This window comes from Lissotriton helveticus, chromosome 2_1 (genome assembly GCF_964261635.1).
Source record: "Lissotriton helveticus chromosome 2_1, aLisHel1.1, whole genome shotgun sequence".
NCBI classification, from domain to species: domain Eukaryota; kingdom Metazoa; phylum Chordata; class Amphibia; order Caudata; family Salamandridae; genus Lissotriton; species Lissotriton helveticus.
The window spans coordinates 527,326,090-527,470,268 of NC_136059.1; positions in this window are offsets into that span (position 1 = coordinate 527,326,090).

Genomic DNA, 144,179 nt, shown 5'->3' on the forward strand with positions numbered 1-144,179 from the left:
ACTCTTGAGTAGTCCTGTCTATTTTCACCCAGTCTGTTTCTTTTGGTGAAATTTTCCCCTTGAAATACGTAATAACTTGATTATACTTTTTCATGATTGCTTCTGATGGAGCTCCTGTCTTTGGATTTCTTGAATATTCTTCTTTTGGCCAACCTACAGCAATCTTGCACGCAACCCATGAATCAGTCAGAAATACAATATCAAACAAGCCATCTAAATCTTTCCACAAAACTTTCAAAACTTTGACAAACCTTTCCACTTGTCTATACCATTCCACTGGCTTCTCTCTCAACCTGCGAAATCATTAGTAAATGATAATATATCCTGTCTTGACAAAGGAAAATGAACAAACTCACCTCCTGGAACTTCTCTCATAGGATACACTATCACATTTACTGCATCAGTTTCTGACTCCCTCACAGGATACAATGGTAAAGCCACTTATGATATTGTCGAATCTTCCTTTCTTTTTTCCCATCTGACTTCCCATTGATCCACTTTACCCCAATGTTTCAGAGTGTTAATTAACTCTTTGTTTTGCAACCATTTTCCTGAAGCATTCAAACTCTCAAAATCTTTGTCACTAAAATCTAGTCATATATCTTCTGGAAAGCCTTGGACTTCTCTATGTCAACTCCATATGTTTGTGCAATTTCAGCAAATTTTGCATGTGTGTTCCTCACTTTTGTGTAATGACTTTACACTAAAAAGCAATTATTCATCCCGATATTTACCTAATCTCTCTGGACTAATTGTACCCAAAATAATTTTTTATTATTGTGCTTTTAATCTGCTTACATCTATACTTGTAGAACTGTTCTGTATACCACATCCAGGTGTTATTTCTTTTATCTACCCATCTATTTCTTCTGGAGAAGGACCTGAGGATGCACCTGATCTCTGAGTCTCTTCACTAATTTCACCTGTCGTTGACCCTCCTGATGATGGTGTCATCCATCTTTCCATTTGCAAAATTCTTTTTCATTCTATATGTGCACCTCTTTTTGGTGTTTCTGCTGAATTTTTTGAAACTCAAATTAATGGTTCTCATCCTTCTCTTGTTACGGCATTTGCATTTGCTCCACTATTCTCATCCAACCTTTCATTCCAGACACTCATATTTCTGTTGGAAATTGTTAAATTATGTACTGTATGGACCAATAGTTACTGGAACTGACAAATCATCGGCGTTCATTGGTATAATTTTTCTCATAAAGTCTTTTGTAACCGGACTCTGATTCTGCTCTTGTCATGTCCTCCCATTGCTAACTCTGCATGCACTATCGGAGCACTGGGGAAAGATACTGACTCCCCATGATTCTGTTCTTCATGATAAGGTGGAGGTCTATTCATCAGTAACTCATTCAAAAAACGTCATCTACATCATCAGCTCCTTCAACAACTAACTCAGTATTTTTATTCTTTGACTCCTCAATATTCCTCTTTTTCTCTTTGCATTTTTCTCCCTCAGCAGACTCAGCTGCCATAACTAGAAACAATTGCACTCTTTCAGCTATATCTCTTCTCCAAATTTTCTTCTAGGCATCCAATTTTGCCTCTGAATATCTACACACAGTATTCTTGTACCTAGTCAGATACTTTTCATTTTCTCGTTTGTTTGCCTCAGGATTCCCATTCTTCAAGAGCTTCATACTGCATAGGTCTAAGATCTGGTCTCAAATTATTCATTTGAATCCTTAAATTTTCTAAAATCTTAGCGTAAAAAGTCCCATTGTCTGGAAATGCTAAATTACCATCTTGCTCAGTGTACTTCACCCAGTTCTCCAACCACGTACACATATGATTACCCCTTTCTAATGACAGCTTAACTCCTGCACCTGCCAACCCTTTTACAAATTCAGCGTCTGTGTTTTCTCAAAGTCTTTAACAAAACAATATAGAACAACTTGTCTGCTCAACCTATATGAAATATAATGATAGAACCACTCACTCTAAAGATTTCTTTTGCTTCCAGCAAAACCTCGACCAGCACGATTTCGCCCTCACTCAAATGAAAATCTTCAAGACTTCTCAAGATGCGCCTTCTTCAGCAACCTAAAAAATCCTCCCTAGTCATACTTCAAGATTCCCTACGTGAGCACTGGCAAAACCCCTTTGCACAGCACCACTTACACAGAAGACAACATTCTTAGTGTATGCCAACCAAGACCCGCCCTTAAGCATTATCCCGGGATCTTAGGCCAATGACGGACCCATTACTTCCATTAAGGTCGACTAAAACTGAGCCCCATACTGGCCCATACTAATATAGAAGTGACCTGAGGTGATTAAAAAGCCGCTGGGCCTCAAGACACCTCAGAAGCCTCGGACCTCATGTGACTTGGAGATCCCATCCTCTGCATTCATGCAGGCTTCCTAACACCCGGATGTGACAAAGACAGAGTGGCAGTCATAGTGGGAGGCACTGAAACGCTAGCAGCATACAATGCATGCCTTTACAACGCATAGCGCTTTGGGGTGCTGGATAGTGAATAGTTTAATTTACTATTCCAACTCCAGTCCCCGTGGATAGTAGGGAAGGTGTTGGATAGTAAATTAAATCTATTCCCTATCCTAGAGCGCCCCCCAGCGCTATGCGTTGTAATGATTTGCGTTGTAAAAGTTGTGTCGTAAAGGCACTGCGTGGTAAAAGTTGCGTTGTAAAGGATGTTTCCCTGCCACAGAGCATGGTAGGACTCTTTGCCTGTTTCCACTGCTGCTTCACTTGCAACAAAAGACCTGCACATGCCCCTCACACCAGCACCACCAACTGAGACTATCACCGCACAACATGCTGCACCAGGATCTCAGTAAACACTTGCATGCTTGCTCCTCAACACCCGTTCGCTCAGCAAACATTACATTTAAATCTGGTTTCTCCTCAGCAACAGCACACCAGATCTCCTCTTTCTCACTGAAACCTAGTTAAACTCAACATTGGCTCCTGACCTCTCCATGGCCATCCCGGCATGCTACAAAATTGCACACCAAGACTGTCTTCCCAAACCCAGGTAAGGACCTGCAATTGCCATCAAATGCATCAAAACCATGGACTCAGACACCCCCTTCATGAACATATGCAACTCAGCCTACAAACAAACAACAGCTTCCCCCTGAAAGGAACCTTAGCATACAGACCACCTCGACCATGAAGCAATTTCCGCAACCTCTTCACAGACTTCATCACTTGCCTCACCATCAATTCCAAGGACTTTATACTACTCAGCAACCTCAATTTTCACCTGGAGGACCCCACTGACCCCTGCTCTACAAAACCCCTAGAGATCCTTAACAACACTAGACTCTTCCAACACATTGCAGGACACACTCTGGGTTCAATATTTACCATTGGCAACAAAATTAAATGCATCTGTGCCTCATCACTCACATTGATTGACCACTCCATCATCCACTTTCAAATCTCTACATCGCATGCCAGTGCACCCACCAGCATCAGTCAGCCCAGCTGAAGGTGGAACAAAATAACAAAAACCAACTAGCGCTATGCCCTAGAGACTGACCACCCCAACACCACCGACAATCTAGACAAAGGATATCACCAAATTCAACCAATGGATCAAGATTTGTGCAGACTAACTCACACCCATCTAACTTCACAGACAATGAAGAACTAGCAAACAAGCTAACTGGTTCACAGACAACCTCCGGGAATGCAAGCTACACCGCAAACAGCTGGACAGCTGGAAAGAAAATAGAGATCCAACCATGAAGCCAGTACCACCTACAAGGCTGCACTTAGGCACTACAACCTATTCCCGAAAGGCACTAGGAGAAGAGACCCAGCTCAACATATTGAGATAAGCTCCATATGCAAAGAGATCCTCCTTATTGTTAAGGAGTTCACCACTCCAGAGGCCACATCCAGCTCCATCACACCATCTCAGGAACTCAGTGATAAACTATTCAAATTCTTTCACAGCAAAACCGTAAAGATCCACAACAACTTCGAGCAGCAACCCAATCCTAAGAATCTCATTGCCAACCTGCCCACCACCAACCAAATCACTCATCTAACCAAGTAGAAAACACTCACTAAGGAAGACACTATAGTTATCATGAAAACAGTCCTCTGAGGTGCCCCAACACTTCTACAACATGGGAGGACCACAGATCAGCAATTCTTCTGGCCTACATCATCAACTCTTCCATCAAATCAACTTCCTTAAATGACGACTGGAAATTTCAGCAGTCAACTCCCTCCTCAAAACAACTGACCAACCCAAGTGAGTTGAGCAACTTCCGACTCATCTCCTTACACAGCCAAGGTAATAGAGAAGGTCTTCAGCAAACAACTCACATCCACCTCAAACTCCACAACCTCCTTGACCACACCCAATCACGATTTTGGAAGAACCACAGCATGGAGACACCACTCATTGCAGCCATCAAAAAACCCACACAGTAATGGACCATTGAGACACTGCTGCCCTCTTCCTACTCCACCTCTCCACGGATTTCGATACAGTGTCACACTTCATCCTCATCAGAACCCTGCATAACAAAGGCAACCAAAGGACGAGCCCTCAAACGGATATGCTCCTTCCTCACAGGGAGAATATAGAGAGTTAGACTACTACCTTACACATCAGAACCCAAGAATTTAATCTGCGCAGCCTCCCAGAATTCACCTCTCAGCCCAGCATTGTTCAATATTTACAGGCCTCCACTCACCAACATCATCAGAGCACATGACATCATCATCATTTCCTATGCAGATGACACTCAACTCATCCTCTCAATGTCCAAAACATCTACTCCCACCAGAACCAACTTTGCCATATGCATGATCAACGTCACAGAGTAAATGAAAGCCAATTGCCACCCCCTTGCCTGAAATTCAACTCCAACAAGACTGAAGTGTTTATCTTTGGGAACAGGAACTACCCTTTGGACTCCACCTGGTGGCCTCGGAGCTCGGACCCATCAAACACCAACCAACTATGCAAGAAATATGGGAATTATTCATGATGACAAACTCAACATGACAGCACTTGTCAATGCAGTGAGCTCTCCCTGCTTCCATTTATTTTGCATGCTTCGCAAGATCTTCAAATGGATATCATGGAAAATCAAATGTACCACCACACAAGCCCGTTTCACAAACAGAACAGATTACCGCAAAGCCATCATGAATGCTGCAGCAAGACTCAGCCTCGACCTCCCACGATGCTCCCAGATCACATCACATCTCAGAGACCCTGACTAACTCCCCATACATAAACAATGCCAATATAAATACCTTGCACACTCATGCAAGGCACTGCACAACACAGGACCAACATAAATCAACAACCACCTTCACTTCCACCAACCTACCAGACACCTTTTCAGCCTATCTCCTTCCTGAGGTTTGTCCAGGCTACTTTAATAGGTTACCGCTCTTAGAATCTAAGAGCTTTTGAAGTGCACAAAGAGATGGTTCTTCCTTCCTTCAGTGTGTATCCCACCAAGCTCTCAATCCACAACTCTGTCAGGGGGAATCCTCTAAAACCACATGTTCCTCCAACAAGCCTTTGCTCTCCCAAAATGGAACCCAGAGACTTCCATGTATTGTGCCCTTCACAAGTACCCACATATTCCTGCTGACACACACACATTTTCCCATGTACTGTACTCTTCACGTGAGCACATGCATCCCAGCAGCATATGATCCTTGTTCGCTAATAGTCAACAATTGGTACCATGGATCCAGTTATCAACACAGCTGGGGCCTTCAGGGCAGGCATGCACGTCCATTATCATGTGCTGGACTTTTCTGTCCCAACAGAGGGGTTGGGGAGAGATATAGGATAGTAATACAATAGATACATCATACACAGTCGTCAATAAAACTTAAGACAGGATGGCATCTAATAGCAGACAAACTAAGATCTTTCCATGGTAGTCAGCAGATGTTGGAAAGGATTTGGAGAAAAGGGTGACCCTCTATATATTTCACTCACGTGCTTACATTTAATGGGATATTGGAAATACATCTTTGCAGTCATGATGAGTTACTCTATGACACATGGGAACCAGTGCCCAGACTCAGTCGATATAAGGAGTTATTGTGTGGGTCCTGATCTTCCAACCAATAGTGTTGGTGTGAGAAGATGGAAACAACAATAAACCCCCACAATATGTATGTAGCACAGAAAGATATGGGAAATCATAGTGATGGAGTTCCTCAAAAGCCCACTAAATAAAGATAGCAATGACCTCTTAAGAACATAGCTACCTACTTTGTGCTATATGAGTGGTGAAAATAGATATCTTGCATGTCCCCCGTGGCTGAGGCTCCTAACCCCGATTGATTGAATGACTCTAGGTAACAGCAATTGACATGCCAATGAAAGACGGGGAAAGGATGAGGTGCGGACTACACACACACACACACACACACAACCAAAGGCCCTGTAACAAATCTCAAACATAATTCCCATACAACAAAGTTTATCAGAAGCAATGATTTCAGTGCTCGTTGAGTATATGTCTGAAATCAAATAAATAATCCTTCGGAAAAATAAAACACATATTTTTCTGCTCCACATACGTAAACTGTTATTCTATCCTCATTTCTCCTTGACTGCGATCTTTACCTTTGCTTTATATTGACGTAATTTAAAAAATGGACCCATCATCTAGTAGGTAGGACCCCTGCACTATTATTTTTACATTTTACTGCCTCTTCATTAGAGGGCACAGGGTATGACACTGGGTATTAAAAAGTTATGCATGGTTCCATTTGTGCAAATCTGGCAATTAATTGTTGTGAAGTAGTAACAGTAGTACGTGCTTGCTTCCAGTAGTAAGTGCTTGCTTCCCCTGTCTTTACCCATCTCAAGTGGGTCTGGTTGACGCGATAAAGGTGACTGTATGGTGGCGACAGGAGAGAATTTGCCTTAAACCAAGGGGAATATTATCAAGCAGGGCGGGTAAAATTATCGCCATTTTAGCAACAGAAAACTGCCGCTAAAGCAGCGATAATAGGCTTGATAATATGGCCTTGTGAATTCCAATAGAAACCCATGTTCTGGTGAGAACATGGGCTTCTATTGGAATTCTCCAGGGCATATTATCAAGCCCATTATCGCCGCTTTAGCGGCAGTTTTCTGCCGCTAAAACAGCGATAATTATAACACCCTGCTTGATAATATGCACCCAAATATCCCTGTCAGAGCGGGTCTCCAAAGATCCATGCTGTCAGGTGAAAACAAAGTAGATATCCAGTGGCTCTCAAAAGATCCGCCGTCAGTATGGCACTGGCTCATGTGAGAGCTGATATTTCTGCTTGGGATAAGAAGAAAGGTGCAGAGTGTGGTTGGGGTGGCAGGCAGGAGGCTAGTTTTTTTTTTTTATATTGGGGGCGAAAAGATGGGGTGTAAATGTAGACGGTGTGAAGATGGGTAGCAGAAGCCTAGATGTGTTTTTTTCAGTTTTAGGGGAATCGAGAGGGTGGCAATGAGCCGTGTGTTTTATATTTTTGGAGGGGGAAGCTACCTAATGTGTGGCTCCCCTTCTATTCCCCTCCCCCCTGCATAGATGTTAAAAGCATGGGCAGGTGACTTGGGTGGCATACATGACATACAAATTAGAGCTGGGTAGAGGTCAATAGCGAAGATATCTTTCCACTTTGGGCTCTGAGCTAGATCATGCATAACTCAATTTTTATATGTGACTCAGAAATGTGCTGTGAAGAACATCCTTTTTATTCACTATTAGCTATCTATAATTCTAATGGCTATGTATGTCTTTCCTAAAGAATCATTAGGGTTAATAAAAGGATCGATATTTAACTTGGAATCCAGATCCAACATACATTCCAGTCTTCCTACATTGTATGCATTTGAAAGATCAGCTCATGCTTGGCATGAATATTTATTCAGAAAAAACAATCTTATTTTGCATCTGTTTGACTCTCTTGAAAATGCATGCACTGAATCTAACAAACAACTCTTTGTGTTGGCGATGAAAGGCCTCTCACGCGAACTTTGCTCGTATACTGGTAACCTGCAGCACGTTTGAAGGGCGTCTCTGAAAATGCTTCACTTGTCTTAAACGGTGAAATTAAACTATTACCTTTCATTTTTATTTTTAATGATCTCTTCACATTTAATACTGTTCAAAAAGAAATGGCTCATAAAAGCTCTAACATTATCTAATTTTCTCGGAAGCCTTCCTTAGTAATTAATTCTGTAATTGGGTGGTAGAGTTCTCATCCCTCACTCTTCTGCAGAAATTACACCATCACATTCCAGGAAGAGATTATTTATTCCACGAAATCTGTGGCCCTTACCTGAAGACACAAGTATAGTTGACGTCTCCATTGTTTTCCTTAACAGCATTTTCAAAGATTTCAAAAAAGCTCTGTTTCATATATGCCTGAAAGCGATCAAATTGTTTGTGAAGAGATGTTATGTTATATATTAAGTGATAATATTAATAAAAATTAACAGGATCAAAATTCAGTCATTTACTGCTAGGACATAAATACAGTGTGAAGCAAAGGTTGTTTCCCACTGTTATGACGTCACCCTGGGGGAAGTGCTATCTTACCCGAACATGGCAGGTGGCAGTCTTACTTTCCTTCTTTTGCCGTTTTGGGTCTGCACAGACCTAAGGGAGGTGGGAGAATGGGGTTGGCACACTGCCTTCTCCATTCATCACTTTTCCCTATCAGGGTGGGTCTCTGAAGGCGCGTAGTGACAGAGGAAATCACACCACAGTGACCAGTATTTATCACAAATAACTGTCAAAGTAGTGCCGGCTCTCTGCTCATATGAGAGCAGAGATCGCAGCTTCTAGGTAGGGAGGGAGGGAGACGGCACAGAGAGTGGTGAAGTGGGTTACAGGAGAGAAGAAGTGATTGGATTAAAGAGAGGATGATACAGTTGGATGGAATTACACTAGTCTACATTTCAGTTTTTGGCAGACTGGAGGGTAAATGTAGGAGATAGTGTGGGTGGGGGGCAGGAGACCAGCCCTTGTTGTCAGTATTTGGAAGGGCACGGAGTACCGCAATGTGGGCTCCACCCTTACACCTCACGAAAATGCAAGTATGTATTTGCCATTGACATTATATTCATCCTGTGCCTTAACTTCATTAATGTGTGTGAAACATTTACACATATTATTGACATGTATTCACTATAGAAACTAGATATTTATACAAGTGTACACAGATGTTTAGTCTAACAAAGCAGCTAACCTATATCAGGGTTGGCTGGAGAATGCCACAGATGAAAGGGCACTGATCGAACCGTGTAGGAGAAACTGGGACATCCCCTCCGAACCTTGGTTCACAGAAAGCCTAAGACTGCAAGCATGTCGCAGGGAGGAAAGGAAATGGAGGCGCCATTGTGATGTCTCAGAAAAAATTAGTTATAAGCTTATTTTCGACTCATATAAGAATTTGATTTTTAAAAAAAATCAAATTCTCCACTCAGACGATAGAAGCAGCCAAATTCTCCACAAAAGAACTTTTTGCAACTGTCAAACAGCTATCTAAACCTCCTGTAAAGGAGTTTCAGGGAATGGATCAAACTTTTTGTAATTCACTGGCATCCTTTTTTCAAGACAAGGTTAAGTCGGTCTTTGATCTTTTTTCCTCCAATCCTCTGGATGATCATGACGACTCCCAATAATATGACCATTGAATGTCACGTTGACTCCCAAACCATCAATAACAAATGCAAGTCCCATTTAACCTCTTTTTCTAAACTCTCCCAGGACGAAATTAAAACCATCCTCCTACAAACTTAATCAAGCTCTCCACAGGATCCATGTCCCCTGAAAATCACTCATCTAGTGGCTGACACTATTTCGACAACCTAGCAGATATTTTTAATTTTATGGTTAGGCCATGAAAATACCCTAACGTCTGGAAGATGGCGCATATTGTCCATTTAATCAAAAAAGCCAACCTAAACCCGCTAGATCCGGGGAATTATCCTCCTATTTCCAGATTGCCCCTACCAGCGAAAATAATCGAGAAATCTCTTAACTCACAGCTGTCTTCTTTCATCGAGGACCAGAGTCATTTATATCCTTGCCAATTCGGATTTAGGAAGCATCATAGCACTGAATTGGCCTTCATAAGTGCCTCAGAACAGATTAAATGAACACTGGATGCAGGGGCAGTGCAGTGCTGGTCCGACTGGATCTCTCAGCGGCATTTGACACCATAAACAACCAAATCCTGCTGAAGAGACTGGGGGGATATTGGGGTAAAGGATAACGCCCTTGCTTTAGTCAAATCATTTCTGTCAGACAGAATCCAGCTTGTGGCAGCTGATGACTTCAAATCTCCATCCTTGTCTCTCCATTGCGGTGTCCCCCAATGTTCGTCTCTCAGTCCGACCCTTTTTAATATCTACCTGGCCCCTTTGGCAAAGCTAATTTGAGCATTTGGGTTCTCGGCAGTTACCTATGCAGATGACAAACAACTAGTAATCTCTGTATCATCTAATATCTTAGAGTCAGCAAAATGCTTTTACAACTGTATGCAAGAGATTGGAAAATGGAAGGCCCTAAATTGCTTAAAGCTGAACTCAGGCAAGACTGAGGTGAAGCTCTTTGGGAAGGACACTTCCCTCTGGTCCCAAGACTGGTGACCACCTGAACTTGGACAACTTCTGCCGCCAGTAACAAGGGTAAACTTCGAAGGGCATGTGAATACTATCACGTCTGCCGCCTTTTTTACAATGAAACTCTTACAGAAATCTTTCCTTTCATTCCAAAGGACCTGCAAAAAACAGTAGTCTCTGCCTTGATACTTTCGAGGATTGACTACGCAAATGCTCTTCTCGTAAGTGTAAGAAGAAAAAGTCTAAACAAACTACAGATCCTACAGAACTCAGCGACTCGCCTGTTATTAGGTATACACAAAAGAGAATCAGTCTCAAGTGCCCTTCCGCTTTTCCATTGGTTACCTATTGAGAAGCATATACAGTTTAAGGGCCTATACATTGCTTTCAGGGCTCTCCATGGAGAAGGCCCACAAGTTTTTAAGCAGTGGTTTCAATGGTACTTCCCGCCATGATCCCTTTGCTTGGAAACAGCTTGTAACATAATTGTTCCCAGAGTAAAAAAAGGAAAATGGGGCGGAAGCAATTTTTCTGGAGTACCTTCCGTCTCTGGAACAGTCACCCTTTATTCCTGAAAAAGGAACCAGACCTCTGCTGTAGGAAAAAACTAAAAACATGGCTTTTTTTTATCTCTAGTAGCCTTTATCCCTTGGCCTCATACCTGGCACTGCCCAGTTTTGCTAGCTTGCGCGCCTAGACAACTCAGATTAGTACACTTACACAATAGCCTTATAGCCCGACCTAGTGGGCTCTACCGGCCATTAAAGGCCTGCTCCAGCGTTAAAGGGAGCAGTACTTTAATTATCGGTAGAGCACACTAGGTGGGCTTTAACGCTATTAGCACATTCTGCCCCTAGAGGGCACAATGTTCTAATTACTAAAAACAAAACCGCTCGAAGCCTGAGGTGGTATAAATCCCCAGGGTCTGAGAGGCCTTTGTTCACAGCAACAGCTGTGAACGAAAATACCATTGGAATTTTGCTCTGCGGGCTTCTACCAGCCCATAGAAGCTCGGAGCAACCCACTGTATTTAATGGAGTTCTCCACATTCCAATGTTCTAATTCAAGTTATATTTGCATATTTAAACATGTACTGTTTTACTCATGGTTTTACATTTATTCTTCAAGTTGCATGTGTGCATGTATAACCATGTATTTGCAGTGCATATTAAAAGCTTAGCTAAATTAGCCTAACCATAGGCCTCAATTGAAATGCATATAATTTTGCCAGCATGTTTTCTTTTTCTTTGCATCTATTATAATGATTTTCACTTGTTAGAGAAAGGCTTATTGTCTGTATTAGGCAGCAGCAGGAGCTAGAGAGGCCTGGAAGGAAGAGCTTGGCAGTAAACATGGAGAATCAGTGGTTGAACGAGGTCTTCTGCTCATCATGCACCAGGACGGAAAGTTATTCAAGCTTGAGAATTGCAGTCGCAGTTTAAGGCGATGGAAAACTGAAGTGATGTTGTAGATGCATTTGAATAAGGATTTGATTGGTCCCTAGTAGTGTGAAAGGAGATAAGGATGGTTCTGAATATCATGTAACTTTTGTATTGGTGTTCTCCCAGTTGGATGATGCAGAGATTCCCTTTAGATAACAAGAGATACAGACCTCTTTGCTTACCCTATTCTTGCAAGTGTGAAGTTTTATGCTAAATATTTATTTCCTTTTCCCAGACGTCTACTGAAGTCTGATCATGCTGACACCATCTATGCTTCTGAATTAGAAACCCTTAGTAGATGACTCTATAACTGATCTATGTTTAAATAGAGATGGGAAGTTTCTTTATTGGAACACCTGTTTGCTTTAATTTGTTTCTTTATTGTTCTGGCTATCACAATTCTGTATCTCATCTTATTGCGACTCAAGCTATTGAGATATTTTGAGCGTATCTGCTGTAATGCTGTATTTACTGAATGTATTATTGGTTTGCATATACACTGGATTGATTGTAATCCAAAATAAAACCTTTAACTACATTCAGCGATTCATGGCTCTTATTGTGGAGTTACATTGCCTTCAAAAGTTAGAAATGCATTGTTGGTTTCTTCTCCCTTTCAGTCCTTTATGTCAAACTACAAAGACCATACAACCAGGTGAGAAAAATCTTTTAACAACTTGACCAAGAGATTATGTTGCAAGACCCAGTGTTCTTTCAGATAGTGGTGAATGGTTGGTTAATGAAGCAAAGGGAGTCAGGGTATCCCTTGTAGAAATTCTTGTTTTGCCCAAACCCAGTTCCAGCCCTTAGAGCCCATGTCTCAATCCAGAGGATCTGCAGAGTTCCAGTGGCTTAGAACAAACTTATAACAGTGGAGGAGTGAGTAGTAATGGGGTTGGTGTTGTAATTGTGTATGTCAAGCTTGTGGTATTCTGCTGAGATTACTATGTGCAGTAATGTTTTAGTTATGGTACAGATATTAATCGACTTATTACTGAGCGGTTAAAGTTGTTATCGAACTGGTTTAGTCTATTATCCAAGGATAGATACAGAAGTGTGGAATACACTGTGTTGTAATTTATGTACTAGGTTTTGTGGTGTTAGCCGTGAGTTGCCATCAGCTGTACAATTGAGATATGGATACATACCTTCATGTAAGAGTAAGGTGTGGTTGGTGTTGTGGATCCTGTTGTGCAAAGGAGCGACTCCACTGATCCGGGTGATAACCTGGTCGAGGTTTCACTCAAGTGTGTGAGTACATCGGAAAGTGTAGCTCCAGACCATTTCTTGTGTTATTGAATACTTTGATTTCTTTAGTGGAGCAGACCAAAAGATATTTGTGGGAATTGCTTAGTGTTTTGTTTTATGCTTGTTTAGTGCTGAGAAAGGGTTTGCTCATAATTTGTAAAGGAGGGTGAACCGCTGAGAGAAATGAGAAGTATCCCTTTGTGTGCCGCACTGATATTGGACGGTTGGTTTTAGTGCCCCACTGTTATTGGTTGACTAGGTCACAGTGAGCCATGCTAAGATTGGTGGTTAACGCCCAATGAGACTTGTGAAAATAATTATTTCTTGGTTTGTAACGAAAATTCTATTTCTGATTGTTGATATTATTGCTAAAAAATGAAATGTTTCAGGGCTATCTGAGATTTGATTAGGGGAGATGTGAGTGTCCCTGATCAAGAAGGAGAAAAGGCGCAACCAGTAGGCACAGCAGGTCGTAATTTTATGGCCAGAATTGTGGGGTACCACAAGTGCATTTGGTTGAATCAGTGGCATAAGATCACTGAAAAAGAAGGTGCTTTGATGTTTCCATGCTATGGCACATTTGCTTTGAGAATTATTGAAAATCTGAGAAGGGTAATGTAAGAGATGAATCCACCTCCTAGACCAGCACAGTCTATGGCATTTAATGCCTCAGAGCATGAAGCTCATGTAAAAGAAAAGGAGAAGTATCAGGGTAAGGTCTGAAAGGCAATATGTGCTTATGCTAGAGACAGGTGGGATGTGGAGCAACAAAATGGAGAGCTGACATAAATGGGGGAACAAGGTTATACAGTTACCCTGCATTCCTGAGTGAGGAGCCTCAGAAAGAGAAAAAGACAAAGAAAAAGAGAATAAAGTAGAGAGTACAGCGAATCACGCAAAGATAGTGATATTGATTCTAGTGATATTTTTCTCGATGTTTTGTTGTCAACTTGCCCACCGCTTTAAAATGTGACCCAACCTAAAGGAACGTGGTGTTGTTACTGGTGAAGACTCTGAGAGTGCCACCACACCAGTGAATACAAGTCAGAACCTTATGGGAGAGAGTTCAGGGATACGTGCCCCAGTTAACTCTACTGAGTCTAATGCCCCAGACACAATAACTGTCTGGTTACAATTGGTTCCACAGTTCCCTTGTACAAATCTTAGTCGTCCTGACCCACAATACATGCCTTGATGGTTTCTACTGGAGTAAATACATCAACTACAATTCCTGTTGTACCCGGATGGGGCAACACGGGAAGAGCTCTTTTCGTCCCGAATATGGTGACTTCACCATATGTGCCTCTTGTACCATCAACACTAAATCAGACAGGACTCACTCCTGTAGAGGAACAAAGTCAGAGTTTGCAAATTTCTCATCTGTCCATTTGGAATTCACCTCAGTGTCCCCAGAAAGAGATTATGCTCAATATTTATGGAGTCCAAAATAGTGGTAATTTACAAGAGTTGGATGACTTGAGTCGGTTTTCAAATGGGTACCCAAGAGAAGGTGAGGGTTCAGAATTGAGCAGAGAACTTCAGTCTCTGGAAAGGGCGAATGCAGTGGATGTGGTCAAATTAGAATTAGAATTGGATAAGATGATCTCAGGAAATCTTGATCTTTCCAAAATAGATACCTATTTAGAGAATTAACTTATATACATGTGCAAGCATGTTACTAAACGTGCAGGATAAGCTCATGATAAGCTGTCTGAATTAGCTTGCGTGTAAGATGTTGATTAAAGTGGGACTAAATCCTTACAGAAGTGGCACTGTGTATGTTTTAATGAAAATGAAATCACCTGTCAGAAAGGAAAATGCAAATTAGGTAGTTACTTGGTAGCATCCAGAAATGAAGTGAGTTAGACAAGTGTAAAGGCAGATGCACCAAGAAGAAAGATCAAAAGAAAGCAAAAGGAAAGCAGCCTCCATCTTTGAGAATTTTCCCGTTGAGAGAAGTGCCCGGTGGAGGTTACGTTCTTGTACCGGGAAGTAAGAGTGATCTTTCGTCAGTTATGAATGATTTCCTCAAGTTGAGAGATAAGCCAGTGCAGTGATACACCCAGGTTGATCGATTTGTAAAGCTTTCACAGGTATTGTGAATAGATTTGAATACTCTTTTTGTCACTGTGGTACCAAGTGATTTGTGGGCATAATGTAAAGCGGCTATACAGCGGCCAGAGAAGGAGCCACAGAGAAATCCCATATTTCATGCCCTGTTGCCTCGGGTGATTTAAAGTAGTGTTGGGTGGAATTTGCGGAGTTGACTTACGCAAAATTCCACGAATTGGCACAAAATCTCTGCGAGCACGTGGAATTTCGCGTGCTCATGGAGATTTTGTTGCGCTCGTATTTATCCAAGAAGATGCCACCGTTTTGTGCAATTCCTCTACTCAGCTGGAGTATTTATTTATTTATGGAGCTTATAGAGCGCGCAGCTACCTCCGAAGGAGGTGTCCCGGCGCTAAGATTACATAACTGTCCCCATGAAGAGTAACCAAGATCATATCTCACAGAGAAAATGGGAAACGGTGAGGAGTTAACAGTCCAAGTCCTACCGCCTAGTGAACAGCCAGGTCTTGAGTTTGCGGCGAAAGGCTGGCTCAGATTCACAGAACCTGAGGTCAAGGGGGAGGCTATTCCAGAGTTTGGCGGCAGTGACGGTGAAAGATCTGCCGCCAGTCCGAGAAAGCCTGAATCTAGGAACCAACAGAAGACGAAGGTTATTGGATCTGAGATGTCTGGCTGAAACAGAGATCTTGAGACGCTTTTTCAGATAAAGTGGGCCAGTACCATGGATAGCCCGAAATGACAGGATCAGAATTTTAAAGTCAATGCGTCGTGAAATGGGAAGCCAATGAAGTTCTTCTCGGTAGGCTCTGACTGAAGTACGGGCAGGGATGTTACCGATGAGCCGGGCTGCCGCATTTTGGACTATTTGCAGGCGATCAATAAGATAGTGCGGGGCACCTGCATATAGACTATTAGCATAGTCTAGATGGGTGATGATAAGGGCCTGGACTACAGTTTTGCGTGAGGATAGAGGGAGGAAGGGGAAGATTTTTCTGATCATGCGAAGTTTAGAGAAACAGGCCCCTACCACTTTGTTAACTTGGGCATTTCCGGACAAAGAGTTGTCAAAAATGAAGCCCAGGTTACGAGCTGCCTTCACGGGAGAGGGTGGGGGATTCAGAATGGTAGGCCACCAAAGGGTTGCAGGGGGGGGGGATTTTTTACTGAAAAAGAGGACCTCGGTTTTGTCGGTGTTAAGGGCAAGGTGGTTGGCTGACATCCAGGAGCATATGTTACCAAGGCAGTTTCTAAAGTTGGAAAAGAGGGAGTCAGAATGGTCTCGAAAGGAAAAGATAAGCTGAGTATCATCAGCGTAGGAGACCACCCTGACGCCCCAGGATTCAACTACCTTGGCCAGAGGAGCCACATAAGCATTAAACAGTAGAGGGCTCAGGGCAGAGCCCTGAGGCACTCCACACAGGAGGGGTTTGTCTTCGGATTCAAAAGGGTGCATCGTAACCCTTTGGGAACGGCTAGACAGGAAAGAAATAATCCAGGCCAGCACTTTCCCACCGACCCCTAGCTGCTGTAGACGGGAGGTAAGTATTTTGTGGGAGACAGTATCAAAAGCAGCGGATAGGTCGAGGAGGACCAACATGGCCTCCTCGCCCCTATCCACTGATTCCCTGATAATTTCAGAGACTTCAAGCAGCGCAGTCTCGGTGCTATAGCCGGATCTAAAACCGGACTGAGAGTCGTGTAGCAGCTGATTTGACTCTAAGTACAGTGCCACTTGTTTCTGTACCACCTTCTCCAGTATCTTGGCGGGTTTGGGCAGGAGAGAAATAGGTCGATAGTTGCTAAAAAGCAGAGGGTCTGCACCAGGTTTTTTCAGTATGGGGACCAGCCTGGCCTGTTTCCAAACTGAGGGGAATAGACCTTGCGACAAAGAGGCATTCCAGATGGAAAGAAACGGGTTCACAAGGATAGGGGCGAGATTACCCATGATTTTGGCAGGAACTGGGTCCAGGGGGGAACCAGACTTGACGTTGCGTAATAAAGCTAACGCGAGATCAGGAGTTAGCTCGCTAAAAGAGTTAAAAGAACAAGAGGGGAGGCCAGGGCAATCATCAGGGAAATCCGGAGCTGCAAAGGAGGAGGAGAGTTTAACTATCTTCTCTTGAAAAAAATCAGACAATCCATTACAGAGATCTTGAGTGGGAGTAAAGAGGGATTTCAAAGCAGGAGGATTTACGAAGTCATTCACTATGGAAAAAAGAGTTTTGGAGGAATTCTGCGCCTGTTGAATCAAATTAGAAAAGTAAGCTCTCATGGACGAGCGTGTTAGTTTGTGGAACTTACTCAGGGCAGATTTGTAGGCCAATTTGGCTACAGGATCATAGTTCAATCTCCATTTACGTTCCAACTGCTTACACTTGCTCTTTTCCTCACGCAACAGAGGGGAGAACCAAGGGGCAGAAGGACGGGATCTGGAGGAAGTGACGGGGACCAGAGGGGAAACCGAGTCAAGTGCATCTGAGAGGGCCGAATTGAATCTCAATGTTTCTAAATTGAGGTCATTTAGCTGGTTAAGATGAAAATGTAGATGAGCTTCCAGAGAGTTACATGTAACTTTGGTCCATTTACGACCTTTAACTCGATTAAGGGGGATAGGGGGAGGAGGGGAGGGGGCCGTGAAAGAAAAAGGGATAAGATAATGATCGGTCCAGGTCAAAGGAGTGGGGGGGAGAGTGGAGAGGGAAGGAAGATTGGAAAAAATGAGGTCAAGGGTATGGCCTGCTATATGAGTAGGACCTGTCACTAGTTGAGGCAAGGTGAGTCCTTGTAAGGTTTCTAACAGAGAGGAAGCTAGTGTGCAGGAGGGATTATCAATATGAATATTAAAATCTCCTAGAACAGTAAAATGGGGATGTTTGAGAGAAAAATCGGCGATGGAGTGAATCAGAGTGATAAGGGAGGAAGAAGTGACGGCCGGGGGATTATAGACCAGTATGCCTGCACAGATGGAACAAGCAGGGTCCATAATTGAAAAGTGAGCGGCTTCGATGATGCCAAGGTTGGGAATTTTCGTGAGGTTTAATTTGAGATGGGATTTAGCAATGATCGCAAGACCTCCTCCGGTCTTAGAGTTGTCTCGATTAATGCCAATGAAATGATAACCAGGGGGAGTAGCAAGAGTGATGTCCGGTTTGGAGGAGTCTTTTAACCAAGTTTCAGTAAGAAACAATAGGTCCCAATTGTGGGTTTCAAGAGATAGCCATATGTCATGAGCATGGGCTGGGAGAGATCTGCAATTGACTAATGCGGCCTTTAAGATGGTGGATGGCTGATCATTGATTTTAGAGGGTAGACGCCGAGGTCTGAGTACTTTGGGAAGAGAAAAGTTACAGTGAGGGCAGGAATAGACAGTAGTATCTAGGCTAGCAATGTTACAGCAAGTAAAAGGGGCACAGGTATCAGAACGGAGGTGAAGAAGTTGTTCAGAGGACCAACAAATTTTTGGGGCACGTGGAGCAGGGGTTACGGCGTTGGGCGCGGGTCCGGCGCGGACGGGCGCAGACGGGCTGGACTTAGGCGCGACTTCGGCGCGCAACCGGCGCTCCCGCTGCGCTCGTCCGCTGCGCTTCCGATGGAAGCACATGTTTTATAGCTGCAGATAACGTCAGTAGGGGGGTGTGGCTTCGAAAAAGGGGCGTGGCCTCACTCGACGACGGTATGGCGGCAGCGCTGACCTCTGCTGCAGCGCCTTCCAACGAAGAGTTCAAGTGCCAAGAGGGAGAGCAAGGAAATAGGAAGTGCAGCAAGTAAATAATGTGACAGTCCAATGTTTAAGATCAAATTAAAAACAGGTTAAAAAACACACTCCCGGCTTTCCGCCTCAGGAGAACAAGAGAGCAACCACCGGCGCTTGTAATCAGCGTCCTTATGAATGCTCTGTCAGTTTCGCGCGCCCTCGAGGGGGCGTGGCTTCGAAAAAGGGGCATGGCCTCACTCGACGACGGAATGGCGGCAGCGCTGACCTCTGCTGCAGCGCCTTCCAACGAAGAGTTCAAGTGCCAAGAGGGAGAGCAAGGAAATAGGAAGTGCAGCAAGTAAATAATGTGACAGTCCAATGTTTAAGATCAAATTAAAAACAGGTTAAAAAACACACTCCCGGCTTTCCGCCTCAGGAGAACAAGAGAGCAACCACCGGCGCTTGTAATCAGCGTCCTTATGAATGCTCTGTCAGTTTCGCGCGCCCTCGAGGGGGCGTGGCTTCGAAAAAGGGGCATGGCCTCACTCGACGACGGAATGGCGGCAGCGCTGACCTCTGCTGCAGCGCCTTCCAACGAAGAGTTCAAGTGCCAAGAGGGAGAGCAAGGAAATAGGAAGTGCAGCAAGTAAATAATGTGACAGTCCAATGTTTAAGATCAAATTAAAAACAGGTTAAAAAACACACTCCCGGCTTTCCGCCTCAGGAGAACAAGAGAGCAACAGCTTTCTAGTACTCTACTACCAGATCTGAGTAAATTACAGAGCACCAGGCATTGCTCCCATAAATACCTGCTGGCACCAGTGCCTTATTGTGCTGCTTAAGTGCTCCTGGTGCTGATAATATGATCCCGTTGGTTGCTTGATGGAAATTTTCTTTTTTCTTGGGAAGATTTAGTTTACAGGTAGCGCTCTTTTGCGCGGCTGTGCTGCTTTGCCCTCAGAGGTCCCCTCTTTCGGTCCTCAGGCCCTGGCTCAGACTGTCCTGAGCCCGCCTTTGGGGAACTGCCGGGCAGTGTCTGAGGAGAGAGCTTGGGGGCAGCAGATGACTTGCAGCACTTGACTGCCACGACTTTCTTCAAAGTGGGGTTGTTTTTTGTCGTTTAGCAAAGAAAACAAACTCCTCTTATTTCTGTTGTATAATGCTTGGTCTTTCCTCTATGTCAATCTTCTAGACTGTCTGTGGGTTCTACCTATGATGCCTCTGTATGTTCCATGCTGTGACAGTTAGAGCTATGGCCAGATGGGCAACAGACCTGTTCATTTCTGTACTGCAATAAATCTACTCTAAAGCTATCTAACAGTGTGTTAGATCTTCATTTCTACATACATCATTTGGCGACTTGGCTTGTGGATGCTTCTGGCCATTATCCAAGAATTGAGAGATGCAGTGGCATTTAATTTAACAGAAGAACAGTGTTCTGTTTCCCCAACCAATCCTGCGTGACAACCTCTGACAGTAAGAGACTTCCTGTTACTTTTGACGTCGAGCGACATCTTTAAGAGAAGAAGAGGAACTATATTTAATCAATTTTTCCTTCTCGGTGTTGCCGTTAGCTCAGGGTGCTGACGTCATTGAATATCACCTTGACAACCCTGTTGCGGTGAGTTTGTAATCTCTTCTGTCTCCAGGACAACCTCGAAGCTCTTGCGTATGACGCATTCTTCCTGGAATTTGTTGAGTCACCTAGCAACTAATCAAGCGGATGCACGTCACTAGCGTAAGGTCAGACGTGTGACCTGTGTGACGTCTGACGCTGGCGGCCATTTTTCGGAAATCTTATCGGCTTTCAGTGGTCGTGTCAGAGCCGAGCGTCAGTATTCTCTCATTCAAACTCGAATTTTCAAGAATATTAACAGTAAGCGCGACTTCAGTGAAAGTTGAAAAGTATTGTTTTGGGACATTGGTGAAAATTACCGATTTTGGCATTTGTAAAATTTTTAAACAAGCCCGTAGTACTTTACACAAATAATCTAGTTCTTACTATTTAACATTGACGCCTTGTTTAAACCAGCCTGCAACATTTTATTCAAACCAGCTTGTACTTTCTAGTTTTTACTTGGTTGTCCTGCAATTCACAAGTAGAATTCACGAGTACCCAATTGTTTTTGTCAATCCTTCTCTTGGAAATATTAGTCTTTAGTTGACTTTTAATTATGGCTCAGCCAGTCAATGTGGCTCTCCCTCCACAATTTCTTAGCGAACCTGTAAACCCATCTACTGCTTGGGAAGACTGGATTGTGATGTTTAACAACTACATAGATGCTTTAGATGGGGAAGATTTTTCGCCTAAAAGGAAAAAAGCTCTTCTCATGGCAACTTTGGGGAAGGAGGGACAACGTATTTTTAAATTTTTACCGCAAGTGTTACCCTCTGGTTCACAGTCATCTATGGATGAGTTTAAAGAGGCTGTTACAAGGCTTGAGACTAGATTTGGGAAGGAAGAAAATCTAGTTCTACAAAGATACAAATTTTACAAGAACAGACAACTTGAAGATGAGAGTATTGATGATTTTGTTGCGCGTTTACGCGAATTATCAGTAAAGTGTAACTTTGGTCAAATGGCAGATGAACTCATTAGAGATCAACTTATTGTACAAGCTAACAATCGCAAAATACAAGAGCGCTTATGGGCGGCTAAAAACCCCACTTTAAAAGTGGCGATAGAATTAGCCAAAGTAGTTGAGGAGAGTGAGAAGTGTATGAAAGAACTGCAAAAGAGTGGTCTAGATCCAAAAGTTGCCGAAGTTTCACACAAAGTTTTTAACAGTGATAACAGTGATAGTGAAGCGGCTGCTATTGCTATTGTAAGAAAAAAGGGTATATTCTTCAAAAGAAAAATGCTCCTCATCAGCCCTTTAATAAGCCACAATCGAAAATGTGTTCAAGGTGTGGTAGCTATTCGCATGCGTCTGATGCAAAGTTTTGTTTTGCAAGCAACAAGGAGTGCTTGCGGTGTGGCAAATTAGGTCACTTTGCGAAGATGTGCAAAAACAAGTCTAACCCAAGAGTAACTGTGGTGGATGAGTTTGGTGAACTGAAACAGGATGTGAACAAAATTCTTGTTTTGTGTGATTCAGTATGTTCTTGTCTTGAGAAAAGAGAGCGGATTCCGAAAGCTGACTTTTTGATTGATAACAAGTGTATCAATCTGATGGTTGACACTGGTTCAAAGTGGACCATCATTCCTGCATCTTTGTTAAAAGTTGTGTGGGGTGATAGGTGTCTAGAGGATTGTGACATTTTTCCCTCAGGTTACCAGGGAGAAAAAATCAATCTTCTTGGTTACTTTGAGGGAAAAATTGTCTTTAAGAACAGATCCACTTGGGGTAAAGTATATGTGTCTGTGGATGGCCCTGCCATTTTAGGACGTTCACATTAATATGACTTACACATAGTGGTAAATCCAAGAGCGGAAGAACCTGCTTTAGTTATAGACAATCTTACTGTGGATGATATACTTGCTAGTTACAATCATGTTTTCAGAGAACAGTTAGGCGAGTTGCAGAGGTATTCACATAGGATTGTGTTAAAAGAGGGCAGTATTCCTATTCAACACAAGGCCAGAAGGGTGCCTTTTGCTTTGCGAAAAGAAGTAAAGTCAGTTCTAGAAGAAATGTTACAAGGGGGGATTATAGAGCCTGTGGAATTTTCTCCATGGATTTCCCCTGTTGTGATTTCCCAGAAGCCTGATAATAAAATTAGGTTCTGTGTGGATCTGCGCTCTTTGAACAAGTGCGTGGTGGCAGATGTTTTTCCGTTACCTAATATTGGTGAATTGATTTCCACACTTAAGGGGGCAACATTTTTCAGTAAGTTAGATTTGAAACATGCATATCACCAGATTCGTCTTGAAGACAATTCTAAACATCTGACAGCCTTCATTACTGGTGAAGGGACCTTTCAATTCACTCGATTACCGTTTGGGCTGATTTCAGCTGCAAGTGTCTTCCAGCGGATGGTATCGGAGGTGTTTACAGGTTTAGACAAGGTAATATACTTTCAAGATGATATCCTGATTTATGGTGATTCGCTGGATGAGCACAACAGTGTTTTACAAAGTGTTTTATGCAGGGTAGCTGAGGCAGGACTCACTTTGCGACGAGAGAAGTGTGCGTTTCTAATTAAAGAGGTTGAATACTTGGGTTTTTGTCTTTCTGCTGAAGGCATTAAACTGAAGAAAAACTTGTTGGAAGCTATTGAGTTAGCTCCTCCTCCAGTTGACAAGGAGCAGCTCAGGTCATTTATGGGACTAATTGAGTTCTATTCTAAGTTTGTGAGAGATTTCTCAACGAAAACTGCTCCTCTGAGGTGTTTATTAAAAAAGGGAGTCAAGTTTCTGTGGTCTGGTGAGCAAGATTCTTGTTTTAATGAGATTAAAACTGAACTCAAATCTGCGAATGTTCTTACTCCATTTGATACTAAACATTCCTCTATTCTGATGGTGGATGCAAGTGGGATTGGTCTTGGTGCAGTTCTTCTTCAAAAACATGGTGGCGTAGAAAAAAACATTGCCTTTGCGTCTAGACCATTAACTGTATCTGAATTAAATTATTCTGTGATTGAGCGGGAAGCCCTTGCGGCTGCTTGGGGTGCAAGTTATTTTAGAACTTATTTGTGGGGTTCCCGATTTATCCTTCGCACTGAACACAAACCCCTACTCAATGTCTTAGCTCCTGGGGGGACTGGGAAGGGCTCACCCCGGTTGGCCAGATTGGCTTCTCGTTTACAGGATTATCAATTTGAAGTAGAGTTTGTACATGGTTGGAGGAATGTCCAAGCGGATTGTTTATCTCGTCTTCCTGTGCAACCAGAGAAAGTACAAGATTCTTTGGATGATGTGCAGGATGATGCTGCGGTTGCCTCCTTGCAAGATATTTTGTTCTTAGGGGAGGGTTCCTTTTCAGCTGAAGAGTGGTCAAAAGGCATGGAGGAGGATACTGTTTTAAAAGCTGTCGTTGATCTTGTTGTCAAAGGGTCAAGAAGGGAGAGTACTGTTGAGCCTCCAGTTAGGCCCTTTATTAGGATTTTGAGTGAGTTGTCTCTGTCTGGGAAGAATGTGTTGATGAGGGGTGATCGTTTTGTTCCTCCCAATTCTTTGAGGGGTAGAATTCTTAATCTGGCCCACGAAGGTCATTTGGGGCAGACTCTCACCCAACGACGTGTAAAGGAGAATTTCTGGTGGCCTTTGATTGATTCTGATGCTATTGATTGTGTAGTTAAGTGTAGTTTTTGTAAGGAGGGAGAGAAACGTCTGAAGATTGTAGGCTCTAATTCGATAGGCAGCATTTCTTTTAAGGATTTGCCTTGGCACACTATCTGCCTAGACTTCATTGGTCCGATGAATGAATTACCCTCTCATCAACGTTTTGCTGTTGTCGTAATTGATTGCTTTTCTAAATGGTTAACCGTTCGTTTTATGAAAGAGATCACTACTGATTCCACTATCAATTTTCTAAAGGGTGTCTTTGTTGATGAGGGTTTTCCCTCGGTGCTAATTACTGACAACGGCACTCAATTAACTTCTGCTAAAATGGTTTCCTTTGTACGTGAGTGTGGTGTAGTGCATCACCGTACATGTCTTTATAATCCAGAGAGCAATGGCTTGTGTGAGAGAATAAATCGGTTAGTGAAAGGTGTGATTAAGATGTTTGTTGCGAGTGGTTGTTTTTCTAATGAGCGTGTTAAGGAACTTGTGTGGGCATATCGCTCAACTCCTCATAAACAAGGGGAAAAGTCTCCATTCGAGTTGATGCGTGGTCGTCCTCCCATTTCAAGGTTGACACCTTCCTGGTTAAGAGGCCTAGATAGTAAATCCTCTTCACACAACTTGACTTCTTTACCAATCTCAGTGGGTGACCTTGTCAAAGTTAAGCCTGGTCGTTGTGTTAAAGGTCTTACTAAGTTTAGGGGTCCTTTTTGTGTTAAGAAAGCTTTTGCCCATTTTGTGCTTCTTGATAATGGAGAAAAGTGGAATTACAGGAGGGTAGCACTTTATCAAAAGCGTGGAGCTGTTTCTCGGGAGGATTCTTCAAGTGTATGTGAAAAGAACTGTAATGGCTACATGTTATCCTCTCAATGTGACCCTAATGTTTTTTCTCCGCATGCTGTACGGGGGGAGGTGGGTAGCGGTGATGCTTCCACTTCTTTCTGTGAAGATGGTGGTTCTGTTTCTGTTTCCTCGACTCCTCTTAACGTTAGTCTGAGGAGCCCACGTTCTCGTCGCCCTCCAGTTTACTTAGATGATTACATTCATTGATGGTCTTTTTGTTCTTTTATTTCTTTTGTTTTCTCTCATTTCCTTTTGTTATCCATGGGGGGGAGATATGTTGTATAATGCTTGGTCTTTCCTCTATGTCAATCTTCTAGACTGTCTGTGGGTTCTACCTATGATGCCTCTGTATGTTCCATGCTGTGACAGTTAGAGCTATGGTCAGATGGGCGACAGACCTGTTCATTTCTGTACTGCAATAAATCTACTCTAAAGCTATCTAACAGTGTGTTAGATCTTCATTTCTACATACATCAGTTTCCCAGTGTAATCCCTTTAAAATGTGTCGCACTTACAATTGGAAAGTTAGCATCTCACTGTCCCAATCCCCAAAAAGGTGCATTTTAGGCGGGCTCCGTGCGGCGAGGGGTTTGTGTATCTCTGTTTCTTGTGTGCCTGTCTGACTATCTACCCAGCAGCTATCTACCTAGGAAAAGGCGCCGATAATGCTAATTGCTCGGCCCCACGTTTAGCTGTTTCACCTTTATGGGAAGTCCTTCAAGTGACGCCTGATGCTTGGCCCGGCTCCATACACCGCGGCTATGGTCATTGGCTTGTAAAAATGGCCGAGTGCCTCTTTTTGGAGATTCAGAAACCGGCTGAAAATGTACGGATAAGTAAACATCGGAATGAATCTTTAGGGAAACAAACTGTCTCAATGCTGCTAATATGGCTGCATATGAGGTGACGTTGTGTGTGTCCCATTTCCAAGGACGCGAGATAGCTATGAAATGAACAGAAAGTGTGGCTCTTACTGATAAGCGTTTTTTTAGAGCGCCTGCTTCCAGGTGTTGCAACGACAGATGACGCTGTTACTGTATATTCAGAGCTGACAAACCTCAGTGAAAGCTAGGGGTGGGCAGCAAATTCTGTGCCGCCGCGGATCACGGAGGTTTCGACAAAACGGAACGCGAAAATGACGAAATTTCGCAAGTTCCACGAGCGGAACAGAATTTGCCGCCCACCCCTTATTAAAAGGTATCAAAAGGTGATTGCCTTTCTAAAAGGGAATATACTGACGAATGACATTCATTGGGTTAAGGCTGACAGAACAACTTACAAGCACAAAGAATCTATGGATGGTTTTTATGAGTGATGGTTTCAAGTGTTTAAATAGCACAGTGAAATTGTTAATCTTAAATCCAAGGATATGGGAATTTGAGTGTCTCGGCTTGTGACAGGATTGAGACCCAAGTTTAGCATGACGAGTGAACAGCATTTAAATTGTTGGCAGAATAAGTTAATTGAGATCTTTAGGTATGTAAAATATTGTAGTGATGAATTGTAAATGAAACAGAAGTGGTTGAAGGAGAAGTTGATATTGGCAAGAATGAAAGTAGCACCCAGGGGAAGTCAGAGTCAACAGTATGTAGGGAATGTTGGTGCTATGCAAGGTGTGTATCAGCAGGAAGTTTCTGTGATGCAAGGTGAAAATGGTTATCCGCAACAGGGCAGTGGGCTTGGTGTCGTGATTGATCCCAGTACTGGAATTGATTTGGTCACATTAAAGAAATTGAATCTATGTCAATATAATAACGAGTTAGGGTATTTGAAGAGGGAATGTCATCTTAATACCAATAGAGTAATGAACGAGAATCATTTACAAAATTCAGGGTTTGCGCAGACACAGATTAACAAACCCATACCACCACAAAATGTGCAGAGACCAAGGACGCAAGGTCCTAATGTACAACATGTTCCAGTGATGCAAGTTCCTGAAGCCTTGATTACACAACCAAATGTAAATGGTCCCTGATTTAAAAAAATCAGGAGATATGTTTAATCAGAATTCCTTCCAGAACCAAAACTTGTTCCAACAGCTTTGTGTGTTTAACACACTAGAGTTTACGGTTCATATCTGATACAATGAAGGGGCCTGAGAGTGGAGGAGGAAGATTGAGTGCTTGCCGCTGTCTTAGAAGTACACTTGTGTGGTGTGTGGTCAATTTGTGGGAGGTGAGGTGAATAGCTACCTGTGTCATTTTTGATCAACACTGGTACAACCCATTCTACTGTTAGAGCAGCAGAAGTTCCAAGCCTATTCGTCTCAGAAAAAAGAATCCAACTTGTAAGAGTTGCAAATAAACAGATGTCAAACCCAGGAACACAGGACGTGCCTGTAAAAGTAGGGTCCTTTGAAGGGAGCCACCAGTTTCTGGTATGTGATTCTAGTCCTGTGAATTTTCTATTTTTTATTTATACATTTTTTATTGCAAACAGAAATCAAAACAGAGACATAGCATACTTGTTGTTTCAGTCAAAGTACACAGAAATCCGCACTGTAAGACAGGTCCGGTAACCTTTAGTACACCATATCCGCATAATCACTAAACAGAGCGCATCAATAATCATAACATTGCAGTGCAGTGGCGTCCCCTCCGAACATTTAATAGTAAATCAACAGCCTAAGTCCTGTGAATCTTTTAGGACATGATCTGCTGTGAAAGCTAAATTGTACCATTTATTGCATCTTAAAAGGTGTGGCGTTTCAGACTCATGATGAAGCTGTTGCTTTCAAATTGGCAAGTCAAGGGCCAAATATTGGTTTGTACCCTTTGATAACAAATGATGATTTATCACCGGAACTCAGAGATACGTTGGAGCCTGGAGTCTGGAACTTCCACGAGAGGACATAGATATCATGAAAGGAGTTTAGCCTGTCTATCAATGTTAAACCTAGTTCTGAGTTCACAAGAACTTCTCAGTAGAGTTTAACTCCTGAAATGATTGCTGGGATTACAGCAGTGATTGAGGCAATGATTCAATAAGCGATTTTGAAAGAGATAATGGGGAGTCCATGTAACTCACCCATCATGGGCCTGCAAAAGCTGAGTGATAAATACTGCATAATAAAGGAACTGACAAAGATTAATAACATTGTTGTTCCCTGTTTTCCTGTGGTATTGAATCCAGCTGTGATGTAATTTCAAATTGCATGTGAGTCTGAGTGGTTTACTGTAATCGATTTGTGCCAGGCCTTTTTCTCAATACCCTTGCATGAGGACAGTCAGTACATTTATGCCTTCTGATTCCAGAACCATGTTTTGGCAAGGTGCTGAATCCCACAGGGGTATAAAGAAAGTCTATTGATCTTTAATCAGATCCTTAAAAAGATCCTCAAGTCCCTAATGATGCCCTGTAATTATGCCCCAGTGCAGTATATAGATGACTGGTTAATTGCATCAGATGTCCAGGAAGCATTATCTTTATTTTATTTTATAAGTTTTATAATGAACGATGCGGCCAGGCTCATTTTTAACAAACCCAGGCACACCCGAGCGACGCCTCTACTTTGCAGCCTACATTGGCTGCCAATTGCCCAAAGAATACAATTTAAAAGCCTCTGCATTGCGCATAAGGCAATCTATGGCTCAGCCCCCAAATACATCAAGGATCGCCTCTTCAAGTACATGCCAAGTAGGACCCTTCGGTCTGCTGTGGCATGTAACCTGTTATCCCCTCGTTATAATCTTACTCTTTCTCTAGCACCGTCCCCTCGGCATGGAATCACCTGCCGGTAGAACTCAGGAAGGAAACTAACCTGTTGTTGTTTAGGAAAAAGCTGAAGACTGTGCTTTTTGGGGAGGCGTGGGGGCCTCTGTGATTTGGCACCCGGTGCCTACTGATGTCGTGTGTCCGCTGATAGCGCTTAGATACCCCTGGGTGATATAGCGCTCTACAAGCTTATGATAACATAACATAACATATTGCGCTAGCTAGACCTGTGGGTATCAGAGCTCTTTAAATACAAGTAAGAAAATAACATGGTTTAGTATGACATTAGGATGCATAAATAGAGAAGTATAACATTTTAAGACAGCATAAATTAAAGGGGTGAATGATAACTTAGGTAGTTGAAACAATCAAATAATCCCCTATCATTGATGGTCTAGTTATGAGGAGAGCCAGCTATTGAAGCCTAGATCAGCTTGCTTGGGCGATAAAGAATTTGGAGAAGGAGTTTCAGGTCTTTTTTGAAGCAGGAGAAGGAGGGGTTGCATCTGAGGTCTCTAGGGAGTGCATTCCACATCCTGGGTACATTACGAAAAAAAGATTGACACCAAGTGGTTTTCCTTTATAATTTTAGAGCAATGAGAAGAAGTGAGTTGGAGCTTCTTAGAGTTCTGGATTTTCCTGCTTTCACAAGTTTGCTGTTTAGGTTATTGGGGGAATGTGTGTGAAGAGTTTTGTGTGTGATGCAGGCAGACTTGTAAATACCTCTACCTTCAATGGGAAGCCAGTTGAAAGATTTGAAGGTTGGTGTGATGTGTTCAAACCATTTAACATCTGTCATGTGCCAGGCTGCAATGTTTAGGACTAACCTTAGTCGGGCTAGGTGAGTTTTTGACATCCCAGCCAGGATGGCGTTGCCACAGTCCAGTTTAGAGAAGACTAGGGATTGTTCTATTGTCTTGAAATCATCCTGGGGTATGAAAAGTTTAATTTTCTTGAGGTGTTTTAGTGAGTAAAACGCTCCTTTGGCAGAGTTTTTGAGGCGATTCTTCATTGACAAGTTCTTGTACAGGGACTTTATTGAGTTGGGCAGGACGAGGGAGCAATTCAGGGCATCCAGGTTCTAGAGCCAGTCTTGGATTGGTAGGTGGTTACTTCTCGGAGAGAACAGTATAAATTCGGGTTTGTCCATGTTCAACTTCAAATGGTTCGAATTAAACCAAGTTTGTATCTTGGTTAGTGTGGCAATGAAGTGTCAATGGGTGATTATATTTTGTAGTAGAGTTGCATGTCATCTGCATATATGTGATATTTGACTCCTGCTTGCTTCTGAATGATTGTCAGGGGTTCCATGAAGAGATTGAATACGGATGGGGAGAGGATTGAGCCTTGGGAGACACCAAGCATGACTTGTGTGGGCTTAGAGAGACAGGAGTTGATTTTAATTTGGTGCAATCGGTGTTGAAGTTAAGAAGTGAACCATTTTAGTACTATGCTAATAATGCCAGAGTGCATCTTCAAAGTCCCAAGTGAAGCTGCATGATTTATCGTGTCGAAAGCTGCTGATAGGTCAATAACGATGAGAAGACATGCTTCACCTTCATCTAAGGCTCTGTGGATATCATCTGAAATATTGAGCATTGCTGTTTCAGTGCTACAGCCTTTTCTGAATCCTGTTGAAAGGTATCGAGGAGGTTGAAATCTTCTATATGTTTGTTAAGTTGTTGGAGAACACACTTCTCCAAAGTTTTAGCTAGGGATGGGAGATTGGAGATAGGTCTGAGGCTGTTGAGATTGTTAGGGTCTGCCCGTTTTTTTGAGTATGGGTGTGATTTGTCCTAATTGGAGGGAGTCTGGTGAAGAGCCTGAGGTGAGAGAGGAGTTAATTATATTTTTTCCAGAAAGGAGCAATGATGTGGTTGAGATTTGTGTACTATTGTGGATTCAAGGGGGTCAGTGGAGTGGGAAGTAGGCTTTAAGCTCGCAATTTTATTGAAGACTGCTTTTTCAGACATGAGTTTGAAGTCCGACCAATTGGCATTGTTTTTCAGTTAGGTGCAGACCTGGTTATACTTGGTATAATTTATTTCTATTTGGCCATAGGTGAGCATAGTGGGGCAGGTTAAGAGGGTAAGTGGATTTGAGACTTGGATGAAGGATTGATCAATTTATGTGACTTTATCTGTGAAGAAGCTGGAGATTTCTTCGCAGTGTTCATTGGTGGCTATTATTTCATGTAGGGATGCGAAGTAAGTTTGTCTTTTAACAATGTTAAAGAGCTCCCTGGGTGTATTCTTAGCATAGTCTTGTTGGTTGCAAAAAAAAGAGGCCTTTTCACAAATTCTTTCTTTTTTTATATGGCAACCATGTGATTTTAAGTAGAGCGAGGTGCATTGTCGAGGGGTTTTGTCTCCATGTCTTTTCCGCATGTCTGAGTTGTCTTTCGTTATTAAGATCAGCGTTGAGCCAAGATTTTGATTTGATAGATCTCAAATGTTTTAGTTTGAGTGGCGCCACTTGATCTAACACCTCTGTCATTGTTGTCTTAAAGTGTACTGTGAGGTCATCAGCCGTGTGAGTGGGAGGATGAAGCTGCAGTTGGACATGAATCCTGGATTCCAGTTTGGTGATAAGGACTTCTTTAATGTTCCTGGTCCAGTGCTTAGGTTTGTCAGATCATATTTGTTGGTATCTGATGTGTGAATCAATATTAAACAATACCAGTCAATGAGAGAAATCGATCTCAGAGAGACCAGCCCAGCTTTGGTGATGGTTGCATCCAGAATTGCTCCTTTAATGTTTGTTGGGTCATTGCAGAATTATTTAAGGTCTTTTATTTCAAGAAGGTTGGACAGGTTCTGGACTTTAGTGTTTTCTGGACACTGAAGTCATCCAGGAACACGTCTTTTATGTCTGTTAGGGAGTGTTGTGTAACTAGGTTGGTTAGCTCTTCGGCAAGGTGGGCCCATTCACAAGGAGGGTGGTAGATGGTGTGAAGTTTGATGAGAGCGGAGACTTTGACTGTAAGTTCAACACCAAAGTACTCAAAAGTCAAGTATTCTGCAGTTTTTAATATGGAAAGCTGTATTCCTTCTTTGTGAATGATAGCTAACCCACCACCCGTTCTAATCGGTCTGTCATGTCTGATGATGATGTATTCTGGAGTGGTGAGTCGGTCTAGAATGGGGGTAGAGTGGTCATTGAGCCAGGATTCAGTGAGGAAGGCGACATCTATTTCTTCACTGAGTATAACTTCAGCAATATCTGTAGCAGGTTGTACTTCTGATCTACAGTGTAGGAGCATGCATGATAGAGGACAGGGATTATCATTGCTGGAGTGTACTGTATGATTAGTAGTTTATTATGCAAGTGGTATGGGTGAGTGGACAGTTCTAGGGATTCTATTTGTGCCAACTATTTCTGGGATTGTGGAGGGAGCCGTATTTGTTCCCATTGCGAGGTAAGAATCGTTGATATCATCCACTTCCGGTGCTGAAATGGGGCAGAGAGTTCGGAGAGGTTGATGGGCCTGACCCCCCAGGGAGTGGAGGGCCATGGGGTGCCTTGTAGGACTAAGGGAGGGTCTGTAAGTTGAGGAGGTTTGTAACTACCCGGAGTGTGCGACAGGATGGCTTAAACAGGCTGGAAAGGTCTTGTCGTAGATGTAAGATGTCGACAGCTAGGGAGTCGATTTTCTGCTCCATTCGGATCAGTAGTTGGGTAAGTGAGTCATTCATGCTTCCAGTCTTAGGAGGGAGCGCTGCATGTCTAGGGACTGTGGAAGGAGAGAGCACTGGGCTATGGAGGTATACGGTATCATTGGGACTGAGTGGAGATTGATTAAACGGGTGGAGTCGAGTCATTGATGCTTCCAGTCTTGAGATTAGGAGTGGGTGTTGCGGGTCTTTAAAAGCAGAGTGCACAATGCTTTGGGAGAGGTCAGTGTCATTGGAACTAGCAGTGACATTGACAGTGGAAATGATTTGGGATTGTAAAATATGGTCAGTATTGGAGTTGAAGCTAGTTTGAACAAGCAAAGTCGGGTCTAGTGTGGTCAAGAGGGGAGTGCCTATAGAGAATTCAATAGCGGACTGACTGTAGTTTGTGTCCTATCTCCCTAGCTCAAGATAAGTCTAGAGGGTTTTTTTTAACTGTGGTTTGCTGGTCAGGGTGGAGTCTGTTGAAGTCATTATGATGAGTGTTTGTCGGCAGAGTGTGATAATGGGCAGTGTGATTGTCATGAGTGATGGCAGATGTCGGTTCTGGGTTTTTCGTCAGGGGAGGGGAATAGAGAAGTCTGGGATTGTTGGCTCTGTTGAGTTAACAAGGAGAATACAAGGAGAATAGTGTAGCGAAGTGATGATCAAAGTGGTGAGGTGAGGGTCAGTGGCCTGTGGCCTGTATGAGAATGGGAAATATAGTAGCTCCAAGACCTCCTTAGTCCTTTGTTAGTTTTTAATGCATGGAGGGGGTGAGGCCGAGGGCAGAGTTCAAAATGGTGGCCTCCAGTGAGTGTAGTGTGTTGAATGGGAACAATACAAAAAGTGCTCCGAAATACAGCTAACCACTGTGTAGGCTCTACCTATCTCCGAATTTCTAATTGTCACAAAAGGTCATTAGCAAGGACACTAGCATAGGGTGGCAGTTGGATGCTGCTTCTGTCCCCGGGCACCAAGATGGCCATCGTTCCCCAACAGTAAACCGACCATGGGGCACACTTCATGATACCCCCAGCGCCAAGTCAGTGTGAGTGAGTCACCTGAAGAGTCATGCCTTCCAGCACTATGCAATCTAAATGGATTGGGGCAAGCCAAGCCACGCCGATCAGCACGACTCTGCCGAAATCAGTCAGTCAGAGCAGAGAGGTCAGAGAGGGCAGCGCTCTCGGAGCAGCCACAGCCGTCAATAAAATTCACACCAGGGACCCGGTCCGATAGCCCAGCAAGCAGACTGCCTCCCATGTACCTCCTGAGAGCAGTCTCTCTGGCTCTCAGCACAACACAAAGTGGCTCAGGCTCGTCCAGGGGATCAGTTAAGGCTCCAGTGCGATCGGGTAATCAGCGCGATCCGGACGGCCCAGGGAAGGTCAAGGCGATCACCAACAATCTTGTCGAACCCTCGAGAAAACCTGGCGCCACGAACAGACGACTGAAAACCTGGCAGCCCTCAAAAACGCCACTTGCGAACACCACCAGCTTATCCGCCCCACCAAAAAGATATTGTTCAAAGAGTGGCTGGACAACAACATACAACAGCAAGGAACTCTTCAGCATCATTAAAGAGCTCTCCAACCCCAGCGCTAACAGCAACTACATCACACTGTCACAAGACCTCTGCAACTCCCTCGCCACGTTCTTTCACCGCAAGATCGCCGACATACACAACAGCTTCAGCGCTCAGACTCAGACTACGCCCCCAAACACAGAACCAACACCCCCAACTACCACCCTCAGCAACTGGACTCCCATCAGCACTGAGGATACCACCCACCTTATGAACACCATCCACTCCGCCTCTCCCTCTGACTCATGCCCTCACCACATCTTCAACAACGCCGACTCCATCATCGCACCCCAACTCCGGAACGTCATAAACAACTCCCTCACGTCCGCCAGCTTCCCAGAAAGCTGGAAGAACGCTGAGATCAATGCCATACTGAAGAAACCAAAGGCGGACCCTAAAGACCTCAAGAACTTTGCCCCATCTCTCTTCTTCCCTTCTAAAGTCATCGAGAAGACCGTCAATAAACAGCTGACAGCATTCCTCGAGGCAAATGGCTCCCTCGACCCATCCCAGTCCGGATTTTGAGCCAGCCACAGCACCGAGACCGCCCTCATCGCAGCCACCGACGACATCAGGACCCTGCTTAACAACGGGGAAACAACCGCTCTCATCCTCCTAGACCTCTCAGCCACCTTTGATACAGTCTGCCATCGCACCCTAATAACCCGCCTCCACAATGCCGGGATCCAAGGTAATGCTCAGGACTTGATCTCCTCATTCCTCTCCAACAGAACCCAGAGAGTCCACCTCCCTCCCTTCCGCTCAGCGGCCACCGAGATCATCTGCGGCGTACCCCAAGGCTCTTCGCTCAGCCCAACCCTCTTCAATGTGTACATGAGCCCACTCGCCGCCATCGCACACAAACACTACCTCAACATCATCTCATACTCCGACGACACCCAGCTGATACTCTCCCTCACCAAAGACCCTGCCACCGCCAAATCCAACCTCCAGGAAGGAATGAAAAATGTTGCTGAATGGATGAAACTCAGCCGTCTCAAAGTGAACCAAGACAAGATGGAGGTCCTCATCCTTGGACCATCCCCATCCACCTGGGACGACTCCTGGTGGCCCACAGCACTGGGCACCGCGTCGACACCCACGAACCATGCACACAACCTGGGTTTCATCCTGGACTCCTCCCTCATGATGACCAAACAAGTCAACGCCATCTCATCCTCATGCTTCAACATCCTGCGCATGGTTCGAAAGATCTTCTGGTGGATCCCTACCGAAACCAGAAAGACGATCACCCAGGCCCTCGTCAACAGCCGACTGGACTACGGGAACACCCTCTACGCAGGAACCACAGCCAAACTTCGGAAAAGGCTCCAGCGCATACAGAACGCCTCCGCACGACTCGTCCTCAACATCCCTCGCCACAGCCACATATCTGCCCACCTGAGAGAACTATACTGGCTTCCCGTCAGCAAAAGGATCACCTTCAGGCTCCTCACCCACACACACAAAGCGCTCCACAACACTGGCCCTGAATACCTCAACAGCCGCCTCACGTTCCACACTCCAACCCGTCAGCTCCGCTCAGCCAGCCTCGCCAGCGTACCACGGATTCACAGAACTACCGCCGGAGGAAGATCATTCTCTTACCTGGCTGCCAAGACGTGGAACTCCCTACTCACCCACCTACGACTGACCCAGGACCATCTCACCTTCAGGAAACACCTCAAGACCTGGCTTTTCGAGCAGTAGCAGCACCCCCCTACCCTCAGCCTCACGGGTGAGTAGCACACTCTATAAATGTATTGATTGATTGATTGATTGAACTGCCTCTGCGGGTACTCCAGAAAGCAGCCAGGTAACTCCAAAGAGGTGAGGAATCCAGAGCCAGCAGGAGTATGGCAGCCTTTCCTCGTGGTGAGTATCCAGCTGTAAGTGTTCAGGGCAGTAGCACTCAGCAGGTAAGGGTAGAGCTAGGCTAAATAATGTAAACAAGACACCATTGCACTGTTAAATGACTTGACTGAGACATTACATAAAGTGTCCCCAAGTAAGTTTAAGTATTGTTTATGAGAAATTGCGTATCTCAGACATCACCTTGAGAAGTGAGCGAAGGTATCACAAGAGAGAATCTCTGCTATTTTGAAAATAAATCCCCCAACCACCCATAGAGAAGTAAGGACATTTCTAGGAATGGTGGACTACTATAGATAGTAGATACCCAACTTTTCCATAATGGCTAAGCCTTTACATCGGCTGACACACAAGGATGTGTTGGATCTGGTTCCATGGGGTAACGATTGCTTGGTTATCTTCCAAGAGTTGAGAAAAAGTCTCTGTTGTGCAATGGCAATGCCTGATTATAGCAAAGCTTTTGTGCTTTTCTGCAATCAAAGTGAGGGTTATGCTCTTTCAGTGCTTAGAGAGATGCATGGAACTGCACAAATGCTAGTGTCTTATTTTACTGCTACTCTAGATACTGTAGCCGCAGGACTTCCCAGATGCCTTAAAGTTGTAGTGTATATGAACAGGGTTAACCCAAAGCAAGTCACTGAGACCTGGGTAATCTAAGTACTGAAAGGAAGGGGTCTCAGTATAAGAGCAATAGTTATACTAATAAATTTTAAGAAAAATTAAATGACAATGAATGAATCCAACATTGTTTTAATTCACAATGAGGAACAATATAGAGAATATATTAACATTTTCTCAATGCATAAAGTAGGTTGAACAGTGCCCTGGAGGGGAGGGGGGAAGGTGATGTGAGGATGGTGTGGTAAAGGTATTGTGACAATAAAAACAAGAAAATATCAAAAGGTTACATTTGTGTTTACATTACACTACACATAGGATGATTCACTATATCAATGTATACAATTGTCATACTCCAATAGTGCAATCAATGTCGAATGTAGGTAGGGAGTTGACTAAAGGGAGACGTTGTCGACGTTTCGACCCTCTGATTATAGCAGGGTTAGTTGGGCCCTTGCAGTGGGGTCTTCTTCAGGACAGGGAAACGGGCAGGCAACCTAATAAATACGTATATATAGAGGATTATTTACTAAGGTGGCGGAATATATCCATTTTTTAAAACAACAATTGGATTGGATTACTGTAGCACACATCAAAGAGCATACCGTTGAGCTTGGCACTCTGTCTTATCACTGCTTATGTCGTCAGGATTAATTATCATAACTGAAGTTTAAAGAAAATGAAATGTAATTAGAATTAAGAATTTTATGGGGAGCATTTAGCACGACAAAGGAATCATAATAGATAGGAAATATTCTCACCGAAAATGAATCAGTCCATACTTCGATGGAATTAAATAAGGGAGAGTCGGAGAAAGAGGCCAGCCGTGGGGCGGCGGCACAGTCAATTTCTGAAAAGTAACGATAGTAGAGATTATAGGATGTGTCATGGATATACTGCATCCAATGAAATATTATAGGCATTTAAGGGAAGACGTCAGCTTACCAGCGTCGTCCGAATGGATCAGCGATGATTGATACGTCGCCTCGTGCCAGTGAATTATCTAGAAAACCGGTAATAATCTAACTTAGAGACTTGCATAAAGTAAACTGCCAAATCGTAATGGCATTACAGGATCATTCAGGCTTACCGAGTTAGTCCGGCAGGATCAGTGATGGCGTGGTATAGGGTTCAACCTCATTTGGTTAGTTGACCTGTAAATCATATAGCGCAATAAGTTGCCTTGGCCATTAAACACAGAGTCATACTGCTTGGTTCAATCGATAGTAATAGGATTCAACCCGACACAGAGTCAGCCAGAGCTTACCGTTTGCCGATTAGATCGGGTAACACAAAGCGCTGGCGTCTAGCGTAGCGAGGCAGACTTCCTGGTTGGAAATGTAACCGTGGAAACGGGGGCACGTGATCGCCGCGCTGATGATAGAGCGCGAAGACAGACCAAAGTTGACGGTACAGTCAAATTTAAAATTGAAAAACCGGTGCTATGGGGGGAATTAAATTCAAGGAGCATGTAACTGCACCCTAATATTATTCCATTAATTTAAGTTGTGGCTTAAAATGTGGTATCAAACTGTGGCCAATGCATGGAGAATCGAAGTAACCATGGTGACCGGAAGCCGAGCAATGGACGGCTTATTCTAAAAATCGAAAAATCGAATAGCAGAGACCTAGCCTGTACAAAGGGGGCGTTGTAGCTGGATTAACCCCGTAGTGAATACAGATTCATTCAATACAAAATTAAAAAACGATACACATATGGAATTGCATTAATTACAATGTGGATAACTCATGTCTGGATTAGAGCCACGGACCAATCACGAACAGGTATTGCTATTGGGTAGGGCTTTAGCACTTGACGGGAGCATTACCATATGTGCAATGTTAATGTTTGGGGAGTACCTCTCACATGAGGGTAAAGTCCCACTCAATACCTCACATTAGGAGTACAGTGGACTAATTCAGACTAACCGAAAGAAAACTTAAAGGTAGCTGGAAAGTCATCATAATCGTTTTGACCATCGGTGTGTGATCACTTTGCAGTCAAACATAGAGAGTACACATAGTTAGAAGGCGTACCTCTCACACGAGGGTAAAGGCCAATTGCAATAATTCGGATCATAACCATGTATGTTAACAATAAGTCAAAACCTATCAAGGCAATATTGCTAACTGTAAGAAGGAACTATCATACTCATTAAGCCCATTCTGAATCGAATCAAAGCGAAACATCCATTTAATTTCGCGGATATTCAGAATATTAGTGATGTTGCCCCCCCCGTGGTCCCAGCACTGCCTTTTCCAATATCACCCATCTTAGACTATCAGGGGAATGGGCTGCGGACTTGAAGTGATCAACTAGAGGTGCCCCCTGGACATCACACCTTATCCTACTCATGTGCTGGAGGATCCGTACTTTGGCCCTTTGTTGTGTTTGGCCTATGTATATTAGTCCACATGGACAGACAATGGCGTAGATTATGTTTGATGTATTGCAATTACTATGGAATTTCAGCTGAATTTTTTGTTGGAGATGTACAAATTCCTTAGTTTGGATCGTTGTGTCGCACGCCTTACAGTTCCCACACCTGAAGTGTCCCAGGACCGGTGGAAGATTCCATAAAGAAGTGATTGTGGGATCATCAGGGACAGATAAAAAGGAACGCACCACATGGTCTTTAACACTCTTAGCTCGTTTAAATGCATGTAGGGGAGATCCTCTTTGATTGATGTCATCAGATATCAATTGCCAATGTTTGTTAATTATGCGTTTGATTTGATTACTTTTGGTGGAAAATGTTGTTACGCACACTATCCTTTGATCCTCAACAGGTTTTTTGTCTTTTGGAGTGAGTAACTCGTCCCTTGGATAATACCAGGCACGCTTCCTCGATTTCTTCACCAATCTTTTTGGATAACCTCTCTGGTGAAGACGGTTGGTCAATTGTTCAGATTCTAGCAAGTAGTGTTCTTTGTTGGAACAATTGCGTCGGATCCGAAGAAACTGTCCGAATGGTAAATTGTCGCGGAGGGCACGGGGGTGATGGCTACTGTATTGTAACAATGAATTACGCTCTGCTGGTTTGCGGTACAATGTGGTCTGTAGAATACCTGACTCTTCGTAAATGGTAATGTCTAGGAAGTTAATTTGTTTGTTGTCTGATTGACTAGTGAACTTTAGATGTTGTGATTGCTGATTGAGCCACAAAAAGAAAGCTGCTAGTTCGTCCGAGTTGCCTTTCCAGATAAGGAGAATGTCGTCTATGTATCGCATCCATAGGCTGAGTTGGTCTTTGAATGGATTCAAATCATTGAGCACAGTGTTGTTCTCAAAAGCCGCCATATACAAAATTGCTACGTCCAGGGCAAATGGAGGCCCCATTGCCACTCCTGAGATCTGCAAGTAGAATTTGTTTTTAAAGATGAAAAAGTTTTTGGTCATGGCTATCGTCAATAGTGCTACGATGAATTCTGTTGGTACTTGTGCCGGTGCTGGTCGTTTGTTTAAACATCTAGTGATCACTGCTAATGCTTCTTGTTGAGGAATACAGGTGTAGAGGGATACTACATCACAAGTGGCCAGTATTTCATGTTGGGGATCAAATTGTCGATTTTCGACGATCGTGATTGTGTGCATAGTGTCTCGTAGATATGATTGACACGACTCAGCCAGTGGTTTGATGAAGAAATCAATATACTTGCCTAATGGTTCCAAGATTGAGCCACATCCCGAAACGATGGGTCGTCCAGGGGGTGTGGTCATGCTCTTGTGTATCTTTGGTATAGTATAAATAGTGGCAAGTCAAGGATGTTTTTGATTATGATACGCATACTCGTTTTCAGATAAGAAACCCTGTTCAAGGCCTGCCTGAGTCAGTAGTTGGATCTCAGTAGCAATTGCTTTCGTTGGGTCCGATCTTAGAAGTTGGTAGCTTGCCCCATCATTGAGTTGGCGAAGAATTTCAGATTCATAGTCAAGAGTGTCCTGGATAACTATGGCACCACCCTTGTCCGCAGGCTTGATGACAATTGTATTGTTGCGAGCAAGTGACTGCAAGGCTGATCTTTCAACTTTACTTATATTGTACTTGGTGAAAGAACGGGAGTCCAAAATTTGCTGCACATCTCTCCATACCACTGCCTCGTAGGCTAATATTTTGGATGACATGGCACCAGAATGTGGAACAAAGGTTGAGGGTGTTCTTAATCCAGTAAGAGATAGATGGGATGGCATCGTAGCAGTTCGAAAAAAATATTTCAAGCGTATTTTGCGAAAAAACTTGAAAAGTTCAGTGCGAATTGTAAAGTTGTCGGGGCGATTCGTTGGAACATACGACAATCCTTTGCTCAGAACCCTGATTTCATTTGTATCCAAATCATGTTTCGATATGTTGATTACAGGGTGCAGGATTTCAGGAGGGGTTACCATCGGTAGGTCTTGTTGCGGGTGGTTCTCTCCCCGTGCTGTTCTGACTGGAAGTGAACTTGCTTGGGCGTCTGACCTCTGCCACCATCCCAGTTGTTCACGTTCTGTCCCGGGCCACGCTGCTGGCCCCTGCCCCAGTTGTTGCCCCTGCCACGGGTTGGGCGCCATGGAGCTTGACGTTGTCCTAAAAAAGGATTATACTGGTGTTGTTGGTATCCGTAATCGTGATAATTCTGAAAATTACTAGGACCGGCCTGATCCTGTTCACCTTCCGAACTGTAGGAGGAATCCAAAAAGGTCTGATAGTTGCGTCTTCCTCTGTATGTTCCACGTCCTCTGTTGGTAAATCGTCCTTGTGCGTCTTGGCGAAAGTAATCCTCGTTTAAATACGGGTAGGTTTTCTTTTAATTGGCAAGAGACCTTCGTTTGTATGACAAAAAGAAAACCTACCCGTATTTAAACGAGGATTACTTTCGCCAAGACGCACAAGGACGATTTAACAACAGAGGACGTGGAACATACAGAGGAAGACGCAACTATCAGACCTTTTCGGATTCCTCCTACAGTTCGGAAGGTGAACAGGATCAGGCCGGTCCTAGTAATTTTCAGAATTATCACGATTACGGATACCAACAACACCAGTATATTCCTTTTTTAGGACAACGTCAAGCTCCATGGCGCCCAACCCGTGGCAGGGGCAACAACTGGGGCAGGGGCCAGCAGCGTGGCCTGGGACAGAACGTGAACAACTGGGATGGTGGCAGAGGTCAGACGCCCAAGCAAGTTCACTTCCAGTCAGAACAGCACGGGGAGAGAACCACCCGCAACAAGACCTACCGATGGTAACCCCTCCTGAAATCCTGCACCCTGTAATCAACATATCGAAACATGATTTGGATACAAATGAAATCAGGGTTCTGAGCAAAGGATTGTCGTATGTTCCAACGAATCGCCCTGACAACTTTACAATTCGCACTGAACTTTTCACGTTTTTTCGCAAAATACGCTTGAAATATTTTTTTCGAACTGCTACGATGCCATCCCATCTATCTCTTACTGGATTAAGAACACCCTCAACCTTTGTTCCACATTCTGGTGCCATGTCATCCAAAATATTAGCCTAGGAGGCAGTGGTATGGAGAGATGTGCAGCAAATTTTGGACTCCCGTTCTTTCACCAAGTACAATATAAGTAAAGTTGAAAGATCAGCCTTGCAGTCACTTGCTCGCAACAATACAATTGTCATCAAGCCTGCGGACAAGGGTGGTGCCATAGTTATCCAGGACACTCTTGACTATGAATCTGAAATTCTTCGCCAACTCAATGATGGGGCAAGCTACCAACTTCTAAGATCGGACCCAACGAAAGCAATTACTACTGAGATCCAACTACTGACTCAGGCAGGCCTTGAACAGGGTTTCTTATCTGAAAACGAGTATGCGTATCTTAATCAAAAACATCCTCGACTTGCCACTATTTATACTATACCAAAGATACACAAGAGCATGACCACACCCCCTGGACGACCCATCGTTTCGGGATGTGGCTCAATCTTGGAACCATTAGGCAAGTATATTGATTTCTTCATCAAACCACTGGCTGAGTCGTGTCAATCATATCTACGAGACACTATGCACACAATCACGATCGTCGAAAATCGACAATTTGATCCCCAACATGAAATACTGGCCACGTGTGATGTAGTATCCCTCTACACCTGCATTCCTCAACAAGAAGCATTAGCAGTGATCACTAGATGTTTAAACAAACGACCAGCACCGGCACAAGTACCAACAGAATTTATCGTAGCACTATTGACGATAGCCATGACCAAAAACTTTTTCATCTTTAAAAACAAATTCTACTTGCAGATCTCCGGAGTGGCAATGGGGGCTCCATTTGCCCCGGACGTAGCAATTTTGTATATGGCGGCTTTTGAGAACAATACTGTGCTCAATGATTTGAATCCATTCAAAGACCAACTCAGCCTATGGATGCGATACATAGACGACATTCTCCTTATCTGGAATGGCAACTCGGACGAACTAGCAGCTTTCTTTTTGTGGCTCAATCAGCAATCACAACATCTAAAGTTCACTAGTCAATCAGACAACAAACAAATTAACTTCCTAGACATTACCATTTACGAAGAGTCAGGTATTCTACAGACCACATTGTACCGCAAACCAGCAGAGCGTAATTCATTGTTACAATACAGTAGCCATCACCCCCGTGCCCTCCGCGACAATTTACCATTCGGACAGTTTCTTCGGATCCGACGCAATTGTTCCAACAAAGAACACTACTTGCTAGAATCTGAACAATTGACCCCCCGTCTTCACCAGCGAGGTTATCCAAAAAGATTGGTGAAGAAATCGAGGAAGCGTGCCTGGTATTATCCAAGGGACGAGTTAATCACTCCAAAAGACAAAAAACCTGTTGAGGATCAAAGGATAGTGTGTGTAACAACATTTTCCACCAAAAGTAATCAAATCAAACGCATAATTAACAAACATTGGCAATTGATATCTGATGACATCAATCAAAGAGGATCTCCCCTACATGCATTTAAACGAGCTAAGAGTGTTAAAGACCATGTGGTGCGTTCCTTTTTATCTGTCCCTGATGATCCCACAATCACTTCTTTATGGAATCTTCCACCGGTCCTGGGACACTTCAGGTGTGGGAACTGTAAGGCGTGCGACACAACGATCCAAACTAAGGAATTTGTACATCTCCAACAAAAAATTCCGCTGAAATTCCATAGTAATTGCAATACATCAAACATAATCTACGCCATTGTCTGTCCATGTGGACTAATATACATAGGCCAAACACAACAAAGGGCCAAAGTACGGATCCTCCAGCACATGAGTAGGATAAGGTGTGATGTCCAGGGGGCACCTCTAGTTGATCACTTCAAGTCCGCAGCCCATTCCCCTGATAGTCTAAGATGGGTGATATTGGAAAAGGCAGTGCTGGGACCACGGGGGGGCAACATCACTAATATTCTGAATATCCGCGAAATTAAATGGATGTTTCGCTTTGATTCGATTCAGAATGGGCTTAATGAGTATGATAGTTCCTTCTCACAGTTAGCAATATTGCCTTGATAGGTTTTGACTTATTGTTAACATACATGGTTATGATCCGAATTATTGCAATTGGCCTTTACCCTCATGTGAGAGGTACGCCTTCTAACTATGTGTACTCTCTATGTTTGACTGCAAAGTGATCACACACCGATGGTCAAAACGATTATGATGACTTTCCAGCTACCTTTAAGTTTTCTTTCGGTTAGTCTGAATTAGTCCACTGTACTCCTAATGTGAGGTATTGAGTGGGACTTTACCCTCATGTGAGAGGTACTCCCCAAACATTAACATTGCACATATAGTAATGCTCCCGTCAAGTGCTAAAGCCCTACCCAATAGCAATACCTGTTCGTGAATGGTCCCTGGCTCTAATCCAGACATGAGTTATCCACATTGTAATTAATGCAATTCCATATGTGTATCGTTTTTTAATTTTGTATTGAATGAATCTGTATTCACTACGGGGTTAATCCAGCTACAACGCCCCCTTTGTACAGGCTAGGTCTCTGCTATTCGATTTTTCGATTTTTAGAATAAGCCGTCCATTGCTCGGCTTCCGGTCACCATGGTTACTTCGATTCTCCATGCATTGGCCACAGTTTGATACCACATATTAAGCCACAACTTAAATTAATGGAATAATATTAGGGTGCAGTTACATGCTCCTTGAATTTAATTCCCCCCATAGCACCGGTTTTTCAATTTTAAATTTGACTGTATCGTCAACTTTGGTCTGTCTTCGTGCTCTATTATCAGCGCGGCGATCACGTGCCCCCGTTTCCCGGTTACATTTCCAACCAGGAAGTCTGCCTCGCTACGCTATACGCCAGCGCTTTGTGTTACCCGATCTAATCGGCAAACGGTAAGCTCTGGCTGACTCTGTGTCGGGTTGAATCCTATTACTATCGATTGAACCAAGCAGTATGACTCTGTGTTTAATGGCCAAGGCAACTTATTGCGCTATATGATTTACAGGTCAACTAACCAAATGAGGTTGAACCCTATACCACGCCATCACTGATCCTGCCGGACTAACTCGGTAAGCCTGAATGATCCTGTAATGCCATTACGATTTGGCAGTTTACTTTATGCAAGTCTCTAAGTTAGATTATTACCGGTTTTCTAGATAATTCACTGGCACGAGGCGACGTATCAATCATCGCTGATCCATTCGGACGACGCTGGTAAGCTGACGTCTTCCCTTAAATGCCTATAATGTTTCATTGGATGCGGTATATCCATGACACATCCTATAATCTCTACTATCGTTACTTTTCAGAAATTGACTGTGCCGCCGCCCCACGGCTGGCCTCTTTCTCCGACTCTCCCTTATTTAATTCCATCGAAGTATGGACTGATTCATTTTCGGTGAGAATATTTCCTATCTATTATGATTCCTTTGTCGTGCTAAATGCTCCCCATAAAATTCTTAATTCTAATTACATTTCATTTTCTTTAAACTTCAGTTATGATAATTAATCCTGACGACATAAGCAGTGATAAGACAGAGTGCCAAGCTCAACGGTATGCTCTTTGATGTGTGCTACAGTAATCCAATCCAATTGTTGTTTTCAAAAATGGATATATTCCGCCACCTTAGTAAATAATCCTCTATGTATATATGTATTTATTAGGTTGCCTGCCCGTTTCCCTGTCCTGAAGAAGACCCCACTGCAAGGGCCCAACTAACCCTGCGATAATCAGAGGGTCGAAACGTCGACAACGTCTCCCTTTAGTCAACTCCCTACCTACATTCGACATTGATTGCACTATTGGAGTATGACAATTGTATACATTGATATAGTGAATCATCCTATGTGTAGTGTAATGTAAACACAAATGTAACCTTTTGATATTTTCTTGTTTTTATTGTCACAATACCTTTACCACACCATCCTCACATCACCTTCCCCCCTCCCCTCCAGGGCACTGTTCAACCTACTTTATGCATTGAGAAAATGTTAATATATTCTCTATATTGTTCCTCATTGTGAATTAAAACAATGTTGGATTCATTCATTGTCATTTAATTTTTCTTAAAATTTATTAGTATAACTATTGCTCCTATACTGAGACCCCTTCCTTTCAGTACTTAAAGTTGTAGTGGCAGTAGGTGTCAGCATAGAATGATATTAACATATTGTCATGCGGCATCCCGTTATTGTGTTCGTTCCTGATTCTGTAGACATTGTGTTGATGCGTACAAGCACTCAACATTTGACCAACAGTCGGTTGACCAAATACGAACAGATTATACTTGCTGCATAGAATATAGTCTCAAGCGCTGTTCTTCTTTGAATCCTGCTACACTGTCACCTTTGCCTGAAATTGGAAATGATGAAGCAGAAGTAAAGCATGACTGTTACGATGTCACTGAACTATGCACCAAGCCAAGACCAGATATATAAGATGAGCCACCGACAGAGTCTGATCTCATATTGTTCGTTGATGGGTCCTGCTTGAGAGATTATGAAGGAATCCTAAGAGCTGCTTAGACAGTCTTTACAGTCACTGGAATAGAGGAAGCCTCCTGGTTTTGAGGGATGTCTCCTGCCCAAGTGGCTGATCTAATCATTCATACCGAAGCTTTCTGTGTTTCTGAACAACTGAAAGTGATGATTTTTTCTGACAGTCAGTATGGTTTTGGTGTTGTTCATGACTTTGTTCCATTATAGTCACAGAGGGACTCATGAGGACATCAGGATCCCCTATATGCAATGAAGCACATGTCATGAGATTGTTGGAGGCACTGCAATTGCCTGCTAAAATTGTTGTTGTCAAGTGTTCGGCCCATCGAAGTGTAGATAACTATGTGACAGATGGCAACTAATATGCTGATGAGATTGTACATTACTGTCCTCATGGAGCCCGAACAAGGTGTATATGTAAATGATTCTGAAGATGAGACTAATTACAACCTTTTGTTGACAATAACTAGCTCACACTTGGGAAGAAGTAAAAAGGTTGCAGGAGGAAGTGGCAGTGGTAGATCAGCAGAGTTGGGTCAGAACAGGTTGTGTTAAAAGAGAGGATGACATTTTGGTTTCCGCTGATGGAAGAACTGTATTGCCAGATAGCTTGCTGTCCCCAATGGCCAGCCCAAAAACTTAGGGAAAAGAACCAAAGTGACATTAAGCCATATAGGAAGATCAGGAGGGCCATCCAACAGGATGCAGCTGGACTTCATCGCGATGCCTGTGCGCAACGAGCTGAAATAGTTCTTAGCGATTGTGTGTATCTTCCTGTGTTTTTTTTGTTTTTTTTACTTTTTTATTATTTGAAACACAAAAACAACAAAACATCAAACAGACAAGCAAGGCAGTACAGCAATAATACAGTCATTAGGTCTGTGCTCATGGAGGACGGGAGATACATGAATCAGGAGCAAAACGTCATTGAATGCAGATGAGGGGAGGGAGGCAGAGGCAGAATTGCATAGGAACAATACGTTATACCACAGCCGGAAGGGATATAAGTCAGGGCGATGGGGAAGAACTCTGGATAGCGGTAAGTGGGGGTGTACAAATATCTCCACGGTATGAGTTCCACGGATTCCAAATCTTCCCCCATTTTGTGGGCCTGCCTGTATCTTCCTGTGTTGAGTTGAAGCATACTCGAACAAGCGAAAGGACCGCCTTACAGTAGCTAAATTGTTGTTGTGGGAACTCACCCCTAGGTTCGGTTTCCCCAGTTTGCTGGAGTCATACCAAGGCACTCATTTCAATAATGAGGTCCTGAAAATGTTGTGTGCAACATTGCAAGTGGAGCAAAGACTACGTTACAGTTATCTGTCTGAGGCTTCAGGTATAGCCGAGCAGGTGAATGGAACGTTGAAATTCAGTTGGCCATACTGTGTGCTACAGGATTTCTGAAATGGCCTGATGCTGTGCCTCTTGTGTTAATGAGTATTTGCAGCATTTTTGATTGGAGGACAGGACTGTCCCCACATTTAATCATCATGGATCGAGCAATGAGACGGCCAGCAGTGCCTGCAAATGTGCTTTTGAACATTACAGATAACATGATCTTTAATTCATGCAAAGGATTAGCTGATGTGGAGCATTCTGAGTCTCCCTAGGTTGGAGCTCCTACCACCCCACCACAACAGGATCAGTGCCATGACCTCTATCCCCGCAACTAGGCAACTAGGTCTTGGTGAAGAAATGAAGAAACATGTTTGGAAAACGTGTATGGAACCTCGATGGCAAAGACCATTCGAGTTCATCCTAGTAATAAAGACCGCTGTTAAGTGGGAAGGATTCTCCAACTAGATCCATGCTGCCCACACTCGCAGAGTTCAGTGTCCCCTTGTTGATCTGACAGTACCACTCACAGAAGTGCAGACCGCTAACTGAAAGACAGCAGGAAGAGGTTGAACGAGTTACACAAGATCAGCAAGAATCTGAATCAGCACATCCTCGGCCTGAGGATTCTTGATGAATTTACATCTGTGGTTGAGACTGGAGAGTCTTCTCCTGTAGTGTAGTGCGGAGGCGAGCGGACTAGCGCTCGGCCCCTCCCGCCCTCAGCCCTACAAAATGGTCCCCTCCCCCAGGAAGCGCAGCGGACGAGCGCAGCGGGCGCGACGAAGGCGCGCCGGAGTTGCGCCTGAGTTAAGCCCGTCTGCGCCCGTCCGCGGCCGGCAGGGGTTAGGGGCTACTCCCCCTGCCACTGGCTCTACCTACCCCAGCCTTATGTACTCTCGCTCTACATTGCTTAGCTTGCGACCATCGCCCAGTAAATATTGCTTATGTTTGCATTGTCAGGACGCCCCTATATCTTGCCCTGTATGCGCCTTGGCTCTTACATCTCTCCCCTCGGAAGTGTGCATTCCTTCATCCCCATTTTGGAGTGATACCCCTCTCCCTGTGAACGTCCATCTGTCTAACTCCTCTCCTGTTCTTAGTTTTATTAGTTTAAACTGTCGCTCATTGTCAAAGCACACCAGGGACGTATTTGACCTCCTCTCTTCATATAGTCCGTCTGCCTTGTTTCTAACTGAAACTTGGCTTAAGGACTGTTCTGGCCCGGACATTGCCACTGCCCTCCCCGATGAATACACCTTCGTGGGACGTAACAGACCCCTTAGAGATGGAGGAGGCATTGCTATTATTTTTAAAAGGACCTACTCTTGCAAGTGGGAAGACCTAGACATCCCTAATTGCGAAGCTGGCAGTTTTAAACTTCAGTTATCCCCGAATTTTACACTGTCTGGTGCTCTTTTATATCGCCCGCCCGGCGCTGCTGGTGCTTGGGCAGCTACCCTTCCGGAACTTATTGCCCCCCTTTTGCTGGACTCTAACAATTTCCTGTTATTAGGTGATTTAAATATACATTTCAACGACATCCTATGTCCTACTAGTACCCACCTTATACAGGACTTTGCTGCCCTCAATTTAAATCTCTTAAATTCTGGTCCTACGCATAAAGGCGGCAATTTACTAGACCCAATTTTTTCCAATCTAGACAATCTTACCTGCCTCCCCTCTGAACCGATTATTTGGTCGGATCATTTCATTGTAGAGTTTCATATCAAGATAACGGGTGCGTCCTGTCCCCGTGGCAGCCCACACGCCCTTAGAACAAGTAGAAACTGGCAAAGACTTAATCTGGAGCAACTTAATCATTTTTTAAATATAACCAGACCTCCTCTTGCTAATATTACTACAAGTGATGTGGGTAAGATCAACACCTGGCTTACTTCTGCTATTGAGTCTTGCCTTCCGGCACGCAAATGTAAACAAAAGTTCCAGCACCCTCCAGCGCCCTGGTTCAATGAAGAACTTAAAATGGAAAAGTCCCGCTGCAAAAGATTGGAGCGTATCTGGAGATCTAACTACTCTTTAGCTGACAAAGACAATTACAAACTTGCACTACATAAATATCATAGTTTATGTAATACTGCCAGGGCCAATCATGTTAGCAACACAATATTAAAAGCCCAGAATCGCCCCAAAGCCCTTTTTAAGGTAGTTCAGGAACTATCTGGTATGTCATGTGCTCCTAAAGCCCCCTGCCTGGATAGTAATCAATGTAACTCCTTGGCAGACTTCTTCACTATGAAAATTGACAACATCTACGCGGGTTTTAGTGCTTCACCATCTGTCCCACCCAGGCCATCCACTCAGCAATATGACCTACCTCCCACACAGGACGACCCTGAACGACCCTTCCCTCCTCGATTGGATAAATGGGAATGTATTTCTATGCTCGTTTTTCATAAACTGTTGGCAGAGATCAAATCCGGCTCTCCCTTGGATCCCATGCCCCCCAATATTCTCCGTACCTTAGCCACTGTTCCCCTGGATTGTATCTTGGCTCTCCTGAATGTCTCTCTCACTGAGGCAGTTGTTCCTAACATCTGGAAGCATGCTATGGTGGTTCCACTGCTAAAGAAAGCAAATGCGGATGTTAGCAACCCAGCTAACTTTCGGCCTATTTCCCTGCTTCCCTGCCTCTCGAAGGTGTTGGAGAAGCATATTAATCATCACCTCACTACCCACATTGAATCAGCGAACATCCTTCACCCTTCTCAGTCAGGTTTCCGGGCGGGCTTCTCCACGGAGTCCACCCTTCTGGGAGTCTCGGAGACAGTCAGGCGTCAGGTAGACAGAGGGGAGACAGTGGCCCTCATCCTTTTGGATTTGAGTGCTGCCTTTGACACCGTCTCCCATAACATCCTTCTGTCTGCCCTGAAGTCTGTTGGTATCTGCGGCTCAGCTCTTGCTTGGATCTCTGATTTCCTTTCTAACCGCACTTTTCAGGTTTTTTCCCCCTCTTCTGTGTCCACGGTTCACAAGTCTCCGTATGGTGTTCCTCAAGGCTCTATTCTTAGTCCTTTATTTTTCAACCTTTATGTTAGACCTCTTGCTTTCCTTGCTGAACAGGCTGGACTTTTTTTTTTTCTTATGCCGATGACACTCAAATTATTTTCTCTCTTTCTTCTAATCAACACTCCCATTCCTCTTCTCTCTGTTCTGGACTCACCGACATCGCCAACTGGATGCTAACGAACAAACTTAAGCTGAACGGCGATAAAACAGAGCTTCTCTTGTTTGGGCCTGATTCCGCTCTCTGGGGCCCGCAACATTGGCCTCAGCAAATGGGTCCATTACCGGCCCCAGCTACTACTGCACGTAATCTCGGGGTTCTCTTTGATAATCAGCTATCCATGAGACAACATGTGGTCAAAGTTTCGGCCACATGTACCACCATCATCAGGTGGCTGAGGAAGATCACATGGATGCTGCCCCCTGATACCCAGAAGTCAGTGGTCCAGGCCCTAGTAACATCGCGGTTGGACTACGGCAATGTACTTCTTCTGGGTGCCTGCAAGGAGGTCACCCGGAAGCTCCAAGTAGTTCAGAACATGGCTGCCCGTTTACTTTGTAATTTGCCTAGAACAACTTCTGTCTCTTCCTCTCTGCGTAGCCTTCACTGGCTGCGCATAGAATCTAGGTCCAAATTCAAAGCTCTATGCTTTATGCACCGCATCAAAGCCGGTAAATCCCCTCACTATTTATCCACCCTAGTCCAGCAATATTGTCCCTCCCGCACCCTTAGATCCTCCACTCAATGCAGATTCTCTGTCCCCCGTTTCAAGCGTGCAAGAGTTGGTGGGCGCTCGTTCTCTTATCTGGCACCCACGCTCTGGAATTCGCTTCCCATCCCTTTGCGGTCTGAAACATCTTATCTAAAGTTCCGCAAAGGAGTGAAAACCTGGTTGTTCTCCCTGTAACCTGTTCCTTCACTTCCGTATGCCCTCTTGACTTCTATCCTTCTAGCGCCGGGAAACCTACGGGTAGCTGAGCGCTCTATAAAATCAGATATAATAATAATAATAATAGTGATGGCTGAGCCAGATTCAGATGAAGGGTCTAGTGCTGTGGCAAGCTGAGTAGTAACTGGAGACAGTTGGCCGAGAAGGAAGGGGAGAGAGAGAAAGACTAAGCCTGCCTGCAGAGCGTGTGCCCCACACTATTCCACAGGACACTATGGATTCTGGTCTAAGTGACAGTAGAGACAAACAATCTGCATTCAGGAGATCAAAAAGAGCTAGAGTACCCTGTCAGAGGTACTCATCCCAACTGGACATACTTTACAGCAAATGACAGTAAGAGGTGATTTTGGGGTTTGAAGGATTACAGTGCAATTCCAATAGAACCTCAGTGAACTTAAGCTTGTGGCTGAACTGCGTTTTGAATTTGCTTCACCATTGAATAGATTGACTTGATTTGTCACAGGCATAATCTCTAAACTGAACTTTCATCTGTGCTTTTACTAGAGGCCATTCAGTGAACTTTGTTAAAAGGAATCAAGAAGATTTGTTAGGACTGAGGCTGCAGAAGCAGCATAAGAGTGTTATTTAAAAGACAGAGTAAGGTAGGCTTTGGAAATAAATTTCTCATAATACATACTTTGTTTTGCCATTTGCTCAAGTAGGAAGGTACCGAAGAAATCTACTTGCTGCTATTTTCTAATCAACGGTCTAATTGTATTTAAGTCATGGAAGCTAGCAACACTAATAGATATAGGATTATATTAGCAGGTGTATCAATAGCTGTAATTGTAAGGCTTATTGTTTTGCTTTTAGGATTATATTCACCTACACTTCCCAAATCAGTTGACATTAAATCTAGGACTACCCTTATAACCCTAAGTCCTACTGACAGTAATATATATTTCATTTTAAGACATTACTTGTAGATTTATTGAGAGGAGACTTCTCCTCAAACGCTTACTTTACATTTCTTTATGAATACACAATAGATGCTAGCGACTGCTACATCTGTTTGCTGGTACCGGCATCAGATAAAGAAGGGGTTACCTATCATCATATTCCTCTTACATATGTTATTACATGTAGCCTTTTAATGAGTCTTTTATATGGAAAGGGTCATTTCCAGAAATATTTCTGGAATTATGATTAGTGCTTTCTGAAGTTCCCATGTTTAAGCATTTGAATCGCCGCCAAAGAGATAGACACAGCTGTTTGTGTCTTTAAACCCATAGTATCATTAAATACTTTTTATGCTCATAGGAACAAGTTGACTTGCTCCTTAACTGATTTTGAAAAGAAATTTCTAGATTGCATAGAAGAGAGGAGAAGAGCAATTGATACTAGATTGAAAAATAAGGAAAGGATCAACAGTATAGAAGTAAATGGACTAATAAGGATTTACAACATTAAGAATCAGGAATTATGATTGTACTAACTTTTGTTTCGAAATACAAGGAAAAAGTATTTGTTCTTAGAGGTAAATCCGGAGTCCACACTAAATTTTTGGAAAAGAGTGATTGTGATCACATTTTCAAATATGGAGGAAATTGGCCATTATTCATGGGGGGTCAGGATCCTGCTATTCCTGGAGTTCATTATGTTTTGGAGATCATACATATTTTAAAATACCTCAAGCTTGGCATATCAGATGTTACTTGGCAATAGTCTTACAGAAGATGTATCATGTAGAACATTTAGATGATTCTGTATGGAGATTGCAAGTTAGAGCAAAAAGAAGCAGTAGTGGTTCTGAAATAACGGGAGATATATTTGTTGCATTGATTCCATCTGTAGGAGTCTGCAAAATGTTGAAGGTTCAGCAATGCTGTTCATACATACCTGACAAGAGTGAAGGGGTGAAGAGATACATTAAGAACATTCCAGAATTAAAGGAGATTCAAAGGAGTTGGAAGCTACAGGTGTATGGGAAGCAATTGAAATGGATGTGATGCAGTAGGCAAGTTGTTCGCAAATCTTGGAAACAGAATATCTGGCCCCATTTTGAAACCCCTTGTGATAGATAATCTATCTAATTGGTATCTTTATGGGGTACAAGTGAATAAAAGGGAAAGGAAAGGAGCAGAATACGAGGGGAATAACAAGAAGGCGAAAGGATATGGAACTAGAGAAGAGTCAGTATAGATTTTATGATGAATTGAAATACCTGGAAAACTCTAGATGGAAAATGGTGAAAACATCAGGGTTTTGACCTGACCGTTTCTGATATGATTCATATGTTGATTGTGATGGCTAACATCTGATGAAGCGAGATTTTAAAATAAAATTTGTTTTTGACTCGCAAAGTTAAACTTCCATAACAAAATAAATATACTAATGTGAATGGAGTGAATATTATTAATCGACCTAGATTAAATTGCAAATCATTACACGTGGGTATTAATATATGTGCTCATTTATGTGCTTTATGTTGCAAATGCTTGTTTGTGAAAAATAATAAACTAATCTTGTCTATTGTTTTGTCAGAATTAAATGTGGCAGATTTATTAATGGCATGTGCTTATTTACGTGTGCTCATGTTTTGTCTTTTTGTCTTTATGTTGCACAATTCTGTTTGTTGCTTTATCTGCTTCTGCTAGGTAACATAGATTAATGGGTTAATAATTAGCAAAGGTGGCTGGGTAACAGAACAGATTCTATTTCTTTCATTAATTAATGTTTTGTGTTTGTTTATACATTAGTTCTACGAATGGGCCTAAACAAGATGGCTGGCAGTGCTGCAGTTTTCAAGACTTGACCAGAGTGAAGCCTTCACTCATGCGCACAGCATTTTGCTGAGCTGACAACGTTTTCTGCAGAAATAAATATGGTCGAGTCATATGTGTTCTTGGAGTCATGGCCAAGGACAAGATACTGTATTGCCTGCCAAGATTAGGAAGTAAAAAGTTTCTCCCCGGGCAAGTATCTTTTTGAGGAAGGAAAAAGGATGGTGAAACTAAGAACAATAAGGGCTATGATGAGGCCCCGGACTTGGTCAGAAAAGTGTGACCTAATAGTGGACTGACATGGCTCAACCAATGGGAAGTTTGGATTTTCAGAAAAACGTGCGATAAAGATACTTTAGTTAGTCAGAAAAGGTATAAAAACTGTCCCCATGGGAGGGAGGGGGCTCTCGCTGCTCTTGCTGCTCATCTTCTCCTGATTCCTGTTAGACATGACGTGCTGAAGGACTCTTTGGAGCACGTAAGGATCAATAGGGTTGAATGACTTTACATCTATTTCTTTAGGCGAAATGAGTTTTTAGTCAGGGAAAAATAGGGCTTAGGTGATGGTAAACTGTTTATTCATCATCTAACATGCTATTTGATTTTGCTTGGAACTGTCAGTCTAATTTGCTATTCCTCTAATAAATGCACTTTCCTTGAATAAATAGTTAATAAATAAGATTTTTGAAAAGACAAGCTGGCCTTGGTATTTCATGGTCATTACCATCAGCAGATCCATTTGCCTAAGTGACTTAATTAAATACAAAGCTTTACAAAAACCATGGTGAAATTATTATACTGCAGTTGTATATAAATGTATATACATTTTGTGAATAGGTTTTATTAATTAGGTCACATGATTCAGTTGCTCAAAATATGTCACGTTAGTTTATGGGCCTTATGAGTATTTTATGATTAATGGTGAGTGTTGTGGAGTTGGGTAGCGTTGTTATGACATATTTTCTATAAGGGCGCTGGATCAATTTTCTAGTAGCAGAGTTTGGTTGCTATGGTAACTGACATGCTACATGGTAATTACGTAGAATTGATGTTTAACATATGTTAAGTTTGTTCACTTGTTACATGTAGTCGAAAGGTTTTTTCCAGCAGTGTGAAAAATCCTAGTTGTGCCGGCATATGAGTAGTGTGACAAGTAAAGTTACACAGTACATTTGTTCTGTTTCAAATTAGTGGTATTGTCATATATCACTAGTGTTGTGGACGTACAGCACGAAATTAGGGATTTTAGGTGTGCTAGGTAGAATGTATAGTGAGGATTGTTTATGAAATTGAAGCTTTCGAGTAGAGGGACAAAAAGCCTGTTTTAAAACTCACTGCGAAAAGAGTAGTAGAATTTTATCTAAACTTGTGTGAAGGGTAAGAAAGCGTTGTCTATTCTTACTGGCAAATGTGGATTTCTATGGTTGGTTAAAGTCCTACCAAGATTCATGTATGTATGGTTAGGGAAACTTTCCATTTGAAAGTGCGTAAATGATTTTGTAATTGCGTTCAAGTCAAACTTCGAATTGTTACTTTATGTGTATTCGGAGGGAAACGAGTTCGTTATTACTTGTTAGAATATATTCTGTGAAAATAGTGTCGTCTATTTCACGCAAAGGAATACTTGAATGACTGTATAAACTATCGTCTTATTTAGTGAAACAGACAAATGGTTTGTTTATTTGTTGTTATTAATTAAAATGTATTGAAAAAGTTTTTCTTAAAATGGCGCTGTGAAAATATTTTGTGAAGGAGGGGTGAGCTCTAGGAGTGAGAGACGAGAAGCTGCATCGGCTGTGTACGTCACATGGGTCCGCGCTGTGATTGGCTAACATACGTCACAGTTAGCGTGCTCATTGGCTCACGTGATTGATTCTAACGAGCTGTTAGCTGATTGGCTCATTCTTAAAAGGACAATTCTACTGGTTGAGCAAGGTGGTGACGTAGCTTAACCGGATTGGCTTGTTGGTGTGTTTCGCGCACTGATTGGTTGGTTTTGCGTAACAACCAAGAAATATTTACGATCATTTTGAAATAGGCGGATTTGATTGAAAACATGAGTTGTTACTACAAGAAAGAGGAAAAGAAGCTTACATGGCTTCAGAAATTAAAAAATATATTTCACCCGATAAGAAAATTGAAACGCGAGGTGGAAAATTACTTCATAAGTACAAAACACCTGCAGACTATATGGAAGGTGAATATGGTTATCATACTTGCCTTTGGTTTGATAATTGGATGGATTATACCAAGAATGATGGTGTTTTAGCTTGGCCAGAAGATGGCTCATTTAATATGAGAATTGTGAAAAATTTGAGAGAAAAAATGATGGCTCTTGTGCCGAAACCTAGACCAACACAATTTGAGGCTCTAGTCGAATGGGAGGATGAGATGTTTCAACTTCAACGCGAAAGTTGTGGTATAATAAAAAGTCCAAGATCAAATTTTAAAAGAGAATCTCATGAGGATAGAATGCGTCGATAGAGACAAGCTGACATGTGTGATGGTCTCTACCCAGTAAGAGTGATGGTTACAGAAATACCAGGTCAAAAGAACACCCAAAAGAAAAATAATATTGAAGAAAGTGAAGTAGAAGACTCAGTTTTAGAAGAAATTTATATTACAAATAGAAAACAGACTCCTTTTAAACCAGCTTGTTCATGGACTACCCCGATGGTTTCTACAGAGACCACACCAAGTGCACCACCACTCAATGGGGAATCATCTGGATTTTATCCAAATAATAAAGAAACTCCGGAAAGAGTAGATACGAGAACTAATTCTAGTACATATGGTGAAAGTAGAAATTTCTCTGAAAGCCTAAGATTAGAAAAAAGTACAGAAATACCAGGTGCTTCAGATTACTTCAGATCGAAAGAAGAATTAGTGAAACAGCTAACTAAAAGTATGGAAGCTGTAACAGTTCCAATAACGATTGGTCCGGTCGATCCAGTTTTTGGTCAAAATGAAATGGGACATTCAGCTTTAACCATTCCATTAAATGCAGGAATTCAGAAAGAAGCTGAAAAATTTTATTGAGATTTGTCAGAAATTCACAGGGATAGATCAATGAGGATGCCAGATTTAACTTTTAATGAAAGTCTAACATGTAAAACTCCAGCTGGTGCAGAATCTGATACTGAAACCCCAGAGAAAAGTGTTAATAATTCAAATGTAGCTTCCCCAAAACTTGATGTTGCCAGACTAAAAGCGGATTTAGAAGAATTAATTATTGGCACTATTGGTCCTGACAGTTTAAAGCATTATCAAGACGATGAATTATTATTCATTTGCAAAAGTGTACAATGGAAAACAAAAAATAAATATGAGCAGTTAGAACAATTGGCTGCAGAATTAGAATTTGATTTGAGCAAACAGAAAAATTTGGGAAAACATTATAGATTAGAATTTTCTGAAAAAGACATTGAAAATGTTAATGCAATGGGAAGAATTCTGCATATTAAAGATTTGATAGTGTACATAAAAAAATTGGGTGATTTAAGCAAATGGAGAGTGAAATGGACAAAAAAGAAAGAGGAAGAAAGGAGAGAAAGGGGCATAGTGGCTAATCAGTACCCTATGAGAGAAATAGCAGGAGGTGGTTATGTACATGTTCCCTGGTCTAGACAAGACATTTTGTTATTCACAAATGATTTTCCTCGGTTGAGAGAAAAACCAGTGGAATGGTATCGACAGGAAGTCAGATTCATAAAAGTCTCAAAAGTTCTGTGGATTGATCTGGATGGAGTCTTTGACATTGTTGTCCCGTCAGATCTTTGGACAGAATGTAAAGTCTCTGTAAGTTGGCCTAAAGTAGAACCTGCTCGAGATGCAGCAACAGGTGCTCCATCATCAGAAGTCATGGGACTGTATGATAAAGTAATTTACTGGTTAAAAAATAAGATTCCTCCAAAAGAAGTTGATTGGGTTAAAATTGATAGAACAAATCAGGAACCGAAAGAATCTGTACATTCATTTTATGAAAGACTACTATTGGTTTTTAAACAGTATAGTGGCTATGAAAAATTAAGTGAAAAGGATATGAGCCACTTTATATACAGATTTGTTTATGGTCTGAGACTTGAAATTGGAGAGATGATTAGAAACGGAATTTTCGGATGGCAATCACTCTCAGTTGATGACATTCTGAGAAAGACTGAATACTGTAGTGATGAGATAGACGCCAAGCAAAAGAAATTAAAAGAGAATGCAATGTGGGCTCAGGTGAAAGTAGCTGAACAGCAAATTGCAAATTTTGAAAACAAAAATGTCAATATTAATCAGAATCAGGGTCAAGGAAAATTTAAGGGTAATTTTAATAAACCGAAATTTAATATTAATATTGAAGAGCTAAAACAAAAGTTACCTTGTTTTAATTGCGGCGAAATTGGACACTGGAAGCGCGAATGTAAAAATCTGCCCAGAAATTTAAAAAATGCATCATTAAATCCACAGATGCAGAATGATGTAAATCTGCAGCAACAGCTACAGCGACAGTTAAATGAGCTAAATCTTCAGCAACAGCTACAGCGACAGTTAGTGAATCAGCAGAGTCAGATTCCACAGCCTCCTTTACCAAACTGTGTGAATGGTCAGAGGTATAATTCGGATACAGGATTCAGCGGAGGTGAACAGGTAATAAGATCACAAAGAGTGAATGTGCCAAATGTTTCTCGACAATTTTTGATGACAGAAAATGATGGAAGTGATTCAGAGGATTATTTATGACGGTGCCTGAGAGAGGGGGAAGAGTGTGTGCTTGGAGACACTCTTGAGGTTGACCAGTCTGGTCCATTTGTAAATGGTAAAGTGAATGATGTAGAAACCACTTTTCTTGTGGACACTGGTGCTACCCATTCTACTGTTAGATCAGTAGAAATAGAAAACCTGCCTCTCTCTGGGGAAAGCATCCAAGTAGTTGGTGTAGCTAATCAACAGATTAAAACAGATTTGACAACGCCTGTGAAAATTGAAATTGGCAAATGTAAAGATAAACACAGATTTGTAGTTTGTAACAGCAGTCCTGTAAACTTGCTAGGGAGAGATATTCTCTGCAAGATGAAATGCAAAATATATTGCTCACCGGAGGGTATTGAGCTTCAGACACTAGAAGAAGATGGGCTTTATAAATTGACAATGTTAATGGTTGAAGCAGAGGAAAGTAAATTATTTCCTGCATTTGATAAAGACAATTTACCTGAAGAATTGAAAAAGACGGTCAAAGCTGAAATTTGGGATTTGTCAGGAAATGAGATGGGCTTAATGAGAAATGTAGACCCAGTAAAAATTACAGTGAAACAGGGAATACATTTTCCAAATATTCCACAGTACAAAATGAAAGCAGAAACAATTGAAGGTGTAATTCCTGTAATTGACAAATTCATAAAACAAGGTGTTCTAAAAGAAATTGAAAGTAGTCCTTGTAATTCACCTATTATGGGGATCAAAAAGCCAAATGGAACGTACAGAATAGTTCAAGACCTGAGAAAGGTTAATCAAATAGTTGTTCCATGTTGCCCAGTTGTTCCAAATCCAGCAGTGATTCTTTACCAGATTCCACATGATGCGGAATGGTATACAGTTATTGATCTTTGCAATGCGTTCTTTACTGTTCCATTGCATCCAGATAGCCAGCAAATTTTTGCGTTCCGGTTCCAAGACCGCATATTAGCATGGTGTCGTATCCCTCAAGGGTATACAGAGAGTCCATCTATCTTTAATCAGTTGTTAAAAAGATCTTTGGAGAATCTAAATTTACCCGGAAAATCGACATTAGTTCAGTACATTGAAGATTTCCTCGTTGCAGCAAAAACTCGAGATAATTGTGTAACTGATACTATTACTCTTTTGAATCACTTGGCAGATGAGGGACATAAAGTGTCTCCTGCAAAATTACAGTTTTATAAACAACAAGTAAAATACCTTGGTCACAGAATTGCAAAAGGTATCAGACAAGTTACAATTGAGAGAATAAAAATGATACAAGGAATGAAACCTCCAAAAACACAGAGACAGGTCAGGATGTTTCTAGGGATGGTTGGCTATTGTCGTCAATGGATTAGTGGATTTTCAGTAATTGCAAAACCACTGCAGAGATTAACAAAATCAGATATAAAAGACCCAATTGTTTTGACAGAAATTGAGATGGAAGCTTTTGAAAAGCTAAAAAGAAGCTTATGTGAAGCACCTGCTTTAGGCATGCCAGATTATGAAAAGGATTTTGAGTTATCTTGCAGTGAAAGAGAAGGATGTGCATTATCAGTTCTGATTCAGAGACATGGGAAACAGAGGAAGCCAATAGCATACTTCTCAGCAGTTCTTGATCCTGTTGCAAAAGCATTACCAGGCTGTTTGAAAGCAGTAGCAGCAACAAGTGTGAGTCTTGAGCAAAGTGAGGGAATTATAATGGGATTTCCTGTAAAAGTTTATGTACCCCATTCTGTTGAAATTCTCCTTACTAGAAGCAAAACTCAGCATTTAACTAGTAACAGACTTACACAATACGAAATAGTTATTCTCGGATCAGATAACGTCTCGATAGCAAGATGTGTGAATTTAAATCCTTCCACATTATTGCCTGATGATATTGTAACAGAAATCAGGAATGAAAATGACATCGACCATGAGTGCTTGGATGTTTTGGAATATTGCACCAAGCCGAAAGGCAAGACATCAAAGATGTTCCGTTGCCTGTGTCAGATTTTGTTTATTTTGTTGATGGTTCTTGTCTGAGAACAGAGGAGGGTTTTCTGAGAGCAGCATATTCTGTCTGCACAGTTGCTACTGTAATTGAAGCATCATGTCTTGAAGGAATTCGTTCAGCTCAAGTAGCAGAATTAATTGCTTTGGTTCATGCTTGTGAAAGAGCAAAAGATCTAAAAATCACTATAGTGACTGATAGTCAGTACGGATATGGAGTTGTGCATGATTATGGACAGCTCTGGTCTCAAAGAGGTTATTTAACCTCTGCAGGTACTCCTATCAGAAATGCAAGTTTGATCAAGAGATTGATTGATGGCATTCAACTACCAGAAAAGTTTGCTGTTGTGAAATGTTCAGCACATAAGAAAGGTGAAGATGTTATTACAAAGGGAAATGCCTATGCAGACGAGATAGCGAGGTACTGTGCGAAAAACAATTATTCAATCAATCGGGAAAAGAATGATGAACATGTCTTGAGCTCACTTATGCTAACATCTATATTTGAAACATGGCAGGGAGTGAAAGATTTACAAGATGAGGCAAATGATGACGAAAAGTACACATGGTTAAAAGCAGGTTGCAGACAGCGAGAGGAAGATGGGATTTGGGTATACAAAGATGACAGACCTGTTTTACCAAATAGCATGATTGCTGACATGGCTAGGATGTATCATGGACAGGGACAATTAGGAAGAGATTCTATGATCAGGCTTTTTAGACAGACTTGGTATAACCCAAAGTTCATAATTATTGCAGAATCTCTTTGCCAAAGGTGTTTGATTTGCCAACAAATGAACCCCAACAGAAAAACAGTTGTGAGCATGGGAACCATAGGACGGGAGGGTGGTCCTTTCACAAGATTACAAATGGATTTCATTGAAATGCCACCACACAACAAGTTACATTATGTCCTTGTGATAGTCTGTTTGTTTTCAAGGTGGGTTGAAGCGTTTCCTACACGTCACAATGATTCTGTTACTGTTGCAAAATTACTGTTAAGAGAAATAATACTGAGGTACGGTTTTCCGGTGACCTTGGAAAGTGATTGTGGAACACATTTTGAAAACAGATTGTTAAAATTGGTTTGTGAAGCTTTAAATATAGAACAGAAGCTACATTGTGCATACAGACCAGAAGCATCAGGTGTTGTTGAGCAAGTCAATGGAACTATTAAAAACAGGATTGGCAAAATGTGTTTAGCTACAGGTATGAAGTGGACTGATGCACTTCCACTTGTTTTGATGTCTTTAAGAAGTACTCCTGATAAAAATACAGGTTTAAGCCCTCATGATATTATCATGGGCAGAGTCATGAGACAAGCATTTATACCAGTAGGAAAATTGATGACTATTAATGATAGCGTCATTTTGGAATACTGCAGAAACCTGTCTGACGTGGTGACTTCTGTGTTCCATCAGGTGGGAACTGAAGTGATAACAAGAGACAAAGAACAAGCACATGATCTGTTACCAGGTGACTGGGTAAGGACACAAGTTCATCGAAGAAGAAATTGTCTGGTACCCAGGTGGCAGAAAGCAAGGCAAGTCATTCTTGTCACAACAAATGCGGTGAAGTGCAAAGGTTTGAAGAGGTGGATTCACGCAAGTCATACGATTCGTGTACCTCCACCTGAAAATTCTGATGAAAGTGACAGTGACACTACTGCAGATTCAGATTCTGAAGACGAACCTGAGAAAATTCCAGATCCTGAAGCTCGACAGGAAAGTCGACATCTGGAAAGTTAAAATGTAAATCAAGCATCGAATGAAAAAGATTTGGAAATTGTGATACTAGACTCTGAAAATGATGAAGATGTGCTAGATAATTAAGAAGCAGAAAAAGAGTCTGATCAAATTGTGATTCAAGACCAGGAGAGTATTAAAAGGCAGAAGAGAAGCTCTAAAAGCAGGAACGGAAAATCTGAAACTGGGAAGTTGAAGGTAATTGAAGAAGAAGAAGGAGATGAATTACCAAGTACCAGCTATAAAGATGAAGTTCCTAACGGAGTGAAACTGCTGAATGAAGAAGTACCTGAGTCTAGAATTCAAATTTCTGACAGTGAAACTGAAGAGAGTGATGAAGATTCTCAGATAAGAAAATTCAGAAAAAGATCTTGGAGAACAGAGTGTAATGTGACTGAGCCAAAGAAGAAATTACCAAGAAAAGGTGATAATTGGCCAAATGAAAATGAAAGCCTAAAATATAGATTGGTGAAAAGATCAAAAGAACAAGTAAATGAAGTGTCAAGTCAGAAAAGGGACACTGGAGAGAAAAGTGAAGCAGGGAAGAAAATAGAAGTCATTAGTGGTAGAGCAAAGAGAATTGTGAAGGCAAATCAAAAATACAAGTCTCCTGAGTGGACTTACATCATCATTCCACCTGTGGTGGAAGTGAATAGTTATAGTCAGGAAGAGATAGATGACAATAGTGACAAGCATTGAAATATTTTCTGTAAAATTTAGGGTTTTGTTTTTAGCATAAGGCTGAAGAAATTGTGTTAGGTGACACAAGGTCGAAGAAATTGTGTTAGTTTGAAAAACACATTGTTGTAAGCCGCAAGGTCGAAGAAAAGCTGTTAGAAAGTGGGGATTTCTTTTTAAAAAAAAATTAAAATAGGGGGGTGTTAGAATTTAGAAATTTTAAAATTTTTGATTTTTGTTTAATAAGGCTTTTTGTTATCAGAGTGAAAATGCCTTACAATTTTACTAATAGCAATTCAAGATGTTCTATTTTGAGAAGATGCTGTAAAATGTCTTTGATTTGTGTGGTTTTAATAATCCTGCTCTGGTTAGTTTTAGCTGTTATTTTTCCTTTTGGAATAAATAAGGAGTTATACAAGGCTAATATGACAAGCAAAGCTTCAATTAGACAAGATAAACATAGTGCAACAAGCAAAACTAACAGAGTTTTTTATCACAATCCAGAGATTCATCAAGATAGATCTGTTAGTGATTTTTCCAGCAATACTTTTTCAAGACTCCTGGCTGAGTATGTAAAGGTCATGGAAGTCAAAGATTGTTATATTTGTGTACATTTACTGCTTCTGTTTCGGAGGGAGTGACCTATAATATGCTTCCTCTTACTTATGGCATAACCTGTAGTGTAGTGTGATAGCTAGTTTATTTTATCAAACAGGTCGTTTAGAATATTACTATGATGATATTTTTGCTAATCTGAAAATTGAGAAAAGCTTAAATAAGCACAAACAAGCCAAACAGATGAGGGAATTTTTCATTGTGACTAATGAACTCACTTATGAGTATGCTTTTAAAAACAATTTGACTTGTAAATTGAGATCTGGGGAAAAATCTTTCTTGAATCCTGTGGAGGAAAGAAGAGCAATTTATAACAGAAATGAAATGCTCAAACAGACCAAATCGAAATTCTGGCAGATAGAGGACGAAAAATTTAATGGTAAATCTTTTGAAAATGTTGCTATTCACATTGACAAACCAATTAGTGGAAAATTTTGTATCAGGAGAGATAATACTTTATTTGACAATTATTTTGTGGGTGCAAGTCATTGTGAGGACACTTATCAAATCATGGGGGGTTGGGGATTCAAAGGTGGCAAGGATCCAATCTTTCCTGGAATTTATTTTGTACGCGGGGACAAAGCTTACTACAACCTCGCAGACCACTGGTATGGGACGTGTTTTGTTGGACTTGTTTTTCCAAAAATATTCCATGTTGACAGAAATGCAGAAGGTTCATTTGAAATTAGCAATCATTTGAATAGATTCAAACGAGAAAGTTTTTCAGAATTTCTGGGAGACATTTTTGAAGCAGTAATACCTTTAGTGGGTATAACCCTGAATGTAGGTAGAATTAGAAAATTGACTACAATTGTTGACAGATTGTCAACTGATACAGCTAGTGGTTTCCAATTAGTGGATACTGAGGTCATTGCTATACTTATTTATTTATTTATTTGCAGAGTTTTATATAGCGCGAACTAGAACCGAACCGAATTAGTTATCAGAGCGCTTTACATAGCACCAGTTACGTTACACGAGGACACACTTTCATTTTTTTTAGGCACGGGGAGATTAAGTGATTTGCCCAGAATCACAGGGGTTTTTTGGCGTCGTTACCGAGACTCGAACCCAGATCCCCAGGTCCGAGGTCGAGCGCCTTAGCCGTTAGGCCAACCCCTCTCTCTATACGATCTATGGTAATGCAGAATCGTCTTGCTTTACACATTCTGCTAGCAAAAGAGGGAGGAATTTGTGGCATTTTACATGTCCAACACTGCTGTACCTATATTCATGATAAAAGTCAGAGTATTGAGATGTATATCAAAAATATCACTGAGTTGCAATCAGAAATTGTACCTTTAGAAGAGGATGATTTTTCAGAACATTTGAGCAAGAGATTTGAAGCAATTAAAACCTGGTTTCAAGAGATTGGTGGTTCAATTCTTGGCAAAATACTGACACCTTTATTAGTTATAGTCTTTGTGATACTGTTGTTAAAGATCAGTTGTATGTTGCATAAGAGAAAGAAATACCTGAGGGAAAAGAAGAGAATATACAAGATCAGAAAGGAACAAGAGAAAGAGATAGAATTGAAAGAGTTTCGTAGAACTCAATATGAGAGTTGCAGACAAACAGCTGAGACAAAACTTTAGAAATACTAACATAGTGAAAATCAAAACATGTTCTTCTTTGGGATAAAAAGTTTGCTAAAATTTTTGGGTGTAGTTTGGTGATTTTGAAATCACCAGATGAGGGCGTTGATGAAGCGAGATTTTAAAATAAAATTTGTTTTTGTCTCACAAAGTTAAACTTCCATAACACAATAATTATACTAATGTGAATGGAGTGAATATTATTAATCAATCTAGATTAAATTGCAAATCATTACACGTGGGTATTAATATATGTGTTCATTTATGTGCTTTATGTTGCAAATGCTTATTTGTGAAAAACTAATAAACTAATCTTGTCTATTGTTTTGTCAGAAATAAATGCGGCAGATTTATTAATGGCATGTGCTTATTTGCGTGTGCTCATGTTTTGTCTTTTTGTCTTTATGTTGCACAATTCTGTTTGTTGCTTTATTTGCTTCTGCTAGGTAACATAGATTAATGGGTTAATAATTAGCAAAGGTGGGTGGGTAACAGAACAAATTCTATTTCTTTCATTAATTAATGTTTTGTGTTTGTTTATAAATTAGTTTTACGAATGGGCCTAAACAAGATGGCTGGCAGTGCTGCAGTTTTCAAGACTTGACCAGAGTGAAGCCTTCACTCATGCGCAGAGCATTTTGCTGAGCTGACAACGTTTTCTGCAGAAATAATTATGGTCGAGTCGGATGTGTTCTTGGAGTCATGGCCAAGGACAAGATACTGTATTGCCTGCCAAGATTAGGAAGTAAAAAGTTTCTCCCCGGGAAAGTATATTTTTGAGGAAGGAAAAGGATGGTGAAACTAAGAACAATAAGGGCTATGATGAGGCCCCGGGCTTGGTCAGAAAAGTGTGACCTAATAGTGGACTGACATGGCTCAACCAATGGGAAGTATGGATTTTCAGAAAAACGTGCGATAAGGATACTTTAGTTAGTCAGAAAAGGTATAAAAACTGTCCCCATGGGAGGGAGGGGGCTCTCGCTGCTCTTGCTGCTCATCTTCTCCTGATTCCTATTAGACATGACGTGCTGAAGGACTCTTTGGAGCACGTAAGGATCAATAGGGTTGAATGACTTTACTTCTATTTCTTTAGGTAAAATGAGTTTTTAGTCAGGGAAAAATAGGGCTTAGGTGATAGTAAACTGTTTATTTATCATTTAACATGCTATTTGATTTTGCTTGGAACTGTCAGTCTAATTTGCTATTCCTCTAATAAAATGCACTTTCCTTGAATAAATAGTTAATAAATAAGATTTTTGAAAAGACAAGCTGGTCTTGTTATTTCATGGTCATTACCATCAGCAGATCCATTTGCTTAAGTGACTTACTTAAATACAAAGCTTTACAAAAACCATGGTGAAATTATTATACTGCAGTTGTATATAAATGTATATACATTTTGTGAATAGGTTTTATTAATTAGGTCACATGATTTAGTTGCTCAAAATATGTCATGTTCGTTTATGGGCCTTATGAGTATTTTATGATTAATGGCGAGTATTGTGGAGTTGGGTAGCGTTGTTATGACATTTTCTATAAGGGCGCTGGATCACATCACCATCAGTTGGGGGATTAGAGCGGAACAAATTAGGTTCCACCCTTTCACGTCACAGAAGTACAATTATGAGAATGCAATTAACATAATGTTCACTGTGTGCCTTAAGTTCATTAATGTGTGTGAAACATTTAAACGAATAAATGAAACATTGTAGAGACTAGAGATTTATACACATGTGCACTGATGTTTAGCATGTATTCTTCACTCACGTTTTGCACTTACACTTAAAGTCATATATGCATACTTTAGCATGTACTCTTTTACTCATGTTGTACATTTATTCTTCAAGCTACATGTGTTCATGCATAGCCATGTATTCACAGTGCATATTAAATGCTTAGCTAAATTAGCCTGACTTTAAGCCTCAAATGAAATGCACATTGTTTTGCCAGCATGTTTTCTCTTTGCAGGTATTGATTTTTGTTACTTAGAGAAAGGCTTATTGTTTGTATTAGCCTTCTGATTGAGAGGCCTGGAGGAAAGCACTTGGCAGTGAACATGGAAAATCAATGGTCGAAAGAGTGCTTCTGTTTATCATGTACCAGGATGGAAAGATATACAAGATTCAGAACTGTAGTCCCAGTTCGATGCGATAGGAAACTGGAGCGATATTGTACTTGAGTAATTATTTGGTTCATTCTTGGTAATGTGAAAGAAGATAAGGATGTTTCTGAATCTCTTGTTACTTTTATATTGGTGTTCTCATAGTTAAATGATATAGGGATTCCTTTTAGACTTTGAGCGGGACAGACCTCCTTGCTTTCCCTATTCTTGCAAGTGTGAAGCTTTATGCTAAACACTTTCCCTTTTCCCAGACTTCTACCTAAGTCCGATCATGTTGACACCTTCTATGCTCCTGAATTAGAAACCCTTAGTAGATATCTCTATAACTGATCTATGTTCAGAATAGAGAAGGGAAGTTTATTTATGGAATACCTCTTTTCTTTAATTTGTTTCTTTATTGTTGTGGCTCTCACAATTCTGTTTCTCATCTTATGTCAACTCAACCTATTGAGATATATCAGCTTATCTGCTGTATTACTGTATTTACTAAACTTTTTTTTGGTTTGCATATTTACTGGATTGATTGATAATACAAAATGCAACCTTGAACTATATTAATCGATTCCTGGTCTTTATATGGAGTCACTTTGGATTCACAAGTTAGAAATATATTGTTAATGTTTCTCCCTATCAGTGCTTCAGTCAACCTTCAAAGGTCCTTTTAACGACTTGACTAAGAGAATACGTTGTAGGCCCCACCCTCATTCGGGTGACTAGAAACCATGTTATCCCTGCCTCCTGGTAGCATACATGACAAATTTTCAAAAAGAAAAAACATGATTTTTTTTAAAAACATATTTTATTGATTTTTAACTTCCGTATACAGTCATGCAGAGTGGTCGCACAAGGTTTATGGCGTGTTAGATATACAATCAATGTTACCTTTTTCCATCATCAGAGTACATATCTGTTGCCCATAACGGATATTCTTAAAACACCCCTTGTAATATCCCCCACCCTGGGAACTGTGGTCACGTTTCAGATGCAGCAGCAGTATCGATACATGTGCACCCCATCAACATCTTGTTCAATATGTTAGGCATAACACAACTTTGCATTCCAGTAGCTAACAAGGTATGGGCAATTGGTGATAACGGCTACACATACATGGCAACTTCTAAACTGACATATAAACCTCCGCAGACTTGAACTCTTCCAACATAGCCTCCCATTCCATTGCTTTTGGCGTCTTTCGTAATCCTCGCGCCTCCTCTCTGCGTAGCGCTGAACCCTCTGCACTACTCCACTTTAACATTCCCGTATGCCATCTGTGCACCTCCGGAGTTTTGCTAGATTTCCAACGCATCGTGATATTCCTACGTGCTAGGAGCAGTGCCAGGTCGATGAATCAGTATTGTACCTTGTGTTTAGACCTGTGTTTATGTAATCCTAGCAGGCATTCCTCCACTGTATCTCGCAACACAAGGTGAGCTGCCAGTCCTGTAACCTCCCTGATCCTGACCCAATAGTATAGCAGTTTGGGGCATGTCCATAACATATGTAGGAGTCCCACCCCCGGTACGTGCTATCTAGAGCAGGAATGTTGTGTCTGGGGCAAAATTTGTATCCAGTTTTTCTGGAGTCAGATAGGCACGGTGTAGTATCATAGTTTGAATGAACTTGAATCTTGAGTTCCGGGACACCATCCTGGGGTGTTCCAAGATCACCACCCATTCTTTATCCGACAGTTCCCGGCCTATCTCCTCCACCCAGATAGCACGCAGGGGATCTAGGGGTATCCTAGTATGTGTGCTGATCCCATGATATATCCAGCAGATCAGGTGCCTCCCTCCCCCCATATAGTGTACCATCTTTACCAGCTCATTATGGTCGGGCTCTTGGCCATGTGGTGCCCAATGTTTCTTATTGTATTGTATCAGTGCAGCATGTGTTAGAAATAAGTGTTGCGGGGCACCCGTCTCATTAACAAACGTGTCATGATCCAGTAGGAGCTCATGGCTAAAAAGGTCCGCCACTGTAGTGACACCGGCCTCTGCCCAGGGTGTTATTTTTCGTTTAGTGAGGGTACCAGCGGCAAGCGGGATGCCCAGCAATGGTATGTTGTTCGCATACGTGGAGGTCGCCTTGGCATATTTGAGCGCCACCTTCCAGCATGTAAGTGCAGTGTCTAACAGTGGAGGCAGATCTCTCTGTGCTTTGTGACCTGGCAGTAAGACAAAACGTGATTAATGTTTTTTTTTTACCTCAGGGTTCTGAATGACATCATAGAGAACTGGAGCTTTTCTCTTGGTATCTTTTTGATCTCACTCAGTTCCACTCGTGAAAACCATCCCCTTATTCACTATTACCCATCTAAATTATGTTTAATAATAGCTACGCCATTTTCTTCCTACAAGTAAATAGGTATGGCACAACTAGACTGTAATAAAAACATACAGACTTGCTTTTATAATAGGTTTGTAGACTTGCATGTGTACATGCAATAGATTGTACACTAATAATATTAACTTATAAGTATACTATTATAACCTAACACTTCTCCTCAAAATAATCATATGTTTATGTTTTATGCTGACAGCCACAAGAATGCTAAAATAAATGGGATTTATAATGGGTGATGAAGAGTCAAATGCAGTCAACAAATCATAAACTGTTATTGTGGTGACCATGAAAATCCTCTGCAGCAAGAAACTCCTTTTCACTAAATTTTACCATGTTTTGGATACTTATTGACATTTGCAGCATTCACTCATAAGAATCTTTTTGAAGATATGTCTGGAAAAGTGAAATTACCAGTATCACATATCGCTGAGTGAGAGACGCCTGCAGCATTAAACTTTTATAACTGCCACTGTGCTAATAAGGCATCTGGGGCCAGATGTAGGTGGCCCAATACCGGTCGGTAACGGCCGAAATTCAGTAATTTTGGCCATTACCGACCGTATTGGGCATTCGGGATGTAGGGGACCAAAAAGTCGCTGAATCGGTAAATATACCGAATCGGTAAAGTTTCCGAATCGGTAACGTTACCGAATCGGTAAATTTACCGAATCGGTAAATTTACAGAATCGGTAAAGTTACCGCATCGGAAACTTTACCGATTCGGTATATTTACCGAATCGGTAAAGTTTCCGAATCGGTAAAGTTACCGAATCGGTAAATTTACCGATTCGGTAAATAAGAAATGGTAAAAATGAATTTCGAGATGTAGGTCCCCTTTCAAATACCGAATTTGCATGAAATTCAGTATTTAAGAGTCGGTATTTACCATGGATTGAAATCAGGTGGTAACCAGGTGCAGGCTATAAAAAAGGCCCAAAATGCACCACTTACACCAGAATGGCGACATTCTATGTCATTGCGAGGAGGCTACGGCTCCAGGCAGAAGGAGAGAGGGTCTGGTGGAGGGAGGAGCAGGTGTATAGGCAGAGGATCACACTATTCCAGCTCACTGAGCCTGAGATCCTACATAGGTACAGGCTGGCCCCACACACAATCCTGGACCTCATCAGGGACCTACACCCACTTTTGGACCATCCTACCCCAAGGACGCACGCCATCCCACCCCATGTGCAGGTGCTGTGCAGCCTACACCTGCTTGCATCTGGAAGCTACCAGAGTGTGGTTGCTGCGGTAGGTGGGGTGTCCCAGAGCTGTCTGTCCCGTTTCTTTAAAAAATTCCTTGATGCCATGTTGCAGAGAATGCAGCACTACATTAGCTTCCCTGCAACGCATTCAGAACTGCTAAGGACAAAGACAGACTTCTATCAGATGGCGCAGTTCCCTAACATCATTGGCTGCATTGATGGTACCCACATACCAATATGCCCACCTGCTGCCACAGAGTACATTTATCGGAACTGTAAATCCACCCACACCATAAATGTACAGGTGATCTGTGATGCAAAATACGTGATCACTGACATAGTAGCCAAATTTCCAGGGAGTACCTATGACTCCTACATCTTCCAAAACAGTGGGATCTACGTACGCCTGACTGCGGGGGAATTCGGCGAAGGATACTTGCTAGGTGAGACACTGTGTGAAAATCACTTGAATCGTATTACAGGTGGATGTGTGTGAGCATGTGATTAATGTTAATTTCTTTTTACTGATAGGGGACAGTGCATATGCCCTCCGGTCCTTCATCCTCACACCCTACCTCTACCCAACAACACCAAGTCAGAGGAGATACAACAGGGCACACAAAACAACTAGTACACACCAATCACCTGCTGCAAAATGATTGCAGCCTGTGCAATGCTGCACAACCTGGCGGTCAAGAAGGGCACAAAAGTGGAAATCTCAGATTATGAGGACCATGATGACGAGGAAGCAGTGCCTGAACCACACACATCTGGAGGAGCAACATCAACTGATGGCAGACACAGACGGGAAGAGGTCACACGCAACTATTTTTAAGTAAGTAAGGAGACAAAGACAGGCGTAGTATGCTACAACACTACTTTAATTTTGTAATGACGTTGGTTTTTAAAACGCAAAAGTGCAACAAAAGCATTTAACTGCAATGCTCTCAGTTCTGGTTCACTTCACCATGAACTGTGAAAGTTATTTCCTTGCTCGCTTCCCAGTAACACTAGTAGGTTGTTCAACCTGCTCACTGTCTTGCTGGCCTGTGGCCTCAGCATGGCGCCTGCTCCTCCTAGTTTCAGGTACAAGGGTGCTTCCAATGCTGCTCCTGCTCGTGCTCTCCTCACTTACAGGCACATCCAGAGCAGCTGTGTGTGCAGTTTGTGCATTCAACAGCGCCTCAAGAGCACTGGTCATCCTGCCCATGCCCCTAGTGACCTCATTTGTGTTTTGTGTCATGGCCTCCTGCATGTTGGTGCTTCTCCTGCATAACAGGGATGTGGCAGTGGCCAGGTGGTTGATGGCTGTACTTTCGACATGTGCACGATGCCTATCCTTGTGCCTTGCAGCAAAATCATTGTCTAGTTTGGTGCATAGTAGCTGCAACGAGTTGTTGATTCCCCGCATCCCTGCTGCCATTTCCTTGTTGACCTGTACCAGCTCACTGATGCCCTTTCCTATCTCTCCAATGTTACTATTCAGGGACCTCAGCTGTTGTTGGCATGCCTGGATGGCTCTTCCCTGCAACCTTTGTATCCGCACCATGCTCCCCTCCAGACCAAGGAACACACTTGGACCCTCAACTGGTGCATCTGCTGGCCTTTCTTGCACTCTGCGGCGTCTTGCAGTACTATGGCCCATCCCTGCACTGGAGTGTGTTGTGCCAGAGCTCACTGCTACAGGCAAGTTCTGTGGTCCGTCACCCTCCATGTCATCTGCTACGGACTCCAAATCGGGGAGTGGAGCCACGACATGCCTCCTGCCTGGTTGTGATGGGGGTATCACATCATGCTGTGATGCTGGCATTTCTGGTGATGACAGCAGGAGAGGGGACTGAGATCTGCTAGGGGACGCCAGCAACTCTTGGGTCATTTCTGTGTCTTGAAATGAAATGAAATGAAATGAAAAGCATTTTATAATGCGCAACTAAGCCCGAAGGCGTCAAGGCGCCTAACAGAAATATTATGACAAAAGGCAAAGTATCTACTGGTACGCCTTTGCGAACAACCAGGTTTTCAGTGCTTTACGAAAAGCAAGGACGGAAACCGTGGGCAGGTGGATGGCTACTTGATGCAGCTTTGTCCTGTGATACGTTGGGGGTACTTTGTCCTGCATCCTGACTCTCCTCCCTCTCAGGTGGTGTCCCTTCAGGCTCCTGCGAACGCCTGCGAGATGTTTCACCTGTGGACATATGAGCGTACATTAGCTAAGCGCTACTGTCTCACAGTCACTACAATTAAATAATTATCACATTGGCCATGTTCTGTATGCAGTCATTAAATGAACTAGTTGGTTGGTGTGCTGTATGACATGTCCTTACATTTCCTGTCTACATATCGCATCTTGCATTGGCCCTGTATATTGCTAGCAGTACTGGACTTGGGTTCACTTGCCCACTAAGGGTACAGGTAAGGGTGTTGGTATTGGGGGGAATGCAGTGCATTTGTCTTACCTTTTTTGCTTTTCGCTCTGGCCGAGCTGTCTACTTCTCCCAGTCCGCAGACGCTGTCTGATTCTATGGTTGAGGCCACCATCTCCTCCAGGTCAGTCAGGGGGGGTGGTGGGTTCTTGCCTCCGCCTGTTTTTGATGCCTGCTTGTGATGTTCTTCCATTTTCTTTTTGGTTTGGCTCCTCAGGTCATAAAAACGTTTTTTAAGGTCCTCTGTGTCCCTGGTGGTCACCCCAACGGCATTTACTTTCTCCATAATGTCCAGCCAGATTTTTCTTTTGGCTGATTCAGCCACAGTGAGGGACTGCCTGCCAAACAATTTGTGGTGCACCTTCACCACCTCCTCCACAAGGACCTGCAGCTCCATGCTGCTGAATTTCAGATTCCTCCTCCTCTCAGGCTGGTCTTTTTCTTGGCTGCTTGTCATTTTTCACTTTTAAAAGTGCTCAAAACCCTTTCTGCAGCTCCTGCACTCTGCTCAGCTCCAACTGCCTTTCCAGAAGCTTCTAATTAGTTGCAGCTGCCTGTGTAGCCACTTCCTGGTATGGTAACACCTGATTGGCTGCCTACTTAAGTTTCACTTTTGTTTGAATCGGTATTTACCGATTCGGTATTTACCGAATCGGTTTTCCCTATTCATTCCTATGGGCCTTTTAGCCCATAGGAATGAATAGGGAATACCAATTCTGTAAATCCCGATTCTGTAAATACCGATTCGGTAAAGACCGATTCTGTAAATACCGATTCGGTAAGTTCCGATTGTCCGATACCGAATCGGTATTTTTTACCGATTTTTTTCCTACATACCATTTTCCGATTCTAAAATACCGATTCGGTAAAATTCGGTATTTTAGAATCGGTAAAATAGATTTACCTACATCTGGCCCCTGATGATTTAATTATGGCACTCACTGGAAGAAATGGTATTCAGGTAACAAGCATTTAATGGACTAAGTTGTGTTCATTTGAGTATTTGTCATGTTCCACTGCAAAGATATATTGCATTAGACCCAGAGTAAGGAAACTTAAAAAGAATCTGTCGTATTTTTAATTCTAATTAATTTCTCATTATCAAAATTATTTAGAAAAAGGAAGATTAATACATTTAGTCTCGAAAAATATACCTGATAGTTTTCATTGCAAACCTACTTGTGGCTTGTCAGATGTACTATTTTGTTGGGAAGTAGAGCTCGAAAGTTATATCCTAACAATGTCAAATATCAAAAGATGAAGCAATTTAAGGGGCATATTTACCACAATGTCATGAAGCGCACCAAGTCACCTTGCTGAGCTGCAATGATTGACAGGGAAGGGGCAGGAATATGTCATATTTCGCATAATATGGCACATTCTTGTCATTTCCCATCGCTGCCACACAATGTACACCATGGTGCAAGGGTGCCTGCATTGTAAGAAGGATTTTTTCAGTATGTAGCAAGGGACATCTTCCTGCACAAAATCCTTCCCTTGAAGCATGTCCCTCTTCTATGTGTGCCAAAGAATGCAGCACACATAGAAAGAGGAAATAACGATGAGAAATAAAGATATTTCTCCTTGTAACGCCTCCCCTGGTAAGGTGTGGCATTGTGACACATTCCTATGTCTACAAGTATTGTTAAATGTGGGAATGCTTCAGAATCCATGGGTGGAACACCCACGCTCCACCTATGGAACGCCTTCCCAAGACAGAGTATTGCAATGCAGCGATTTGCACCACATTACGTTACTGTGGATTTATCAAGCCACTCAGGACCATGCAAGATGGCCTTGTGTATGCTTCCCGGAAAGGCAGCATACACATCAGTGAAGCAGCCTCTGACTTTCAGTCAGCTTGAATGTTGATTTGGTGACTGTGATGCCTGCTGCAGGAAAGATGTTCCTTATAGTGAGGTGGCTTAGTTTTAATCCTATCCCCTGGGGACACAATACGATTGTGTTTGTCCACTAAGAGGACCAGTTTTTGACTATCTCTTGAAGAGCTCCTTTTGCTGAGGGGGTGGTGTAGTCCATAAGCTTCCGCAAGTGACATGAGAAGGAACTCTATAACCAAGCATGCCGACCTATGGTGGGTGAGGGTTTTCATCCTAAACATAAGAATGCACATACAGAAACAGAGATACCAAAGAACTCCACATCAAGATGGGCGGTTGTACACACAGACAACGATCAAATACATAGAATGATTTTTTAAGGATATTTTTCTATTTTGTTTTATTTAGTAATTCAAAATTAGGGTAGCAATGAAGAGACTTTCATTTGAAAACCTAAATTCTAGGATAGGTAGTGAACTAAGATTAATTGGAGTGCATTTTGGCCTTCGTGTGTGTGCGTGTGTGTGTCGACAAGGTGGCTGACTTGCAATCAATGACATGAGGGAATTGTTCTAAGGCATAGAATTTCCTTCCCACCAGCCATTTTGACATTGGTAATAAACTGGTGCCTTCTTCTGTTAATGCAGCTGAATACCCGAGGCAAGCATGAAGAAGAGCTTGCCTATGTATCAATTGGTACATTTGCTACTGTGTCAGGACCTTTTAGCAGTAGTTGTACTCTTTTGCTGGTGGGTATTTGTATTTGCATGCCTGTCCCTAAACTCCAACTTAGCCCTCTCTTCGACCCCTCCCATTTTGTAGTAAGTATTCCCAATTCCCTTCCCAGGTCCAGTTTCTTGCACCCTGTCTCTCCCTTGTGCAGGGGTTTATAAGAGTGGGTAGAAAGTTATATATGCCTGCTATCCCGGTCAATCGTAGGGTGACACATCATCCCTCTATGCCTGTTCCAACCCTTCTACACAACATTCTGGGACTATCCAATATAGCGCCAGCATGTTTATGCTGTGAATGGCTTCTCTGAGGACCTCAAATTGATTTCCAGCTTCTATCATTGCCAAATACTGTCCAGCCAAAACTTCAAAGAGGAGCCCTCCTGTATTGGTTCCAAATGTCTGTCCGTCCTCTGTTCAGCGGGCATGGGCTGTCCCAAAAAAGGAGCAGTGTGACAGCTAATTTCCAGACAAAAAGTGTGGGAACATGTTGCTCAAACAGAGCTTTAGAACTAAAGTATTTTCCAATTAGAGGACACCAATAAATTAACAAAATGAAGTGTTTCATATTGCTATAGAAATTACAGTTAGTGCTCTTGATACTAAAATGATTAATCATTTTATTTGAGTTCTAAAATACTTCCCTTAGCCTTGTCATAAATTAATCTGGCAGGCTGTATAAAACATAATTTCAACAACAGCAGTCTGTAAGTTGATTCCCTGATGATCTACTGTAGCTTCATTAGACATTCTAATTACCAACAAGAGTGCTAACATTTTGTACTCATGACTAAATGGCTACAGTGTTTCTGAATAGATGTTCATCTTAAAGCCTTTTCTATGAAGCAATCTGAGGTAAATGAGCCTTGATGTGTTAATCTAGATTCAAAACTAACTAGATAAAACATGTAAGGGCATGTATAATTTTTTTGTCATTTATAACAATATATATTTTAAAGGGCTAAAAAGAGTTAGTGAGAGAGGGCCCGATTCACAGAACTAACTTAAGACAAAATCCTAAACTTACTACCATTTTGGTATTCACAGAAGGCACTTACTCATGTTGGTATTATTTTGGTATTCACAGAAGGCACTTACTCATTTTGGTATTCACAGAAGTTAGGAGTCCTAACTTTAGGACTCCTAAATGACTTCTGTGAATACCGAAAGTCTTAAAAATAGGATTTCTCTCAACTTTACTACTACTAAACTGAGAAAAATCCTAATTGTAAGACTTTCTGTATTCACAGAAGGCATTTAGGAGTCCTAAAGTTAGGAGTCCTAACTTTACTACTACTAAATAGAGAAAAATCCTAATTTTAAGACTTTCGGTATTCACAGAAGGCATTTAGGAATCCTAAAGTTAGGACTCCTAACTTTACTACTAACAAATTGAGAAAAATCCTAATTTTAAGAGTTTCGGTATTCACAGAAGGCATTTAGGTGTCCTAAAGTTAGGAGTCCTAACTTTACTACTACTAAATTGAGAAAAATCCTAATTTTAAGAGTTTCGGTATTCACAGAAGGCATTTAGGAGTTCTAAAGTTAGGAGTCCTAACTTTACTACTACTAAATTGAGAAAAATCCTAATTTTAAGAGTTTCGGTATTCACAGAAGGCATTTAGGAGTCCTAAAGTTAGGACTACTAACTTCTGTGAATACCGAAATGAGTAAGTTCCTTCTGTGAATACCAAAATGAGTAAGTGCCTTCTGTGAATACCAAAATGGTAGTAAGTTTAGGATTTTGTCTTAAGTTAGTTCTGTGAATCGGGCCCAGAGATCCCTTCTTAAGTCCCTTCTATAGCTATTTCCACAGAATGTTCTTTAACTTAATATCTCCTTAATCATGAAATAGTAAAAGTTTAGAAGATTCAGGTGTTCATCTTCCATGTAAATGTGCAGCAGTAGAGATTTGGAGGTGCAAGAAGCTATCTGTGGACTAATCTCTTATTTAAAATTAATAGATTAGCTTTCCTTTGGGTTGTGTGAGCCTTTAAATAGATGCTGTGTGATATCAGACCCTTTCTACAGGGTCACCCCAGATGTTTGCCTTCCTTTGGTGAACCTGTTTATTTGGGCTCTATGGATCTATGTACTTTTTCCTGCTAACCAGTGGTACGGTGATTGTGTTCTCTCCTTAAATCATGGTAAAATTGGCCTGCACCTGATTGGATAGATACATTTACTCGTAAGTCATTTTTATATGTGTTAGGCATGTCAGTCTTAGGGTGGTCTTCCCCTAATCCTTTTGCCTGCACCCTCCTATTTTCAGATTTTGTTTTTGCCACCCACTTAAGTTGTCCATAAAAACATGTCCCAGGTCTGCCATTGCAGCCTGAATGCAGTATAAAACTGCCAATTCAGCTTGGCAATATGACCCCCTTGCCAAAGCCTAAAACTCAATTTTTTTTACATAAGACTGACCCCTAAGGTAGACCCTAAGCAACCCATTGGACAGGGTGCATTGTAATTAAAAGGTTGGTCATGTACTTTTAAGTTTTATGTGTCCTGGTAGTGAAAAAAATCACAAATTCGTTTTTTAATACTGTGAGGCCTACCTGCCCCATAGAATAACTTTGGGTTTCCTTATTCCATTTAATAAGTGCAAACGTTTGATTGGGAACAGGTAGGGAACTCATGTCTGAGAAATTGTAATTTAAAATCATTCTTAATGGTAAAGTTGGATTTTCAGTTCCAATTTTGAAAATGGCACTTTTAGAAAGTTGCCACTTCCTGCCTTAGCTATTTGGTGCCTAAGGGCCCAATTATGTGTTTGGCAGTCTTACCATCGTACCACTGTTTTGGCAGTCACAAAATGACTGCTGAGTTGGTGGTCTTCCGCCTGCCGTATTACGATGCATTAAGCTTGAACATCCAACCGCTGTTGTTAGAGTGGCACCTGCCTGGGCCATTGCGGACTGCAATGTTGGCGATTCGTACTCCAACGCTGTCAGGGCCACATTTTTCCACCGACCAGATTACAATAACATAGTTGTACTGTGCAGCGGTTCCCAGATGGCAGTAGGCTGACAGGGTACACTGTCAGCAAAACACCCACACAGTGCCCATTGGATGGATTAAAAAACTACACAGCTTATATATATTGGCCAAGTGGACAAACTTGCAAATCACACCCTAAAACACACCTCATCCCAGACCATGATCCTTTGCCTCTACCAAGAAACACAGCAACTCTGAGCAGCAGTGTGTGTCATGTAAGGCTTTCCTTTTTTCTCTATTCCATTTAACCCTCTCCACACACCTTTTTTTCCTTTTTTACTAATATCCCTTGGTGTTTTTTGTTAGTCATTGTCACTTACTTTAATTTCTAGTTATGTTACTCCCAAAACATCCACATTTTTTAGAGGCAGAGTTGGCAGTCATGGTTGATGAAATAATAAGAGTAGAGCCTCAATTGTTTGGAGTCCAAATCCAATATACTCATCTCAGCAGGAAAAGGGAAATGTGGGAAAGGATAGTTGACAAAGTGATTGCTGTAGGTACAGCCCTATGCACAAAGGAGGAAATTAGGAATAGGTGACTCGAACTGAGGGCAAAGGTCCATAACGTGGCCTCCAAGTACAACCTGGAGGCCCAGAAGACTGGTGATGGGCCTCCCAGTCCCCATTACAAGACTTCCATTGGAGGAGAAGGTCTACTGTGAAAACAGGAGGTATGCTGTTCCTATCATGGTAAGGGTGGTGAAGTCCTAACCAGAGGGCCACATGTGGGGTGTGCTCCTAATAGGAGAAAGAGCACTCATACTGCCTGAAGGATGTCATGCTTCGTCATCATGCATCTCCTCGTTGGGCCTGATATCTTTTATCTGTGTGGTATGTGTCTTATGTGTGGTGTATAAAAGGGTGAGTAGACTTCACTCTACTAACCCTTGTATACACCACACATACAACACACATCCTCATCATCAGCCAAGATCACAGGTAAAGGATCTCCGGCAAAGAGCCCCCTCACGGGGTCCGTTGGGCATTGCAGCGCCAGCCCAACCAGGAGCTGCCCGATGGTGAAGCATGACATCCTTCGGGGGGTGTGATGGCTCTTGCTCCTATTTGGAGAACTCCATGCATGCTCCTTTCTGGTTAGGACTGCACCTCTCTTCCGATTATAGGAACAGCATACCTCCTATTTTAACAGTTCATTCCTGAGGGCCTGTATGCTGGACCTTTTTTGCCCCGGTCCCCTTTTGTTTTTTTGTTATAGGAGAAGGTCTACACCATCCTGCATTCTGAAGGCTTAACACGAATAGTGAGAGGAGTAGAGTCTGGTAAGTTACACCTCATTAACTGCCACAATCTACTTTCCTAAACATGCGATACTCAAAGTATCAGAGATGTTTGATTGCCAGTTTCAATGTGTATTATTGCATATAAGATCACATGTATCAATCTCAATTGCATGCCACATGTTGCAGCACTGTCTGTATGTGTATTACTATGAAATGAGCATCACAGGACCCATGATATGTGTCAATATGTAAATGTATGGTCATGCCCAATGGCATTTTGGCAACAGGTGTGTTATACTAACCAGTTGTCAAGTGTTGGCAAGTCGAGGTGGAAATTACTACAACTATCATGAGGCCCTGTTCCTCTAACTCAAAACTAGATGCAATATTGAGTTTGCCCGTTTCATTTGTCTCATGTTATGACTGATTTCCACTTCTCATAGACTTAGCTATCTACATACAGTGCTCTACTCAGAGTCACTTCAGCCTTCTTAGCTTGATGCTGTTCTGGTCTCCTCAACTGAAACTACTGATGGCATGAGTGACACCATACCAAGTGTGTACCTCAAATAATTGTAGAGCATTAAGCTAGTTTAGTAATTAGAAGTGGCAGGTGACCCACTGACTCTGCACTGCCCACATGATGACTAAGGCAAAATACACACCCAAGTTGTGTGTTTATACGTATTGTACACAACAAGACCTTGGAATGGTCAAATACTCATGCTACTTCTCCACTGTGTGGCCTTAAATGTTTGGGAGATGTTATGTTGATTCCCAAATCCAAAACGCAACATATCAGTACATCTAATGAGCAGCTCAATTCTAATACATGTATTTGAATGTCTAAAAATTTCTTCTTAACCCCTTTGGTGCTGCGTACGGCCTCTAGCTGTCCCATGTGATGGTGGGTGTGTGCGGAGGACAGCCGGGGGCCGTCCAAACACCGCCCACTGATTAGAATGCCCTCACTACAGCAGAATTTGCGCCGTGGTCAATGAGTTAACAAGTTCTATACCATGGAAAGATATCACAATAGTAATCTCTACCAATTTCGTTTTTCCTAGGTCTCTACTTACTTTGACACAAAACATTTGGATGTAGATACCACAATTCCACCAATAACAATGTTCTCTATTTCTCAACCGGTCAATCTGGCACAATTTCTAGCCAAGCTTAGCCACTGAACATGCTCCCACTCCACCCCCGGGTGAAGCCCTCAGTGATGAGAACACCCCTGGAGATGTGAACTTGGATGGCCTCCTGGTACATCTGGGCAGCCTGGGCAGACAGCAACAGTGAGTCTCACTGTGCCCCCACTAACACATCCCACACTAGCGCCAACACCTCAGCCAACCCCTCAGCCATACATGGGAAAAATGCTGGATGGTTAGTACCGGAAAAAAGACAAGCGTAGGGAGCAAGGCAAACATAAAACAGGCATTTGCAATGCAATAGGTCTCATATTTGCGAGAGTTTAGGGCTAGTGGCATTGTAAATGACAATGGGCCAGATGTACGACCAGTTTTTGCATGCGCAAACGGGTTTGCGACCTGTTTGCTCACGCAAAAAACTACAAGGCCATGTACAAACACTATTTTGGAATTCGCAAAAAATTGTGACTCGCAAAATAGTCTTTTGCGACTGTCTATTAGAATAACACTTGCAATTTACCGCCCTCTTCAAAAAGGTGATAATGGAGTCGCAAATGGGAACGTGTCCCCAGTAGACCCCTTCCCCCTTGTGACTGGCTCCAAAAATACTCTTTAAGGGCAGGTAGTGGTCCCAGGGACCACTACCTGCCCTTAAAAAAATCAAGTGAAATCGTTTCATTTTGTATTTTTATGAATGCATCCCATTTTTCTTTAAGGAAAATGGGCTGCATTTTTTTAAACACCTTTATTTAAAAGCAGTCCCAGATATGGAGGTCTGCTGACCCCAGCAGGCCAACATCCCTGGGAGGGCCAGCCATTCCCAATGGGGTAGCAAATTGCGAGTGGCTCATTAATATTCATGAGCCTGGCATTTTGCAACCCCATTGGGAATCGCAATTAGTGTCTCTGACACTGTTGTACATTCCAAATTGCGACTCACAATTTGCAACACGCAATTAAGCGATAATTCCGAGTCACAATTTGGAATGGTCATACATCTGGCCCAATGCCTTTTATTAATTTGTTTTCTAAACTAACACATAAATGAAAGGCATTGTCATTTACAATGCCAACAGGTCAAACTCTCACAAACGCAAGATCTATTGTACTGCAAATGCTTGTTTTGTGGTAGGCTTGGGGTGATTTAGTGATTTAACCAGAATTGCAAGTTGTTTGAGCCATCTCTGAGAATTGAACCTGGTTCCCCAGCATGAAAGTCGGCAGCTCTGGGGATAGTGCCACATACTCTATTAGTGCACCACATAGATTTTGTAGCAAAGTTACTGCAACACACAGCTTCTTATAGGGGCAGGGAGGGCTCTAGGGAGTGTTTGATGAAACATGTTACAACCCAACCCTGTAGAAATCGTTGCGGAGCACCTATTTTTCCGAAATTTCTTGATATACATATGGTTACGCACACTGATAACATATTAAAAGCCTCCATACCCTAGCAGCCCAATGCATCTTATCAAATGTAGTAATGTGTTACCTGGTACAGCCATTACATGTCTCCCCTATTGTACTACAGGATTTGTGTAGCTTGTTGCCCGCTCCATAACTTCAAAACTTCCCCAAAACTGTAACGTCGTAAGCCATGGAAAAGCCACTCACGCTGGCTAGCTGGGGTTGTTTGGTGGTGCCCTGGCTCTTACCATTGCAGTTGTAGTGGAGCTTGACGTCATCTGCACAGTACAGCTCGGTGGACAGGGTGGCTACTCCGCTCTCTCTCACACACTGTTAACTTTTTTTGTAAAGTGGGACATACATCCACCATTAGCCAGTTGGAGTCTACGAATTCTTCTTTTTTTAAATATATTTTTTCATTGCACATTTTCTAAAATACATACAGGACAACCCCACCTTCCCCTACACGTTTTACACATAAGGAGTTTTAATTTCATGAAAATACATTACATCATACATCTCGGAAAACAAAACAATCAATTGATCCCTGTTTCCTTGTGTATTAAAGTGCTTAGTGACAAAATACTAGGATTCGGAAACTACCTCGAGGGGAAAGAAAGACTGCTGCAGAAAGGATCTTTGTCGCCAGTTGGTTAAGGGTGCCCAGATTTTCGATCCTTTCTTTCTAGCTTGATTGTCTTTTCTGCCATACACCGCTTTTTCGAGGTTATAGATAGTTAACAACCAGGCCATCCATTGTTGAAACGATGAACGATGAAGGGTTAGGATCAAGCTATGTAGAAACAATTGTTAATCTAAAAACAGCTATCGATACACTACGAAAGTATTCTGCCTCTTGTTCTTCTTTTTCTTTTTGGATTCCAAGTAGAATCAAATTTGAAGTCAACGCTACTTTTACCTCTAGATTGGAATCCAAAAAGCTTGTGATTTCATTCTTCAATGGGGTAAGGCTGTTACATGTGGCAAACCTATGAACTATTTCAGCGCACAGCGAAGCACACAGGGGACACCTGGTCCCATTGCAACCCACCACTTCACAATCCTAGATGGAGTATAATAAAGCAGGAAGGAGGTCTTATAAAACTGTGCTTCCAGATTAGCAGACAATAAAACAGTTTGAGATAAAGTAAAAGCTCTATAAAATACGATGCTGTTAGTGTTAATTTTTCTTTCAATTTCAGAGAATACTTTTCAAGATTGTCTTTCATTTTGGAGGTACTTAAAGAATTCTCTATGCCTAACTCCAAACTCTTTCTTAAGATCATCAAATGTTGCAATACCATCAGAGGAAACAAAAAAAATATATTCCAGAGATCCCAACTTTGTACCACCTTTGAATACACTGATCCCCTAAAGTCTCCGGTAGATTCAGATTGAGATTTCCTCAAGAGGAGTATAGAAGTTAAGTCTTCCTAGTCCCATCAGTCTATGCACCGATGGCCATACCTTATAAGCCCCCAGAAGGCACTTAAAACATACTTTTTTATAGTAACTAAGTTCCATGTGCCTACAAAGATAGCCCCAAGCTGCCCTACCAATCAATAGCTCATATGTAGTGGGAAACCCTTCTTATTCCTCATTGGTAGGTGGCTCCTGAAGTAAAATGGCACTATACAGTAACATTGTAGCCCGAATATACAGCCTAGGGTTCGGTAATGCCCACCTACCCCTTTCTTTGGGGAGCAAAAGATATTTCAATGCCCTCCTGGGTTTACAAAACACTCTAAGTAACCTTGTAAATATAACATCAAATGTCTCAAACCAATAGGTTGAGAATTCTAATAGAATGGCTCTGAAAAAATATAATATTTTCCGAAAAAGAATCATTTTGATTATAATTCTTGAATAAACGGGTCAATATATATTGAAAATAGGAGCGGAGAGCAAAGACAGCCTTGTTGTGTTCCCCGTGAGATCTCAAAATATTGCCTGAAACAAAGATATTTGCTACAAGCTTATAATACAGAGTTTTTACTACCTGTATGAACCCCATCCCAAAGCTGTTCATCTGCATCATCTCGCAGAAAAAGTGCCAGGAGACCCTATCAAATTCCTTCTTTGGGTCAAGCACAATAAGGGCCATAGGGTCCCCTGACATCTGAGCTGCGTCAAAAACGGAAATAACTCTCCTAATATGATCTGTGGTGTCCCTTTTGGAAATGAAACCATGTTGTCAACTAGAAGTTAACTTTGGAATCACCTGCGCCAACTGTGTGGCTAAGACTTTAAAATACATTTTAGAGTCTCCATTCATTAATGTTATCAGGCGATATGATCAAAGCTCTACAACAGGTTTATTTAATATTTTAAAAGGCCTCTTTCTTGGCAGTGGACCATCAGCTGGGAGGGGAGACACCACAGAAAATGGAATTAAATAATATTGTCATCTGTTCTTTCAGTTGGGGTGCAAATATACTATAAAATTCCGTCGGGATCGAATCAGTATCTGCTGCCTTGCCAGAAGGGAGGCTGATCAAAGCGGAATAAATCTCATCCCATTGAAGTGTCTCTTAAAGGGGGTCTCTCTCCTCTATAGTCAATTTCTTTATCGGTATTGGCTTTAAAAAGTCATGAATTTGTTCCTGATTACAAGTAATGCTTTTGGAGTATAGATGTTGATGGTACCTCTGAAAGGCAGTCCTAATCCCCCTAAATGGGGTCTCTAACTTCTCGCACATCATTAGCCATACTGTTCTGCCTTGCTCTCAAAGCCAAATGGTGCCTTACTTGTTCACTGCATTCATATGTTTTTCTTTCTATATCGTTAGCTTATCTTCTGCCTTATTTGCAAAGATTTCATTTAGCACTGCCCTTGCTGATGTTACTTTTAATTGAGCATCTCTAACCAGATTTTCTGCTGCGACGGCTAAGCTATCCTGTTTCACTTGAATACCTTTTTTCTCATCCTTCCCTCAGTTCACTGAGAACCGCAGTGTTTCCCCCAGAATGCAAGCCTTCAGTGTCCCATACCACACCGATTGGATCACTACCAATATTCTCTTTAAAAAATATGGGGGTCCAATTTCTCATGTGACTACAGTAATCCTTATTTGCCATTAGGGCTTGCTCAAAACTCCATGAAGTTTTCATTTCTGTCCCCTGAACTTCTAGAACTAGAGGATTATGATCTGATAAAAACCGAGGGTATCGTTCAATCTTACAGTTAGATATGAGTATGTTAGCGATTAAAAAAAGATGTAGTCCAATCAAGCATGTGATTGATGCGGCGCTGAATAATACGTATACCCATGCTCTGAAGGTCTCTTTTGCTCCATAAATCAATTAAACCGTGGTCTTCACTAATACCTTCTAGAGCACAATACACTTTAGGTTTCTGACCTGTGTATTTTAGCTGATCCCCCATAACCCAGTTGCCAGGAAGATTGACATTATAATCCCCGCATAGGACAATTAGCAAGGACTGCTGTGTCAATTCATTGGAGAACCAATAAATGACATAGAGCTCATCTAGTATTCTCCCATAGACAGAACACAGTGTAAATTCTGCTCCGTTTGTCGTATAGCAATGCACTATGTCCTATCTACCTTGTTTATCAGCCCGTACTTGAGAGAACTACAAACCCCTGGCGCGGGTTAAAATTGCCCCCGCCGAGCCGTGCCCCTAGTGATGTGACCCAGATCAGTCTATATCCAAGTGAATTGAAGATATCCCTCAATGACCCTTTGATAAGTGTCTCTTGAAGACAAATAATATAAGCCTTCAATGTCAGGAATTCCATTAAGACTCTGGCTCTTATCTCAGGGTCATTCAGGCCACAGATATTAATAGAGGCTATTCTCACCTTAATTTGATCTCCCATTATAGTGTCTTACAATTCACTTTAAAAACGAAATGCAAAATATTATGAAAACAACTTGAAGATTATGGAACTCACTTCATTCTGTTTGCAGAATAACATCTTTCTTTTCACAGGGGAGCTATACGACCAGGAGCAGGGAGCAGCGATGGGCTCGTGCTTCACCCCCAGCTAAGCAAATTATTTATTTACATTCCTTACCGCACCTTGCAACTTTTTTGATGCTTGTCGAGCCAGACGACTGTCATTTTTTACCTCCTCTTGCATTTGTTTGATGGAAGAGAGAATTACTGTAAGGGAAGGCTCTACCGCGTTAGTTGATCCTGATCCTGTTGCACGGCTACATATTGTGGCTGACCACCTTTGTCCCCTTTCTCGATGTTTTTTTTCCCCTTCTGGATTCTTCAACTGTGTTGTGGAGTAATCCCATCTCAATTTCGGGTTGCCTCTTCAATCCATTTCATTTAGTCGGGAACTCCTGTTTTCTCCATTCCTTTTCATTTCCTTTTTTGGTGATGACCTTTTTCCTCCACTGATTTTTCTACATATTGATAATACTGATTACTCCATTAGATTGTTGTTGCTCGAGTCTGAAAGGGCGGGATTTGAGGAGCTATTCTCCACCAGTGATACATACGAATCATCAGTCAGTGAGACAAATTTATTGCTCACTATATCAGGAGAAAGTATTGTTTCTGTTTTCTTCCCCTGGACTTACCGTGCACTGGTTGAGGATGATTAAATTCTCCAGGGGGTATCGCCAGAACAGACCCCTGATGACAAGTCTCCTGACCATGATGTGCAAGGTTATGCACTGATTGCACTGGAGTTACTCCCTCTGATGAAACTTCGGGAACAACCAGTTCTTTTTTTTATCTACATGTTTTTTCTTTTATTTAGGACCTTTGGTATCTAATTTTTTAAATTATTTTTATTAACAAACTTGCCAATACATTTAGATATCATACGACAGACTACGGTCTTCGTACATATATAGGGATAGCATGCTCTCTCAATACATTTATAATACAGTACTGCATTAATGAGTTCAATGTCATCCACTGCACTCCTCTGTTTCTTGACTTTAGAAAGAAATACTTCTTGCATGATAAAAAAGTGATTCATGCAGGCCTCAGTGTTCTCTATACTTTGTCCAACAACCCCAAATTTGATCTCATTTATTAGGGCAACCTCTGCTTTGAAACACTACTTTTTCGGTTGCACAGCACCAGTCTAGGTGTTCGCACCACAGAGTCACGGTTGGTGGTTGGTTCTTTCCCAATGCCCTTGCTATGTTGCTTTTGGCTATAATGTCTACTGTTTTAAGCCAAAGTACATATTTAAACCATCTATCTTCTCCTGTCACACATAATATCTGTAATTTGGCATTCTTGTCCCACTACCTGAACCATTATCCAGGTTATTTCTTTCCAGTACTTTTGTATAAGGGGGCAATACCATAGCATGTGGTAGAAGGTGTCCCTTGCCCCACAACCCATGTGTGGACCAGTTCTTGACCAGCTGGGGATGAGATACTCGAAGTATTGCCATTCTTGTCATCTCTCAGCTCCTTTTGGATTGTAATCTAGCCCCTGTCACGGGGAGGTTTTGGAATGTCTAAGGCTGGATAAGAGCTTTTTGCACCTCTGCTTTTAGTGAGAGAAAACAATTCCGCTATCAAAGGATTCCCCCCCTGGCTCTGCAGAGTTTATTCCACAGGCTGGCCACAGAGTCGTCTATTTCCCAGTATCAGCCTCTGGTTTCCCTTTGCTTTTACTGTCATCTCCCTTCTTTCCGCCTTTGTCGCCGCTGTTAAAGTTGCGGCCATTTGAGACTTATGTTGTGACAGGAACAGTCGGCCTGGATGCCAAGGTTGATAACGCAGCCACGGCCACTGCAGACTGAGGTCTCAACTTTGCAGCTTTAGGTCCTCTGCCTGTCATGTCCTCGATCTGCCCTCTTCTTTGAGCCACGTCAGAGAGAAGATGAAAGAACCACCTAGTCAGCTTTAAGGTCACCACGGAGGCCAGGTGAACTAAATCCCTTCGATTTATGCACAGCTTTTGGATATGCCGTCTGGTATTTCCAGGCCGACCAGAGTCACAATAGCAGTTTTTGCAGTTCTCCACCATCAGACCGGGTTCCAATTTGAGAGCCTTGTGCAGCTCAGGCGTTGTAGCCAACCAATGATCAGTCGATGTGGGGTGGAGCAGTGAGCAGCGGAAGAGTTACACAAACACCATCTGGCTCCGAGCCTAGCAATGACAACTGGATTCTCCGAATTTCAAGCGACACACAAAAGCCAGTCGAAAAGCGGTGAAGTGAAGTCAGACCCCACAAGTACATACAACAGATCGCTACAGCACAAGCGCTGTAGGCTCGACCTAAACAGATACAGAAAACCCTAGTGGCTTGGTAGGTCCATGATCCAAAAGGAGTCCACATGTAAATGATCAAGAACAGTGATTAAGTATAGCTAGTGGAGGAGACCATTCAACAGAAGCTTTTTTTACTTATTTTTTTTTATCAATGTAGAGGAGGGTTTTTCCCTAGTTGACGGATGCAGTGCGTTCTATATTCTTGGGGCAAGACTGGAGAAGGAGCGGTTGTAAAGCTTCTTTTTGTTCAACTTATGTGGGTTCAGCAGTAAGGAATTAGAGCTTCTTGAGGAGCGATTACCCCCAGATAGTTCAAGTTTTTGGGCCAGTTTGGCAGCTGTGTTGTAGTGAAGGGCCTTATGAGTCATGCAAGCTATCTTCAGCTAGATTCTATCTTCAAAAGGGAGCCAATTTAAATGGCTGAGGTAATGTTGTTGAATCACCGCAATCCAGTGATGAGCCTAGCTGCTGAGTTAAATGAAGCCAGTAGCGGGTTCCTGGTGTCTAGCAATTTTCAGGTGACAATAACAATATCAAGATAACTCTGGTGATTAATGTTCCTGCTGGAGAGAGATTGGCGTTTTGTCTAGTGGCAGTTTTGACTCATCATAAAGTAGCACAGAGGGTTAATGTGTGTGTCTGCTGCAAAGAACATGTGCAATGCAGGTCACAGAACTGAGTGTAAGTGAATTATGACTAGCGCTATAAAAATATAAAATGTATGTTAAAGAGGGACTAAGGGGAGAAGAAGGGCACTCTTGTGGGTGGTGATGAGGGAATTTGTGAAGAAGGCTGCCATTGGGGGTGCCAAAAAAGATTGTTGCACCTGGTGCCACCAGCGCTAAAGCTGGTGATGCTCCCACCATCAGTATGTTTAGAACACTGAAATATATCTTAGGGAGTCATTGATGACTGGCATCCTCAACTTTACAGGCTGCTTCAGAGCCACGGGCTGAAGGATGTGTACCGCCGCCATTTTAAAAGTGTAAACATCTGTTCAATGATACAATGGTAAAAACAAATGCAACAAGAAAAAGCTCTTCAGGATTGTAAACTAGTTCTGGCAGCCTTTTGCAGCCTGGAGTCTTTTCACTTTCATTCTATTTGATAAAATACATGACCCCACCCTCACGTAATCATTTTTTTCTTTGTTTTATCATAAGAGCAGCAAAAGTACTGCAAAATAAGTGGTTTACAGCAGGTTATTTCTTGATTAAGTTACATCATGGACACTCTCAATGAATCACTTCAAATGATTTAGATGTGTTGCATATTGTTTAAATATAAGCATTTTCCATTTTGGCCCAGGGTGATAATGCTTCAGTGATATGGATTGGAGAAAGATCTCTTCGCTGTACCCACACTGTAAAACCAAGCAAACAAGCAAAGCACTGGTTTGAATGGATTTGTTCTGTTTGTTTGCCTCACTATGGTAGCCCATATTTACTAAGAAAAAAAATCACCTAGTGCAGCAAGTAAAATTGCTACATTGTGTGGCATGAATGGGAAAGAGCAGAACAGCACCATATCTAATAAGATGTAGAGCTGTTGTGGTCTCTTCCTATGTGGGCCCACTTTTGGCTGCGTTGTGCCAAAGTAAATATCCCTGCCCCATAGTGCAATGGAGTATGCATTGTGGGAAGCATAGTTTTTGAACAGGAAGAGGTCCCTTCCAGTACAGAAACTATGCTTTCATGTGTTTCCCACTTGGATGTGTGCTGTAGAATATAGCACACATGCAAAGAGGGAAAAACGAAGAGAAATGCAAAAACTTCTCCTCCTTATGCCTGCCTGAAGGAGACATAGGATTTTGACTTAAAACCCTGCCTATCATTCTTTGTAGATCGGGATTTGCATCAAAACCCATGAGTGGTTGCATGGGTACACCATGTGCAAGCCATGGAATGCCCCCTTGATGCAAAGTAATGCAAGGCAGTGCACTGTGCAGCCTTGTGTTACTTTCCCTTATAAAGAAATGCAAATCGTAATTTGTGTCGGATTGTAAAAACCACCAATACACTTTGTGTCGGGTTTGAGTAAAGTGTTTGTAAGTCTCGTCCTAAGTTTTTGTGAAATGTTTCCAGGTTCTATTTCAATGCCTTATATCCACTACAAATGTTTCATCACCTGCACTTGTCAAGGTGCTTTACAAACCCCATGTGAACTCGGTACCTTATTTCCAGACAGACGCAATTATGGGACAAAGAGGTGGGCGTGGCAGCAGTTGAACTAGGGTAATTCAATTACGCAGAAAATGGAAAGAAGATATACTCCTTTAATGCAAGAAAGCTTGGTTGTTTTTGCCTCGTCTTCGTTTCAATATAATGATGATGACCCTTCGGCCTCAGGTTGCCCGCTGTGATTCATGAGCTTTGAGGATTAATGCAAGATTTTCCTCAGCTGATCCCTTTAAATCCTCTGGCTGTCTTGAGCTCTAGTGATTGACAAATGAGAGGAGCACTGCACTGAACAATAAGAGGGAAGCTTTTGAAAGCAAAGTGTTCCACAAGTACTCTGTGTTAACTGCGGTAGGGTATTTCTTGGCATCACTTTTGTTCTGTAATCTAATTGGGTCAGTAATGAAATTAGATGAGCTACAATAAAATCTATTAGGAGAAGGAGTTTGTGTGGTTACATAAATATGGTGATCTCATATCTGCCTTTATGACCCACAACAGTGAGTCTTCTCCTAGTCAGCAAATGTTAACATATTGCGAGAAGAAAAGGTATCTACTCTTATTTTCTACAATACCCTTCAAGGAACCTACTAATATAGTACCAAGAGCTGTTAAAGCAGTAATTAGGACATGAGCTTATCAGTGATATTGTTGCTACAATTTCAAACGATTATGGCCTTCCTGACAGGGTTACTCTCAATGGATGACATCACACCCTGAAACCCTATAACCATACGGTGAGGTAATTTCTAAGGCGATGATTACTACACAATTATCAAGTTTGCCTTTTAAGAATGGGGACTAACCCCTGTAATTGGTGTTTCCACACAGAGCCCTCAATTCTTAGTTATTTTCCAATGAAGATCTGGAAAGTACTTCTTGGTGAAAGATGCCAGGGGAACATTGGGTGTGTTGAGCTGACCTGCACAACTTCTAATTCTGATTCAGCTGGTAACTCTTTATTTTATCCAAAACCATATTTTCATGATTTTCGTAATGAGTGCATTTATAGTCATAGAAATTGATTTTATTGTGGGCCTAAATGTAGCTACAAAGCAATCAATGCGAGTTTAGTACAATGGAATATGTTGCAGAAGAGATCTCACAAAGCCATGGTGGCAAATATGAGAATAGGGAAATATTTCAACTTCTCATCGAGTGAGAGAGAGAGTGTGAGAGAGAGAGAGAGGGAGAGAAAGCGTGGGTGTATGTGTGTGTCTTTGGGTGCGCATGAGTACTTGCGCATTTGAGCTTATATGAAACTTTCCAGGGTAACTTAAGAGCTGGTTCAGGGCACCTTAATCTATACATATTCTGCTACATTCATTGCTATCAGCACATTATTCCCATCACAATATGGATACCTTTTACTGAAATAATGGTGAGCGTGGCAAAATAAAGAGTTCTCATCCCTTTGGTTTTATCCTTTTACGTAGAACCTATGCAAGACATGCATTTCAACATTATGCAACGATTGCCATGGTGAATAATCGTATGAGAACGATATAGGATAAATGCACACATGGAGGATTATTATGAAAGTACTATAAATCTAATACAATCAGAAAAGTAGTTATAACTCTTTACAATTTACCCTTCCTAGCAAGATTGCTTTTCTTTTGCATCTGAAATGTGTGCTACCTACGTCACACTATGGATACCAGAAAGGAAATCTAAATTAGGCTGAAAGAAGTACAGGTTTAACAACGGATTCATACTGACTAACAGTCAGCTATCTCGATACAATTAGATCCTCACTGCCACAGAAATTTGGTGACTGACATACAAAAAAAACCTAGAAAATAATCAGTGCATCAGGCTCTTCTACCCAGCCCCTGGGGACCACCATTTCAGTTTTATCATAAGAACAAAAACTTGAATTCCCATGTAATGCCATCCTGTACCTTATCGACAAAGTTACAAAATGTGTCACCACCACATTATCACTCAGCACCATCACAACACCACTCAGCACCACCACAGCATCATTCAGCACCACCACAGCACCACTCAGCACCACCACAGCACCACTCAGCACCACCACAGCACCACCCAGCACAACAACAGCACCACTCAGCACCACCACAGCATCACTCAGCACCACCACAGCACCACTCAGCACCACTACAGCATCACTCAGCACCACCACAGCAGCACTAAGCACTACCACAGCACCACTCAGCACCACCACAGCACCACTCAGCACCACCACAGCATCACTCACGGCCTCCACAGCATCACTCACGGCCTCCACAGCATCACTCACGGCCTCCACAGCATCACTCAGGGCCACCACACAATCAATCAGGGGCACTACAACATCACTATGCGCTACCACAGCATCACTGAACGCCACAGCATCATTAGTCGCCACCACAACATCACTCCGCGCCATCACAGTGTCAATATGTGCAAGAATTCAACAACAACTGTATCAAATATGTTCTCTCAATGTTTCAAGCTGTATTACAAATGTCACAAAAAGATGTTAATATTTCACTTCTGTTCTTGTATTTTCTTCACAATAAAATACACTAAACATATTCTTCACAAACGTTATTTACAAAAGTTTAAGCTATTGCCATTATAAATTAAAATCACTTTTATTTAAGTATTAATTATTTTAAGAAATTAAAAGCCATCGTTATTTGTAATATCAATACATCTAAGTCACGTAAATACAAAACAAGTTGCATTACAAATGCTATAGGAGTCACATTTGCGAAAGTTATAACTATTGGCATTGTAAATTACAAAGCTATTAATTTATCTATTTTCAAAACCAACACATAAATAAAAATATTATCATTTACAAGACCAATAGCTCAAACTTTCCTAATGCGAGACCCTATGGAAAATTGAATGGGGAAAACAAGTTTTGGGACCCCCCTTTTTTTCTGGGCCCCCACTTGATGAATCACCCCGAAACTTTCAGGATAGGAGCAGAGCGAAGCGCCCCCATCTTCTTGGAGAATTTCACGAAGATTCGTCAACCAGCGCCAAATAGAATTTTGCGGATTTCCTATGGAAACTAGGTCCTAACTATAACTACCTACTGACGACCACAAGTAGGTATTATATATATATATATATATATATATATAGAACGCTCAAACACTCCTCCGCTTACGGAAAAAGAAGAGCAGCACTCCGGGGAGTTACTTAAACAACGTGCAGTATATTTCAGCACAACAAACGTTTCGGCAAAAAGCCTTCGTCAGTGTCACAACCCATTTCCCAGCATACACATTTAAATAAGGTCATGTGGTAATTCATAGACAACAACAAGGGACTCGCCCTTACAGCATTACAATGAACGCCATCTTGGAACGGTTTCCTACGTTCGAAACCACTACAAAATTAATCGATGAATTGGATAAATCATCATTAGCAAAGGGCAAAATTCAACAATCTATTCTAATTATAGAACAAATAATAAAGCCGTGGATCGGCAGGGGTCCCTTGAGTGAAGAAAATAAACAAATAACATGACAACATACATTTCAATACTAAGAAACATATGTATACATATGTGCATATATGGGTTCAGCGTACCTTATATAACGACAATTTATACTTATCAATAATTGTTGCGATGGCAACGTCATAAACAATCAGTTAATCATGATTGAATAATGAAAAGAAATAAACCCAACAGCACAGCAAACAGCTGGACATCCGTCCAGCAGGAAACATATACGGGATACTATGTACAAACTAATCACCACTATATAGATGATGGTATACTCATATCCATGAAATCCATCATATCATGAAATAGGATAGTATAGTGGACCATGAAAGCCAAATATAAATATATACATGTTCTAGTAAGACACAGAAATTGCCAATTTCGGATTCAGATTATGAAATATATACAATAATGATTCAAAGATGATTCTGCTGTACATAAGGAGGTCGATAATCCCATGGGAGGAAGATATGGTTGATAAATCTATACATTATATACACTATATACATATATGCGTAAACATTGCATTCAAGTGTTCTAGAAATAATGTAACAGATAAATATCCTGATCTGATGGAATATCAAACACTAATGTCTTCACGTTCTCATAACTACCCTTCATTTACCCAAGTGCACCACCATTTCTTCTCCGCTGTTCATACCCTTGGGGAACTTGGTGGACAGGTCGATTATATATCTAGATTCCAGGTGTCTAAGCCTTCTCAGTCTGTCCCCACCCCGTGGATTGTATGGAACATAATCTAGCCCAAAGTAGCGTAATTTTGTTCTATCCCTTTTGTAATGTTCGGCAAAATGCCTAGCTACTGGGTACGCGGGGTCCACTTTGTCGATATCCCTCTGATGTTCAAGCACTCTCAGTTTAAGTTGGTTGATGGTACTCCCAATATATCTGAGACCGCATGGGCATATCAGACAGTACACAGCATAGGTGGTACTACAGGTAATGAATTTTTTGATCTTTCTAGTCCTACCAGCAATCAGGAATGTCATATTGCAGGACCCTACGGCTGTTGCTACACGCCTTACACTTCCCGCATGGGAAAAAACCACTCATTGTTTTCAAGGTGTTGGTATTAGTCTGAGTGGGAAGGGGTTCAAGATGACTATGTACTAGCACATCCCCCAAGGACCTTGCTTTACTAAAGGTTACTAATGGGTGCGGTGGCAAGTCTTCCCTGAGTATGTCATCTGTGAGCAAAATGTGCCAGTTCTTACGCATGAGGCTCCTAAGTCTCTCAGCACCTGCAGAGTAGGGAGTAATCATTCTGAAGACATTCCTAGTATTCATATCCGACCCCCCCCGCTTTCTCAACTAGTAAGTCCTTTCTCGGGATCATTCTCACTTTTTTCAGAGTTTTCGATAAAAGTGGCTCATCATAGCCTCTGTGTCGGAAGCGGGATAGGCATTCCGAAGCAGCCGCCTCGAAATCCTTGTCTTGGGTACTGTTTCTTCTTATTCTTAACAGTTCCCCATACAGGATACTCTTGATGAGTTTAGGTGGGTGGGCACTCTTGGCAAATAGAATAGAGTTTCCTGCCGTCTCTTTGCGATACAGAGACGTTTGGATATGACCATCCTCAATGTACACCCGTAGGTCCAAATAGTTGGCTGCCACCCCGCTAATGGTACCAGACAGGTGTACGTTATAGATGTTATCATTGAGGGAATGGATGTATTTCTTGGCCATATCCTCAGTCCCCTGCCACACGATGAACAAGTCATCTATGTAGCGGTACCAATATACCACTTTCCCGCTTTCACCGCCTTCATGATAGCTTCTGGGCACCCGCTCCTCCCACCAGCCAACGAACAAGTTCGCGTAGCTGGGGGCGAAGCAGGTGCCCATAGCTGTCCCAGAGGTCTGTCGATACAAACTATCCTCAAACAAAAATATATTGTTCGTTAAACAGAATTGCACAAATTCCATTAGCATTATGTTGTGTTGTGCAAACCGAATTGGACGTTTGTTAAGATAGTGTTCAACAGCAGTTAGTCCATGTGGATGCTCAATGATGGTGTATAGACTGGTAATATCCATCACAAGGAATAGATAATCCGCTTGCCAGTCCATACTGTCCACTTTACTCAAAAAATCCTTTGTGTCTTGAACATAAGAATCAAGTCTCAAAACCAAAGGGAAGATGTAATTGTCCACAAACTTAGACATGTTCTCTGTTAGCCCACTGATAGATGCCACAATCGGTCGGCCGGGTGGAGTGATATTGTTTTTATGCAATTTGGGCAAGTGGTAAAACGTAGGTGTCATCGGATTGCTGCTTCTTAAAAAGATATGTTCATCCTTATCAAGCATAGAAAGGTTATACCACTTTAAAATCAAGTTGTCATATTCCCTGATACTCGTTTCATACAATTCTTTGGTCGTGATTGCGTAATATTTTGTATCAGAGAGTTGTCTTACAGCTTCTTGGTGGTAATATTCTCTGGTCATTAGGACGACATTACCTCCCTTGTCCGAAGGTTTTATGATCGTTTGTGTGTCGCTTAATAGTTACTGTAAGGCTCTCTTTTGAGATTGGGTGATGTTACTTGTAATAGAATGGGAAACCTTTCTATCTTTTACCAACTCCATCATCAAGGCTTCTGAGAAGGCATCAATTGCATACCAAGGAGATTGAGGGATAAACGTAGAGAGAGGTTTAAACTGGCTACCATCTCTTTCTTGTTCAATGCCTTGGGCCGCTGCCCTCTCTGCCATATTCATGACTGAATTGTCCATATCGTCGCTTTCACTCATTAAAGCTTCCATTGCTTCAAGACAGGGCATGTCCTTGCCGATCAAGGTGTCAGTAGCTGTTAACCTGAGCCCAGGTTTGGACATTCCCTTGATGTGAGGTCTTATTTTAAAAATCTTATGCAACTTCAGCTTTCTAGTAAACTTGAAAAGATCAATCTTTGTTTGAGTAAATTCGAGATCCGCATTGGGGCAAAAAGTGAGTCCTAGACTGAGGAGTTCATGTTGTTCGTTGGTCAAAGATCTATTTGTGAGATTAACCACTGTGAGGTTATTCCCATTTGTCTGTTCAACATTTTTTACTTCTTCGTTTTGCGGTTTGGCCGGGTTTGGGGTTTTGGTTTCCCCCTTCCTCTTCCTTTTGCCGCCTCCCCCTGCTCTCCTAGTTCTCCTTCTTCTTGTCGTTTCGGGGGCTTGTTTTTGCCTCCTCTTAGCCAATTTTGTCGAATCAATTGGAATTCTGTGTGAAAAGGGACAGGGATTCTCCTTCGTTCACTCCTCTGTTCCCGTTGGTCATCTCCCGATTCATCTGCCGTCACCTCAGACTCTGAGGTTGGTGCACTAGAACCTGGTGTTAGAGTGGTACCTTGGTTCATGGCTTTCCTAGGTGCATCGTATTTTTTCGCGAACATAAGGATGCGCCCCTGTCGATAGTCATTCTCGTCACGTTCAAACTTTTCCTGTTTGCGTGCCATTATTTTCTGTTGGTATCTGACCAGACGTTTTTTCAGGGCTTCCTTAAGTTCATTCACCTTTGGTAAATCCCCTTCCGCATCAATGATAGTTTCTAGCGCCTGTATTTCAGCTAGGGCTTTTTCCCTGTCGCTCCATGCGTACTTCACCAGGAGTTTCAGGATTCCATCACAATATGCCTGGGTATGTTCCTGCCAATCCATTAATAACTGAGGGTCGGGGTGCTCATAAGCAGGCACAGTATACACTCTCAACCCCCTTGGTACCATTTTTTCGTCAATATAGCTACTGAGGCTGGTGGCCTCCCACCATTTGCGGACTTCACGTTCATGGAGCTTTTCAAGTTTAAAAAATAATTCATTAAGTTTGTTACTCCCGTTTCCCGCCCCGGAGGACGAGGCTGTTGCTGTTGCTGCGAGCAGTCTATCGCGCTTTTTAAACATGTCCTGTGCCATCGTGCGTCGTTCTTGCTCGCCGAACATCTCCATGTTGCACAAAATCAGGTTGTTCTCACTAGATTAAGTGCTGTTACTCATAACCATCTTGGTTAGAGGCATGCTGTATTTCGCTCCCCTGGACGCTCTGCCGTTAATCGCACTGCACTTCCTCACAATATGAAAGAGAAGGAGGGCTCACCGGTCAGACGTGCAGACGTAAATATATATATATATATATATATATATTTCAATTATAATCCACAAGGTAAAATGCACAATCAGAAGATAGGATGCTAAAAATACGTTTTAATCCATAGAACCACTACGCGCTTCGACACAGAAGAGTGTCTTGATCATAGATATAGATATATATATATATATTTTCACTGAAAAAACCATAGGTTTTAGTTAGAAATTTAAATTAGTCACTTAAACAGTCAATCACACAGCTACTAAATCCTCCATCAATCAATCAATCAATCAAGAAATTTATATAGCGCGCTACTCACCCGGAGGGTCTCAAGGCGCTTGGGGGAGGGGGGTCTGCTACTGCTCGAATAGCCAGGTCTTTAGTTTCTTCCTGAAGGAGAGGTGGTCTTGGGTCTGACGGAGGTGGATGGGGAGGGAGTTCCATGTCTTGGCTGCCAGGTACGAGAAGGATCTTCTTTCCATGGTGGCTCTTCGGATGCGTGGAACGGCGGCGAGGGCGTGGCTGGTCGAACGAAGTTGGCGGGTGGGAGTGTAGAAGGTCAGGCGGTTGTTGAGGTACCTGGGGCCCAGGTCGTGGAGGGCCTTGTGTGCGTGGGTGAGGAGTCGGAACGGGATTCTCTTGTTGACGGGGAGCCAGTGCAGGTCTCTCAGGTGTCCGGAGATGTGGCTGTGACGAGGGATTTCCAGGATGAGTCGTGTGGAGGCGTTCTGGATGCGTTGGAGTCTCTTCTGTAGTTTGGCTGTGGTTCCGGTGTAGAGGGTGTTTCCGTAGTCCAGTCGGCTGGTGACGAGTGCCTGTGTGACCGTCTTCCTGGTTTCGGTGGGGATCCATCGGAAGATCTTCCGGAGAATGCGTAGGATGTTGAAGCACGAGGAGGAGACGGTGTTGACTTGTCTGGTCATCTTGAGGGAGGAGTCCAGGATGAAGCCCAGGTTGCGTGCGTGGTCCGTTGGTTTGGGTGCGCTGCCAAGGGCAGGGGGCCACCAGGAGTCGTCCCAGGCGGAGGAAGAAAGTCCCAGGATGAGGACTTCCGTCTTGTCTGAGTTGAGTTTCAAACGGCTGTTCTTCATCCACTCGGCTACTTCTTTCATCCCTTCGTGAAGGTTGGTTCTGGCGGTGGCTGGGTCGTTGGTGAGGGAGAGGATCAGCTGAGTGTCGTCGGCATAGGAGATGATGTTGAGGTTGTGTTGGCGTGCGATGGCCGCGAGGGGGCTCATGTAGATGTTGAAGAGGGTGGGGCTGAGTGAGGATCCTTGTGGTACGCCGCAAATGGCTTCGGTAGCCTCGTATCTGAATGGGGGCAGGCACACTCTCTGCGTTCTTCCGTCGAGGAACGAGATGATCAACTCCAGTGCCTTTTCTTGGATTCCGATGTTGCTGAGGCGTTGTACTAGGGTGCAGTGGCAGACAGTGTCGAACGCTGCGGAGAGGTCCAGGAGGATGAGGGCCGCTGTTTCCCCGTTGTCGAGCAGGGCTCGGATGTCGTCAGTGGCTGCGATGAGGGAGGTCTCGGTGCTGTGGTTGGCTCGGAAGCCGGACTGCGAGGGGTCGAGGGCTCCGTTCCTCTCGAGGAAGGCGGCAAGCTGTCGGTTGACGGTCTTCTCGATGACTTTAGCAGGAAACGGGAGGAGCGAGATGGGGCGGTAGTTCTTGAGGTCGGTGGGGTCTGCTGATGGTTTCTTCAGGAGGGCGCTGAGTTCGGCATGCTTCCAGCTCTCCGGGAAGGTGGCGGTGTTGAAGGAGCAGTTGATGACGTCTCGGAGTTGGGGTGCGATGACGGAGGCGGCCTTGTTGAAGACGTGGTGGGGGCATGGGTCTGTTGGTGATCCGGCGTGGATGGTGCTCATTGTGTGGATGGTGTCTTCAGTGCTGACCGGGGTCTAGGCGCGGAGGGTGGTGGGGGGCGTCGGTTCGGTGGTTGGGTGCATGGGCTGTGTGCCGAAGCTGTTGTGTATGTCGGCGATCTTGCTGTGGAAGAACGAGGCGAGTGAGTCGCAGAGTTCTTGCGAGGGGGTGATGTCGTTGGTTCCCGCGCTGGAGTTCGATAGCTCTTTGACGATGCTGAAGAGTTCTTTGCTGTTGTGTGCGTTGTAGTCTAGTCGTTCCTTGAATGCTGTCTTCTTGGTGGCGTGGATCAGCTGGTGGTGTTTGCGGGTGGTGTGCTTGAGGGCAGTCATGTTGTCTGTAGTTGGGTCTTTGCGCCAGGCTTTCTCGAGGGTGCGGCAGTTCTTCTTGGAGTTCATGAGATCGTCATTGAACCAGGAAGCCTTCTTGCTGCCGGGTCTGCTGGGAGGGTTCTTTAGTGGTGCGAGGTCGTCGGCGCAGGCGGTCAGCCACTGTGTGAGGTTGTTGGCTGCCTGGTTGGGGTCCGTTGAGCTGGCGGGAGGATTCAGGTTCAGGGATGTGGAGAGCTGGTCGGAGGTGATCTTGTTCCAGCTCCTGCGGGGAACCTGTTGCGGGTGGTGGTGGGTCATGGTCCTTCTGAAGCTGAAGTGGACGCAGCTGTGGTCTGTCCAGTGGAGTCCGGTGGAGTGGCTGAAGGAGACGTCCTTGCTGGAGGAGAAGACGGGGTCAAGCGTGTGTCTGGCGTAGTGGGTGGCGGTGTTCACCAGTTGCTTGAGTCCGAGGTTGAGTCCATCCAGACACTTATAAATCCATTCATTGTTCAATGCAGATTGCTATATATATAATACATATTTAAATATCAAACCAAACCACATTCACTGGATGATGTCATCAGTGATGTAATTTGAGATGTCCTCAGTGATGTCATCAGTGATGTCACTGACCATGTCATGAATGATGTAATATGTGACATCATCAGCAGTGCATTGCGAACGCGCGAGTTATAGTTAGCAGAACTAACTATAATGGAGGAATTTCGATGGTTTTGTATGAGTGAAGTGTCCAGCTAACTATAACAGCCCTAAAACCTATGGTTTTTTCAGTGAATTTCTAAGGTTTTTTAAATGCTAATTCCTAACTATACATGTCTGAAACCTATGGTTTTTTCATTGAATTTCAAAGGTTTTTTAAATGATAATTTTTAAATGTAGTAATAGTTATATCAAATTTTTTTAAACACATTTTCTACAGTTTTTTAACTGTTCATTTTAAAATAATTTATTTATTAAATAACATTATATATTTTTAATATAAATGGAAATAAATCTTTTTAAAAATATTGAAACTGAAATATATATATATATTTTTAAAATTTTAATATATTTATATTATTTTCTTTATTATTATTTTTTTTCCAATTTTTTGGGGAGTCACGCACCCAAAGCATTCCGTTGACGATCAGTGCGTGGATTCTAGCCGCCAATTTAGAAATGTTGTGAAGGATCCGTTTACGGTGTAAGACGGGTGCGTATTTTCAGAGATGTGCGCTATTGCTATGACTCCAGCTCCCCCGCATTCGTGACACATGCGCATTACTGTACGTGACGCTTGCGCGGTGACGTGTTCCATGTGATGTCATATACTTGTTGGGCGCGGGGGGTACATGACACCCAAAATTATATATATATATGTCTTTCATATACATATGAGGGCAAGACATTATCTAAGGTATTCATAAAAATAATATATATTTACTTGTAATAAACTTATATTACTTTTATATGCCCTTTCGCAAAGTCGCGTAGGGTGCGTGCTGCGTGTGCGCACGGTCCGCGGATCCCATGTGACCGGAAAGAAAAAGATTTGATTGGTTCATAACATTTCCCATTGTAACTATTGAAGGACCCCACCCATTTCAAACATTCTTCTTTGAGCATCTTTGGAGAGTCATCTTTGTGCTTTGAAGAATCCTAATGTCACCATTTTTTTGGGTGTTTAAAAAAAAAAAGAAGAATATGGCTTCAGGACAGCAGCAACAGGAGAAGGAACATTCTTCAGAAGAAGAATTTTTTCCAGAAGCTCCACGTCCTCAAAGACCAGAGTCAGTGGTAAGGAAATTCTTCACCTTCCTAGCAGGAGAGAAGAAAGTAAATGCCACGAAGGTCACCTGCCGGATTTGTGAGCGAGTGTTATCTAGAGGCAGTGCTGAAAAGAAGTATTCCTGTGGTACTGCTTTGATGTACAAACATCTAAAGACCATTTATCTGGTGAATCTGGCACGGGAGGAGTGTAGACGAGCGGAAAGGAACCCTCCACCTGCAGTTCCAAGTACTTCTGGGACATCAACTTCTGCATCTGCACCAGACATACAACCTGAGTTTGCTGTTCTTGAACAGCACTGCGCCAAGTGCAAGAAAATTATTTATTTTGGGGAGCAGTCTGTAGAAGCAGTTTGTGCTGCGCAACGGAACCATCGTTGCTAGTTTTTTGTTTGCTTTGTTTTTTTGGAATGCACAATAATTCCTGAAGTTTCCCCGTTTTTTTCATTCTTTTTTTTTAAACACCAAAAAAAATACAAAATTGTTCAGAAAAATAAAAAAAATATATAAAAGAAAAAACGTTCTTCTCAGAACTAACTTCTCTGGTTAAATAAAGAACTATATTTGTATGATAATGTGTGAAAGTTTAGTCGAATATATGTGTAGAGCATAATTGACTGAAAGAATGCATTAGTAGTGTATGATAAATTTATAAGTGCAAAACTATAAGGAAGTGCTGCAGCGTGAAACTGTAAGCTCTTTAGCTGCACTGCGCTGTGGTACTTCCAAAGCACAGGGATGTGACATAGGTACATAAATATGTTGCAACTCTATGCTTCCCTCTGCACTGCTGCACAAACTGCAGAAATACAGTGACACAGGCATCCTTCACCATGGTGCAAGGATGTTTGTGTTGTGGAGAGATTGTTTTTGTGCAGGAAGGGTCACCTTCCTGCACAAAAACAATCAGTAAAGGCATTTCCCTCTTTCAATGTATGCTGTGCAATGCAGCATACATTGAAAGAGGGAAAAATGAAGAGAAATGAAAACAATTCTCCTTGTTGTGCCTTGCTACACCAACTGGAGGATGGTGCAGCATTCACACAAATCTCCAGATTTATGATTTCTGATGAATCTGGAGATGTGTCTTGTTCTATGAGTGTTGCGTGGGAACACCCACATCAACACCTATGGAACTCTTTTTCAATGCAAAGAGCTATGTATGAAGAGGTCATATTTACAAGGAGAAGAAAGGGTACACAGGGTGCCTTTTCCTCTCCTTGTAAATGTGAAGGAGTGTCTGGCGCCATCAGTATGTTACAAAAAGTGACGTATTGGTGATTTAGGGTGCTTTTAAATCAGTCCCATAAGTGCTTAGGTATTGGCAGACTGATACAATAAGAACATATTGCTGGTTGGTTCATTAAAGAATTGCATGAGAGTGACAGGGGGTATCCTACACTGTATAGGTAGTACTTCAGTATTTAATTAAGTGGACCAATAATATGTATCTGTTTAGAGATTTGTAGGGATTATGCACAGAATACTGCATCTGTACTTGTGTTGGTGCCTAGGTTATTTTATAAGAATACCACTAGTAACTGGAATGATGGCAGTGCTGCAAACAGAGTGGACACTTAATATATAAGTGCTTAGGTATTGGTGGAGTAATAGGATAAGTAGCTAGTGCTGGATGGGTGATTGGAGAAATGCATGGGACAGCCTGGAGGATTCCTAGACAGCATAGGTAGTAACTGAGTATTTAAAGGAAAGTATCAATGCTATGGACCTGATTAGAGGTCTGCATGCATAGTGCTCAGAATACTGCAGCTGTACTAGTTTTCTTGGTTAAGCCATTCCTTAGGTACATGACTAGTAACTAGAATGATGTCAGTGCTGCAAAGAGAGTGCATGTTCAATTTATAAATGCTTAGATATTGGCAGAGTGATAGGATGGTTCAGTGGAAAAGTGCATGGCACAACAGGAGGATTTCTAGATTGCATAGGTACTACTTTACTAAGCAGTTGGTTAGAGGTTTATATATATAGTGCACAGCTGAATGTAGTAGTGCATTGATAGTGTTTGCATTACTTAATCTTACCTTGACAGTAGTATATATTAAAAAATGCTTTTTTTACTTGTTTTTTACATTTCAAATTTCTTAAAATTTCGTACTTTATAATTAGGATCTGTGAAAGAGAAGAAAAAAATACAGTTATAATAATGATATTATATTTTTTACAACACAATAAAATTTTAGCGTAATGTAAATTATTTCATTTGCCTTTTTTGCTGTTGTCAGAATATATTGAATTTCACTACAGATAGTGATTTCAATATTACACACTCGAGGAAGCTGTTCCATTCTCTGGGGGCATTTGTGTGCGTGGACTTTAGCTTCTGGGAGACACTCGACTCGGAGACCACCGCCAGTAACACTGAGAGGACTCCAGGGACCAGGAGCCTCTAGGACCAGCACACCTGTGCTTGAACCCACGGTACCACCTCCACTGGATATTTAACCAGCCATAATCCCCGCTACGCGGGTCGCGGGCGGGCGCTGGGCGAAGCCCGGACAAAGTGCGGGACGTCTGTGGCCGTCCAAGCCCAGAGGTGGCTGGGCTGGGCCACCCCTTTAACATCTGCAACATCTACCTTGGTGTGGAATTATTTTAAAAAGGTACTGATTCGGGACTTTTATTTGGACATTTTGTTTTATAGTAGAAATATTTGGCCAAAGGACTGCTATGTGAAATATGTACTGTATTGTCCGTAGTGTGTAGTCCAATTCGGGCCAGTCTCGGGAGGAAATACCGTGCATAGTGGGATCTGCCTATCCTACTTTTAACAATGAATAGCACAGGCAAAAATGTTAAGTCTGCTACCTCTCGCCCCATGACCAGGCACCAGGCTGCCACGGTACAACCTCCCCCGAGCCTTACTGCCATTGATAAGATGCTACAGAAGACTATCGGGGTAGTGGCAACTGCCATTGAAAATACAGAGAGGCGACTTTCAATTACTCCTGCTGTCCTCCCCTTCCAGCAAGCAGGGGACTTCTCAACAGTTACTGTTAATCCCCCCGACTATAGTTTTTTCTTACGTCTTCTTTTGCTGAGCTGCCCTGTGCTCAGGTTGCTCCTGACGTAAATGACACCCTAGAGGTTCCTAAATCCCCCCCTCAATCTGTAGTTAGAAAGGTCCTTAAACCCCGCCCCAGAAGTAAGAAACCCAAAAATAAAACAGTCCAAAAAATCTTGCCCACATCTGATTCTGCACCGGTTGACGTTGGACCTTCAATGTCCTCTGTGGGAACACATGTCTGGGTTACGCATTTACTATCTGATTTCCAGGCCCATATGGAGCAGACTATTGGTTCATATTTCAAATCTCTGTCATCCAGGCTTGATAGATTAGTCTCTGCGATTAATAACGCAGGTCTAGGGAGAGCTCAGTCTACTAGCCCTTTGGGGAATTCCGCTACTAGACTGACCCCTAGCACAAATAAGCCTACTCAGAACCATAAAATCATACCAGTCAGTAATAATATCTTGGGGAATCCTGTTATTACACCAACCCCTAGCACTACTAAGCTTATCTCCAACCCTAAAATTATGTCAGCAAGTAATAATACTCCAGCTGTACCCCCTCGGGCATTAGGCAATTCTACCTCTGACACTACTTTGCCTCAGCCCAGGGATGGAAAAGTAGCTAGTGGTAATACCATATAAACGAGGGGGGTGTCTGAAGTAGGGACAAAGCATCTAGACCAACAAGCCCAAGTTAGTAGAAATACTACAGAAGAAAGGCCTCTAACTGTGCTGCCCTCCATTGATTGATCTCCCTCCGGAGTCCCTACCATATGTTGTGGTGCTTGCTGGGATTCCTCCTTTAAGCCAGGGAATAAGCGAGGACCATACTGATCTTAAAATTAAATGCATACACTGGCTTAGATCCAACAGGCCTTCCCCCCTAATGCTTCGGGTGAAATACTGTGTGTTAGAAGGGTAGATTGGATCAGGACTAGACCTAAAACTATTGCAGGCAATTGTGTTATAATTAATTTTAGGCACACATGTGCTGTAGAAAACATCTGCAGCGGGTTTCTTCCCTGGTCTAATACTCAAATCATCCCCCTACACCTCTCATACTTCTATCCCACCCCCCAGTTGAGAACCGGTCAGAATAGAGGTGCCCAGCATGAAGGGGGACAGAATAAATTACACCATAGAATCCAACAAGGTATAACAACTTGGGAGGGTTGCCAGCTGTATACTTCTCTGCTCTCAGTATTCCCTCAAAGAAACATGTTTAATTTGCTGGAACAGGTGGATTGACGCCCTGAGTGGCAGAGTTCTACACTACAAACAGCTAGTAGTCCAGGCACTCAAATAGCAACAGTGGGGGGTAATGGTGCCAGTAGACCCCATAAAATGTATCCACGGTTCAATACCTGGCCACAGAGGGTTGGTTGGAACTCGGGGAAAATAGGCAATATGCGGGGGTCTGTGCCTTTATTGAGGTGCTGTTCAGAGGTGAGCTAAAGGAAAAGGCACTTGAGCCCAATACGTTAATATGTAGTGCTGGGCCTAACAAAAGCAAGGGCAAACTATCAGCTAATACTGGGGCAGCTGACGGAAGTATAAAAATATTGTCCTGGAACGTGGCAGGGATGAAAAACAAAATTGACCCTACCTGAGTGGGGTTCCTTTATGGCAATGCATGACATCTGCTTGATGCAGGAAACTTGGGCACTGGAGGAGAGTGCAATGCCTGGCTTCGCTACTTTTGATATCCTGGCAACAACTAGGGGCAGGGGGAGACCTTCGGTTGGCCTGTCAATATGGGTGGGTACGCATTTGGGCGCCCAGGCAGTACAAATACCAACTAACTCTCCTGACGTCCAGTGTGTGCTTTTAACGCCTCAAGCCATGCCTCAGTGTGGGAAGTACACTTTGGAGCACTATATGCCAATTTGGACGTAGAGATTATACCCCCTCCCAACCCCGAACCCTCCCAGGAGTATAGATTGGTGGGGGTGAGAGAGTTGGATTTGGGGGAAATTGTGGTGCCTTCTTTGTTGACCGCCCCAGGGCCCCGCCATGAGTATCGATTGGTGGAGCCCTTGGTTGGTAAAGGGAGGCAGGACTCCCAGGTTGTGGGGGTGAGTACCATTCGGCACGGGCCGAGGATATTACTCTAAAGGAGGTCGAGTCTGCACTAGCAAGACTACTACCTAACAAGGCCCTAGACAAAATGCCCGGGTACTTATTTCGGTCCCAACCTAAAATATGGGCACCGTATTTGCTTGTCCTATTTAACTCAATTCTTATGGGGACCGACCCACCAGGCACTTGGCTTGGAGCTGAGATCGTTCCTATCCATAAGAAAGGCTGCCAGTTAACCCCATCTAATTATAGGCCCATCAGTCTTATAGATTCTACACATAAAATAATGGGCAGGATGATCTTAGATAGAATCCAGGGGTGGATGGAGGAGAATGAGATATTGACTATACTCCAGGCTGGGGTTAGGTCAGGCATTTCAACCTTGGATCAAATATTTCGGCTGCAGGTTTTATTTTGGAAAACGGTGAGGGTGGAGGGTGGCAGCCTCTACCTCATCTTTGTTGACCTGCGAGCCGCTTTCGACCTTGTTCCAAGGGAAAAGCTGTGGAAAGTATTAGCAGACTTGGGTCTCCCTCCCTATCTATTGAACATCCTAATTAGACTCCAAACTAACAACTATGCCCAAGTAAGGTGTGGGAGGCATGGAGATTTGTCGGCACGTTTTCCTGTTTCAAAGGGCGTACGCCAGGGGTGCGTGGTGGCTCCAACGTTATTTTGTCTCTATATCAATGGACTTGTGGACCATCTACTTGGTGTAATAGACAATGAAGCCCCCAGGCTGGCTACAGGGCGGGTGCCCGCTTTGATGTTTGCGGATGACACTTTGTTGTTATCTCATCATCGGGCATCCAGCGTACTTTGGACGGGTTTGCAGCGTTCTGTACTTCGCGTGGATTAGAGATAAACTTGGATAAGACCAAGTTTATGATTTTTTTTCCTCTGAGGCAGACACGCCCTAACCCTGTCCTTAATGGTGTCCCCTTAGAAAGAGTCCAGACTTTTGTCTACCTCAGCATTACCTTGACGGAAAATTTTGACTGGGGTTTCCAAATCTCTAAATCAGCTCTCAGGTTATCTCAAGTAACAGGGGGTATTAATAAAGTCCATTGAAGCTCAGACTTTAAACCGGCAGCTCCGGTTATTAAAATATATCGACTCCAGGCTAGAATGGCCTCAACGTATGGTGCTGAACTTTGGGGCCATAAAAGTACATCTAATCTCCTGAGGGTGGAGCAGGGTTTTATGAGGAACCTCTTGGGCTTGCCATTAAGTACACCACTTATCCCTCTGCGACTTGATCTGGGGCTGGAATCAATAGAAGAGCTAGTAGCAGCACGGCCTATGCTTTACTGGAAGAGGCTTTGTTCCGTGCCCGAACTGGCTCCCTAAAGAGAGGAATTTTTAAAGGTTTGGGCTCTTCTGAAAAGCAAGAATATCCCGTGGTTGCTCCACATCAGGGCTCTTAGTATCCGGATTGGTCTTCGCGAGCTCGGGGAGAAACGTGTGGGGTGCTGCCCAGGGATATCCAAATTGGAACTTGCAAATCAGCTGAGGCAACAGAACTCGCTAGCTCTGCAGAGATCAACTACCCTGGGAAGACTGACTGCAGAGTTCCTCCTTGTAAAATCTGAATCACGATCGGAGGAATTCTTAGATGTAATCCATCCACCCCTTGCAAGAAAGCTTTACATCCAGTTAAGGCAGGCATGGCAGCCTACCACTCAGGGCATTTACTTGTAAATGGGCAAAATCAGAAAATATGGCCTGTCCGGCTTGTAATTACAAACAAGAAGATGTCTGTCATGTTATGGTTTTTTGCCCTGCATATGAAACTATAAGGAAATGTTGGCTGATTCCAATATGCAGGAACCTTGGGTTCAGACATTGTACTCAGGCCTGTCGTGTCTTAATGTATGATACTCACCCCCCATAGTCTTTGCTGTATCTCGTTTCTTATTTGACATGTGGCGTAGAAGGAAAAGTTTTGTATAATACCTGTGACCAACTATGAATTTTATATTTCCATGTCCCAGATAACTACCTAGCTTAATCAATTTTTAAGTCTAATATTGACCTGTCTTTATTGATTGTTTTAATGATCCGTGCTTCTTTGTATGTATTTTACTTGCACTTTTATGGTCTTTGACCAAAATAAAGTTATCAATGAATGAATATTACTCATCACATAACAGCGGGCAAAACAAACCCAATCAATAAGATTGTTTTAAAAAACCCAATTCATGAGGCAAATGATGTTTAAAAAACCAAATGTGCATCATTACAATATGTCCACCCTTTATTGCATTTTAAATAGACAGTGTAATGTCCAGATGCTGTAGAAGGACCATCGTGAAAAATTATTGCTACTGCTGCAAAAGTACTTCCTGATATTGATAGTTGACTTGCTACAAAACAATTTTCTTCCATCAGCTGTACAATGTTGTACATTAAAATTATATATTGTCCAAATCTTTGTATAAATAATGTTGATAACATTTCTGATTTGCATTGGCTACTCTCCATGTTCTGATTTGCTGCTTTTACTAGTTTGTTGAAAGACACTGTTTTACAGTCTGGTGATGTCAAATATATAAATCTTTCAGTGTCTATGTTAGTGCTATATGTAAACGTACAATTTTCACATTCATGTTCCCATTTATAACGAAGGCTAAAAAGATTTTCAAATTCTATTCCTTCATTTTCCAACACTGCTAACATATACATTAGAAATTCCTGAGCATCTTGTTGAATATTCCGCGTAAATTGTGTAGAACCAGAACATATATCCAAAAGATTACGAATATCAGAAACACTTTGCATTTTACTTTTATCAGTTCTCAATTTTTCATAAAATGCAACAATGAACAAGATCTTTTTTCTCGATTCTCCATAATTTGCTGTTGCAGACTTTCTAGAGAAAAAAAACATTGATCACTAAATTAGCATAGCAGTTGATACCTGAACTATTTTTTAACTGATACCTGACTATCTCTTCAATAGTGTCCTTTTTCATTTTACTTGCAATCTCACCATTATCTTGATTTTTTTCCTTCTCTATAACTTCACTACAGATTTTCTCATATCTTCTTTTTCAACCTAATACACGCTTTTCATGTACAGGATATTAACCTAAATTGGGAGCATACACTCTTCTTACCCGATTATACTCTTTTACATAATTTGCATCTGCGCTAATCTTTCCCTCATCAAAATCAATCAAATAAAATCCAGATAAAGTTCTGACTCGGGACAAAGGCACATATGCCATACCCTCTTTAAAACGGTATTTCCACTGTTCACCAAAGCATTATCTACACTTAAAACTTGAGATTTATGAATAGTCACTGCATATGCCAGAAAAAGAGCAAACTGTGTTCTACGAACATATAAATCTTTAGCGAGCGAAAAACAAACTTGACAACAACCAATTTGTTTTACTTCTTCAATCTGATCAAATTAAATTTTCAAAAATTCAATTCCATCTCTATTTTGATAATTAATAAAATCAACAACTTTACCCATTGCTCCATTTACTAAACCTTGTTCCACATCCAAATGACATCGTAAAATGTCCCGACAGTTTACACATACATATAAATTCTTTTCTAAACCTACAGGTTTAGATATCGATTTTTCTACGGAATCCAATATTGTTTTCAAGTTTTCCATCAAAATAATAGTGATTCCTTCATGCTCTATTTTATCAATGGCTTCCATTTTGATTATTTGTTCATTTTCTAGCTTCAAAAGCTCTTCATTGAAAATAGAACACTCGCTCAGTGTTGGCATTATGCAGATTATTTTCAGGAACTATATTTTCATTCGGAAACAAGTTTGTAAGTAGTCGACTTTGGAAAGCTTGGTTGCCATGTTCTGTCAGTACTCCAATTCTTACATCTTGAAGAATAGTTTCATAATCAAGTTAATTTGCCTGTTGCATATTTTTAATGAGTTCTTTGTATTTAAAATATACCCCCCAATTGTTAACGTTTCCAACACTTCCCAAAGACTTTTTGGTGTCTTAATGTACAAGTGTTTTAAATACTGGTTGTCCTTTTACGTGAGTAAGTTGGAGTAGATCTCCAAAAACTATCACATGTTTTTCTCCAAATAAGACATCGTACTCTGTTTTTAGAATTTGCTGCATTCTTAAATGCACAAAACTAAGCATTAAGTTTGAGACTATGCTTACCTTATCAATAATCAGAAGTTTCATTTTCTTTAGCACTCTTGAAACTTCATAGCAAGCTTCTCCAGATAGCTTGTTATATTCCAATTTATTTGCACGCTCTACAGGTAGCATAAGTAAACAAAGTAATGTAATTCCTTTAATGTTGTGTGCTGCCAACCCAGTTGGAGCAGTTACAACACAAGACAAATGTGAGTCAGTTGTTCTCTGCAGATAACTGGTCAATAATTTAATTAAGAAACTTTTTCCTGTTCCAGCTATACCACTGACATACATTCGGATAGGTTGAAATTATGTGCATGTGCATTCTTTTTTTTTCACGAAGAAATCTATGGTCAATCTTTTGTCTCACTTGCTGATATATTTATTTCTGTTCAATATTTAGTTGTTCTTCCAAGTTTCCTAAGTCCATAATATCTTCTTAAGCTTGATGCATTGCGATTGCCGCTTTATTTTTATTTATTTATTTAATGCATTTTTATAAAGCGCAGACTTTATCCGAAGGTGTCAGAGCACTGTACAATAGAACCAGTTACATTACATGAGAGAAATGTTACAAAAATGACTGTCTTGAGAACTGTCTCTAGCAATCTCAGCTGCAATAGTAGCTTCTTGATCAATTTCATTGTTCAACATTTTGAGATACTTTGGAAAAACAGTAGATTCTATGGTATCTTTACAAGCATTGAAGGAATCTTCATAGCTCCGAAAATCTCCAAGTAATTCCAATTCTGTACGACATGGTTTGAAGAGTTGCAAAAGTGCTAAATAGTAAAATTCACTTTTATCAGGAGTATCACAACTCAGTTTTCTGTGATTAAACAAATGTCCTTTCCTTCGTTTCACCAAACATCCTTCTGAACCAATCACTGCATATTTTTCTTCATTTATATTTTCTGTAGTATTCCGTTTAAAAGTGTAATATTGCAGAACTTCATAAAGACATATGTTCTCAAGATGATGACTTCTATTTGGATAATATGTGTCCAACATATTTGTTTTGACAATATCCGTACTTTCTGCAGTTCTCTCGCCACCTTTCTGCACCTCTGTTGCTCTCTTGGTTCTTCCTGCACTCTTCTTACTTCTTTCGGCACCTCTCGCAAATTTCTGCTCCCCTCTTGCCTCTTTCTGCACCGCTCTTCCCTATTTCTGCACCTCTCCTGCCTCTTCTGCACCCATTTTGCTTCTTTCTACACTTCTCATGCTTCTTTCTATACATCTCTTGCTACTTTCTGCACCCCCTTAGCCTCTTGCTGTACCACTCTTCTCTCTTTCTGTACCCTGTGCCTCTCTTTCTGCACCTCTCTTTCCTCTTTCTGCACTTCTCTTGCCTATTTCCGCACCACTGTTGTTTTTATCTGCACTTCTGTTGCTTCTTTCTGCACTACTCTTGCCTCTTTCTGTACTGACGTCCCTGTTCCTGCACATCTCTTTCCACTTTCTGCACTTCTCTTCCCTCTTTCTGTACCCCTCTTGCCTCTGTCTGTACCTCCCTTGCCTCTTTCTACATCTGGCTTGTCTCTTTCTGCAACTCTCTTGCCTGTTTCATTAGTTCTCTTGCTTCTTTCTGCACCTCTGTTGCTTCTTTCAGCACTTCTCTTGCCTATTTTTGCACTTCTTTTGCCTGTGTTCTGTAACTCTCTTGTCTCTTTCATCACTTTTCTTGCTTCTTTCTGTACCTCTGTTGCTTCTTTCTGTACCCCTCTTGCCTCTTTCTGCACCCCAAGTCCCTCTCTCTGCACCTCGCTTGCCTCTTTCTGTACCCATCTTCTCTCTTTCTGTACCTCTCTTGCCTGTTTCTGTACCTTTCTTGGCCTCTTTCTGTACCTAAAAAAAAAAAAAAAAAAAAAAAAAAAAAAAAAAAAAACAACAAGTGATGGACTGAATGTGGATCAATGTCACACACTCCCCCAGTCAAAAGATCTGGGCCCAAATCCATCGTTTTTTTGCACTCCACACCACCCTGGGTCAGATAATGGCTTTATGCAAATCAGCTCTGACCCTGTTGCCCCATGGGAACAGTCCAGTCCGAACTACAACAGCCATATCTTTCCCAGACCGGAATCAAGCATCCGAGGACCGGACCGGTTTCGAGGTAACACCTCTCTTCAGCCCGGCTAGCTTGACTCCAAGTGGTGTGGAGTGCCTGGGACCCACGTCTGGGCATCCCCAGCGCACTTAGGGCGGCAATTGCAAAAAACAACAAGTGATGGACTGAATGTGGATCAATGTCACACACTCCCCCAGTCAAAAGATCTGGGCCCAAATCCATCGTTTTTTTGCACTCCACACCACCCTGGGTCAGATAATGGCTTTATGCAAATCAGCTCTGACCCTGTTGCCCCATGGGAACAGTCCAGTCCGAACTACAACAGCCATATCTTTCCCAGACCGGAATCAAGCATCCGAGGACCGGACCGGTTTCGAGGTAACACCTCTCTTCAGCCCGGCTAGCTTGACTCCAAGTGGTGTGGAGTGCCTGGGACCCACGTCTGGGCATCCCCAGCGCACTTAGGGCGGCAATTGCAAAAAACAACAAGTGATGGACTGAATGTGGATCAATGTCACACACTCCCCCAGTCAAAAGATCTGGGCCCAAATCCATCGTTTTTTTGCACTCCACACCACCCTGGGTCAGATAATGGCTTTATGCAAATCAGCTCTGACCCTGTTGCCCCATGGGAACAGTCCAGTCCGAACTACAACAGCCATATCTTTCCCAGACCGGAATCAAGCATCCGAGGACCGGACCGGTTTCGAGGTAACACCTCTCTTCAGCCCGGCTAGCTTGACTCCAAGTGGTGTGGAGTGCCTGGGACCCACGTCTGGGCATCCCCAGCGCACTTAGGGCGGCAATTGCAAAAAACAACAAGTGATGGACTGAATGTGGATCAATGTCACACACTCCCCCAGTCAAAAGATCTGGGCCCAAATCCATCGTTTTTTTGCACTAAGTGCGCTGGGGATGCCCAGACGTGGGTCCCAGGCACTCCACACCACTTGGAGTCAAGCTAGCCGGGCTGAAGAGAGGTGTTACCTCGAAACCGGTCCGGTCCTCGGATGCTTGATTCCGGTCTGGGAAAGATATGGCTGTTGTAGTTCGGACTGGACTGTTCCCATGGGGCAACAGGGTCAGAGCTGATTTGCATAAAGCCATTATCTGACCCAGGGTGGTGTGGAGTGCAAAAAAACGATGGATTTGGGCCCAGATCTTTTGACTGGGGGAGTGTGTGACATTGATCCACATTCAGTCCATCACTTGTTGTTTTTTGCTCTTTCTGTACCTCTCTTGCCTCTTTCTGCACCTCCGTTGGTTGTTTCTACACTTCTCTTGTCTCTTTCTGAACACCTCTTGCCTCTTTCTGTACCTCTAGAGGTTCTTTCTGCACTTCTCTTGCTTCTTTCTGCACCCCTCTTTCTGTAGTTCTCTCCCCTCTTTCTGCACTTCTCTTGCTTCCTTGTTCCTCTTTCTGCAGTTCCCTTGCCTCTTTCTACAACTCTGTTGCTTCTTTCTGTACTTCTCTTGCCTCTTCCTGCACTTTTCGTACCTCTTTCTGCACCTATGTCTTTTCTTTCTGCACTCCTCTTGCTTCTTTTAGCATCTCTGTTGCAAATTTCTGTACACCTCTTCCCTATTTCTGCAACTCTCTTGCGTCTGTATGCACCCAAGTTACATCTCGCTGCACCTTGTTTGCCAGTTAGTGTAACTTTCTTGCCTCTTTCTGCATTTCTCTTGCCTCCTTCTGCACCTTTGTTTCTTCTTTGTGTTCTTCTCTTGCATCTTTCTACAACCCTCTTGCCTCTTTCTGCATTCATTTTGCTTCTTTCCGTGCTTCTCTGAACACCTGTTGCTTCTTTCTGCACCCCTCTTCCTTCTTTCTGCATCCCTCCTCCCGCTTTCTTTACCTCTCTTGCCTCTTTATTTATTTTATTTATTTATATAAAGCTTATAAAGTGGCTGGTTACACTAGCTAGTGTGTCCCCGCGCTGGATAGAACTAAATGAAGGACCAGATGATCATATCTTCTAGGCAGCCCATGGTCCCTAAGTTAATCTTTGGGGAACAGGATGGTTTTTAGCTCCTTGCGGAAAGCGGCTTCTGATGTTTCAAGTCGTAACCTCTGAGGCAGTCTGTTCCACTGGGTGGAGGTCATGACTCTGAAAGAGCGCCCTCCCATTCTCGCTCTGTTGAATTTTGGGACCTGGACCAGCCCGGTCCCACTTGATCGCAGCTGTCGGGTAGGACGGTATGGGTCAAGCAGGTTTTGCAGGTACGTGGGGCCCTTCCTCTGTAAGATTCGGTGGCCTACACAAAGGGCTTTAAATACCACACGTTCTTTAACTGGCAGCTAGTGCAGAATTTTGAGCGCTTTCTTAGCTGACGCTGTCTTGGGAAGCATCAGAATCAGACGGGCAGCCACATTTTGTATCCGTTGCAGCCTCTGCATGCACTTTGCACTGGCTCCTAAATACAGGACATTTTTCCATAATCCAATCTGGAAGTAATTAGAGCGTGGATTAAAGTTTGTCTAGCAGGCAGTGGCAGGAGGTCCAATGTTTTCCTGAGGACTCTCAGCACTCCAAAACAGGTGCCTGCCACTTGTTTGGTCTGGTGCTTGAACGAGATTTTATTATCCAGCCTGATCCTCAAGTTCTTCACTGGATTACTGGGAGTGGGTAGGGCACCCAATGTGGAAGGCCACCATGCCGAAGTCCAGACTGAAGGAGCCCTGCCCACAATCAGCACCTCCGTCTTATTTCCATTTAACTTGAGGCAATTATCAGCCATCCAAGCGGCAAGTTCCTGCATACACGCGGTGAAGTTTGGGCACATTGCTCCTTTGGTTGTGTCAGAGTCACAACCAATTGCGTATTGTCTGCATACGACACTAGTTCTACCCCAAATCTATCTGTGATGTCTGCAACAGGTGCAACATACAAGTTAAAAAGGGTGGGACTAAGGCTGGATCCCTGTGGTACTCCCTGTTTTAGGCCAATTTCTTTGGACCGAAAGGGCCCCTGTGCCACTTGGAAACTGCGGTCTGCTAGAAATGACTCCCGCCATTCCCACGCTTTACCCACTACTCCTCCCTTTTTCAGACACCGTAGCAGTGTGTGATGGGCTACGGTGTCGAAGGCGGCGCTAAGGTCGAGTAAGATCAGTGCCGCTGTTTGACCCTCATCCGCGTATTTCCGCAGGGTTTCAGTTGAAAAAAGAAGGGCTGACTCGGTCGAGTGGAGGGCACGAAAACCCGATTGGGTGGAATGAAGCAAGCCATTAGCCTCAATATAGGCAGATAGCTGTTTATTGACTGCCTTTCCCGCGATCTTTGCGAAGTACGGGAGAAGTGAAATGGGGCGTAAGTTCTCAAGTTGTTCCATACTGATGTTGGTTTTTTTTCTCAGAGGGAGGACCACACCCTTTTTCCAAGATTTAGGCACCTGTCCAGAGTCAAAGGAGAGTTCTAATAAATGTCTAATATGGGGCTCAAGGATTTCCAAACTACCTTGTAGTACTTTGGGAGGTGCCGGGTCTGTAGGGGAGCCTGATTTGATACTACCTGCAATCTGGCATAGGGTCTCCTGAGGGGGAACCGAAAATGCTGTAAGACAGTCCCTATCCAGATTCCTGGGGGTAGCATCTTTACTGCAGCCTACCCTGGCCGTATCCGGGAAGGCGGAGTAGATCTTGTCCACCTTATTGGCAAAAAACTCTGCCACCTGATTGCAAGATTCTACTGAGCCAATCATAGGGGTCGCTGTACTGGAGAGGTCCAATAGCTCTTTATATACCAAGAACAATTCCTTCATGGAGTTGTCAGCTCTCTAAATTCTACTGCAGTAATAGGCTTTACTGGCCATCCTAATTAGTGCATGGTATTCCCTCAGGCTAGTTTTATAAATATTTCTCTCCGACTCAGAGAAGCTTCTCCTCCACAGACTCTCCAGATGTTTGCATTCAGTTTTCTTGCCCCGGAGTTCAGCATTGAATCACGGGGCGGATTTAAATTTCCTCAGCGGTGCACTGTGCGACCACGGTGCAGTGCAATCCAGAGCTTTTGTGATCCACTTATCTAATTCCTCACAGGCTGACTCTATTCCCAAACCTCCTTGTTGAATGCCTCCGTAGAGAACTTTGTCCATTTCCTGCGTCTATTTTTAGTTCTCATCTCGCCCTGTGCTGTAAGTTCAGGTCCTGCCGCTCTAAATACGACCAAATAATGGTCCGACCAAATCACGGGAATTGGAGGAGTAACAGCCAGCATGTCCCAATTTGCAAAAATTTGATCCAGAAGGTGGCCTTGGCAGTGGGTGGACAGTTCAGATTTCAGCATTAATTGGATTCCTGCTAGCTCCTGCCGAAGTTCCTGTGCTTCCCGATTCGTGGGGTCATCGAAATGGAGGTTCAAGTCTCCCAAGAGAAGGAGTCTCTCATACCTCAGGGCTGGTTGAGTGAAGCTCTCAATCAGGTGTGCAGCAAACCGCGCCCCAGGCCCTGGGGGTCTGTATGTCAGAAATCCCTTAAGGATGTGGTTATGGATGCAGAGATGGAAAAAAAAACGGTCTCGCTGTCCACAATGCCCGCAGCCTCCAGGGTACACAAAAACTCATGTTTGCAAATTATGGCGATCCCTCCCCCTCTCCCCTCTTGCCTGTCCATTCTGTTGATTCCATACTCGGCGGGAGAGCGGCTACAAGTCAGGTGCCGTAGTATTAGTATCTTTCTACATTTCTCTTTCTCCTTCTATGCTCTCTTGCCTCTTTCTATAATTATCTTGCCTCTTTCTGCACCTCTGTTGCCTCTTTCAGCACCCTTACTGCCTCTGTCTGCACCAATGTTGGTTCTTTCTGCAGTTCTCTTGCCTCTTTCTGCACCTTTCTTGCCTTTTCCTACAAGTAAGTTGCTTCTTTCTGTACCTCTGTTCCCTCATTCTGCACCTCTCTTTCCTGTTTCTGCACCTCTTGCCTCTTTTTGCACCCCTGTACCCTCTTTCTGCACCTCTCTTGCCTGTTTCTACTCCTCTCTTCCCTCTCTCTGAACTTTTCTAGTCTCTTTCTATACTTTTCTTGCCTCTCTCTGCACTTCTCTTCAATGAAATCAAATCAGGGACATTTATTCAACGCGCAAATCACTCAAAAGTCTCATGGTGCCTGCGGACAGCTCTGAAGGGCTGGCTTTTAGTTGTCAAACAGCCATGTCTTTAACTTCCCACAAAAGCAGTTGTGATCTGCGATCGTGCATAAGTTTGAGGGCAGTTTGTTCCAAAGAGCAAGTGGAAGAAAAGAAAAGGATTTTCCTCCATTTCTAGTGGTGCGGATTCTGAGTGATGTAAGAAGTGATTTGTTACTGGATCTCAGGGTCCTGCGAGGCTGGTACCAACTTAGATTTTTGGCCCAGTAACCCGGGCCTCTTCCGTACACATTTTTGGGTGTTAGACAAAGAATCGTGAAGCAAATTTACTTTCTGACAGAGTGCCAGTGTAGAAGTCTGACAATAGAGGCCTAAGGGGATCTTGGCTGGAGGTTGAGTACCAGCCTGGCCACGGTGTCCTGCAGAATCTGAAGCCTTGTAAGAAGGTCTTCGTTGTTTGAGAACAACAGGGCATTATTGTAATCCACAAGTCGTTACTAGGTGTCCCTCATGAGTCAAGTGCAAAAGCATTTGACTTGAGGGACACCTAGCAATGACTAGTTGAACTGCAGCTTGATGTAATAATTTCAATGCTTTTGCATTTGACTTGTATGGGAAACCTAGTTACGACTAGTTGAACTGCAGCTCTTTGTAGAATTATTTTGATATTGGATACTATAATATTCACTGCCCACTGCTAATCTTGTCCCATAATGCTTTGCAGGGCTTTTGGTTCGGATTGTATTTTTGACCATAACTTTGCTTGGGGTGGTCCTAAGAGGATGGGACCACCACTGACTCGTTCAGCATGATCTTTGTGTTCAAAACATCTTCTTGGTCCTCCCCCTAGGTTAGGGGGCCCCCAAAATCATCACCTCTCTCATTGCCTGTTATCTTTCACATTCAAAGTTCTATTTTGTGAATTGGTTATATGCTTCTTAGCATGTAAAGTTGCTTTATCAAAGCATTTGTGGGTGCAGTTTAGTACCTGACTCCGCTACGTGAAGAAAAGGAATTATTGCCTCAATTCCGTATTTTTTATGGAATGCGTAGATAACAAATCTGCGCAACTTCCGGTAGCGGAGCAAAGTTCATTGCCCAGGGTTAGTTATTGCTGGTAGAGATTTTTGGACAGCAGGGGATATAGAAGAGGGGACGACTCAAGAGATTGCAAAGGAAGACTCCTCTAGCATGGCTCATGGCAAAACCAAGGAATATCCATTATTCTTGAAACCCAAAATACCCTCATTGCCTGTACAAACTACAGTTTTAGAGCAATAATCGGTCGGTAAAATACAAGCAAAAGTGCCATTAGATGTCCAAGCTCCTATTTAGCCTCCAAGGCCCCTGGAACAATGGAAGGGGGTCTTAATGGATGGCCAGCCTCTAGCCTCTATGGTGGGTAAAATCGCTGGGGCAAGACAGGAAGATCTGGTTCAACTAGCACTGGACGAACCCTTAGGAAACCAAATATGAGAGGTCAGGACCAGTATCCAATATGACATTAAAACCATGTTTAATCTCATCTTAGATGAGATACGTAAGCTGAAAGCAACACAGCAAATGAGATAGCAGCATTACATCTGCGCTTGTCAAAAAACAAAGAAGCAGTCGGTATCTATCCGGCAAGAATACAAGAAGCCGAATACAGGATATCCCAGCTTGAAGATCAGATTACCTTGATGCAGCACCAGGCTACGGAGGATAAAAAACAGAAAAATCTACTTGAAAGTAAGCTGGAAGAGCTAGAAAATCATTCTCAACACTCTAACTTGCGGCTGGTCGGGTCCCAGAAGGCTGTGAGGGGTCACAAATGCTTCAATGAGTCGAGACATTAATTAACGATAAAGTGCTGCCCCAATTCGCTGGAGATCTTATAATCATGAGAGCACAAAGCGTGCCAGCCCAGCCATATCCGAACTCAAAGCTATCATTAACAATCCTAGTCAGCTTCACAGATTTCCGGGTCAAAGAACATATAGTGACCAAAGTCCTTCAAAAGAAGTAATATTCAACTCACGAAGTTCCCAGCTGCCTCATTTTGTATGATATGTCATCAGCAGTGGTTCGTCGCCAGAAATAATTTGTTGCGCTTTTGTACTTGCTCGAGGCACAAGGAGCTCAGACAGCCATTGATCAGCAATCTAAGCTATGAGTCTTGGTGCAAGGGAAATTTGATATGTTTGCAAATCTCGAGGAAGCTCATGAACTGCTACAGAAAATTACTACGGAAAAGTAGAGAATTAGGAATGGTTGTCGTGTATTTTTTTTTTTTCCTTTTTGTCCTTTAAAATGATTGGGTTTTCTTTTTTGATTTGTTTGCTGAGATTAGAGGGGTGGTGTGATAGGTCTCTCCAGGGTGCATTACCACAGCACCCAGCTTAGGGGTAATTCAGGGTGGGGAGGCAGGGGGTATTGTTGGCTATTCCCCAACTGCCAGGGGTTGGAAGGGGCATTGGAAATTGCTGATGGTTACGGATGGTCCAAGCAAGGGAAAAATGAGCAGGAAAAGAGTGAATTATATAGGATGCGTTATCAAGCTAGCAAGATACTGCAGAGAATACTTTTAGTGGGAGATGACGGTAAAAGAAAGGTTAAAAACAGAGATACATTTCTGGAGAGGTTGAGGCTGAGATATGTTTCCAAAGATATATTAAAATGACACAAAATATAAAAGAGATTACATGTAACATGAATGGTTTGCTGAATCTGCGTAAAAGTTGTGCATTTTTAAATTGGCTAACATACCTCACCCTGAAATCTTATTTTTTACAAGAAACACATTTTAGGAATGTAACCCCCAAGATATCCCTACCTAAAAAATATGCATTAGCACATTTTTCATCTGCTAATTTAGCGGTTCGAGGGGTCGGGATTTTATTATCAAACACGTTTGACTGGAAGGTTGAGGAGGTCCTTCATGACGGGAAAGGCAGATGGCAATGGCTGAAGGTAAAGCTTGAGGAAACAGTGTTAAATGTAGTTAATCACTATGGCCCTATGGATGATAAAATTACAGCACTTTAGTAAATTTATCAAATAGCAGTGAATATGTAAGGTATATTGATTATGGGTGGTGATTTTAATTACATTCAGAATCTCACACTCACTACTTCGAATAAAACAAAGCGACAATTAAAGCCTAAAACTGCAAAGTTTCTAAAAAGTATGACAATAGATTTTGCTTTAACAGATCCTTGGAGGCAATGGCACCCTAGTTTTTCTCAGTTTACCTGTTATACTTTGAGATACAGAACAGCATCCCAATTGGATTTTTTTTTTGGGGTAGACAAACTATTAGCCAAAGATAAAACAGAGATATCGGCCATCTGATCAATCTGTAGTTTCTTTTACTATAATTCTAGGGATGACACTGAAAAAGAAATCAAGGTGGCAGTTTGATAAATCTTTATTAGAAGATAGTACCTGGCTGATAGAAACTGAAATTTTTATCAGGGAGTTGTTTCAGTTTAATGCAAATACTTTCCCTATCTTTATGGGTTTGGAGTCATTTAAAGCAACGTTTAGAGGACACATGGTAACCTATAAGTCCAGGTAAAGTAAACAATGTAAGCAAAAAATCGTGGAGTTACAGACCGCTGTTGTGAAAACCAAACAAGATGTACATTTAACAGTGGCAGCAGAGAATACTAATAAGGTACAACAGCAAGAATTATAAAAAGCTATGGAGCAATTGAAGGATTTTTTTCTGTTAGAAGAGATTTCGGGAAGTAAGGCATACCTACAAAAGCTTTATGATGAGAGTCAGCATATTGGTAGAATTTTGGCCTGGACTACGAAAAGTCAGAAAGTGGCACAAATAAGTCAAGTTAAAAATCTATCTACTGGCCAGTTAGAAGAAGATAAACAGGCGATCTCAGAGGTCTTTCTCTCTCATTTAAAACATTTTTACACAGTCAAAATTGCCATCATACTTTGAATGACTGGAGCTGCCGCAGATATATCGGCAGCTTATTGAGATGCTTAATAGCTCCATAAAATTTTCAGACATTCTGACAGTATTAAAAAGAATGTCAAATTCTAAGGCAAGTGGTTTGGATGGGATCCCGGTAGAATTATATAAGACATTTCAAAAAGAACTACTTCCTTTTACAACCAAGCTGTTTAACTGAATGAAGGATGGGATAGATATCCCCAAAGGTTTTAAAGAGTCAGTGTTGGTAGTCTTTCTCAAAAAGGGCAAAGATCCCCACGATCCTAACTCTTATCGCCCTATCAGTCTGTTAAATACAGATTATAAATTGTTTATGAAAATGTGGCCAATGAAAATTGCTCCATGTGCCTAACAGGTGATTCATACAGATCAAAAAGGTTTCATCCCAAGATGGCTAATGGCCACTAATACATAGTTTACAATGCAAGCTATTGACTATTTTTCGGCTAATAAGATCAAAGCAGCAATTTTGATGATGGATGCCGAAAAGGCTTTTGATTTGGTATATTGGCATGTTTCATTTTGGATAAGTTTGGTTTTCCACTTCAGTTGATACATATGCTAAAAGAATTATATAGTCAGACTGAAGCCAAAATTATTACTAATGGAGCAGAAGTTGGGAGGGTAAATATTGATCGCGGAACGCGACATGGATGTCCGTTATCCCCCCTTTTGTTTTCCCTGTTTATTGAACCCCTCGCTGCCAAAATTCCTAGTAAACCATTGATTTTGCATCCCATGGAGAGGTTGTCAAAAATTTGGTTATATGCGGACAATATAATTCTAGATTTTAAAGCCGAGGGTTCCAATATACAGAATGCGCTGCACGAAATTCAGAAATTTACCCAGGTAAGGGGGTATAAAGTGAACCAAGCAAAAATGCAAATTCTCACATTTAATTTGGAGCTCTCCAAGATCCCGGTTTGTCTGCAACACCGATCACCACATCCAATTAGATACCTTGGTATCTTTGTCACAAACAATTATGGTCAATTATTTCACTGAATTATAGTAGTATGCTTGCAAAAGTTAAAAAATTACTAGATAAATTGACTCTGTTGCATCTATAATTGACAGGATGGATTTGATGGTTAAAATGTCAGTGCTCCCATTGTTTCTGTTCCTTTTTAGTAATCTTCCATTAAAAATTCCCAGTTCCTATTTTAAAAATGGGACAAAATAATCCAAATGTTTGTTTGGAATAATAAGCAGCCCCGGGTTACACTGGCCACACTACAACTAGATGTAGCACGGGGGGATTAGCACTCCCACATTTCGTATGTTATGTTATGTTAAAGGTGACTTGCAGAGAGCACATTCACCAGGCGGTTTCTTGGCGCTAACATACTACCAGACCTCGCTGATCAACCTGTTATTACAATTAGGAGAGGAAAATTCAGCTTTTGATAACTTTCTTTTAATACATGTGCTAAAGGAAAGTGCCAAAAAATCCCAGCATTTTTACGGTTAGTAAAACTTCACAAAAGTCCCAGATATAAGGTGATACTGGCATTAGCAGCAAGAACTCAGCTCTTTTATAAATCTCAGGTATTCCAGCATATCATGCTTATACTCCTATTCAAGATTGTGTGGCAGGAGGTTAGGGGCCAGATGTAGGAGCCATTTACCGACCGGTAACGGCCGATTTCGGCCGTTACCGACCGGTAAATGGGTTTTTGGGATGTAGGGGCACATTTTTACAGAATCGGTAAAGTTACCGATTCGGTAAATTTACTGATTCTGTAAAATACCGAATCGGTATTTTTACCGATTCGGTAAATCTCAGATGTAGGTGGGACTCTTCAGAGTCCCAATGGCCCTACAAATTCGGTATTTTACCACCCAATCCAATTGGGTGTTAAAATACCGAATTCAGGTGTGCATGCACATGTGTGCATGCAAACCTATGCCATGTGACAGACAGACATGCCCTTAGGGCATGTCTGTGTGCCACATGGCGCACATGTCAATTTCAGGGGTGCCAGAGGGTGTCAAAGTGACACCCCCTGCACCCTTGCAGAATTCAGTATTTACCGAATCGGTAAATACCGAATTTTACCGATTCGGTAATTCCACATCTGGAATTACCTACATCTCCCCCCCCTCTATTTTACCACTTCTTAAATACCGAATCGGTAAAATTCGGTATTTAAGAAGTGGTAAAATAGATTTACCTACATCTAGCCCCTAATGTTGCCTAATTATGGCAGGAATTCGGTTTTGCTTAGCTTGGGAATTTTTATAACTATGATACATTAATTACATGGGAAACTGTAAGATTACAATCCTGTAACCCAAGCACCGCTTTCTCTATGAGTTTTCTTCAGGTGGTGAATTTCCTCAAAAACAATTATACTATACTGAGCAAGGCTGCACATCAAATTGCCAGTCAGATGTCGAATAAACCAGTGGGTGTAGGATTTGGTATTGGTCATTACATCGGAAGGCTCATAGTGAAGTGATTATTATGAAAGAGCTTCAGGAAATTCACTCTGAGACCGGATAAAAATTTAACACAAAAGAGTGGCAGCAGCTCAGTGAGATATCAAATAAAGCACTGCGAGGTGCTAATTTCAAAAGAGTAAATTTTCTGTCCAGATGGTTGGCATATTTCACCCCATTAAGATTGCATAAGATGTTTCCAACTAATGGAACCAATGTTTCAGATGTAAAAAACAGGATGAAGTGGGCTGGGTACATATATTTTATGAGTATAGTAATTTACAGCAATTTTGGAAGGATATTTTTATCATGAGTACCTACTCCTTGTCTTTAACAATTGCCCCATCTTCTATGTTGGTTTTATTTGGTTCATCAGGGGAGGTAAAACGTTTAATGAAATACCAGCAGTGTTTTATAGTAATTTCTATAGCAGTTGCAAGGTCACTTGTCCTGCAAAATTGGAAAACAAATAAACAACCTAGGATTGACCATTGGGTTAATAAAATGTGCAGGACCTACAGATTTGAGGAGGCCTATGCAAGGCATGTGGGAGCCACAGTAAGATTTAGAGCTATCTGGACAACTTTTTCCTCTCATTTTTTAACTGAGTAAAGCAGATTCCAATTGCACTATTCTTTTAGGGATCTAATCTTTTCACTTTACTAAAATATTTGCTGCTAATTGCACAGGCACCTTAAACAGTGTCTGATATTTATGTTAGCCAGAAGTAGCCATCGTATTGATTTATAATATTAACTGCACATCATTGGCTACTAATAAATATATGTACTGGTTTTCTTGGAGAACTACTAGGAGGAAGGTAATGCCTGGTAGATTACGTGAATAAGGTTTAGTCTGGGTTAGTGCTGACTATATTTTATATATACTATCTTATTCCTACTCTTCTCGAACTGGCTTTTTATCGATTACTCAATAATCAATGATAACCCTGATCTTTTTATGTTATGTGATGTAATGTATTTAAACTGCTTGTTTTTGGTATTCACTATTTCATCTTTTTTTATCCATCCTGTAATGCCATGTATTTTTCTTTCTGCTCTAATAAAAATATATATTTTTTTTTTAAAGTGTAAACCCTCTGTGGGTGTTAGCGTTGTGGACACTACCATCCGTCTGGCCATCCCGTGAAAACTCCCACTGGACTAAACTCCACACAAACACTGGCCCACAAGATGTCGTTTTTTGCAAGGCTGGCCTACTCCTAGATCATGTTTCATCATTCCACTCCAAGCGAACTAACTGGTTTTCCTGTTTTATACGATATCTTTGGTTACTGATTTGTGCTTTGATTCACAGTATTTTGTTTTTTTCAACAGTGAATGGGAACTCTGCTAACGTTTTGATTCTTTGTCAGAAAAGACCTCGGTGGAGTAGTCTGTAAATACATTTATTTCTGACAATTTCTAACAATGAGTCAGCGTGTACTTTGTCCATCATGACAATGTGTCCTTTTGGACCCTTAGGTGGTGCTTCTACCTTTGCTTTAACAGGTTTGGTCTCATCTTTCTTTACTAATTTATGCAATGACTTGAGAAATTTAATTTTTATTCAATTCTGTGTTCATAAATGATTTCTGTAAATCCAGGAAACGTTATTCTCCCACTATTCACCGGTTTATCAACCTCAATCAATGGCAGCACGACTCTTATGACATAGTCAACTAATCTCTGCATGGCTTTACACCAATCGCCCAATCACAGTGTGACACACTGTGATGTCAATCTCGCTTCTCGCAGCATGTCCTGCATGTTATCTCTAAGCAAAATAACAATACAATGCACGTAACAAATAAAACTGTCTGTTCCACTAAAGGATATTCACTCTCACAAGGTAACTAAACGTGTCTGATCTCATTCACTTCAAATAAAAACTCAACTAGCAGGATTTCACAATTAATTGATATAGCTATTCCCTGTGTACTTGAGATCAACCATACCAACTGTTTACCACTAAAGCACAAAGAGAACCCTTACCAAGGTGTTGTTGACAACGTCTCACCACCAACACCACAAAACAGTAGACAACTTACTGTGTGTCTTCTACAATGAGACAATCCGTAGGCAAATATCTTGAGTGAGATCTTAGGCCACGACGGACCCATTCGCAACTTCAACTTTGCACATAGCGCCACAATCATACATTTACTTTAACCACTTCACCACGCACAACAACACATAGCCAGTTTAGCAGGCCGTGGATATGCAATATGTTAGGCAGTTTGTTATGTTATGTTAGGCAGTTTTCACTGAAAGCAAGCTGTGTAAGAGCAGAATTGTTATGGAGTGGAAGCAAATTCCAGCCCTTGGTAGCTCGAAGAACGAAGCTGCTACTGCCTCACTCAGACTTCTTGAACCTAGGAACGACCATATATGTTGCTCCCTGAGATCGCAGAATTCTACTGGGCTAGTACCACTTGAAGGATTGTCTCAAATAAAGAGGGCCTGTGTCAGAGACTTGTAGACCAAACATAGTGCCTCAAATTTTATGCAAGTTTTGATTGTTAACCAGTGTAGATCTTTAATGGCCTGAAAAACCATTTGAAACTTGGGAATGCCTAGGGGAAGATTGACGACCGAATTTTGCAAAGTCTGTAATTTTTTCAAGTAATGCTCTTGCAAACTCAGATATAGGCCATCAAAATATTCAATTTTAGATAGCACCAAGGTGGTGATATCTGTTTTCTTTGCACTAGTGGGGATATAAGGCAGGATTTTATTAATCGATTTAAAAGTGTTGCGTGAGGATGAGATGACGGAATTTTGCTTGACTGGAATAATTTTAACTTATGGTTAATTATGACTCCTAGATTTTTTGCCTTTTTAAGTGGCTGTAGGAGAGCACCCATCTCCTGTGGCCAGCAGGAAGGTGTCCAAAATAGAGGATCACTCCCGAAAATAATGACCTTGTTCTTACCTGAGTTCAGTTTTAAGCAACAACTACTCATCCAACAATTGATTGCATGCATGCAATCATGAAGGTTTGCTCCGATATCATGGATATTGTTATATGCTGATAACACAATTTGCTTGTCATCAGCATAGGATGTGAGGGAAAATCCAAAGGAAATGGTCAAGGGCGCTAGTTTTGTTAGGTAAATATTAAATAGAGTGGAGCTGGGCGAGGACCCTGTGGGACCCCACATCGCAGGGAAAAGGGCTCAGATACAAAGGAATCAAAGTCCACAAATTGTTCTCTTCCTTCATGAAATGATTTAAATAAGCCTAATGTCTTTTTCCCTACACCGATGGTCTCCAGCCATTCAACCAGAACCGGATGATTAGCCGTATTGAAAACAGCAAACAAGTTAAAGGAGAACAAGAGCCACAGTTCCTCCACTATCCAACGCAGCTCTTATCTCCTCGGTGGCCTTGATCAGTGCCGTCTTTGTGCTGTGGTCTGGTATAAACCCAAATTGTGTTGGGTCCAGAAGATGGATAGTTTGGATAAAGGACATCAGTTGTTGGTTCATGATCTTTTCTATTATTTTTTATGGAACGGCAAGCCAGAAATGTTGGATCTTCAGGGTTGAGACTGGGCTTTTAAGAAGTGGAAGGATTGCAGCTTTTTTCCACTGTGACGGAAAACAGCTAATTTCAAACATGGAGTTAAAGATACCATTAAGATTGTTAGCAATGAGTTCAGGACTCAGATTCATCAATGATGGTGGACATGGGTCTGTAGGTGATCCTGATTTGGTGGTATGGATTAGCTCCACCACCTGTTCAGGTGTCACTGGGGTAAACTCCAAAGTAATTGGCTGTTTAAAATTCTGTTTGATGGTTTTCATCTTTGGTGATGTATACAGTTGTAATATTATTCCTAGAGTTTAGATTCTTGCCAGTAGCAAACTCTCTGTATATTAGGACACACTGTTCACTAAAATAATGAGCGAGTGAATCACTGAAAGCTTTGCTACTGTTAGATTGTTTATTGGTGGGAAGTTTGGTAAGCATGGTAATCACCAGAAACAGTTCTTTAGAGGATTGTTTTAGCATTCTCTATTTTCTGAGTATAATATGTTGTTTTTCCTTAATATGTAGGTCTTTATATTTAGACAAGGAGCATTTGTAAAAATCTTTCTTTCGTTCATTATATTGTGACCTCCATTTTCTGTCAAGTCTTTAACAATTTAGTTTTTCCTCCTGTGAGGCTACTTCTGCTTCCTGAAGAATGTTGGTTGTAAAGCAACCAATTATTGTGTTTGGTGCTTACTATCTAACTTGTTCCAGTCTTGATAATTATTATTGCTTCTATACGTTTTAATGGGTAGGCTGGTGTGAAGGAAACTAATCTCGAAAAAGATAAGGTAGCAACAACACCACATTAGCTATCCACTGAGGACCAATATTTGACAGCCAACTCACAAATTTGAGATCAGATTTAGGCACACCACTCAATACCATGCTGCAGGAATAAAGAATAGCAATGGGAAGACTCAACCTCCTGAAGTAGTTAAGTCAGGCTACAATTATGCAGACCAAAAGCTCTGCAAAAGCAACACAGAACAAAAGACGAAATGCTTGATGTTCTGACAGAGTTCGCTGATTCTCCTACAACACATTTAAATAATGTGTTAAATAGCACAGTTTAAATGGAAGAACCAACAAGACTCAATAATTCATTCAAGAAGGTATTACATTAATTTGGTTATTGTTTTAAAGATTCAAAATTCATAGCAATAGGCAATCTGTTGAGATTTTCTGTTAGCAGTATCACAGCTTCCATAAAAGCACCAAACATTTAGGCAAGTCTTCATCGGCTGGTTATTAAAAAATCAGTTTACACAGTTACAGAGCCTCACTACCATTAAGGCAGAAGGATAGTTTGTTTGTCTAGCAGCTCAAATCCTACAAAGAAGTGGAAAGGGTTCAGATGTAAACTCCATCAATGGTGAATACATTAGCATGTAACATAAGAAAATAAGGAAAGTGATATTGAAATGGTTTGGCAAAGAAGGTTTCAGTCCAACAGCTACCGACTATAACATCAGCAAGGCAGTCCAAAATTAAGAGGATAATTCTTAGTAATCACCAACATTCGATCAGCATAGCATCTTCTCGTAAGGGAAAAAGAAAAAGTATGGTAATGCCCCTCCTTTGGGGTTTCTTCTTTTATAAAGTCTCTAATAAGGTTCCAGTGATGTAGCATCACACCAGCATCAAAAGAGTGTCATATGCTTAAATTCACATTATGTCACCTAGGACACTCGCAACAGTGAGATGCTTTCCCATGCTGGTTATGTTATGTTATGTTATGTTATGTTATATATTTATTTCTATAGCGCACGGCTACTCCAGAGGAGTGTCCCGGCGCTTTATCGAGGCAGCTCAAAATAAAAAACATAACACCATACAGCGAACAACAGACAAGAAAAAGAAAAAAAGAGATCCTAAAGGTTAAAAAGCCAGGTCTTCAGGCTCTTCCTAAACCGGAGCAGATTAGAGGAGGACTGTAAGGCCAGAGGAAATATATAATGAATAATGAAAGAAATGAAAGTCCATATAGGCCTAAGATCGGTGAAAAAGAAATAAAAAATATCTATCCATAGAAACAGCTGAAATCCTGTTACCACAGAAATATTTCACTGTGAACACTGAAGAAACATTCAGGAATGTTAAAAGTTATACATGTACTGGACAAATAAAGCAACATTTCACTAATTGTGAATGGACCATTGTATTAGGTATGGGGAAAGGTCAGCATTAGAGAAAAAGCATTTTTTTAAAAGCCTTTAAGTTGGCATTACACGTTTTAAATTAATGAAACTATAAATCAATATCACATATAATGCAAAAAATCATTACAAAAAGGGAATATGCAAAACTTTCACCAGATATTATTACATGGAATAGCTAATGTTAGAAATACCGTACTACCACAATTTTTCTCAATATTCACATAAGTATACAATTTTTAAGTTCATACTACAATTTTTTTCATTTTTAATAAACAATAACATCTTTAGTATTATTATGCGAAATGTCAAGATCGTAATTAATTTCTACAGATTTTTGCACCGACTTTTCTAAATGGTGTGTTTTAATAGAAGGCATTAGAAACACTCGGCCCCTTCATTAACAACACAATTTCATCAGTAAATGTTAATAAATAAGGTATTCATAGGAAACACTCATTAGTGCAACTCATTTATATTTATTAGTATTACCCTGTATGTAGGTTTTCTTCATCTTACATTTTACAGCACGCTTTTTATGATGCTTCTACTACACTTTTCTTATTTTCACTCGTCACTGTGTCTAATGTGTGCAAAGTGTACTTTCAGGTTTTGGTGTCTTTAATCATCAATGTGTCCTGTATTATGATTTTCAAAATCTCGTCTCATCAACTTTAAAAGATACAATTTGCTAAACTGTTGGAAAAAGTTCCCAGAAAGGCTCATTCCCAGGTCTCATTTCAAGCTTTAGATTACAGTCTGAGGCTAGTTGCACACCTGTTGCCACGCATCGCATTCTGTTTTTTTCATATTTCACAATACCTTGGGGATTTAACTGGAAGATTACCGTGATATTATTTGTAACGTGAAAAGTGATAGCCGCTTTGGCATATGTGATATGAATGCCAAACACCGGTGAGAACTATTGTACAGTTGCCCTTTCCCAAAAATGTGTATTTAATTTGACTTTTTACAATATACTGTGAGAGAAAGGTAAGTGCTCAAACTGTATACAGTGATACAATCGTATTTCAGAGATTTCATCCTACAGCACACTTCATAAAAGGGCAGGCATAGGACTGGAGAAAGAGAAAGACTGCAGGCTTCGGCAGTGCGTGCTGAGGACGGAACCTCAGCGGATAAACTGTCTTACACAGCCTTGGCTTAATGTAAAATTAACGAAGAGGAAAGACGTGACACTAATCCTCAAAATATCTTTTCCGCCCTTCGAGGGACACCGCCAGAGCCAGATGCTTCAATCCAATGCCTCCTTGATGTAAAAAAAAAATGCTCAATACTACGCTTCAGCGAAAACAGACAAAGGACTAAAAAATAACTATTCTCTTGCCCTATTTGCTAAGCCGTGTTAAAGCCTGGGCACATTTCATCGCCGTTACTAGATTTTTTGCAGTCCTAATCACAGCCTTCAAAGACCATGAGCCTGCAGTGAGGAGCGTTGAACGTACACACTGCACTTCCCCGTCCACGAGTAATTGTGCTGCGTAATATCAAAGCAGGGTGGGATTTAGGGATTTAGCAAATGCGAGCCGCCCTGACCTTAATCACCGCAGCGCAGCCTTTAATCACCTCTCATCGCGGGCGAGGAGTGGTCTGGGCGTCTGGCACAAAGATAACCCTGTGCCGTGATATTTACAGTGCATTAAGAGAACATAATGTGAAAAATGCAAAGACCTCTATGTAAAACAAGCCACCTGTTGCCCAGGCATCTTCAAGTGTCAGGGAACACCATTTAATGGGAACTCGAAGTTAGCATGAGTAAATGTGGGCGTGCTCGTCAGGGCTTTAAGTGGGCTGAGTCTCACCGGTGCTGAGCACCAGCAGTTTTGTAAAGGGGGCCTCGAAAAGGGTCTGTATCGGGCTCTGTTTTGTGCCCTGGCACAGGCGTTCTCTCCCCCCCCCCCCACCCCCGCAGCGCCCCAAAGTTAGAGACAGCAGGCATACTCATACAGCTCACTTCTCACTAGTGGAGAAGTTAGGGCATGACTTCATGCCAGGTGAGCGTTCTAGGGGGAAGGGAAATCATTTAAAGAAAGTCATTTCAAGCCGTAATTGCTGCTTATATATCTTTTGCAACTTACAACCATTGACAAAGCCAATAGTTCTGACTTGTTGTGTTGTAGGTACAGTGTTACTTGTGTATCACATATATCTGGATGCAATGACAGAAACAGCAAAATACAAGTAAGGGGCACACTATTCTTTTAAAAAGCCTTCCCTGGATCCTTCGGTACCGGCCAATTTTAGACCTATCTCTCCTACCTTACCCAGTGAAGATTCTGGAGAAAACAGTTAGCAGGGAACTGTCGCGCTTCCTGGAGGAGAACTCCTTGCTTGATAAAAACCAGTTCGGCTTCCGCCCCCGCCACGGAACGGAGACGGCCTTGGTCACAATGCTGGACAACCTGCGGATGCGTGCCGACAACGGGAATGCGACTGTGTTAGTGCTTCTCGATATGTCGGCCGCATTCGACAAGGTGAACCATCTAATCCTGTTGGAAAGACTACAGAATTTGGGAGTGGGGGGCAGGCACTGCAATGGTTAAAATCCTACCTGGCAGGACGTCATCAGGTGGTAACACTGGCTCCTTTTACAGCCAGGAAAACATCAGTCACCCATGGGGTACCGCAGGGGTCTGCAATTAGTCCCATTTTATTTAATATTTATTTGCAGCCCTTGCTCCCCATTATAAAGTCTGCCGGAGTCTGCACAGTTAATTACGCGGACGATACACAATTGGCATTCTCTCTGGAGGGTGCCAACGCTGTATCCCTTGATCTGTTCCAGGAATGCATGAGGAAGACAGCCAATTGGCTTAGTAGGAATTCCCTACAGTTTAACGCAGGAAAGACCGAGGTGGTATACTGCTCCACGGGTAGGCCACCTAGACAATTTCCATCTGAATTTAGGCTGACCCATGAGGAGGAACCACTGATTCCAGTGAGCAAAGTACGTAACCTGGGGGTGCTGATTGATAAGGACCTCCAGTTGGAATCACAGGCCAATAAGACAGCCAATGTCTGCTTTGCGTTGTTACGCATGCTGCGTAAAATCCTGCCCTTGCTGCCTAAAGAGGCACGTCCACTGGCAGTAAGTAGCATAGTGGGTAGCAGGCTGGATTACTGCAACTCGTTGTATCAGGGGCCTCGTTATATTCTACAAGGGCTCCAAAGAATCCAGTTTGCAGCAGCTAAACTTGCCCTTGGCTGGCAACGCCGTTCCTCGACAACAATGGCATTGAGGGAGCTGCACTGGCTACCTGTGGCGGAACGTATTCGCTTCAAGTCCCTGTGCCTGGTTTTTAAAGCGATACATGAGTTAGGGCCAGTCCCTATGCAGGAAAGGTTCTCTAGGTATCAACCTCCCAGGCAGCTGCGATCATCTAGTGCCTCACTACTCACGGTGCCTGGGTTCAAACGGGCCAGGCTAGGAGGTAGAGCATTTAGTGAGTGTAGCTGGCGCTCGGCTGTGGAACGGACTTCCCCAGAGCCTCAGACAGATTAGCGCCCTGCTAGAATTTCGTAGGAACTTGAAAACCTGGCTCTTTCCCAAAGTCCAGGTTAGGGCTGATGTGAACCATCTAATCGTGACTCAGTTTTTAGTTGGAAGTGCCAGGATACCCGTGGGGTGACAGTAAGCGCTATATAAGTTTTAAATCAATCAATCAATCAATCATTCAAAGCACAGACTTCTCGTTTACGTGTTTTTCAGCCACGCCCTTAATTACTTTGGACGCCCTCCTTTGACAGACCTACCCTGTTTTTTCATCCCAGTTAATGCCTGAGCATAGCTATATGTTGACATGTCAAGTATGTAAGCCAGAGTTGTGAGGTTACCTTCCCTTGAATTAATAGGAATGAACATAAATGCAGGCACTCCTATGGCCATGTTTTACGGTATCTCCTACCAAGCACGCACAGGCCCACGCGCACTTACACACGAACACACATACACTTATTAAAGATGTGATTTTAATCAGATTCGGTCCCTGAGTTATTTGTGATCTAATGTATGCACGGAATGACTCGTGAAATTAAAGCACCATAGCTGTTGCACAAATGTCATTTTGAGAAAGAAAATGCCCCATCTTCTAAACATAAATTGTACATCTCCAGAGAAACAGCGGAGGCAGCATGTTCTTCATTGAGTCTCACTATTTACGTCTCTCTCACCCTCTGATGTCATTGGCTATGTGTTTACGTTGCATTCCTGCTTTGAATAACTAAGACCGATGCAAGTCTGTTTTCACAAAGCAAATAGCCCGCGAGCTCAGTGTAGTTTATTGGAGGGACTTATGAGGGGACATTTTTAGCCTCTCAGCACGCCTGCCTCTACGTATACCACAAAGTGTAAGAGTCGAAGCTTGTGCTCAGTATGGTTATAGCGGATTATCACTACAGGCTCTTTCTGAAAAAATTATATACACAGTTGATGGTGACAGACAAGTGATATAATTTCATTCTAACATGCATTGATAAACCCAATATGACTGACTTTGCATAGTGCGTGCAAATAGGCACACAATATCGTGTTCACATTGAAATATTTGATACCATTTTATTCATGTATTTTGAACATAAGTTAACATGTGCATAAGAAATTGTGTATATTAAGCCACATTTACGTTGCAGTACCTAGGACAATGGAAATTACAAGGTAGCTAATTTTCAACCAAAACATAGGGCCTGACCGTAAACATAAAATAATCCGTATGCCTTACTTCAAATGCCATGGGATATAATGCACTTGTAATTGGGCAGATGTGATGCCCTTGTGAAGGAGTAACTTGTCAACCATACTAAATAAGGCCTACAGTGGGTTTGCAGCCATTTTCCCGCATTTTTTTTCTCGAGGATTTTCAGTCCGCATACCATTATCCCGCAAGGTCATTGACCTCGCATACCATTATCCCGCATTTTTTCAAAACGTATGTGCATTTATCACGCATGCCTTTACAACGAATTACGTTTTAAAGGCATGTATGGTAAATGCATTTGCGTTGTGAAAACCACGATGACGAGAGAGGTAAGTGGGCTTGTGTTAATTTTTTCGTGGGTTAGTGATTGTGTAGTGTAGTGTTGTGTAGTGTAGTGTTGTGTTAGTGTAGTGTAGAGTTGTGGTGGTTGTTTAGTGTAGGGTCATGCTGGGGGTAGTGTTTTAGGGTTTAGGGTTGTGTTGTAGTGTTTGCGTAGTGTAGGGTCATACTGGGGGTAGTGTTTTAGGGTTTAGGGTAGTGTTGTAGTGTTTGCGTAGTGTAGGGTCATGCTGGGGGTAGTGTTTTAGGGTTTAGGGTAGTGTTGTAGTGTTTGCGTAGTGTAGGGTCATGCTGGGGGTAGTGTTTTAGGGTTTAGGGTATAGGGTCGTGTTGTAGTGTTTGTGTAGTGTAGGGTCATGCTGGGGGTAGTGTTTTAGGGTTTAGGGTAGTGTTGTAGTGTTTGCGTAGTGTAGGGTTATGCTGATGGTAGTGTTTTAGGGTTTAGGGTAGTGTTGTAGTGTTTGCGTAGTGTAGGGTCATGCTGGGGGTAGGTTTTTAGGGTTTAGGGTAGTGTTGTAGTGTTTACGTAGGTACTTGTGACAAACAGAGACCCTCTCCTCTAGTCAGGGCAAGGGAATTACTCTCTCAAAATAACCTCTGCTCACCCTCTAGGCGGTGTGGCGCGAGCAGTCAAGGCTTATTCCAGAGGTGATGTAAGTTAAGCAGTTGTGACCACATACAGTAACCCAGTGAAAACACTACAAATGGACACCACACAGGTTTTTTTAAATAAAAAATGAGTATACTTTATCTAGATTTATCACAAGGCCAATAAACGACAAAATAATCCACAGTACTATTAAGTTTCAAGAGTTCAGGTTAAAAAGGCTTAATTCCAGGTTCTGGGCGAGTCAGTAGCCTTGTCCGGCTATAGCATTGCTGAAAAGAACACAGAGTCTAACAAATCCAGCGGACCGAGGCGGTCCGGGCCCACTCAAATGTCGACAGACTCAGTCACAGTACCTTTTCCTTGAGGCGGGCCGGCACGGCTGTGCGAGTCGGTTCCGGGGTTCGTCGCGGTGTAGAAAAAGAAAGCGTTGCAGGTCACGGTGTCCTTCAAGTCGCGGTGAAGGCTACAGCTCGTTGACGGGGTAGAGACGGAGTCGGTGAGCACGGAGCTTGCGTTGTTCGAGGCGGACGTTGCTCGTTGCGGTGCTTCCAGCTTTACGGTGCGGCGACAGAGCCAGAGTTCGGGAGCTGGCGTTGGTCAGTCCGGACAGCGGTGCGAGTCTGACGGTGCATCGCAAAGTTTGCGAGGCGGTGCCCAACTCCAGTGCGGTCACGGGACTCGAAGTCAGCAGCAGAGACCGCGTCGGTCAGACCAGTTCGATTCGGTGTAGCAAGGTGTTGCACGTTGCGGTGTCCTTCCAGTCGCGGTGCAGGCTACGGCTCGTTGACGGAGTCGGTGAGTGCAGAGTTTGCGTTGTTCGAGGCGGACGTTGCTTGGTGCGGTGCCTTAAGGACACCGGGCCGGTCGTGAGAGTGGGTCACAGCTCCCTGTCTCTGTAGCCACTTGTTTCCAGCAGCAATTCACAAAGGCTGGTGAAGTCCACTGGTCCTGGGACTTCGGTCAGGGGCAAGCTCTCTTCCAAGCCCTTGGAGATCTTTGCACAAGTTTAAAAGAAAAGTCCACAAAGTCTTTCTCCTCCCTTTGGCAGCAAGGCAACCACTGCAGGCCAATCCCCCAAGCAGCACTTCAGCTTGAGAATAGTCTCTCCTCAGTTTCTTCAGGTTCCTTATCCTCAGCAGAGGTTTTGTCTTGTAAGTCCAGAAGTGATCTAATTTCATGGGATCAGGGTCCCAATACTTATACCCCAAAATCCTTTGTTCTCTGAGGCGAGAGGGGCCTGTGCCCAGTTCAAGCCAGTTCTAAAGCACTCTATTTACCAGACATCTCCTTCCCTTTCACAACACAGGGCAGGCACATCAGACGCCCCACAGGAGGTGGAGCCAGCATTGCGGAAGGCAAGTCCAGTCCTGGAGCACTTTGTTGACAGTCTTCCTTCTCTTCTTTCAGTGTGCAGGGCAGAGACATCAGATGCACTACAGGGGGGGAGCCATTATGTAGAGGGAAGGCCCAGCCCTATTCAAGTCCCAGGTGCAACTCCTCCCTCCATCTGGATGCCGATCTCCCTATTCACCACCAGGCAGCCCCAGCCTGTCTCCTGGAATTCCCCAGCCCTGTCACACACAAACGCAGACAAGGAATACACAACCTCGCAGAGGTAGGCTCTAATGGTTAGGCAAGCAAATACCTACTTTCTAAAAGTGGTATTTGCAAACACAGAATATTAAAATAAACTTCACTAAAAGATGTATTTTATTATTCTGAGTCCAGGCATACTAAATTCGAATTTCTACCATGTTCCCTGAGTCTGCTAGGATTATAAACATGTAACAATCCAACAGCCCATTCTGGCCTATGGATAACAGGTAGCCTTGCAATAGTGAAAAACGAAAATGGCTGTAATTCACTATTAGAACATGCCACACACATCAGGGCTTGTCCTACTTTATACTTACAATGCACCCTGCCCTTGGGCCTACCATAGGTGTGACTAATATGAAGAAAAGGGAAGGTTTAGGGACTGGCAAGTGGGTGCACTTGCCCAGTCGGCATGACAGTACCAGACTGCACGCAGACCTTAGACATATTTTACAAGGCCGCTTCTGTGGGTGGCACAACCAGTGCTGCAAGCCCACCAGCAGCATTTGGATTTACTCGCCCTGGGCACACTCAGTGCACTGTACTAGGGTCTGGCAAGTAAACCAAACATCCAATCATGGAACCACTAATCAATACATCAATTTACAGTGGGGAGCACTCGCACTGTGGCACTTGACAGCAGTGGCACAGTGTCAAAAGAATCTAACACTAGCAAAAACACATGAGGCAACAACAAAAATGGAAGGGAGACTCACGCCAATGGTGCCAGGTCTAACACTTACCCTAAGATGTCTCCCAGAATATAACATCCAGCAAAGGCCCGACCTCACCGCAGGGAGAACTGCACGTGCTGGGTTGGATTTTTAGCGTCGTTCAGTAGAGGGGTCCCCAGCTACCTGCTTTTGTGCTGTGCATTTCTTTGCCCTTATGCCACCAAAGAAAACAACGAACAAGGTCTCCCGATACTTCACAGCTTCAGATAAGGGCATCTGCCCTGCAGAGAAAGACCAGGCAAATACCATGGCACTCACCAGGGAGGCCTGGAAATTAAACAAGACCTTCAAGCTTCTATGGACCAACTCAAGGCGGACATAACCGAGCAAATGGCACTCAGACAGGACGTGGATGCTGTGGGCACCAGGATGCTAGAAGTGGAGGAACAGACGCAGGAGTTAGACGCCTGCTCCGCTAAACTGCAAGAAGTGCAGCAAAATCCCCAGTCACAGCTACATCAAGCACTTTTGAAAGTGGAGGATTTGGAGAATAGATCCCGGAGGGAGAATATACACATCCAGGACCTGGAAGAGAGTGCGGAGGGACCAGATCTAGAAGCGTTTGTGGTAGGCCTCTTTTCAGAGATCCTCGCTCCTCAACAGTTGAAGCTCATGATAGACCAGGCTCACCGTGTGGGGACCCTGCAGTCTGGGGAGTACAGAAGGACGCAAAACGTCCTGGTCAAGATGCACTCCTTCAAAATGTAAGAAGCCATCTTAAGTGCCGCGAGAAAAAAAGAGGAGACTTCACTCAAAGGCCATAAATGTTCCCCCTTCCAGGATCTGTCATCCTCTACTCTGGCGCATAGGCAGTTGTTGTGTCCTGTCACCACCAAACTACGAGAAGACAACGTACGTTATCGCTGAACATTCCTCTTTGGTCTTGCCTTCGAGTACCAGAACAAAGCACACTACGTGACCGATCTGAATGGAGGTCTTCGTATCTTGGGCCTCCCTCTTCCAGAGGACTGTGGCAATGCTGGATCTCCACCCAACTCAGGACAGCTCCGGAGAGAATCCCGACCCTGGCACACAGGCATGAAAAATAGGCCAACCCCTAAATTACTGTTTTCCGAGCGGTGACTGCTATCGGCACTTTGACGCTCATGGTTATTGTTTTCAGAGACCTTATGTTACGCCACTAGCTGTCATGGACCGGTTGCAGTAGGGCGATCAAGTCTCCACTCCTGGGGAATGGGGCGTTGCACCCATTCGTCTATGACACGGATATTTTTTTTCTTTTCTTGATTGTTCTCTGGGTTCCCAAAGCATGGCAGAAGGTGGGGTGCGGGCCTTGTCTATACGGCCCAGAATTTTTCTATTCTTCTTGCTGGCAAATCAAACCGAGGGCACGTTGGCTACTCGGCCTACACTTTCTAGGGGATGTTGGGGACTTTTTTCTTTGGAGGGAGGGTTCCTGTTGGTGGTGACGGGATACTGCTAACTTATGGCTCTCCAGGGGGTGAGCAGAATGTGGACGGGGGGCTTGCCTGCAGTGAGAGGCTACTGAAAGAATTGGACACAACACGAAGAGGGCAGCCCACGAGGGGTGATCAAGGGATGAGGAGGGGGGGTCAATCTTTCTAATGGTCACTATAGCGTCCTGGAACGTTAAAGGCCTGAACTTGCCCCAAAAACAGCAGAAATTCTGGAAATATCTCAATGACTGCCAGTTTGAGGTTGTAGCCCTACAAGGAACTCACCTTAAGAAGTTTGAGAAATAGCTGCTGCACCACAAATCTTACCCCTCAATTTACAAGTCCTCAGCCAACACTAAGCACAATGGAGTGGCCCTCCTTTTCGGTACCACAGCCAAGTTCCAGCCCAAAGCAGTCAAGCACTAAGGGGAAGGGAGAGTCCTCATGGTGAAGGGGAGGTTACGGGGCATCCTTTGTACGTTTATCTACCTCTGTGCACCTAACTCAGGCCAGACGACATTCCTGACTAACACACTAGATCTGATTGGGGGGTTTGTGGAGGGCCCAGTGGTTCTGTTGGGGGATTTCAATTTGATCTGGCACGCAACATTGGACCATTCCCACTCCCAGAGGGCGGCTCTCAACAGCTTTACCAAGGGGGTTAAACAGAAACTGCTCACTCTGGGTGTCTGCGATGCTTGGCGAATGCTACACCCTACTGCCAAAGACTACACATACTTTTCCCATGTCTACCTTTCCTATTCACGGATAGATTATATCTTCATTAGTCAAACAATGTTGGGCCTGTTACAGGCAGCTCAGATCTTGCCACTCTCAAAGACGATCACAGCCTCATATCCACAAGTCTAGCATGGGGAGGGACTAAACCGGGCACATCCAGGTGGTGCTTCCCGACGTCGATTACTCAAGACAAGACCATACAAGATGAATAAAGTGCCTCTATCTCTGAATATTTTGCGCTTAACATCCCGCAGATACGACCCCCCAGAACAACTGGGACACTTTCAAACCGGTACTTAGGGGTAAATGCATTCAACTTAATGTGGTTCTGAATAAGCAACGGGCGAAGGAATGCACAGCTCTTGAGGGGAAACTAGAGACAGTGGAGAAAGCCCATAAGGCAACACTCACACGAGCACTGCAGCCACAACTCACTCATTAAGGGGCAAACTACGCTCCATTTATAATAATTAGAGCAGAGTATACATTGCTGAAGTTACGACAAACATCATATGCTCATGGTGATAAAGTGAGGTCCCACTTAGCGTGTCAGTTGCGAGTGAAGAGGGAACGCAATTTTATTGGGGGTATTTTGGACGGGGATGTTCGCCTCAACCACTCAGATGACCTCAAAGCCAACATTTTGTGTAAATATTATGGGGAGCTCTATTTAGTCACAACCCCCAGTATGGCCCTACAGTAGCAATATCTCAATTCTGTGGACCTTCCCAACCTCTCCCCGGTGGCCAAGGAGCCTTTGGAAGTGCCCATTACGTCGGAGGAGGTCGGGCAGGCCATTACCAAACTGAAACTCCACAAAGCCTCGGGGCCTGATGGCCTGATGGCGCAGTTCTACAAAAGCTTTGCATCCGAGCTAATCTGACACCTCACTGAGCTGCTTAACGAGATAGCGGCAAATGCCAAAGTCTCGACTTCGATGGCTGAAGTAGTGATATCTGTTATTCTAAAACCTGGGAAGAACCCCACAGAGCTGCGCCTCTTAAAGGCCAATTGCCCTCCTCAACCTTGGTGCGAAACTGTACTCTTCGATCCTGGCCTCCAGGCTGGAGGATCTGATGCCCACGCCTATCCACCCTGATCAATCTGGCTTTATAAAGGGACGGTAGACACATGACAACATTCAGCGAACTATACACCTCATCGAGAAAGTGTCCAAATGCAAACTCCCTGCAATTTTAGTCGGTCTTGATGCTGAAAAAGCCTTTGGCAGGGTGGATTGTTCGTTTCTTTTCCTCCCTATGCAGAAATATGGCTTTGGAGACAAGTTTATCAATATGGTCCGGGCCAATTATCACCTTTTACAATCTCGCGTATTGGTTAATGGTACCACCTGATTACCCTTCGTCCTCTGCAGAGGCACGCGGCAGGGCTGTCTGCTTTCCTCCCTGTTATTTGCTCTCAGCATAGAACACTTAGCTGTTAGATTCCGAGCTAATGAGGTGATCCGGGGCATGCGCTTTGGAGGCACAGAATATAAAGCATCCCTCTTCACGGATGATATCTTACTTATGTTCATGGAGCCGGTTTCCTCACTCAGGGCGGTACAGGAGGAACTGAGGAACTTTGAACTGGTGGCCGGCTTTAAAGTTAATTTATCCAAATCATCCATACTAAATCTCACGCTCTCCGAAGTTGAAATAGTGAGGCTGTGGGGCCAGACGTCCTGGCAATGGGCCAAACACTCCCTTTCATACCTTGGTGTCCACCTCACTCCTAGAATCAAAGATCTCTACACAGCCAACTACACTTCTCTAGTGGCACAGCTTCAACAGGATTTTAAGATGTGGAAGCCTCTGTACATTTCTTGGTTCGGTTGGATAAATGCTGTCAAAATGACGGTCCTGCCAAAGCTCTTATATTTATTTCAGGCACTTCCAATTGAGCTGGACCGCAATCTTCTGCCGCACCTGCACTCGCTCGTCAATAAATTAGCTTGGCAGGGCGGGAGGGCACGTCACCCCTTCCACGTGCTGAGGCAACCAATGAAAGACGGGGGTGGCATTACCAGATTCAGCTCTATATTATCAAGCAGCCCAATTGCGGGTGGTGATGGAATTGACCGCAAGAGAATCTGATAAGCACTGGTTTCACATGGACAGGGCAATTGTGGGACAATCAATTTGGGATGTCCTGTTGAAGCCGAGAAAAGATAGGCCTGCGAACGCATATTTAGGCACCCAAACATGCACCACACTCACTGTTTGGGACCAAGTCACGAGGAGAAGAGGGGTGGACCTATTTTCCCTCTCCATAC